The sequence below is a fragment of the Mytilus edulis genome, chromosome 10 (genome assembly GCF_963676685.1).
Source record: "Mytilus edulis chromosome 10, xbMytEdul2.2, whole genome shotgun sequence".
Taxonomy (NCBI): Eukaryota; Metazoa; Mollusca; class Bivalvia; order Mytilida; family Mytilidae; genus Mytilus; species Mytilus edulis.
Window position 1 is genome coordinate 39,192,592 of NC_092353.1, and position 144,179 is coordinate 39,336,770.

Consider the following 144,179-nt stretch of genomic DNA (forward strand, 5'->3'; position numbering starts at 1 on the left):
TTTTTTTCTAGTGATAATATTTAGGGCTGAAAAATTTGTTTGTTGTTGGGGAGACAGTCCCACTCAAAAGAATCTTTAAATTGTGATTGTTTATGAAAACCTTGATTTCGAAAACAACTAATTAGACAACTCAACTATCAAGGCCCTTAAAGCTTTAATTTTTTTTGTAGTTCTGTGAAAATATATGAGTGCATCTTGTATAAACAAAAGGCCTCAGTAGCTGATAATCTCCGTGAATTTTGAAACATGGCATGGGTTTTTTTCAAAGTTGAAGGCCACTTGCTTACATCCACATTATTTGACCTGTGGTGGATTGTTGTCTAATTGGCAATCATATTGCATCTCCTTATTTTTTTTAAAGATTATGTCAGTATCAAAACAAGTAACAATCTTTTTAAAGAAATGAACATTATAATCAATAGTTTTTATTCTCATTTTGTAAAAATATGTAAACTGATAACAAATTTTTGATAAACATATAATTCTATAAATAAATATTTTGATCACAGTTTGAAAGATGCAAAAGGACGGAATAAAAAATCTATTGTATAAAAGGCAGAAATAAAAAATATATTTACCTAACCCAATAAACACATATGTAAATGTTTCTATAAAAAATTATTGCAAGAAAGAGATAAACAATAAAATGAGCATAAAAGAGTTTAATATGTATAATGGATTAAGACATTGCTTAAGACACTGTTATGGAAAACCACTCTATTTGTCCTACATTTTTATTGATATATTTCCTCAATTTTATTAACATAATTATAATTTATGTCCTTTTCCAAACTTTATTTTTAATTGAGAGATTTATTTCCACTTTCATCAAAAATATATTTATATATATTGATAAAAAATATTGCATTAACAGTTTTACAAGAGAATGAGCATAAAAAAATAGAGTTAAATATGTGAAATGAATATCGATGGGTGTTTAGGAATATTATAACACTATTTATCATAATATTTTTCTCATATAAGGCACTTAGCATTAAAATCATTCTTGTCCATTTCCTAAGTCAACTTTGATTAAAGAAATTCTCTTTCCAGTGTTCTCAAAATATTTTTTCTAAAAGCAGTAAGCAATTTAAAAAAAAATTAATAATGGGGTTTTTTTTACCATTAAAGGATATAAAAAAATGATTTGCTAGATTTCTGACTTTTTTCTATGCATAAATCTCTTTTTATGACATACAAAATGTATCAGAATCAAATGCATTCTAACGACCTACTAGCTGTTCCATTAATTTTAATCAACTCGTGCATGAGATAAAACAAGAAGTGAGAATTTTGCTTTTTCATGTTTTTCCATAGATTTCATTTATTGACTTGTCCAATCTACTTGGCATCAGCTTTATACATTTTATATGGTATAACATACAATTTTCATACACTGCATGAGATGGAGAGACATTAAAATAAAAAAAATAATGTAAAATCTAAATTTACAGAGCATTGATGAAATTGCACTTCTTTGTCTTAATGGTCGCCTATTACAACAGAAGCTATCAAGTGGTAAATTCTACAATGGTCGTCTATTACAACAGAAGCTATCAAGTGGTAAATTCTATAAACTGTTTCAGAATAACAACATAAAAACCATATACCTCTCAACAAAAATCAGGTAAAAAAAGTCAAGCTGCAAATCATCTAAATGTAAATTTAAGCTTTTTCATGTTTAATAGGAATAACTGTGCGGTAATTTTAGAATTGCATTTAATTAATTTCTAATAAACAGACATATTTTGAAAAGTTCTAGTACTTAAACTTGACAAGAAATTTTGATAAATATATTGTGGATAGATACAGAATAAATCTGGTCAAAATGTATCATTCTTTTAACTTTAAATTGTTTTCTTTAGTTTGAAAGATTGTCATTAACAACATTTATCGAGCCTTCTTTCTCTTTTCTCTAAGTTTAGCTTCCTTCTTCTTCTTTTCTTGTTCTCCAATAGGTCTGGAATTAAAAAAAGACAAGTTATCAGGCTGTTGGATTCCTTGTAATGTCCTGTCAGAACTTTTTAGGCTACCATACGAAATGTTTTTTGTGCATTTTTAAAGGCTATATGGTCCGAGAACACAATTATTTCGTAGTGCATTTCTTTTAGAACATAAATGAAAATAAAAAAAATCCCACCTGCGCTTTCTCAAAGAAACTTTTACAGTGTGTTGTACTACTTTTGGGACAAATTATATCAAAATTATAGAAAACTTCATCGGCTCTAACTCAAAATATGGACAATTTTATGTTTAGGGCGTCTTGAAATCTTTTGACAGCTTCCGAAGTGCTAATTTTCAACGTTTTTCAGCTGGACCAAATCACTACTTTCCTTTAAAATTCTGGACCCAAATTTTTTTACAGTGTAATTTCACCCCCTTACTTGCCATTTGAGGCATTAAACATGGAGAAATAAATTTGGAAGGGGTATAAAAATTAATGGCAAGTAACCCACTGTCAACACTAGGGACTATATTTGTGAACAACGAAAATCAAGGGACGACAATTGTGGTCTCGGACCATATGTTTGCTCATATTTAAGTCATATTATCTCTGGTTGGTAGTTGTCTCATGGGAATTTTCTATCACATCTTCTTACTTTTATAATATCAGATACAAGCAGCCATAAAGGAATAGATTTTACCAAGAAAGAACTAGCCTTTTTTTTTTTTTTTTTTTTTTTTTCATATTAGTGATTTTTCTAATGATACTCAAATTTACCTGTATTGTCGGGTATGTATATTTTATAAATATGTATTCTTGTCATTTGTATCAAACATAAAATGTTACTTTTGTGGGTGCCAGTCAAATGAAATGGCTGTCAGAAAGCTTAATATCAGAATCATAAGAATTTTTTTTATACACCTGGCAAATATTAACATTCAATAGCTCGTGATCATACTGAAATTACCTCATATAAGATTCTATTGGCCAGTTTATAAAATATGAGTATACAAAAGCTCTGTTAATTCCCTGACTATGTCGTATCTTGTTCAGATTAGATTTGGCATCAATATTTGTATCTCGTCTCTGTATGGCTTCTTCTCTTCGTTTTTCTGTATCTTGTTTCATCCTTTCTCTCACTTCCTCTTCTAATTGTAGAAGCTGTAATAACAGTCAAATATTAGTCTCTTTCTACATTGTTCTATACAAATATCAATTTAGTCCTAAAATAAAATATTGTTTGTTACCCCAATCCCGACCGACCCTGCAAAAACAGTGCTACTCATAAAATTTTATTGTCAAATTTAAGTTAAATATTATTTTATTCATTTCCGATTTTCAGGCCTGCAGGATTGTCCAATGTTGTTCAAGCTTTTTGGAAAAAATAAAAGTATTTCTCTACCTTTCGACCCACACCTGGCTTGGCAGGGTCGGGATTGGGGAAACAAACAATATATTAATTTAGGCCTTACAGTATCTGGCAAAAGGATTCAGCCTAAAGGTTATTTAATTCTGTCAAATACTTCAGTTAGGATTTGTTCCGAAGGGACAGATGTCCTACAATAAATAGTCAAATACTTCAGTTAGGATTTGTTCCAAAGGGACAGATGTCCTACGATAAATAAGTACTATGATTGGATATCTTAACCTCAGTGGTAAGAAGCAAGTCAATATTGGCAGAAATTACTTTAGTCTGGACAGGAACAATTTTCATCAAACCACTTATGTTGAAAAGAAGTTATTAGATGCAACTTGACGCAAAAAAAATCCTCTTTTTATGAATTTTTTTCAAAAAGCAATAAATCTGTCAAATATTAATAAACTTGAGAAAAATGCATACAATCTTTGACTTATCACTAAACATCTATAAACATAAACAAGTGGAAAGCTGGCACTGCCTACTGATGCCCCTGAACTGCACATCTATTTAGAAAAAAACTTTTAATTTTAAGAATTCAAAATACAAATCAAATCAAATCAAATAATTTTATTGGTGTAAATCCCTATACAGAAATGATACCAGCCGACATTTACAAAATACAAATACAAAAAATAAACAAACAAACAAACAAACAAACAAAAAAAAACAACCAAACATATTTTCTCAATGATCATGATAAGAGATACATATTTTATATTTACATTGCGTGTCTAGACTAAAACAATACAAGAATGCTTGGAGGGACAAATAAAACAAGAACAACTATTGCAAATGTTCACCTGTATTTAAATTTATACTGCATTTGTTCTAGTTAAGAACAGTCAAAATGTGTTGACTGTATATTTCTATGTCATATTCAGTTCCCAATATAACTTTTCCCTTATGAATATGTAAATAGTCGATGCTGGTGCTATATTTAATTATTCATGATGACCTCTTCTCAATCTGTCTTTGTTTCAAATGTATACAACTAAGTATATCATTAATAATTCTTTATAAAACTAAATTTTGTTATGTATGCATGACAAACCAATGTTTTGCAAGAACACTTTCGAATGAAATTGGGTCATAAATACCCTGACCTAAAAATTATATTAAGTGCTATCTTACTATAACAAATTACTATCTACATTATTCCGTTTAGAAAGGATTAAATGTGTAAAACAAATAAGCTACCTCATTTATTCTTGCCCTTTCTTCTGCCTGTCTCTTCAATTCTTCTTGTTGTTTTCTATCCAATTCTTCCACTTGTCTTTGTTCCTCTAAAGCAGCGAGTTCCCTGTTACAACAAATATGACCATTGATATACTTGATTCAGTAAGGATTGTGAAAGTTTCATACAGAAAGATTGAATTCACAAGGTTCTATATAATACCCGTATCCCTGCACTATATATGTTCATCAAGTGTCATAGTGATCGTCATTGTGCAGGATAATTGTTCTGTAGGTACTTAATTACAATTCCCTAATGACAGCAGTGCTGATTGTCAATTATGATCACTCAATTTGCCTAATAATTCATAATTTTTGACGGAATTGCATTGAACTCAAAAGTTGTCTATTGTAAAACCCCTTACTTGTTGCATTAATTTTTCAAGGTGCAATTATCAAGTTTTAAACCATTTTTTTTTTAAAATGTAAGACAATCTAAATTTGAAATCTTATGGTCTGATTCAATTAAGCATGGGGAGGGGGTGGTGGTGGTGGCCAAGTGGTCTAAGTAGTTCTACAACTGTAATAACTAGCCTGTCAACATTGAGGTTGTGAGTTTGAACCCAACCCGTACAGATGCACTTGACTCCAATCCTAATTGACTATGACTGTCTGTTTTTCTATTGAAAGTCAGTGGTTTTCTCTGGGCACTCCTGCTTCCTCCACCAATAAAAACTGGCCGCCAAGAAATAGTCCAAATGTGGCACTTAAACATCAACAATCAACCAATCAAACAATGTCTTACCTCTTTCTCCTCTGTTCCTCTAACAGAGCCTCTTTCTGAGCTTGAACAACTTCTTGTTGTTTTCTTATTTCATCTTGCTCCACTTGAATTCGTCTCAGCTCCTCTTGTTCAATCTGCATATAAATACAAAGTTATGGAGAAAATTGTTTGACTTTTACAATGATGGTTTCAAAAATAATTCAGTCTTAAAAAATTATTTTAACAGAAAGACGCAAGCACTCTAAAAAGACTATAATATACATATAAAGATATCTTAGAAAATATACAAGATATCATTTTTGCTGTTTCAAATTTCCCTTTTAGTTTTGAAGATTATAGACTAAAACAAAAACTGTAGGTAACAAGAATGTGTCCTCAGTACACGAATGCCCCACTCGCACTATCATTTTCCATGTTCAGTGGACCGTGAAATTGGGGTAAAAACTCTAGTTTGGCATTAAAATTAGAAAGATCATATCATAGGGGACATGTGTACTAAGTTTGAAGTCGATTGGACTTAAACTTCATCAAAAACTACCTTGACCAAAAACTTTAACCTGAAGTGGGACAGACGGACGGACGAACGGACGGACGAACGAACGGACAGACAGACGGACGCACAGACCAGAAAACATAATGCCCCTCTACTATCGTAGGTGGGGCATAAAAATCTTATTAAAGAGCAAAACTAACTCCTGTAAAGAAACAACTGACAACTTCTTTGTAGATCTAGTATTGCTAATAAATACATTTTCACCAAATGAGGGTTGGTAGGATGTGGTGTCCAGAAATAATCATTTTTTCATGGATCCTGATAAATTAATTATCAATTCCAAAGGCCCAATGGGATTAAATCCTCAATTCTAACAAAAATATAAGCCCTATGCCAAATTCCTGTAAAAATTGAGGTCCAATACTGACTTCACAAGAAAGGTCCTTGTCCCTTTTAAAATTGACAAAACAATCAATAAACATGCAAGAATATCCTCATCTTTTCATAAAATAAATGGGAAATGTGTCCATGGGACATAACTGAAGAACAGTAACATTAATGCTACCCAAATTTGATGTAATAAGTACATGTATTGTGTATAAGTCTCATACCATTTGGTTAGCAAACAGAAACGAAAAATTCAACAATTTTTCCATTCACAAACAAGCATAAGTCTAGATTGGTGAAACTGACACCACCAACAATCAAACTTGAAATGTATTTTGTGGTAATAGCATTGTTTATAAGTTTCATAACATCTGGTTGAGGCAAACTAAAATTAGAGAATGGAAACCAAAAATTCAGTATTTTTTTTATATTTATAAAGGATAAATGGGCATAACTCGTGAACGGTGTAAGTGACGCCACCCTATTTCAAACTTGATCTGTATTATATAGTAATAAGCATTGTGTATAAGTTTCATAACATTTGGGTGAAGCAAACTTAAGTTAGAGGACAGAAACCAAAAATTCAGCATTTTTTGTGTTTAGAAAGGGCAAAACTCAATAACGGTAAAAGTGATGCCACCCAATTTTGAATTTGATCTGTATTAAGTGGTAATAAGGATTGTGTATAAGTTTCATAACATTTAGTCAAGGCAAACTAAAGATAGAGAATGAAAACAAAATAATAAGCAATTTTTATGTTTAGAAAGGGGTATAACTCAAGAACGACAAACATGATGCCACTCAATTTCTAACTCGATCTGTATTATGTGATAATAAGCATTGTGTATAAGTTTCAAAACACATGGTTGAGACAAACAAAAGTTAAAGAATGGAAACTTTGGGACTTACATATGTACTAATGGACAAGGATAAATCTTAATGCCTCCTACGATATGGGAGGGGGCATAAAACCCACTTTAAACGACTGCTATAAAGAGTCTTAATTATACACAGTTCATACCTCTTCCTCTAATGCTCTTCGTCTATCTTCTTCTTCTCTTTCTTGCCTGGCAAATTCTTCTTCCATTTCCTGGAAAAAGGTAAATTTCAAAATTAAGCACATTCATTATAATTAGTAAATAAAAGGTGATCTGTAAAATTTCATTGAAATTATGACTTTTTTCTTGTGTAATGATAGACAGAAAATTATAGCAATACATGTATACTTATTTTTCTTTTTGTCTTGCACATTTGTCATGCTGCAGACAGAACAAAATTTTTATATTACTAAGTTTTAACCTCTATAGACATTTCTTGTAAAAACAGTTTTTATGCATCTATCTTACCTTTCTCTTCTTTTCTTCTTCCTTTTCATCTTCCTCTTTTTTAAGCCTTTCTTCTTCTTGTCTTTTCTTTCTTTCTTCATCATCCATCAACATCATAATTTTTTGAAGCTCCCTCTGTCGAGCCTCCTCTTTCAGTTGTTTCTCCTGTTGTTTTCTATCTATCAACTGCTGTCTTTTCCTGGCTAATTCTTCTTTCTTCAGTTTAGCTTTTTCTTCCATTCTTTTCATCCTTTCTTCTCTCAATGCCTGCCTGACGTCTGCTTCAGTCTGCTCAGCCATGTAAGCCTCTCTTTCAATTCTTTCCAATTCCATTTGTACCTCCTGTTGAATATGAATATATAGAAAATTAATTTAAGGATGTTCGATACTCTGTTTAAAAATAACAAGCTTTTAAAAAGACTGTTATGAATTGATAGTATATAAATAAAGAAATAATAAAAGCAGAAAAAAATGGAGGGTCCATGTGCTTGTTTTCGAGCTATAAGTCATAGAAAATTTGGCGGGAAATAATTCACTCTAGATTTTTCATACATTTAACATTGGCACCTTTTTGTTCAAAAACTACGAAAAAATAACTAGAATTTTATAAGATTTTCAAATATGGCTGTTTGAACTTTATGTAATGAAATTATAAAAAGAAAAGTAGGGGTTAGTGGGCAAATTTTGTTAATGGCAATACATGGATAAAACCAGAGGATTCCGAAAATCTGGCAAAAATTAAAAAAGTAGAGGAGCTAACATCCTTAACTGAACAATTCAATATCACTTCTAGTAAGCAGTATTTTTTTCTGAAGTTAAAAATTTTAAATACATGTAAAAGATATTTCTTTTATAAAAAACATTTTTTTTATAAAAAACATTTTTTTTCATTCAATACAAAAATAATTTAATAAATCTACAAAACTAAAGCCTAAACTCAAAGCCAATACAAGCTTAACTGAAAAAATAATACTGTGGAAGGTATGTTGTACTCATAACTATGAATTTTAATATATGACATTTGGGTTCACACTTTTAGTGAAATGACATATTTCAAGACTAAGAGTTTTCAGTTGAAATAAGGATCCAGTTCAGTTAAATAACATATGAATATTTACAAGACTTCAATTTCATTGGTATAATGGTAAACTTGGTTTAAGTCATACGATTATTCACCAACAAAAATAAAAAAATAAACTAACTATATACCAAAACAGAAAGAGAAAGAGACTTTTACTTTATCTGACACCTACAACATTCTTTCCATCACCAAATCTGAATAATTCCTAAATCAATTCTTTTTATTGAAAGAAAACAAACGAAACTGAGATACCTCTTTAATCTCATATGTCTATTGAAATGAAAGATGAAAACTTACCAATAGTAACTGATATCAGGGTCTGGATAGGGGTTCATTTATGTATTCTTTAATTGTTTGCCCATTTTTTTCAATTCTTTCTTTTTTGCCAATTAATATCTATTTCTTTCTCTTACCCTCTGATAATGTGAGTTTGTGACACTAATCAGTTATTTTGGCAACCAATTATATATAGTTCAGAATACTAAGAGAATTATAATAACTCAACACTAAAAAATGTTGAAAAAATATCACCATCAAAATATAACTTTAGAAAAACTATCACATGTACCAGTGGAACAAATAATTGTTATTTGGCCCTTTAATTGTATTATGCAGACACACAAGATCCAGAACAGATTTCTGATTTTCTATACTAGCAATAAAATCACTCATAAGTTTCAACATATCTAAATAACCCAGTAGTGAAACTTTCTTCCGTAAAAATCAATTTCACATAAACCATTCCAACACCACACTGCATAGTTTACTTACATTGTCTGTCTAAAAACAAAAGTCATATATATTTATTATCAGTTTTTATATAACTTCTTAAGCGTGGAAGCTGTACAAATAACCATTTAGCAGTAACAACTCCAAGTCAGTATAATTCATACACAACCTTTTGCCTTGAAACACCATGGTCAGAAGAAACTACTTGTGATACCCCAAAACATTATCAAATTCATAATAAAATAGTACATGTGCATTCTCTAATATGAATTCAGGTAAGTTTTCACTTGAACCTTGACTTCTATTTCTAATTGAAAGTCAAGATAATAAGCAGACCTCACTTTATCTGTTGTATCTGTTATCATAAAATCAATATGATAGATGCAATCAACAAAGTCATTAAATCTCTATTTTGTAGCCCATGCATTCTTAACCTTTAGTGATATTCAAATAGTAAAAAACACAGGACTGAAGGGCAAGTGATGACAAACCAAGATCACAAGACTAACTTTTGAATCATGATCTGGTTAGAAATGCTGAAAATTAAAGGCACAGAAAACATCTAATTAACACATATGGCATAAGATAAAAAAAAACAAGAATGTGTCCCCAGTACACGGATGCCCCACTCACACTATCATTTTCTATGTTCAGTGGACTGTGAAATTTGGGTCAAAACTCTTATTTGGCATTAAAATTAGAAAGATCATATCATAAGAAACATGTGTACTAAGTTTCAAGTTGATTGGACTTCAACTTCATCAAAAGCTACCTTGACCAAAAACTTCAACCTGTGGGACAAACAGACGTATGGACGAACGGATGGACGGACGTACAGACCATAAAAAAGTAATGCCCCTCTACTATCGTAGGTGGGGCATAAAAAAATGTTTAGATTTTAACTCTTATTGAGTCAATTAATTTACCTGTAATTTATCTTTAAATTTCTTATCGTCAGCAGACATGCTGTTGGATTGTGCTGCAATCTTCTCCTCCAATGCTCTTATCTCTTCCATACGTTGCTGCAATATCAAGTAATATTTTTAAATCCATATTTATAACAGCACAGCATTTGTAGGCATATTTTTACAAGGAATTTTAATGAATATTTGAGTATCACTAAGGGATATTCATATAATTTTCAAAAATGATACTCCATTATTCAGATTTTTTATTACTTAATATGAACTTATGAGTAAGTTTCTCCTTGAAAAACAGATAATAGCAACTGTTTTTATATCATTACACAGTTCAACTTGTAAACATTTAAATACACTGAACAACACCAACTTACTTTTTATGAAAGGTTTAATTTCATTTGAAAAAAAAAATGAGTTAAGATTTAAAGCGTATAACATATTTTGAAGTAATACAGGAGTATGCTATAGAATTGGAAGCGAGCTCGCATCCAATTAATATTTTTCTAATAATTTTGCCAGAAAAAGAAAACCAAAATTATACCATACATTCCTGCAATTTCAAATCTTTCCATATTCACTTTAATCATAATAATAGATGTTAAAACCTGTGCAGATCCTTTTACAAAATGTGTTTTGAACAAGTAACTTTTATGTGGTTTTCTGCTGACAACCTTTTACCACATGCACCAAAACTGATAAAAAGTTACACATAAAATAACTGTATATATACAGGTACAAGTGACATAAAGTCTATTTCATTTCTAAAAGTATTGGTCATGAATATATGACATTTATAATTAACACGGAATATGTTTAACATTTTGATTTTAGATCAAATTTTCTGTTAAACAGAAGTGATTATTCAAATTCAAATGAGAAACATATTCAAATAATTTAATTTTGGATGTAACACGTCTTCTGATTGGCTGATGTTATTTTGTTATCAGCCCATAGACATAATTTAGTCATGTGACCGTGACATCATCAACGTTTTTTTCATGGTTTTCTACAGTTTAAAATGGAATTTAGAATTAAATTATAAAAAATGACTGTAATATTTTTTCTGTCTATTTGAAATAACATAAAAAATATGGTGCACACTGTTAAATAACCCGCTACACGCGTTATTCAATGTGCACCAAATTTTTTATGTTATTTCTTCATCGTCAGAAAAATATAACAGTCATTCCTTAAATGTCCAAATGCGTTATGTATGTTTTAACTATAATTTCTTGCATCTTCAGACAGCGATCCTGTTAATGCCCATGCTCAACATATCAAGGCAAGCATTATCATTAGGATTCATGCTCTTTTAAGTACATAAGCAAACATAAATAAAACATTTACTATTCTTGAAAATACAATAGTAAGCAAACAAAAAAGTGTAAATCTAATTTATGAAATTTATGAAAATTGGCAAATAGTTGATTAACATACATGTAGTAACAAAAATTTTTTAGGCATGTAAAGGGGTCTAAATAAATACATTTGTTTTAAACTTATATTCCTTGTTAATTGTTTTATTCATTTACAAGGGTTGCAATATCTGTTCCATGTAAAATATATTTTGGTCTGAATGCAATCTGATTAAAAATGTTAATTGTGCATAAATGATTCATATGACATTCTTTAACACCATGCACTTATAAAATGAACAATAAATGTGTACCAAAAATACACCATGCCCTTTACTCAAAACCATGCCCTTTACTCAAAATCATGCCCTTTACGCAAAAACCATGCACCAACTATCATAATACTTACTGGTGAACTAGACTTCAATTTATAAATAAAAATATATATTATTCATTCTGTAACCATTTTTTCTTGTGAATGTATATATTTTCCTCCAATGTTTGATTTTTTTGTATAAAGGTTATTGCATTGTTTCAAAGTTATTGTTTTGTATAAAGGTTATTGTTTTTTATGAAGGTTATTGTTTTGTATCAAGGTTATTGTTTTGTATCAAAGTAATTGTTTTGTATGAAGGTTATTGGTTTGTATGAAGGTTATTGTTTTGTATCAAGGTTATTGTTTTGTATCAAGGTTATTGTTTTGTATCAAAGTAATTGTTTTGTATGAAGGTTATTGGTTTGTATGAAGGTTATTGTTTTGTATCAAGGTTATTGTTTTGTATCAAGGTTATTGTTTTGTATCAAAGTAATTGTTTTGTATGAAGGTTATTGGTTTGTATGAAGGTTATTGTTTTGTATCAAGGTTATTGTTTTGTATAAAGGTTATTGTATTGTTTCGAAGTTATTGTTTTGTATGAAGGTTATTGTTTTTTATGAAGGTTATTGTTTTGTATCAAGGTTATTGTTTTGTATCAAAGTAATTGTTTTGTATCAAGGTTATTGGTTTGTATGAAGGTTATTGTTTTGTATCAAAGTTATTGTTTTGTATCAAGGTTATTGTTTTGTATTAAGGTTATTGTTTTGTATCAAGGTTATTGTTTTGTATTAAGGTTATTGTTTTGTATGAAGGTTATTGTTTTGTATCAAGGTTATTGTTTTGTATCAAAGTTATTGTTTTGTATCAAGGTTATTGTTTTGTATCAAAGTTATTGTTTTGTATCAATAATATTGTTTTCTACCAATATTTTTAGATGTAATCTATCTTACCAGTTTTTCTTGTTCTTTCAAAGCTCTTATTCTCTCCTTTTCCATTTGAAGAGGATCTTTGCCACCTTTAGATTTTTTAGACCTCACACTACTACTGCCACCAGATTTTTTACTTTTTTCATCCATCTTTTTCTGTGGTTTCCCTTTCAGTAATTTTTCTTTTGCAAGTTCTTCTCTTTTCTTTTTTGAAAAAAAAAAGATATATTAGTCTTTTTTTTAATTCCTATTTCATAAAATGATCAATTTCATAGAAAATACCTTTTCTGCATATAAGACTTTCTATATCTTTTATAGACCTTATCTTTGCATATGGTATTACATTTAAATACAATAAAAGCAGTTAAAACATTAGTACCCTTCTAACAAAGGAATTGGTAATCTTTGTTTTACTACAAACACATAAATATATTACTATTTTTAAGAAAGAAGTAACCATTTGGATCTTTAATATACTGTATCATTTTTTTTTTTAAATTTGTACTAATATTGACTCTTTACATTGGATACAGTTGATACATTGTTAAAATGACTGTGGTCAAAAGAGATTCAAATAGTCTTCTTAGTTTCAGAGGACAGTTCTTTTTTATGTTTACAATGAATAGAATTCAACATTATTTTATCTCTGCTGGATATTTGTCTCATCGTCAATCATACCATAATTTCTCATTTTAAACATCATTACAAAAAGTTTATGTTTTATCCAACTGTTTCAGGTTAGGGTGAAGGTTGGTTCCTGTTAAAACATATAAACCTGCTGTATTTTAACACACCTTTTCAATGTCAGGACCCTGTTGTTCAGTTAAGTTGTTGTTTTTGGTGTGGTTCATAATCATTTCTTTATTTTCTTTGTTTGATATAGATTGCGCTGATGTTTTTCCTGTTTGAATTAATTGTTTTACACTGGGCTTTTTGAGGCCCTTTATAGCTTGCTGTTTCGTTTGAGCCAAAGCTCCATGTTGAAGGCCATACTTTGACCTTTAATTGTTAACTTTTAATACACGTTGTGACATGGATGGAGAAGTGTCTCATTTCCATTCATACCACGTTTTCTTATTTATATTTAGATTTACCTTCAGTTCTTTCTTTTCCAATTCTAATTCCTCTACTGTCATTCCTTCCCCTTCATACGATGTAACACCTATCTCTTTTTCTATCATCCTTTGTTCTTAAAGAAGAAAAACATCACATGCATGTATACTACTACCCTGAAGTCATCATTATTCATCAGATATTAATTTTCATTAATTTTGTGGGTATAGGTTACCCATGAATTCAAATGTTCAACAAGTTATAAATTTTCTACAGGCTTTTATGCAGACTTTAAAAAAACCATGAATTCAAATATTCATGAAAATACATTTGAATCTCAATCCAGGAAAATAGGAAAGAAGGAATATAAATGACCCCACAATAGTACATTCTGTTGAGCTCTGTAAGTTACAACTCATCATTATCAAGCTAATAACCTAATACTAAGTCATTTTGTTCTGAGGTAAAGAAGAAAAGTGCGAAGCAAACTTTGCTTATTTAACATATGGAATTATTAAGGTTATCAGCTAACAAGAAGACATAGCTCTGTGTTGAAAACAGTACTTTGACCTATAACTGTTAACTTTTTATACATAATGACTTGGATGGAAATTTGTCTCATTGGTACTCATACCACATCTTCTTTAATATTTATTAAAAAAAGGCAAACTGACAATGGTATATCAAAATACATCCTAAATTTTGAAAGAAAAACTGTATCTTACTTTCTGCAAATTCTTCTTCTAGCTGTAGTCTTGATCTTTCTTTACTTCTATTGAGGGCCTCAGTAACAAAGTCAGGCATAACACTATGTTCATTCTCCGGGGGTAACGTCACTTTCTTCTTTATAATCTGTGTAATCTAATAGACAAAATCACACTAAAAATATGTAATTGGGCATATATGCCACATCTCTTTTCAATCATATGTTGATTCCTACAGCAGTTAGGTAAGATGACAAGGTACAAGATTTATCCTCTTCAAATACTTATACCAGACCTATTTTCAAATGCTTCATTTATTATGTTTATACCAAGACAAGAATGTTATGGTTTGTTTACAGTTGATCAGTGATGATGCAGTCTCAATACTGCTTAATTTTTTTTCACAAAGGGTGTATTTTATTTATGAAATTAAAATTGTAAACATATTCCCACTTATAAATTTAATTTAAACAAGATTCTGTCCATAGTACATGGATGCTCCAATCGCACTATCTTTTTTCTATGTTCAGTGAACTGTAAAATTGGGGTAAAATCTCTAATTTTGCTTAAAAATTGGAAAGATCATATCATAGGGAACATGTGTACTAAGTTTCAAGTTGATTGAACTTCAAATTCATCAAAACTACCTTGACCAAAAACTTTAACTGAAGCGGGACAGATGGATAAACAGAGGAATGAACAGACAGATGAACGAACAGACAATCGAATGGATGCACAGACCAAAAAACATAGTACCCATAAATGGGGCATAAAAATCTTATCAGAATTAGGAGCAAAAATGAAAATATAACCTTATAAACAGATTAAGCTCAAAACATTACAAAATGTAAACTTAGCAAATAAACTACTTCACAGTAATGCTTCTCAAAACCCTATACCGACCTCGTCCTGTTCCTCAGGTTGTACAGATGTTATATCTATAGCTTTAGAGACATCAGCAGGGGTCTTTGTTGTCTTTTCTTCCTTTTTAACTTTTGTAATTTGTCCTTTCTTTTTCTGATCCTGTTAAGTATTAATACAAATCTACTGTCTACATACTACCACAAACACCATTCTAACTTTGAATACTTTTAAGCAAAATTAGTATTTCATTATCATGATTATTGTTAAAGCTTTAACTCTTAAAAAAAAACAAAAAAGCAAAAAACATTTTCATTCCTAGGAACGAAGGATCATTTGAAATAATTGAGTAAATAGTATGTTATTAGACAGAGCAAAGAAACATTGTCATGTGTTCTACTATAAGAAAACAAATCTACCAAAAAAATCAAAATATCAAAAACAAACATAGAAATTACATTACTAGAGAGAATGGTAAAGTATAAATTAGCAATGTCACAAAAAAATACCTAATGCATCAAAATCAACACCTAAAACTATTGATGAATGCCACAATAAGTAATATTAACATTTTTAGAAAGTTTTAATACAAAATTACATCTAAGATTTTAGAAAGTTAACAAAATTGCATCTAAGATAGATAGAAAGCATTTACCAAAAGTTAATCAATTAGACTTCTCATTTACTGCTGACAATTCAGATTTTTTTGTGATTTTTTTTTATTATTGCGAAAATTGCTACAGGTAAAACACTTCCCATTTCAAATTTGATAGCATTATTTATATGCTACATTTCTTTAAAATGCAATACTTATCTTCAATTTGTTAAATCAAAAAAAACATTAATAAATGCACCACACAAATTTCTAAATCTACGTTATCTTAATGCAAGAATTTCTAAACCTATTATACTCGTAACAATATTGTAAATGTTTTACCTTTTTAGCTTGTGGTTTTGACTGTTGTTTTTTACCTTTTTAGCTTGTGGTTTTGACTGTTGTTTTTTACCTTTTTAGCTTGTGGTTTTGACTGTTGTTTTGCTTGAGTCTTTGGTTTAAGGTAATCTGGTATAGTAGGCATGGTAGGTAACTCTGCCTTTTTCTGGGCAAACTTATCTTCAACAATGGATACCAGTGTTTCTGGGTCAACATCTTCCTCAATCTTCTCACCTAAATTTGTTTATTAATAAATATAATTAATCAAACAATGAAAGTAAAGTAGCAAAGCTATAAAGGCCCTCAGATACTACTAGTGTAAAACCATTCAAACAGGAAAACCAACAGTTTAATCTATAAAAAAAAACGAGAAACAAGGAACACTTATGAATAACATCAACAAGAGGCTGTCACAACGACAGCAAACCGGATTTATTAACATTTATTTGTGTCCTGGCAATATCACAAGAACCATTACTGATGAATGGTGAAAGTGAAAATCGTCAATATCAAATTTGACCTCCATTTTGTCATCAGTATCAACATATTAAAATTTGAAAAGCTTAGATTGAATGGTTCATGAGTAAATGCAACAACCTGAATGGAAACGCCATTTTACGATCTTTCAAGAACCATAACTCCTGAACGGTAAAAGTCAAAATCGTCATTATTGAACTTGACCTCTATTTTGTCATCCGTAACAACATATTAAAATTTCAAAAGCTTTGGTTGAATGGTTCATGAGAAAATGCACGGACACGACGGGAAACACCATTTTTCAATCTTTCAAGAACCATAACTCCTGAAAGGTAAAAGTCAAAATCGTCATTATTGAACTTGACCTCCATTTTGTCATCAGTAACAGCATATTAAAATTTCGGAAGCTTTGGTAGAACAGTTCATGCATAAATGCACGGACATGACTGGAAACTCCATTTTTCAATCTTTCAAGAACCATAACTCCTGAACGGTAAAAGTCAAATTCGTCATTATTGAACTTGACCTCCATTCTTTCATAAGTAACAACATATTAAAATTTGGGAAGCTTTGGTAGAACAGTTCATGCGTAAATGCACGGACAACTCCATTTTTCAATCTTTCAAGAACCATAACTCCTGAACGGTAAAAGTCAAAATCGCCATTATTGAACTTGACCTTCGAATAGTTGTCAGTAATAACATATTAAAATTTTAAAAGCTTTGGTTGAACGGTTCATGAGTTAATGCACGGACAACATTTGATTGCCGCCCGCCCGCCCGCCCGCCCGCCCGCCCGCCCGCCGTACATCCCCAAATCAATAACCGACATTTTTGTCACAAAAATCCGGTTAATAAAACGATAACCACTAAACAACAGGTTCACCTGACTTAAGACAGGTGGAAACATATGCAGCAGATTTAAATGTTTAAACAGGTGCCAACCTTCACCCTATTATCCTATCCAGACAAAATATTCTGCCTCTAGATATTTCCTCTTACTCCTCAATGCTGTGTGCTTAGCGACCACCAGGTCGTTTGACCAATTCAGAAGAATCCACATTACCCCCCTTACTGTTGTTCAAAGCCTTGTAGTTATTTAAAGTAAGCAAATTGTACTTGGACTCAGAATTCCAATAATCAAACAGTCAAAATACTGGAGTTGAGTGAGTTTATGAAATAATATGCTCAAAAAGTGTATTTCATAGTTCAACCTGCTACAAATTTGCTTCTCTTTGTCATTATTTGTGACATTGATCACTGGTCATTTCCTCCAGCACTAGCTGGCATGTATTAGTTGTTGGACGTTTATTTTAGACAAAGTGGTCAATTTGTCCAGCACTTGTTTGCGAAGCAGTATACTACTTACTTTACACTGGGTGATTAGAACATGTTTAAGTACTTTTTTAGGTTAGTTTTTTTACTCATCACACTATGTCTACAGTTTTGTACTAACCTAGTTTAGAAGAAGATTCTGACCTAGGTCTTGGTGATACTTTATCTTCAGTAGCTATATCTGTAGATCTGGGTGTTGTTGGATGTGGAATTTCTATTAACAAATAAACAATGATCTGAATTAGATGTATTGTAACTTTTTACACTAAGAGGATTACTACAGTTACTACCATTCAGCTTTTATCCCTATAAAGTTGAAATTTCAAGAAAACAACTGTATGATAAATAATAGCAATCAATGCATTAGCTAATAAAATTAGGAAATAACGGTACTGTAGTTGAAGATTTGCTGCTGTCAACTGGGGATTTGACAGTTGCAAATACATTTTTACTATTGATACTAAACAGAGCAATTGAATTTGAATTTGCCTTCAAATCCTTAATTGACAGCAGTAACTCTTCAACTACAGTACTGTTCAATTATGAAATAAATCAATACATTTAAGTTGGGAAAACTGTAAAAATGAAAAAAAAAAAAAAAAAAAAAAAAAATCTGTGAAACTTCATGCATGTTTTAGTACATAAGGGTTATACAAAAAGAGAAAAAGTTCTGTTCCATTTGATAATACTTCATTAAATTTGGTACTGTGTTGTTTCCAGGAATTTAATATGGCAGCTCACTCCATTGCCATGACAATTTTATATCAATTGCAGATTTGACTGTTATTTTAGGCCAATGAAAATAAATGTTATGGTACACAAAAATTGCATTAGAATTGTATACTATAAATTATTGTGTGCTTTTATTAATGTGATTTTGTCATTCTAGACTAATATGTGATTTTAATTTTTGTGATATTGAGAAAAATTCTGTTTAATTCATATATTATTTTTTTTAAATTATTACGATTATAACCCTGTTGCATTTTTAAGCAATAATAAAAACCTTGAATTTATAGTATAACAATTTCTAGACATCCTATAAATATCATGTGGTATCACTTTCTAAACTTTACTTCTGGTAAAATGAATGGCATCCCATCAAGCATAGTTTTTTTTTATATACCACAGTATAAAAATGCAGAAAGTCAACTGAATGACAACATTCTAAAATAGTATTGTTACATATTTAAAATGCATTCAAAAGTTATGACATATATGGCATGTTAATTTTCAGAAACACAAATTGTTACTTGTTAGCAAAAGATTATATACACTGAGAATGCCACTGCTGATGAAGTATCAAATCCTCTGGGTAAATGGCCAGATGCTGATAAAATAAGATATTTTTTTTTTATGTATTTTCATTTTACATGGTCAATGATTTCTTTATTGTACTAAACTTTAAGTTGCAATTCCCTTATGCAGAGTTGACCTTTAAGATAACTTTAGTCTGTTTGGGTCCTTTTGGTTTTGTTGTCATATTTAGTTTAGTGCAGGATTAAACAATTGTGAAAATGAAACTTAAAATGAAAAGATATTAAATATGATCTACAGATTTTAAATCGAAATTAAAAAATAAACTTAAATCAGTATAAACAGGAGAAAAACAAAATACATTAATTTGTGAATTATAAGTCTAACACACTGCTGTGCATGAAAATAAATCAGTTATCTACAAAAACATGGAAAATTTCAATTCTCTCTGGAACAAATAAAATTCAGTGATAAAAAATAAAATTAGATTTCAGTGAGTATCATTAAATAAGCAGCAGGTTAAATATTAACTGAAATGACAGCAATTTTCAAACGTAAATAATGTACGCAAATATAACCTGCACTGTTGTCCGAATTATTATCTGTTGGTGTTTCATCTAAATTATCTCCCTTTACTAAAACGGCAGTCTCTGATTCTTTAGCATTTATTTTGATTTTGATTCCAGATTCATCTTCTTTAGTTGATTCAGGTTTGATATTTGATAAGTTATCTCCCTTAGTAGATTCAGGTTTTATATTTGATAAGTTAAGACTAGATTCATCTCCCTTAGTAGATTCAGGTTTGATATTTGATAAGTAAAGACTAGATTCATCTTTTGTCATAGAATTTTGACTAGGGGATCGTTCTCTCAAACTTGATGGTGATGAAGATTTGATTCTTTCCTCTATTTCAGCATGAATTGACTCAATTTCACTCATTTTTGATTCAGGTTTTAATATTTTGTCTTTTAGATCTTCTTGTTTCTGATTATTGACATGTGACTGAACTGTATCTTCTTGTTCCTGTTTGTAGGCATGTGATTGAACAGAATCTTGTTTTTGTTCCTGATCATATGTTGGAGAAGGTGAAGGAATTATCCCATTAGAAATTGCTGGGGACTCATTTTTTACAGTCTCTTTTGAAGAAAATTTCTTTTCAAGAATTATTGAACTAACTGAATTATTTTCTGACAAATTTATTTGCTTTTCTTCTGTTACAGGAGAAACTGTTTCTTGAGTTGAATCTGGAACCATTTGATTTTCTGCACTTTGCAGTTTTATTGATTCATCTTTAACAGGGGACCAGTTATTACTAGCAGACGACTCAGATACATCAAATGCATTGGTTGGAGTAGGGGGAGGAAAAGGAGTACTAGTTTTAGTAAAGTGGAGATTTAAATCGTCATTATCTGAAAGGCAAATAACATGAATATGTCTAAATTATAAAAATATAGTACATTCATAATAAACAGGATTTGTGTAATAAGTGTTCTGATCTACTTAAAGTTCATAGTTAAAATTTTACACATTAGTGAATAAAATATAATTTACAACAAAACAATCAATAGAATATAAATTCAATGTGTTCTGTATTAAAAATATATATAGGATCTTGAAAAATAAAAATTAGTGCATCATGCTACCTGTTTATAATTATACATCCTTTATGCCGACTATAATTTAAAACAAAGAACATGTAAATCTTCTGCATGATGGAAGTTATTAACAACCTTGACTGGCTATACAGCCCTTGCACAGTCGGTAAATCTTCTGCAAGACACATTTTATGGGTCAAAAAGTAAACAAAAATATCAAATAGTTGATTACATTTTACTTGTACAAGATTTACTTCATAAAACTTCATGAAATAAGTTGACAATAACATGAACTTGCACTTGAAATTCTGCACGGAGGGCTTAGACATCTACTTTGAGACATGCAAAATTTCTGCATTATCATTGCACTAGTCTAATTTTATTTTTATGTGTCATTAAAATTTGGGGTTATCCCAGTATTTAAGTAAATCAGTTGTTTCTACTTGTCCCTAAAATTTCAAAATCAAACTTGCAGTCATTCCCTGTATGATAAAATAAGTTTGCAATAGTCTGATAATATATAAAGCAAAATACCTGTAATTAAGGTTTTGTCAAAACTATATGAAAATTAAACGAGCCAAATATATTTTAGCCAAAGAATTGGGTAACACATTTAAAATATCAAAGTTATACAGTATTTTTCATTAAAAGTCATTCAACAAAATATTTGTTTTCCAAAAATCATCAAAGAAGTTTATTCATTTCAATATGACAATTTAAATTAACTTATAAATCTTTTCCTAGAATAACACAAGACTGTCTATCATATTTTGATCATGGATAACTAGAATTGAATAAACCATCAAGATATCATGATTCAAGTTACTAAACCTTAAATTAACATGTGTGCCATTCAATTAGCTCATGAAAAACTTAAAACAGAACAATCACTCATCTACAGTCTATGCTTTAAATACAGATACTTTTATACCAAGAAAACTGAAAACAATTGATCCCCAAACCAAACATTTTCTCCATGAGTCTATCACCTTGTGTACAGTAGTTTCATTGTGACGAATGTACTTACCAATCATCTCAATTCTTCCTCTGTCATCCCGAGGCCTGTTATAGAAATATTTTCAAATGTAAAACATTATAATTATATTCCTATAGCAAAATTTTTTGTAACCGAGGATGTGGCAGCAAATACATAGTTTTTAGCTAAAGAAGACCTCAAGCATCTTAGAAAAGGTTCTATTTTCAATCAAATGTTTTATGAACAACAAAATTGACAATTTTACAGAAATAATTACCAAACAGTTTTTTGCCAGAAATTGTATCAACAACTACAACTAATACTGAAAACGTAAGCACCTTATCTTTTTATTTTTCTTTGAATAAATTACCAGATTTAGCATTCAAACAAAGTGAAAATAATATAGGACTTTTTCTTTTTTAACTTTCAAACATAGCTTTATAAAATTAACACGTTCTAACTTCACAATCAGACACATAAACTTACAGTCTTGGGTCAATTATCTCCCCTAGTTTATCTGAAATAGAAATATAAGAATGTTAGGATATTCTCAATAATGTTAAACTTTACCCATTAGATTATTTTTCTTAAACTCACTATTTTTCCAAATATTCTGGGAAAATCTTAACTCTATTCAATAAATATTCATCTTTCGTTAGAATATGTGTAAATAAATAATAATTGATTGATAGAGATAAAAAAATAATGCAAGTCTTAATAGAAAATTAGATACATACCTCTACTTTCTTCATCATCACCATGAATATCTAGCAAATTGAAAGAGAAACAAAACATATCATTAATAAAACATTTTCGAATTTCAGAAAAAAAAATGTAACAGTTAGACTGGCAAGCTTTAATTTGTGACCCTTATACCACTCATTATTTGGCATAATGTATCATCTTGAACTAGTGTCACAAAAAAAATTTGATTAAAGCTCCTCCAAAGAGTACCGTAGTCACAAATATAAGAATGCAACCTGCAAATTCATCATAAGTTATAACTTTGAGCTGGTAGTGTTCCTTGATACAAACAGTCTTAATATGATAGTTTTTTTCCTTAATAAACCTGTGATTTAAGTTGTCTATTGGTTCATCAATATAGAGTTTGAATACTTTTTTAGTACTAGTTTGTAGATTTATGTTAGACTATGTAACATTTTTTATTCCACTGGTGTTGACTGAGACTGATCAGGAAATTGAACAACACAATTAGGATGAAGAGGATCTGCTTTAACCCTTCTGGAGCACCTAAATTCATCCTTGTATGTTAAGCATTAGATTTTTTTTTGCATTTTTTTTTTGTGTCACTGACACTGACATATACTGCTAGCTTCTTTAAACTCTTTTCCATTTTTATTACCATTTGATTTTTTATAAATACCTTTCCCCACCCTCGCCCATTATCCCTTGCAGACTCTCTTTCTACCCCTTTGTCGTAAGCTGTCAATTCTCTTGCATCCCTCCAGTTTCATAAAAACAAACATTTTTAATATTGTACCTGTGAGCTGTTGAGTGACAGAAGTAGTATCCTCTCCCATGGACATAACAGTTGAAGTGACATCATCTCCTGTGGCCAGTGAGTCTGTATCCTTCACCAGTGTTTGTGATTCAGCTTCAGCTGTAGGTGCAATAAGGTCAGTGATTTGTGACTCACCAACATGTTCTTGTGCAATGCTTTGGTCAGAAACTGACTGAGTTGGTGATTTAGCAGACTTGACATCAACTGATATCAGGTCTTGGTCATGTGGTAAAATAGTGACAGATGATTGGTCATCATCATGTGCAAAAGTGCTGTGCATGCTGGATGCCCTTGACATTGAATGTTTGTGTGATGAAGCACTACCAGGTTTGACACCTCCAAGACTTTCATCTTGAGATGAAACGCTTTTTTGATTTTGAATTAATTTGACCTCATTTTCAATAAGATCTTCTACACTCTCTCCATCGCTTGCTATGAATTCTGGGTCTGATCCATAGGCTATATCATCACAATCAGTTGCTACAATATTATTTACATTTAAATTTGACTCATTCTGAATATATTCAGACAAATTATTTTTTATATTTATTAAATCATGACCAGAAATTTCACCAATGTCTTGTTTTGAATCTATTTCCTGCTGAACTATTGCACTTTTCACTTCCTGTTGTATTTCATTAGTTACTTTATTTGATAAATTGTCATGATTTGATAATATTAAATCAGGTGATAAAGATTTAACAGAATGTGTTTGAACACTAATATCATTACTATGAAAACCCTCCACCGTATCTAGCGTATTATCAGGCACTTCTATATGGCTACCAGTACTATATATAATTTCTACATCTGAATCATCACTATCCTGAGCAAAACCTACAACTATCCCCTCACCATCTAAACCTTCGTCCTCACTATCCTCAAAATCAATGCTACCTTTGTCTACCATCTTTTTCATATCAACCGATGGTGTTTTCGGTTGAAGGACTTCCTCAGCAGGTGTTTGGGAATTGACAGGTGTCCAGTTACGTGGGCCTAAAATAAAACTGCAACTATCACCTTGTGAAACACTGTGATACCCATCATCCCTTGAACTTGATTTTGCATCCAAGCAGTGCTCATCAATTTCTGCCTCTTCTTCCTCATCTGGTAAATTAACCTTGACAATACCTTGATCTCGAGTCGGTGTATTTGTATGAGGTCGATGTGACCGATGTCTCCTAAAATCTTCATCAGTTGTCTCCCTTGCATATTTACTTCGTTTTACACTATCAATATCACCTTCCTTATGTTTGGCACGTCTTCTAGTAAGGAGTGGAACTCCATTTTCATTATCTGCAAAAAACATCACATAAAATGATTTTTTCATCAATAAACAGCTGCACCATGAGTTCACAATTAGTTCACAATATGTTCATCTATGTTATGATGGTATGATACTAAACCCCTAACGGGAAGGATTGTGCCTGATGTTCATATGATGAAATCATAATCTTTCAGTCAGTTTAATTGAAGTCTGGAGCTGGCATGTCAGTTAACTGCTAGTAGTCTGTTGTTATTTATGTATTATTGTCATTTTGTTTATTTTCTTTGGTTACATCTTCTGACATCAGACTCGGACTTCTCTTGAACTGAATTTTAATGTGCGTATTGTTATGCGTTTACTTTTCTACATTGGTTAGAGGTATAGGGGGAGGGTTGAGATCTCACAAACATGTTTAACCGCCGCATTTTTGCGCCTGTCCCAAGTCAGGAGCCTCTGGCTTTTGTTAGTCTTGTATTATTTTAATTTTAGTTTCTTGTGTACAATTTGGAAATTAGTATGGCGTTCATTATCACTGGACTAGTATATATTTGTTTAGGGGCCAGCTAAAGGACGCCTCCGGGTGCGAGAATTTCTCGCTACATTGAAGACCTGTTGGTGACCCTCTGCTGTTGTTTTTTATTTGGTCGGGTTGTTGTGTGGTTGTTGACACATTCCCCATTTCCATTCTCAATTTTATCTCCCTTTGACGCAATATAAGTCCCATAACTACGAAATTGATGATTTTGAAAATCATTTAAATCAAGAGGGAGCCTGTATCCATGACACTGCTAGCTACAGTGTTTGAATATCTTATAGTGCATGTAAAAGCAGGTTGTCAGATTTATTTCCAATTTTCAGGTTAGAAATATATTGTTGTGATGATCCTTTTGGCAATTTACACTTCAAACCTAGTTTCTTTTAGTATTTAGAATCAAAATACTCTTGTCCTTTTTTCTTCTTTAATAGCCATTATTCTAGAGTTATAAGTCAAGTCAGATGTAAAACCCTGTCTCCCAAAACATTTATAAATAAGCTATTATCAATCTAAGAAATAAATAACATTAAGATATGAGATCTCATTACCTAGTGATCTACCTAAATATGACCTGAGTGACTGTACTGAATCTTCAAGCTTGTCAGAGGATAATATACGCTGATTTTGGTGTCTGTAAAAGAAATAACAATAAATTCATCAATATTTTTTTTCAATCAATTTCTCACAATTCATTGTTAGGCTTGAAAACCTTATGTCACAGCAGGAACATATTATATACTCTTTCCAAGGTCACAGCAATGACAGTTGTTTCCAAGCAAAGTGACTTAAATTGTTAAGTTTGCACCTTGTTGCTAAGAATGAAACATTTACACTCTCTTAATACCTTAATCTCAACAATACATGTATCAATATAAAATCTGGAATTCTGATATTGATCTATTTTATCAGTTTTTCAAATTTTCATCTTTTTCATTAGTGCAATGTATATATAGCCTCTTTACATGACTTATTATGTAATTTTGACTCGGGGACATCGTCAATCAATTAATAAAAATTGATAGGAAATATGAAATGTTGAGTCAGGATATAATTTTCTACTTTACTATTTGACGATTTCCAATAAAATCAATTTTCCCTACCTTGTCCCAATATATATACCTAATATATATAGGGTGGTACTAAGCCATCACTGTTGTTTAATTCAATATTTTGACATCAATGATTTTAAAATCAAATTAATTGGTTTCTAGGTTAAAAAAAGTTAATCTGATGATTTAGTTTCTGATAGATTATTTGCAAAACAAACATGAAATTGTGACAATAACCCTGGGAATTGTACATAGAACATTATAGAATATCGAGTGAAAAAATATAAATTATATATCTCAATGCTGTCCTCTAGGCAATGGCAATACTGGGAATAATGTTCATGATCTTCTTGACTTCCAAACTAATATTATAGTACATGTATAAATGATTGGGAATGTGTCCATGGGAAAAGATGATGCCCCCTCTTGCACTCTTGCATATAACTTTATAAAGGGATATAACTCAAGAACTGTAAAAGTGACGCCAACAAAATTCAAACTTGATCTGTATTGTGGTTCCATAACACTTGGTTGAAGTAAACTAATGACATGAATGAGAAAGGAAAAAAAAACTAAGCAATTTTTCAATTTTTCAATTTGTATACTATACCATAAATCTAGATCACTCTAGAATGGTACAAGTGACACCACCAAAATTCAAACTTAATCTATGTTTTATAGTAATAAGCATTGCCTACAAGTTTCATAATATTTGGTTGAGGCAAACTAAAGTTAGAGTTCAACGGAATGGAAAAAAATTCAGCAATTTATCCATTTGTAAAGGGGCATAACTCTAGAATGGTAAAAGAGACACCACCAAAATTAAAACTTGATCTGCATTTTATAGTAATAAGCTTTGTGTATATGTTTCATATTATTTGGTTGAGGCAAACTAATATTATAAAACTTAAAACAAAATGATACGAACATATAGACAGACAAGGGTAAAACTTAATGTACCCTACGCTACAACATTTATATGTTGTGTGGTACATCATTGTCCCAGGTTAGGGTTGAGTTGTGTGCTGACTTGAGTGTAATTCAGTGGGTGTCATTGTTTTGCCATAAATCAGACTTCTGGTTTTTTCATTTGAATTGTTTCACACTTTGTCATATCACGGTCTATTATATATGGTATGGCTTTTGCTCATCGTTGAAGGTTGTGCAGTTACCTATGGTTGCTTAAATCAGCTTTATTTGGATTCTGTTGGAAAGTTCAATAAGTTGTCTGATGAGCAATTACATCAAATCTCCTTATCTTATTCTTAGGTACTATATAGCGTGTCACTAAAAACATTGTCATTTACAAAAAATAAAAAAGTGAATCATACTTTCAGCTGGTTTTACAGCAGATTTCAGTCAGTATGTAGCTAATGGTAATATCTTTGGTTAGCTTGCTTGTTAGCTGAACCGTGAAGTCATTGTTAGGTAAGGTAAACTTCCCTCCTTTAATAGTAGACTAGCCCAACAGATAAAAAATCTATCTCTCTGTAGGACTAAGCTACTTTAAAAGGAGGGTAGTATACCTTACCTAACAATGACTTCACGGTTCAGCTAACAAGCAAGCTAACCAAAGATATTACCATTAGCTACATACTGACTGAAATCTGCTGTAAACTATAATTTTCTTTATCATTGATCTGCAACAAAATTATTAACAATAAAGATTTAATTGGTTTAGTCAAGAAAGTAATTTATTAAGGAAACTATTCACACTTTCAAACAAATTATATAACGGGGCATTCAATCAATACCAATCAACTAAACAATGACATACATGTCAACGGAAAACAAAAGTTTTGTACAACTCAATATCTTTAAAAGAAACTCTAAACCCGTTTAGGCTGGTAAAAAAATAATTTGAAAGATTTCAATCAATTTAAATACTTTTCAAGGATTTAAACATAATACCTGCTAAAAGCATACAGGTGTACTTGTAATATTAAAATCATTGGCATATTGAATATCGATAGACTTTTATTTTACTACCTATTTATCTTTTTATTACCTTTTCGACTCAACGAGATAACTTGACCTTTTTTAAAAGTATTTTGAAATTTATTTCAATAAAGATTTTAAATTATTTTGCTACAGTGAGTAGGTAAAGAAAAATAGACAAAAATCAAACAATCAATGTTTTAAAAAATTCATTCTAGGTCTTATTTCAGAGACTAATTAGTTTCTTTTTCAAACAAGGTTTTCAATCAACTTTAAAAACTCTCTGCGGATTTTATATTTTTGTTGTTGAAATAGTCATTATATTGTGTCTGGTTAAAATGATTTCAATTCTATAGAGAGACTCTTTTATGTGAAAACACAATATTCAATAAAAACGTCAACTACGGTATTTTTTAAATAAAGAAATAAATGGAGAATGTGTCCCAATGCCCCAGCTTGCATATAACATAATAGAAAGGTATTCAACTCTAAAATGGTAAACACTACACGAAATCCCGGATTTGAAGAGGTATGCAAATGTTATGTAAATGAATTCAGAGACCGACATTTACATATATTTACAAACCGCTGCATTTAGTTTATCTTGTCTTTACATGTAGTAAATATCAACATTTCTTGTGCTATACCCTCCTATAGGCGGTTATGAGAGACCGCGGTTTATAAAATATATTAACACCTAATCAAACCATTTTAAAGTTTAGAATTTGCATATATTTATAACCATCTAAAAACTTTCGCAAACTTATGTATTTGTATACCTCTGCAAATGGAAATCTTTGTCATGTATTTTTCTATGATGTAAATTTATCCGCAAATGTGTTTCTTTGTCTAGGTAGCAAAGCATCACCATTCAAATAATTTTATAGGGGTTATAAAGTGTAAGGTGCATCTACATTTGCCTGGTATGTAAACCAATTGAAAACGAGAACTTTATAGAGGGGTGTAAAGCATCATTTCCTTTAATCTGCAGAGACCTGTCAAATGTATTGTAAAGGAATATTTTTGTTAGTCTTTATAGTCGGCTGAAATGTATGTCAAATCAGAACATATCAAAAGCCTTTGAGCATATTCCTAAATGTATGGTAAATACATAAATTTGCAGACAATTTGTTTAATTAAGAAATGTGGCCAAATGATAATATCAATGACATGTGTAAATATATTGGGCATATGTAACTTTGAACACATATGCAAAGAAATGATAAAGAAAGATATTTCAGACAGCTAGAAATGTATGTGTAAATATATTGGGCGTATGCAACTTTGAATATGTATGCAAAGATATTATAAAGAAAGATATTTAAGACAGCTAGAAATGTATGGTAAATAGTTATATTTGCTTTTAGTTTGCTGGTATATTTGAAAGGTGCAGATTATATGGACAAATATTGCCATAGCTTTACTGGTAAAGCTATGATATGACACATATAATAGCTGCTTTGGGATTGGTTTTGGCATGTTGGTAATATCATTTATTATACATGTATTTCAATAATTTCGTTTTAATAAAAAAATAAATCGGGTCTACATAAACGGTTCTTGATCTCTTGATGTACTGCGTGAATTTCTTTATCCATAAAAATCTTCTACTCTCGGGAAGTTATGATGGTTCATTCGCGTAGCATAACACGATCGTTTCCTTTGAGTATTTCTTTGAAACTTCTGGAATTGCACGAGTCATAATACACTCTTGTTATAAAACATAGAATTTAATTTTTTTAAAGAGACATATACTACAATATGTATTATATGTTACTGCAGAGACATTTATACTATTTATATATGTCTCTTGTTACTGGTAGAAATAATACACATATACAAATTAAGCCAAAACAATACTAGATAATAACAAATTTAAAATCGGTAGCGTTCGGAAGGTTATCGAGCGATTTATCAAGTTTTTATAAAAAGTCGAAGTTTCTGAAATGGTCTAGAAATATTCCTTCATCTGTAGTCATGGTAGTAAAGTTGCCACATAATATTTGACACAAAACACATCTTGAGAGAATGCACACATAATTATATAAACGTTAAATCTATTGAAGAATATTTTCCTTATCCGTTAAGTCCTTTCACGAGATGTTGAACTCCGTGTGCTTCATGAAGCGTCCTCTGCAAAAACTTTCTTGTTAAAGTTAAAAATTACAAACAAAGAACCAGTGAGTCACGTGTCATAATTGACACACAATTTACCAATGAAATCAAACAAAATCGATAGATAATATCATTCCATGGACGAGATGTATCCCTTTCTCCGATCAACGGGGTTTATCAGGAGTTAAGTGTGACAATTATCACCTTTTACAGAAAGATCTGGTCCGAAAAGATCAATAGAAGACAACCGCTAGTATCAATATCCATCAATATAATAAGGCACAAATAATTATCATTTCTTTATGATTTATAAATTGTCTTAAAACAATGCTCCCGTTGTCATTTGATTGTGTTGTTTTAAATACGCAAAACTTAAAACAAGTTATCGAACCATCAGTCATTCGAAATCTCATTTACCGCCTATTTTATACTAAAATTTTACAGCGTTCAATTGTACTTTGACAGGAATCTTTTTGTATACGCCCGTTTATGGGACGTATTATGGTATACCGTTGTCCGTCTGTCCGTCCGTCCGTCGTCAGCATGTCGGACAATAACTCAAAAACGCTTGACCCAATTCGCATGAAAATTTAATATCTATTGACGTTAGCTCCTTTCGTTTTTTATAAATTTTAGATTTTAGGTTTCTAAAGTTTTTAAAATATATTTAATTTTTATACTTGAACATTTATGTAAAATTTGTATTAAAAAGGAAACTTAATTATTTTAGTTGTTGTTCTGTTAATGTAAAGTTTACCGAGAGCTGTCTCATTGACACTTATGAATACCAAATCTTCTTGCATTTATATCGTACATGTATTTGCAGAATTTTTATTTTTTTATTTATCGACTGAATGAGATAATTTGAATCGTTAAAATTTAGAATTATACATGAAAACAGATGCCTGCGACCCCTGTTGTTTCGATTAGCATGTTTTCTAAAGATATCCGCGTGGAGTTCACAAATTTCATCGTGTATTTGATCACCTGTTGTGAATTTCAGATAACACTGTCAAGTTCAGTCAAACTCGTGGTTAAAACTTTCCTTTACATATCAGTAATATTATTTTCCGGGCAGGGTACTCCCCCCTTTTTTATATCATACTCGGAACATTATTGTATACACTTTTTCTGTGGTACTTTCTTTATATTTTTAGGCGGCATGCAATGAAATTTTAGAAAATTTGCTGATTAGTTTGAGAATATCAGGGACATAAATTCATTAGTATGTGCTTCGATTGGCTTATATCTATAACAAAAACAAGTACTCTAAGAATATATCATTATTGTTAGGGAGAGACCTATCCTTCCATCAACGAACATGTAAAGCGTGTATAAAATTTGTTGAAACTGAGGAACATGTATTGATAGAGGGTCCATTGTAAGATGACCTGCAAACTGATCTTTTTTTTGAAAAACTTTGTCAGAACATCCTAACTTTAAAAAAACAATCTAATTTGAAAAATGGTCTATTGTTCTATAGGTAGCCAGTGAATGTGATAAAAGTGCTAAAATCTGCAAATTTATTTTACATATAGAAGACGCTGCTTTTCACGCCGTTAAACTGTTTGTCTTAACTGAAGACACTTTTTAATAAATTTGAAAATTTAGCTGTACATTTATACTTATTCATTATAAATACGACATTTCTGTTTTTTTCACATAGCAAAATTAAACCTATTTAAAGGACAATATGTTTATGTACTGTAGCGTGTTTTCCATTGTAATTTTTAAACAAACATAGAAGCATTTAGTGTTGAAGGCCAATTTTGAAATGTCTCTCAGACATCATGGCTGAAAAGTTAGAGAAAATATAAATAAACATACAATTCTGGGAGGTAAAACAAGAGTTAAAGCAGAGACTGAATTTATTCTTTTAATATAAAATCAAAATGTTGCAATGCGTTTGTGTTTGTGTATGTGTATTCAAATTCTACTTTGTCTCATATTCGGGTTTAGTCGAAAGATATATATATATATATATATAAAGTGCCGAAAAAATCAACCTACCGATGTTAGAGTAGATTTGATTCGTAACTTCCTCCCCGGCGCCGGGGCTGGAACCTGTACTTTTTTTCTAACTTCTACGACACCGCTTATATATGTTTGTTAACAGTCATAGGATAAAAGAGGGTCTGGAAAAGGAGAGAGGTGGGTGTTCTTCAATTCTCAATATTATTTACGCCATTTTTCTCTATTCTATATAAATTTTGCCCATTATTCTCTTTTTTTTATATTCAAGAAGCCCACTATTCTCTATTCTTAAATTTTTGGCCTATCCTTTTCTTTTCTATTCTTTATTTTTTTAGCCCATTATTCTCTATTCTGTAAAACTCCATCCACACCCTCATAGAAGATGCCGTTCTAGTTATCTACGTTTTTTTTTTATTTCACTTAATTATTATGATTGTATCTCTTAATGTTATTTTTTTTCTTTTTTAAAAGTAGTGTCTTTTTCTAATACCCCAGTCCCACTAGGCCGCGATCGCACTACGATCTTTGAAAAAAATGCAAATTTTGATGATCGTAGTACGATCGTGTAGATCGCAGTAAGGTCGTATCACGGTCGTGGTGAGGTCAATAAGATCGTGATGAGCGTGGCTAACTTTGTACATGTTCAAAACAATCGTGGTGCGGTCGTGGCGAAATCAGATCGTAGTAGAAACGTAGTGAGAGCGCACTAAGATCGTAGTAAGATCGCAAAGGTCGCTGTACCATCGTAGCGAGAGCGTGATTTCATTCGGAGAAACTGCGCTACGATCTCATTGCGACGTTATTACGACCTCACTACGACCATCACGTTCTCATCGCGACCCAATTACTCTCCAATACGACTATACCACGCTATTCACGACCATAGTACGATTCTAGCACGCCCTTGCCGTCGTCATCACGCTCTTCTTACGACCTGAATACGTTCATACTACGATCATCATTCTCATTGTCATTTTCACATTAAATATATTAAATATCTTAAGGTTTTGTTTGTCTGTATGTAATTGGGACATCTTGTTCATTTTGTCCTACGGCTTAGCCATGCTTCTCGTTTTCATAAAGATTAAACCGTTGATTTTCCCGTTTTTATGGTTGTACACTGGTAACTTTTGAGACCCTTTATAGCTTGCTGTTCGGTGTGAGCCAAGGCTCCGTGTTGAAGGCCGTTCCTTGGCCTATAATGGTTTACTTTTAAAAATAAATACTTGGCGATGGAGAGTTGTCTCATTGACTCATACCACATCTTCCTATATCTATTGACACATCTGTGTCATCTCTGCTATCGTTCACTAAAATATCGTAAATTCAGCTTTATAGACCAGCAATAGGTTTTAATTTACGTCGGATTGGTCGGTCCGACATAACTACTTGATCAAGATTCGTTGCTATCAGAGCTCCCTCTGCCTCTACGTCAACCCTACCACCACGTCCACGTGTTTTAGTAGATTATGGTGGCATGACTATTGTTTTCAAGAAAACGTATTAATCAGAAATAGAAGGAATGGAACTGTATTCATATGGAACACGATGTTGACGTTATTGCTGAGAGCGTAGAATAGATCGCGGTAAAATCGTGGTAAGAACGTGCTATAATCGCAGAAGAAGCGTGGTAAGATCGTGTTGCAATCGGATGACTCGTGGTACGGTCGTAGTGAGAACGTGATGAGCGTAGACAGATCTTGATAAACGTAGTGAGGTCGCAGAATAAGCACTGTGAGAACGTGGTATAATCGTAGCGGGATCGTTGTAGAAGCGTAATGAGGACGTAGTAGCATCGTGAAAGCAACGAAAATTTACATTTTCATGCCGCTCATACCGTGACCTCACCACGATCTTTATTTATTTCAGATCGTGGTGAGCGTGGTTCGATCGTGGTCTAGTGGGACTGGGCATAGATTTGTATGTTTAATTTTGCTCCATATTTTTTTTTTCATTTTTAATGCAGTTTCGTGTTCCCCTCTAAGTGGGCAATTTTTCTTCATAATCCAAAACTGTGTACTTATATTTCAAGATAACACGACACCGAATGGCATATCTCCCGATTTCTAAAATTTTTGGCACACTTGTACTTTGAATCGAGTTACATCGGAATATGTAATAAGAAAAATGGCGGTTACCATTTTTGTTTTTTCGTAAATTTGATTAGAAAACGTCAATTTTGACGACAAATTCACACAGGGAAAATGCCTTGTTTTAACTTTTCTTTTTTTAAAGATTTTTCAATAGATGGCTTTGTTCTTATATACGGAGAAAACTAAAAACTAACATAATATCCCGGACTGATGCATGCTTTTTGTAATAGTTGTTATTAGCTTTCAACTAGCTGTCAGTAACTGCGAGTACTCTGTACTTAAAGTCTTTTGGTTGTTGGGATGTATAAGTACCACTCTGTTTTTGTTAGATGTATTATATTTGTATCCATCTGATGAGTTAAGCCTTTTTTAACTGATTTCTACAGTTTATTCTCATGTTGTACTGTTACACCACTGTCCCACGTTAAACTGGTCCGTCATTCCATCTTAAGCTTCGCACCGTTAGTGTAGCGATAAGGGAACACAACAGGGGTCCAGTTTATGTCCCAGGTTAGGGGAAGGGAGGGTTGGCGCCTTTAAACGAGTTAAACCTGACCACATTATGTATGCTCTTGTCCCGAGTCAAGTAGTCTGTAATTTAGTTTGTTGCTATGTAACATATTTGTTTTCGTTCATTATTTTGTACATAAATTAGGTCGTTTGTTTTCTCGTTTAAATTGTTTTACATATGTCATTTCGGGGCCTTTTATAGCTGACTATGCGGTACGGCTTTGCTCATTGTTGAAGGCAGTACAGTGACCTATAGACATTTCAGTGTCATTTGGTCTCTTGTGGAGAGTTGTAACATTGGCAATCATACCACATCCTCTATTTTTTTTTTTATATATATAGAAACACACATGTAATCATCCTTGTGTTTTATATACATTGCTTCAAAGTTGACCGATACGCTAAGAATTTGACAGAAAACGTGTAACGTTACAGAATAAAGTAATTTGATAAACAGTGATATTAAGGTACAATCTGAATTGATTGATTGATGGTTGCTCAACGTCCGGTGGCAAATATTGCATGCATTTACAGGACGATACAGTGCAATTTGAATTGTTGTGTCTGAAAAACACATTTGGTGCAGCAGTCAAGAAAGGTTAAACATTCTGTTATTTGTGAAAATTAAAAAGAAAATCAACATCCTGATACAATACACAATCTTAATATAACATACTTTGTATGATGTAAACGTGTGGGTTGTGTGCGTAGTTAGTCGGACCATGGAAGTGGAAGTATTATATACTTCCATGGTCGGACAAACCTTGCAAACTGTATGCAAAATTTCACTCAAATACACCAAGTTCAACATTCTGTCGTTCGTGAAAAATCATTAAAGAAAAAATGATCCTGAGAATATATATGCACCCTCAAAATAGGTAAAAAAAATATATCGACGCAATATATTTAAAAATGGAGTAAGTTCGGTAATTTTTTGGCCCCAATTATAAAGTTCATAGTTACAACCCAATGAAGGTTTTAAGTTGCATTAAATACATGTGAGAAAGTTAAACAGAACTGTTTTTGTCGAAGTTTAAGTCTTAAGACGTTGATTTTTACATCCCAAAAAGGTCAAGATAAGGGATTTTGGTGAAATTTCACAAAATGAGCTGGATTTCAACCAAATTAAGGACCAGGAAACATAGAGCGCAGGCGTCGACAAACTTAATATTCAAATAAGACATGTGAAATGTCTTCACAAACATTATTTTAAAAGATCTTTGTTGTCGACGTATGCGCTCTATGTTTCCTGTCCAATAATCTAGTGAAATTTACCTATTTTCATTGATTTTTTCGTGAAAAATCAATATGAGTGCAACTTGTGACGTCATAATGTAACGTAGAAACGTAAAGTTTTCAACAAAATAGCTGATTTCCTATCTAGTCACTATATTAGCTTTAATTTATTGTGATATTGGTCAATAAATCCGAATTTGAAATTTACGCTAAAAAAGGGGGCCATTTTAGGACCTTACTGAACATTTTGACTTTGATGGAACGTTGTTTAATTGGCAATCATATCACATCTCCTTATGTCATAATGGTTTGAGTTTTTTCAAGACTAACAAATACGTACTTGGAGAATAAACTATGTTGCTGTTATAGCTTAAATCTTACTATTGTTGTGAACATGTGATGTTATAATTTGATAGATTTAATACTTGCTATACTAAATATACTTATTTCGGGGCCTTTTATAAATGACTATGCGGTATGGGCTTTGCTCATTGTTGAAGGCCGTACGGTGACCTATAGTTGTTAATTTCTGTGTCATTTTGGTCTCTTGTGGAGAGTTGTCTCATTGGCAATCATACCACATCTTCTTTTTTTATAATTATTAACTTTCATATTCAAGAAACCAACAAATCTTTACTAAAACTACCGTAACAGATTAGCAGTAGAAAAATACTTGTCCATTCTGCATTAGTCACGTGTTATCTACATTTGTATATGTCTTTGGTTTTGATTGTCGTTAATTGGCCGGTTGCTGTGTATATCCCACATTTCCATTTTTGCAAATAAAGAAATAGCAACCCTTTTAATTTACATAAACACTTGTATACTTGTTAGAAAAACTCCTTATAAGACTGTGAATACTCTCGGGCTTTTCCCGACGCCCATGTGACCAATATGCCCCCCCCCCCCCCCCCCCAATCGCATGTGAGTCGTTTTGTCTCCCCACTTTGTGAAAAGGTGCGTTTTTACCAGCTGTACCAGGCCTGTGTATCATATCTAACTCAAAACACAAAAAACACACCCATCTCCGAAGACCAAAGTGCAAATTAATATGAATCTAAATTCAAAATGATTTTAAGATTTGTCCCCCGCGCGACGCGCTGATGGGAACATTAAAATATCGGGCGTCCGTCCTTCCGTCCGGTCTTGTTAGGTCTCTAACGGGTAAAATTCTTGCCAGATTTTTATAAAATTTATATATCAGGTATATATCAGCATTGTTGCTGACAAGTTTCAAAAATCACTGCCGACAAACTGCTTATTGCATTGAATAAAAACAAAAAGCGACTCAAAGACAAACAACAGTTTACAAGTATACGACATAAACATGAGGATGTCAGAATGTGACAGTAAACCGGATTTATTTTACATTTATTAATGATTAAAAAAAGACTTGCTATTTTTATTACCGGATTTCCAGTCCCGTTATTGATTTATTGTTGTACTGCGGACGAGCAGGCGGACTGCTCCAGTTGTTTCCGTGCGATGACTTATGAACCTTTCATCTAAAGGTTTTCAAATTTTAATATGTTGTAACTGGTGGGAAAATGAAGGTAGAGTTCGATATTGACGATTAACTTTACATCATTCAGCAACAACATTATTTTGATTTGAAATGATATGCTATTGCTAAGAAATGTTTTAAAAAATTTGAGCCTTCTATTAGAACAAACACATGTACTGGGATTTTTTTCCATATCATTATACCTTTAAATAGGATAAAGTCAAGATCGGGAAACCAAAGGGCACCAAGATATTTTATTAAAATTTTGAATTGATTGAATACTTCCATGTATATCTTTAGAATAAAACTGATACAGGAGCAGGAAGGTTATTGAAATTGATGTAGTTTTTTTTTCCATTAATGTTGTTCATTTTTATTCTTGTTAAAACACGAAATACAGAGATATACCTGATTCAAAAATTAAATTACTTGCTTTGCATCGAATCTATTATATCTGCTACATGTATGAGAAGCGGGGAAACTAGAATGTTTTTTTTTATATACAAAAGATAATTGTTTAAAAACAGTTTTACTGTATATAATTTCAACATATTTTTAGATACAATGTTACAGTAACTGTCCTTATTTCTCTTTTAATTTTCTAGCATATAAACTTTTTAATTATCGGCGTTTTTCAAAGTATTAACTAACCCGAATAATTCAGCCGTTATATTCCGCTGATCTACGAAGGCTACATTAACGCCTGAACGTCTTCCTCGATCAAGACCGTCAACCGGAATTTTCACACCGCTTTGCAATATGGGAATTTTGATTTAAATTGGCAGCTAAAGAAGGAGGAGTTCCGGATGTTAATTGGTGTTAAATGATGTAAACTGATGTTAATTGATGTTAATTAATTATTATCGGATTTGTGTTAATTGGACACACGTGTTTGGTAAGACAATTACAAGACAGTTGCGCAGACTCATTATCCTCATCGCCGCCGATTGGCTCTCTCTCACAGAGAGCAGGCGACGCGGCCAATGATCACAAGGAGTTCAAGCCCTCGTGTGGGAGAAAATCGGACACGGAAAGGGCTTGAATTATTCGAGTTAAGTATTAACACGTTTTCACGAATACAAACTGCATGTTTAATGATGTCTTTATCTGGCAACTCTTGGCCTGCGTAATTGGTATAATCTGTTTACAACATCTGGATGTTATCATACACAATTAGCGTTACATTGTATTTGATCAATTTTGGTAATTAACACATACGGTTTTCCTTTTAAAGTACCCTATAGTGTTAAAAGATGAACCATTTCACAGTCAGGAAAATCACTTCATTTACATACAAGTGACACATTTACCACCTATTAAGGGATCGTTAATTTATGGTCTTTCTTCGCAGTATAGCCAGTCGAGGTTGTTAAAAACTTCCATCATCATCATCTCTTTCTTCATTGTATTATTAGACATTTTCAATTGTAAACATAAACATTCTGACAACATTCTGATAAAATACATGTATGTGCATACTCGTGTATTTTCAAATCATAGGATCATGCAAAACCCACGCCTTGGCTCTTGTTTAAAATGAAAAAAAGATCACAAATAAGCAGAAGCGAAACTAACTTTTTTCCAAGTCCACATCAAGGTTGGTAGACTTAAGCTTGATGTGGACAAAACATACCGTGTTTATCGATTTGATCTTATTTATTCTAGTTTAGAGTTCATTCTAAATGACATCGTTGTTTTCATATTTTGAAGTACAAAAGGAAAAGCTGCTTACAATTTAGTACAGTGTTATAATAATAGTGCATTTCTCCCTACACCTGAGATTCATGTAGTATTTGCAACTGGACGTTTACACAAATCAATCCATCTACCCATTTATTATGTGGCTATATAAGATGTAAAAAAAAAATATCAGCTTACTGTTACAATTCATCGTCTTAGTTAAAGTTTCCGTTATGATTCAAGCATATCGAATTGTAAAATCTGCTGTAAGGAAAGTTATGAACATTTTAAAGCCGTGTTTTGTTATGCAAGCAAGATCTTAAATTTTTTTTCCCATGGTTCTGGAGTAAAGCTGTGGATATTTCCTTATTTATTCAAATAGAAAAAAAATATCATCGGTCCGACATATAAAAAGCACCTTGCCATTTTTTAATATCATTAATTATATCTTCAAGCAGTTCTGTTTTGAATCGGGAAGAACAATATCTACTTCAATTCAAATGTTCGCTCAGTGTGACTCTCTGAAACAATCAATACGTGAACTCTGCTGCAAAACGTACTATACAATATATGGATTTATTTTTTCCGTAAATGTGAAATAATCGACACATCTTACAGCATTTACTAGGGTCTGAATGGGGTCTTTCATATCTGTATTCTATGATAATTTAGATCATATTCCTTTATTTCTTTTATATTCTATGCCCACTGTCATGATTATTTTCTATTCTGTATATATTAGACCCTTTTTATCTATTTTTTGGGGAGTAAATTATTTTCTTTTTTCTTCTTTTAGCTCTAATCACGACCCTCATTTACGTTTGTTGTGCATGCGATTATATAAACTGCAGTCTCGCAAAGCTATACCTGTGTGAAGACAACTTCACAGTATCAATGTTTCATATACTAACTATGAAGTAAATAAAATGCATTTCTTTACGTACATAAATACATCCGACAAATGTTTGCAAAAATAAGCAAATATTTGTCAGCATTTACTTTGGTTGTAAATGTTTTATAAACCGCGGTCTCTCAAAACTTTGCATACGTCTATAAAGCTATGTTGCAAATATTAATATTTATCAAAATAACTATGATAGTGGAAAGTACAATGTATTAGTAAATAAAATACATGTCTTTACATACAGAAACTATATCGACAAATGTTTGCAAATGTAACACAAACATTTGACAGCATTTACTTTGGCTGTAAATGTTTTATAAACCGCGGTCTCTCAAAACTTTGCATACGTCTGTAAAGATATGTTGCAAATATCGATATTTATCAAAATATTTATGATAATGGAAAGTATAAGTAAATAAAATGCACTCCTGTACATACATAAACGATATCGACAAATGTTTTCAAATATAACACAAACAGTTGACAGCATTTACATTGGTTGTAAATGTTTTATAAACCGCGGTCTCTCAAAACTTTGCATACGTCTGTAAAGATATGTTGCAAATATCGATATTTATCAAAATAACTATAATACTGGAAAGTATTAGTAAATAAAATACATTTCTTTACATGCATGAACGATATCGAAAAACGTTTGCAAATATAACACCAACATTTGACAGCATTTACATTGGTTGTAAATGTTTTATAAACCGCGGTCTCTCAAAACTTTGCATACGTCTGTAAAGATATGTTGCAAATATCGATATTTATCAAAATAACTATAATACTGGAAAGTATTAGTAAATACAATACATTTCTTTACATGCATGAACGATATCAAAAAACGTTTGCAAATATAACATAAACATTTGACAGCATTTACATTGGTTGTAAATGTTTTATAAACCGCGGTCTCTCAAAACTGCCCACACCTCTGTAAAACATTTATGTAAATTTTAAAATTTGCATACATCTCCTATCCTGGAAAGTGCATGCAAACATAAGGCCTATTTTTACATATCTTTAGAATATGAATAAAGATATGGAAATAAAATAATTATCTTTAGCATATCTTTGAGAATGTCCAAAATAATGCCAAAGGAATAATGCATTTACATATACATTAGTAGGTCCGCAAATATATCTGGCAGAATAGTAGTTACATTTGTCAAACATTTACATGATTGCCCAAATTGTTGTAAATCTGCCTTTTCGTGTAGTGAAAAGTGGTACTACAAATTCTAATTTGATCTGAGTTGTGTGGTAATAAGTATTGCATATAAATTTCATAACACTTAGTTGAGGCAAACTTAAGTAAGAGAATGGAAACAAAAAAATTGGCAATTCATTTTCATTTGTAAAGGGACGTAACTCTAGAATGGTAAAAGTGGTGCTACCCAAATGCTAACTTGATCTATGATTTGTAATAATGAGCACTGTGTATAAGTTTCATAATGTTTGCTTGAGGAAATTAAAGCAAAGGAAAAAAACAAAAAATCAAGTTAGATACATAGATACAGACAGACAGACATACAAACAGACAAGATTAACACTTAAGGCCTCTATGTGTGATAGGGGCTTTAAAATTGAAATTGTATAAATAACTCTCCGTATAGGTTAAAAGTTGTTCCCTTTCTCATCATGGATACCTATTACACTCCTTTGGTAAAACCGATCAACTGAACAAATCAATAATCAGACAGGCGTTTTAATATCAAAAGTATTTGACGAAAATGAAATTTATGTATGTAAATCTGACTTAGTAAAATTCAATAAACTTGTTACTGCTGGGAAACTGAATGTCACTGCAGGAATCAATAATCTAAAATATTTAATAAATTGATATGTTTCTTAATTATGCAGCTGCTATATTTTATAACTTGAATCTTTAATGCACATTTAAAACTTAAAATCTTCAAATGATATACTTTGTAAACATGACATTGTACACAATGAATGAAGTTTAATCCTATGCAATCTTATTTTATAGTTTAACTTATCTTTTTTGGTTTTCAATTTTGCATAGTTGAAAAGTTTTTAAATTTTACGATTTATTTTTGAAGTTTTGTGTCTTTTACATTTCCCCTATTTCAACCAAACACAGTACAAAACCTATGTGTATAAATATCAAATATACAAAGTCTACAGTTTAAGCTCAACAAGTCCTGAAGTCAATATATAATATACCTGGGAGGATGATGCAAATGTGCAGCAGGTCTTGAAAATTGTTCAGCTAAGTTACTTGGTCTTTTGAAGTCTGCACCTGTTTGTCTGTAGGTCATTGGCCATGATCCATCCCCTTGTAGACCAAGTAGAATAGCCCTCAATTCTAAGGCTTCACGATTTCTTGGCAATGCTGTGTCACCTGAAAGTCCCATCTGCAAACTGAAAATGAAAAAAAAATATTTATTGTCCACAGCACACCATGCTGCTCACAGAATCATAACTCCATGTTCGGTGAACCACAAAAACTAGGTTAAACTATAATTTGACATACATATTTTAAAAATCACATTATTATGAACATACAAGAAGCTTAGATGTATGGGATGTTGTGTTAAACATATACACATGCTTATGATGCAAAGTATTGAAAAAACAAGAAGTAGGTGTGACCCCCCGTGTCAGACATAAATAAATCATCAATGACAAGCTGCTGACCAGTCAATTTGTTTAGAAGTACATGTGTACACCTGAGAAAAATGTTACCAAAATATTTGTTAGACTTAAGATGTTTCATAGTTTTTTAAAGAAAACTCAGCCACAGAAGACTGCGTAACAGGAGCATATTATGCACAATATAAATCACAACATATTTCATAATACATACAATATACATTTTTAAATTATACATCTTCAGAGATAAATCTTTGTTTATTGCAGTTTTAAATCAGACAAGCATCTTTTCTACCTTTTGAATAAAAATTGACAGCTTAGACAGCACATTATTATTACAATATTTAAGCATGCCCAGTACTTTTTTAACATTTGGATATTTTAAATAACATAATGTAACATAAGGGTAACCTCCTCTAAAAAAAACCCAATAAAATTGACCTCCCTAGCTAGCTTGTAATAGTTTGATTTCTAATAAAGATCACAATATAAAATGATATACAATTTTTATTACAATAGAATGGTTGTCTGTTTCTATGATAAAATAAATGCCTTTAAACTTTAAACAAATAAGTCAGGATATAAGAGATATGACTTATCTTTCGAATCCCTGATAAGACTATTTAAATTGAACTGTTCTGTTTAATTTGTCAATAAAGTCAGGACAGATGATTGATCGAATGCAGATAAACGAGAATAAAATGTGCAAATATTCTATAAATAAATGTGTTCAAGTTGGTATGCATGTATATATATATATATATATGTTCAAGTTGGAATGCATGTGGTATGCATGCATATGCTGTTTGTTGTGTCAGCCAAGGCTCTCTGAAGACCATACTTTGACCTATAATGGTTTACTTTTACAAATTGTGACTCAGATAGAGAGTTTTCTCATTGGCACTCATACCACATCTTCTTATCTATGCACTGATTTTTACATGTTAACACAATACTTCAGTGCATCTCTTTTTAATAATGGGTGCCAATCACAATTCAATTAGAATGAAAAGCGAGAATTTATTGATCCAGATAAAACTAATAGTACTGTAAATACCCAAGGAGTATAAAACCTTCTTGGTACACCTAAGCAAAAGAGGGTTATCTTGTAAGTAAGTTGACTTTTCTCATGTCAGAAATCCAAGACTTATGCTTTAACCCTTGTATGAGTGAGACGATTTTTGCCACTTTTTTTGAATGAAAAATTAGTTGGTGCAATTTTGCATGCAGGTGTTGAAATAAATTACCATTGACTTTTATTAAATTCTAAGTTGTTCATATATTGAATAATTTTTTTCCATAGAATTCTACAGTACATGTATTAGTTTAAACTCACACAGCTGAGTACTCTGTTTTTGTTATTCTTATAATTTGATGTAAAATTACTTCACTTAATTTTAATATCTGAGCATGCATATGCTTCAATTATAGATTTTTGCACTTCAAACTAATGGATTAGACTAGCTGACAATACTGCCATTGATATGCAATACTTATAAAGTTTTAAAGTTAGGTCTACTTTTAATATTAGTTTACATTACACTCAAAAAGTTAAGAGTATTTTATAATACTGAAATATTTTTTCACAAGTGCAAGATCTTTTATCAAAGGGGATCATTGTTTAAAGTGATTTTCAATGTCACCAGGTTCTGCCAAGATAAGAATTAAATCCAACACCTCCATATGACATTAGCAAAAATTTGAGTGGTTTTATATTGACTTAAACTCTGGTAAAAAAAGGATCTTATAAATCCTATAGTAAATATTAGTCTGACTATTGTGCTGAATGTAAACACAAGCAACATACACCCGCCAAAATAAATCTAACATTTAAATGGTCATAAGAAATCAAATAATTCAAGTTGTTGTGATCTAAGCAATGTTTTACTGCAAAATGTCCTACTCCATTAATGTTAAATTTCAAATTAAAAGGGACCTATAAGTACTATCATAAAACAGCAACAATAATAGAAGCAATAGTTTTACCATTTAACCATATAGAGAATGTACATGTTTTTCTTAGGGTTTAAACTTTTTAATGTAAGCTTAAACTTCAAAAGTCAGCCAACAGCCGTCATTATTAAAGCCAGCTGCCTATTTTAAAGTTGCTTAAATTTTAGCACATAAACATAAACTTTAAGGGTACATAAGTTAATAATTCTGAATTATACCCATGATTTACATCTAATAATGTACAAGTAACCTCATTCAAAAGAAAAAAGAAGGATTTAATTTAATGGACTATGTACTAATTTTGACCAGGAAAAAAAATGGCTTTCATAAATTATCCATCTATTGTGGATTGTTACTTCTAGCAACACTCTCTTTTTTTCACAGCCTACTCATTTACACTTAAGTCTATCCTAATAAGTGTTACAACAATTCTTGATAATTACCACAATCAATTTTTTTTTAAATATTAGAAAATGTCTGATAGAGTATATTATTTTAATGATGAACATATATGTAGTCCAATGTTATCCCCACAAATTTTCAAAAGCATTGAAGGGGCCTGAGTTGTCCAGTGGTCTAAGTAGTTTCTACAATAATCACTAGCCAGTCACTGTGAGGTTGTGACTTCGAACCCGGCTCATGCGGGTGCACTTTACTTCAATCTTAGTTGACTAGGATTGTCAGTTTTCTTATTGAAGGTCCGTTGTTTTCTCTTGGCACTCCGGCTTCCTCCAACAATAAAAAATGGATGCCATGAATTACCTTATAAGCGGTGCTTCATAGTGGCTTTAAAACACACAAAAAATCAAAAATAAGTGTATTGGAAAGACACCTCACATTTCCTGTTTTTCTCCAAAGTTCAGAGAAAAAAATATTTCAAAGGTTAGTAACTGTTTAAGCTATAGGTTGCTGAAAACGATTACCATTCTGCCAATGAAACATAAATAATGATGTCTGAATGGTTTATACTTCTAAAGGATATTAGGCAAAGATTTAATGTTAGATTAAATGTCCATTTATATTGTAAACACACAAAGGGTCCTTCACTTTAATGATGATCTTTATTCAAACACAAACATACCTGGTTTTATGCTTAAGATCACTGAGGTAATATTTTACATCACCACCAGGCTGAGCCCTCTTGTCTACATCACGATCGTCTACTTTGTTTAAAAACTTCATATACATCTTATTTTTCTCATCAGTTACAGTACTGTTCTCTTTTTGGGTCTCCTGCAAAAAAAATGTTTTATACGTAAGAAAAAAATCACAGATGTATAAACTAGAGACTTCTAGGAGACAAATTCAGCTATATTTGAAAACAAAGTTTTTAGTGGCTAAATAAATAAGTGTGACTAAAATGCATCCTCTCTTTACACTCAATAACAATAAAAAAATATATATCATTGAAGATCTAAATTATCTTACTACATTTTGTTCATGTATGTAGTTGTAAATTATTACAAAGAATGAAATTCCCTTATCAAATGCATATACCATCAATATCACAAATTTAGGAAGCAGATTCATGCTTTTCTACTTGACTGCTTATTTGGTCAAATACATTTGTAATTTTTGGGCCAAAATACTAATGTGATAAATTCAGAAAAGATTTTAAACGATAAAAGTGCAGCAATTATGACTAAGTCTTATTCAATAATATACCTTCATTTTTGTATGAAATTGAGTTCAACATGTAATTATTGGATGTTTTTCAAATTCACAATATCTGAACTTTTGGCAAACACTGTGTGAAAGACAACAATTGTTAAAAGATAAGCTGTAATAAGTATCTATAAATTTTAACCTTGAAACTGAAGTTATTCATACACAGTCCCTTTCTTTAGAGATATTGTTAAGATACATGTACTTTCTTATGTACACATATACAAGAACATGATAAAGAATTAACAATTGTTTTTAGCCCTGTATTAAATATATATGATTATTTTCGACTTCAACACCAAATAATTTGATCCAAATAAGTTTGTTTGAAACTCAGGGGCGGATCCAGCCATTTTAAAAAGGGGGGGTTCCTAACCCTGGACAAAGGGGGGGGTTCCAATTACATGTCCCCATTCAAATGCATTGATCGTCCAAAAAAAAGGGGGGTTCCAACCCCCGGAACCCCCCCTCTGGATCCGCGCCTGGTTTGCTCTTTTTAATTGTTTTACATTTAGTCACCCCAGGGCCTTTTGTTATTGTTGCATGCCATACAGAGAGCTATAGATCTCCTTATTTTTATACAATTGTCCCTTGTCTATTTTCATGATTGTACTACAAGTTTAATTTTTTGATATATTTGTAAATTTTCCAAATCAACTCATTTTATGCTTTTTATCAGGCTTACAATAAGAGATCAGTTGTAAATAATATAGAAATAAAGAAATTTTTTAGAGACTTGCTATAATGAATGATAATACTATCCACCACTCTTAGACCAAATGAAGTACATGTTAGCAAATTAAGGTCACTGTAAATGGCTTTCAACAATGAGCACATCATAATTCAAGCCTTGTTCTGATATCAAATAGCTATATTTGTAAATGTATATATAATCAAGGCCATATTCATAAATTGAATAAATGTTTTTCAATTGCATGTACATGTTCATGTTCCAATGATTTGACCTTCATACATGTATATGTTAAATGATCCCTCGATGACAATTACCACATTCAGTATCTTTTTCTAATTGACATTTACATGAGGTTAGATCACCAAATAGTCAATAATCAAAACTTAATTATTATTAAACCCTAAAAATATAAACAGTTTATAACAAATTTTTTATTTGTTAATCTTTAAAGCAACCTGTCATAGAAAATGTTTGAAATATTAACAAATAAACATGTAGTAGTTAGGAGATGTCAATGTGGAACAAGGTTGGAAAAGTTGTATAAGTTGTGACATTTTTTAGGCATCTACATAGTCTTTCAAGGAAGCAAATTATATGATTGATGTGAATTCAAATATTTTCACATCAAAAATTTCAACCACCTTTCTTTTTTTAACCCTGTGACCTACAGAATACCAATGGCCATGTGACATTAGTCATTACCCTTTACAATGATGATATATCATGCAGATGGTATTTCTATAATATTGTCCCAAATTAAGACTTTTTTTCTTATTCAATTATGTGCCTTGTTTGTTTAAAATAGTTAAGACCGGAATGAGATACATGTACATTTGTAAGCAGCGTTCTCAGAACTCCTACATGTATACTATTTTTTCAAGAAATCAATGGAAAAACACTTATTATAGCCGTGTAATTTACATTATGCATATAAAATGTACCACATTTATTGTACATATATATATATTACTTTACCTCTTCACCAAACTGAAGAACTGACATAGCTAATTTGTCCATTGTACCAAGCTTTAAACTTGTATCAATTACATCCACGGGTTTCCGTATTCTCATTACCCTGGGCTGGACATCAGCTCTTGAAGTTAATGAGTCAAGTTCACCTTCATCTGCTGCAAATAACATTAAGGCACCTTTTCTTGTTAAAAATGTTTTTGGCAAGTTCATTTGTGAATCAGAATTTTCCCTAGACATTGGATCAGCAAATAATACTTCTCTTCCTGGACCATTTCTCTTTCCTGATAGAGTTGCTTCCCTTGCATAGTGTGTACTGGCTGACAAAGTAGCCTCCCTTGCATGACTACTTGTTCTCCCATATGGAGGGGATATAAGAGTGGCTGAGGGAGTTCTGGATACAAACCCAACAGTGATCCCATGTCGATGAGGCTCCTCTATACCTGGCAAGGAACAAAATGAGGTATCGGATTCCTAAAAAAAAACAAATGTTAAAACAAACATAATTTTATTTAACAACAAGAATGTGTCCCCAGTACACAGATGCCCCATTCACACTATCATTTTCTGTGTTCAGTGGACCATGAAAATGGTGGGAAATCTCTAATTTGGCATTAAAATTAGAAAGATCATATCATAGGGAACGTGTATACTAAGTTTCAAGTTAATTGGACTCCAACTTCATCAAAAACTTTAACCTGAAGCGGGACAGACAGACAAACGGACGGAATGAACGAACAGATGCACAGACCAGAAAACATAATGCCCATAAATGAGGCATAAAAATCGGAGAATTATAATTATGAAAATCTTGAAGATGTATATATAAAAAATTATATAAAACTACATAGCCCAAAACTCATTTGTGACAGACTTAATTAACTCATAGTCAATATTTAACTTACATGCATATATATATCAAACTTAAGTGCTTCTTTTTTTAATAGTTCAATACAGGAGCAATTAAGTACATTGTCCATGCAACTGTGCAATCATGGTAATGATTTTTCATCATTGTTCATGTTAGTTATCTTGACTGTAAAACTTAAAACTTATTTTTGGGGTAAAAATATCAATTATTGTAGTCTTTGGTTTGTAAAATTAGATATCTTTATACATTTACATGTAGCAAAATTATGATTTTACACTGTTTTTTTTTTTTTTAATTGAACACATTGGTACTGTAACATGTGTAATACATACATGTCATGCATGCATCTTTGATCCCTTGCCATTACCCGAAATAAGGTTGATTTTCATCTTGTGCAAAAGGGACTAAATTATAAAGCTCTTAAAATCCTAGCTGAAACTGTATCTACATGTACATATGTACATGTATTGCATAAATATGATAATGCCCTGTGCATGTTCGCCCTGGATAACATTTATCACAAGAAGTATTTGGGCCCTTTATTATGAATTGTGTACTGGTACTCTGTAAACCCTGATAATTATCAAAGACATTAAATCTCTGTAAATACAATCTTCATAGAAGGTGGTACATGCATCCATATTTTATTTGCATTTTATATTGATTTCAACAGATTTAAGTGCATAATAATTTAATATACAATGTACCATACAAGTTTAACTGTTACATGCATTGCAAGCATGCATACAATTCACATCCTTCATATATATTAATGATGATGTAAATTATTTTAATATTCATTTCCTTTAAGAGAACCACTGCCACTTGGCAAAATTCCCGATCAATGTGTATTAGTTGCAAACAGTTTAAACTTAGCAAAAACTCCTAAAGAAAATCTTTTTACAATGTTTTTTTAAAAAAATATTGTCATGTGAATCTTTGTCAGCAATGTCAGGTACTTATATATATTCATCAAATCAACATGCATGACATGTCAAATTTAAATGCAGCATTTTTCTAGGTTTAGAAAAATATTAATAAACAATGATCAAATGAAATCATTTTATTTTCTTTAAATGTCCAATATGTATATAAATCTTTTTATGCAAACAAAGTTTACAAATGTAGTAACTTTTTGAAATCTAAACATATATATTTTGTAAAATGATGCCCTTTATATATGGGTTCTTGATTAGAATAATAAAACTCTTATCTTATCTTATCTTATAAAGGACTCAACAAAAAAACAAAACAAAAAATGTATATCAATCTATTCATATTAGATACAAAAATTATAAACATGTAGATGATCATATGTGTACAAATAATGTAAATATATAATGTCAATAAAAAATATATACTGGTTTCTTGGCTCATGTCAGAATAAAATAGGGTACATGTACTTAAATAATTTGTTTTAGGTATTGTCTTGAATCGCAATTATGGTTCTCAAACATAAATGTCCTTAGCATGCGATAGGGTTACACATGTCAATGCATGTAAATGTTTTTTGGGTTTTTTTTTTTTTTTTTGGGTTTTTTTTTTTTTTTTTGGGTTTTTTTTTTTTTTTTTGGGTTTTTTTTTTTGGGGGGGGGGGGGGTAAGAAAATTAAATAGTAATACATTTTACTCACTGCCACTGGGATTTGTAATATATGGATAAAGTTTTGAAGCATTTTTTGTGTATTTAATTTTTTTGGGGCTTATATCTGTTTATAGAACTATATATGTACATTTTCTCTAGTAAAGTAAGTAAGAGCAAATACCAATATACAAGTAATATGTAAAATGTATACCAATAATGGCAATATTATATTTTTACATGAAAAGGAGTGGTTACATGCTAATTTAAAGTTTTAAATCTAATTAAAAAAAATACATTGTCCTATGTCACATGTGTCATGAAAACCGTAAGGAATATAAGCACTTAAAATATAATAAACTTACCGCTCCATCTTCATTATATGGATCGTAATTCCCTGTCCATGTCCCGAAACCTCGAGAAAGTGGACTTAACATATTTTTTTTAAGTTTCTTTCAGAACAGTTTTACAATCTTTTCTTTTTTTTTACTTTTATCTATCATGTCTATCCCATATTTAAAATAATAAGAGTGACATCGATATTATTTCAAGTAAAAATCTATGCAGTGATAGTTTCCCTATCGTTTATCCGTTAATTAACACTTAATTGATATAAATTGATTTCGTATCAGTGACAATCTACTGTCCCCTTGTTGATGTTAGGGAAAACAAATATGGAACATTTCATTCTTGAAGGGGGAAAGGATGTTTTTTACCTTATTTTACACATTTTTTTCTATTTTTTCATCTTTTAATATTAATTATGTAAGAACAAAAATATTTAAACACTATTTAGTTCCATTCAAATCGTGATCAGGACAAATATAAGGAATGTTTTGAAGTTGCTAAAATATCTATTCACTGTTTACTTTCTTAATGGAATCACCTTACTTTCACTTTTGGTCATGCGCATTAACAAGCACCTTGCACTTCCTTTACTTCCGGTCCGGCGAAAAACATTGAAATGGTATTTACTCGATATAATTTAGCCATGTATGCCTACTTCTGTAGAATGCATACATATCTAATATTTGTCAACATGTACAAAATAGACAAACAAACATATTTTACATGTGCATCGTCTAATTGTGTTAAATTTGCGAGTCTGCTGTTGAAGTTTTTGTTAAAATTTGACACGTGTCAAACTCACTATTGCTAATATTAATTTATAGCTAAATAGATATAAGAAGATGTGGTTTGAGTGCTGGTGAGACATCTCGTCATCCAAGTCACAATTTGTAAAAGAAACACCATTATGTTCAGAAATTAACAAGGTTTCCTGTCATTTATCCACAAATAGCAAGTGTGTAGAAAAAATGTTTTAACTGATAAAACAGCTTAATATGAAATATATAGCAGTTTTTTATTCTTTGAAGAAATTTTTCCCTAATAATTATACATCTGTCTGTAAAATCATAATTATTTGGTTAAAACATTTCCAAGAATTTTGTAATATTCATGGATTTGCACATGTTTATTTATATAGATATAGGAAGATGTGTTGTGAGTGCCAACACAGGAGTTTGAAATCAATAAGGGGGTAAAAATATGCCAAAGTCGACTATCACAGTAGAGCTTCTCTAGAAGAGAGTTTTAAAAAAAGTCGGAAAAAATGCGTTGCATTCCTGTAGCTTCTCTCTTCAAGAGAAGCTCTACTGTGATAGTCGGCTTTGGTATATTTTTACCCTGTTTTTGGTAGGATTTCAAACTCCTGTGATGCCAATGAGACAACTCTTCATCCAAATAACAATTTATAGAAGTAAACCATTATAGGTCAATGTACGGCCTTCAACACAGAGCCTTGGCTCACAGCCTCACACCGAACAACAAGCTATAAAGGGCCCCCAAATTACTACCGTCCGGCTTGTTGTCCTTAGGAACTATAGGTATGACCTCACTCACCGGGGTTCGACAGTCTATATTGGGATTTAAAATTAGCAGACACTCATACTTTGGCTGGAGCTTATGGAACCTTTATTTATACAAGAAGATGTAGACTTGCCACTACCTTATATTTATTTATGTGAACTTATGTTCAAGTTCAGTTCAACCATATATATGATTTTTAAATAAACATCTTTTTTTATATTTACGTGTTTTACATACTTTGTCCAATATCCCAGAACTTGGGTAGACAACGGGCAAACGAAGCCATTGGAAACTCCACTCCTGTTACAATAACTTGAAAACTATCCTGAAATTATTGTCAATATTGTTAATAATCATATTAAACTGGAATGAAATTTGATCAGTAGGCATGCATGTGTTGTGTTCAGCGAAAGATGACAAGATTACTCTTAAAATAAGAACTCAAAGCAAATTTTTGTATAACACATGTATATGTTAATTTTATTATCTCTTTTTCAGGAGTTAACATTGGATTCCATGAGTCGTTATGTTAGTCCAATTAATCCTGCAGTATTCCCTCACCTGACGGTGGTTCTTCTAGGAATTGGAATTTTCTTCATGGCATGGTTTTTTGTGTATCCTTGCATATTTTAGTGTTACAAAAATGTATATTTAGATTGATACAAAGAAACATCAATCTGTACTACTTCATACAGAATAATTAGATAATTTGAACAGTCCAACCCAAGGATTCGGAAATTTTTTCACCTAATTTCGGTCAGTTTCGGATAACTTAAAAGTTGGTGCCCTTTTTCAAACAAAGATTGCGTGTATGCTCATACAGTCATACTGGTAGCATCAACGAACTTGTTTAACTGTTGCATCGCATTTACTTCAGAAATTTCCCTACCATTTTCCTTAAAATCGATCTTGAGCAATAAAAGGAAGGCAACAGTTTAAAAATGAAATGATTTTAATGATTCAAAACAATAAATTTCTCAAACTTCGCTTACGTTTCTTTCCAATTTGAAGACAAAATTATAACCGGATGTTTTACGACAATAGTAAAACGACCAATTCCGGACTCATTTTCGGGATTAGTTTTGTTTATCAAATTCACAGGAAATCGACGGCTTTTTAATTGTTTTACCTTTAATAGTGTTTGAATATTAATTATAATAGTTGAACTTGTTTAATTTAGCATGAAATCTTTTGAATTTACGATTTAGTGTCTAATTTTAGGAAGATCAATTCAAGTATGCGTATTAGTAAACAAAGCACGTGTGTTTGTAGTGAAACAATATTTTGTTTACGTAAATTAATTTAATTTTAATTTAATTTTAAATCAGAATTGACAATTGACGAAGCTGAGAAAAGTAATTAAATTATGCAGCCAGTTGTTATGAATTTTTAATTTCTTTAAAATATTAGTTCTGAGCTTGTGATCAATAGAACATTTAATTAAAAACACAGGTAAAGAGATTAGCGATCATTAGCCAATATTTCCCGAGGCATTACCATAGTTATTAGGAGGGCCCTCAGGATTATAACACTTTACTGGAGTGGCAGTTTTATAACAGGAAAAGGATAACAAACAAAAAATAAGTTCAAAATGACGATTTAGACAATGTTAGAAACTCGATCTCAACGAAATGACATTAAATGACCGAAATTGTTTCTGTAAAAAAATAAAATTTGTCCTAAATCCCAATTACTCATTTAGGACAAAATACTTCCAGTTTAGGTCAAGACTGGCATATATGACCGTTTCCGGACCCTTGGTCCAACCCCATATGAAAACAAGTCATTTTAGTTTTGACTGATAGAACTCAAATTATCTTTGTTTCATGAGTTATCTCCCTGTAGGAATGTCACTCTAATTTGACTACATGCAAACATTAGAAGCACTAAGATTTAAATTATATCTTCTGAAAAGGTTGAGCACTAAATCTACTTTATTCATAATGTTTAAGTTATCTATAATACTAAAATTACAAGGTCCAATTTGTCAGCCGTCATCACGTAAAAACAATGAATCAAAGAATTCAACTTTATATATAACTAATATAGTACTATGCTGTTGATTAAAAATTACACCACTACAGGCCCATTTGTTTTCCAAGTTATTAATATTGCCGATAATTAAGAAGTTCCGGGTCGAGTCCGACACCAATAGTATATTCACCTGTTACCTATTACCTTATCCGTACGTTCCGCATCTGACAGGCGCACCACCAAACGCTGTATTTAGGATTTTGCTATATACACGGGTCGTAATCACAGGGTTGACACTACTAAATTCAATCATTGTCACATTGTTCCCAATTGTAGTATTTTAATCAGAATGACTTTCTAAGATGACAATACGAATAATAAAAATCTGGACTAAAAATAAGGCCTTTAGGTACAGTTTTCAATTTGTTAGCCGGAATGACGTAAAACAGCAAATCAAAGAGTTCAACTTTATTTGTAACTCATAAAGGGACAATGCTGTTGATTAAAAAATACTCCTTTCCAGGCCCTTTTGTTTTCCAGATAAAAAAATAATACCAATAATTGATAAGTTCCAGGTCGACGGGTTCAAACAGAAAGATGTTGAAAGCAAAGAAAACTGTGCATCCTATAATCGGCATGACTTTATCAGATGACAATACCAATACTAAAATAAGGCTTACGCATAGTTATATACTTTAATTTAGTCACAGACCCGCGATATCACAGGTGTGTTCTAGTATATTTAATAAAGATCAATATTAATGCAGATGACAATTTAGAGGTCAAGTAAGAGCAAGCAGAAGAAGTATAATCAAATATATACTCAGTGCAACCTTTGGGGAAAGTTTTCTGTTTTCTAAAGAAAACATAAATCAGTGCATTCACCCCTGAATAGTAAAGATTGTAAGCTTGAAATTACTTCTTTTAAGTTGCCTCTACTTGACAGAGTACCACGATGTCCTACCACAGAGAAGGAAACTTGTTGAAGAAAAAAATAATCTCTGGAGTCAGAAGGCAGTAATATGAAAATAGTCTCTTGGTACTCAGGAAAATAAATGAACCAACAGTTATCCAGTGTCTGATGTTTCAAAAATTTAAGGGGAGATGATTTAAACACTGTCCTTTTCAAATCTTTTAAACAATAAAGCTAGTGTAATTAAATTTAAATGGAAAAAAAGAATTACAACTTAGAAATTTAAAGAATTTTTAAAGGAATGGATTTGTTTTTTTTTATAGATAAATGTTCATGTAGCTAGCTTTATGCAATGAAATGAATTATTAGAGAATTGTCCAGCATTTGAAAAAAATCATCTTAGTCATCATACATGATTTATTTCCTTGACCACAATACAGATATGAAGTGACCAGTAATAAATTTACCCGTGATCTATCCAAAGAACTACTTGTATCATTAGTAGCCTCAGTATTCATGGGATTTGGAGTAGTATTCCTACTGTTATGGGTTGGAATTTTCATATAGAATTTATAGGTGAGTTTATGTAACTTTTAGAGATATTTTTTATCATTCAAAGGAAGTTGCACAGTGCATAAGGTAGAATTTTTTTATCCTCAAGACATTTTTTTCTTAAAAGAATTATGTTAACTATTCCAAAACTGAAAAAAATCCTTACGCAATACTTCAACAAAATAAACACAAATAAATAGACTAACAAAATCCAAAGAGGGATTCTTTGCTGGAATTATGTACAGTAAAAAAAATCACACATGTTTATTTTATCGAAAACATTAAATAGATTTTTAGTATTCATAAATGAGACAGTAAACCAATGATAAAAATACATAGAAAACAGCTCATGTTAATATGTTTTATGCAGAATACAAACCTCTAAATTAACAAAGACTACTGGAGGATATGCCTTCAACAGCAACTTTTCTAACAGACAAAAAAATATTTTTAGAGATAACTTAAGTCAGTTATTGAGAATGTTCATTATCGCTATTTTGTGCATTTTTCCTTTGATCTTTTTTTGTGATAATTTTTCATATCATGCTACTCGCTTGAGATGGAAAACTATCACTAGAAACTAAGAAGGCACGTGACGTTGCTAACGAAATTGACATGAAATTGACAACATCGTCATAGGTAAAATAGTAATAAAATTCTCACTTTCGCCGTCCCCACTCAAGCAAGAAAATCAAAACGATAATCTATAATTATTGCAGACAGACACCTGAACATACATGTATGGTGGTATTTTACTGGTTTTCATATACATTAAAAAAATGATTTAGCTGTTTCCTTTTAAGATTCTATTTTGTTGTTTTTTTTCAGATTTCAAAAGCATTTAATTCAAAGAAGTATGGATGGGTAGAGTGCAAGTGGACTAGATATTTGTTTTGTTATTGTCTAAATAAATATATTAAAAAGACAAAGATTTCTAAAAAGTCATATACATTTTGTATTGAGAATTGAGGGTAGATACCTAGCATAAGTTGAAGAACAACATAACGATTGCCAAAAAAACACCCAAAAAAATGAACACAAACTAAAACAGACATTTTAAAATTCAACAGATGATAGTTCATGGTTCTTTACTTTGGTCACTCATTGTCATACTTAAAAGTAAAATCACAAAAATACTAACCTCTGAGGAAAATTAAAAACAATAAAATCCCTAATCAAATGGCAAAACCAAAAGCTCAAACACATCAAACGAATGGATAACAACTGTCATATTCCTGATGGATTAAACCTGGTTTTATAGCTAGCTAAACCTTTCAATTGTATGTCAGTCACACCAAATTACATTATATTGACAATGATGTGTGAAAAAACAGACAGACATAATAGGTAAAAATGTCAAAAATAGGGGTACAGCAGTCAACATTGTGTTCGGTGCTTTGCTTTTGCGCCAATTGGCATTTCATTTGCCCCAAAAAAATCTTCCTTTTGCGCCACAAACAATATTTCATTTGCGCCAATTATAAAACCTTTCATTTGCGCCAATATTACAGGTAAGTACGCATGATACAGGTTAATACAGGTATTAATAAAAAAAAAGTTAAAGAAAATCACACTTTTGATTAAGTTCTTGTTAGTCAAAACATATTCCTTAGAAACAAGTCATCATACAACCATAAGTAAACCTTTGAACATCTGACGAGACTTATTTCCTTGGTTTGTCTCTGAATTGACAATGTCCATATTGATACATGGATACATCTAAAATGTGAACACTATATAGATCTAAACCTAAGTGACTTGCAGTTTTGAATTTAGAAATGAGTATGATTGAACTGAATCAATTATCCAGGGGTAATACTTGAGACTACGTACTATTATTGTAGTCTCAGTAATACTGTATAAACAAGTCTTTAATATTCACGATAGAGCGATGATTAAATAAAGTAGTTAATTTTTTGCACAGATGAAATATAACCTTGTGGGGCAAATGAAAGATTAGATTTTTTAAAAATTGGTGCAAATGCAATACGCCCATTCTGTTATAATCTTAATCGCTCTAAAAACAAATATGTAAAAAAGAAGCCTAAAAAGGAATAAAGACAAAGCACATTAGAAAAAAATGTCAAACAAGACAATAAAATTGAGAATGGAAATGGGAAATGTGTCAAAGAGACAACAACCAGACCATAGAAAAAAATAACAGCAGGTCACCAACAGGTCTTCAAAGTAGCGAGAATTCCTGCACCCAGAGGCGTCCTTCAGCTGGCCCCTAAGCAGATATATACTAGTTCAGTGATAATAAACGCCATACTAATTTCCAAATTGTACACAAGAAACTAAAATTAAAATAATACAAGACTAACAAAGGCCAGAGGCTCCTGACTTGGGACAGGCGGAAAAATGCGGCTGAGTTAAACAAGTTTATGAGATCTCAACCCTCCCCCTATACCTCTAGCCAATGTAGAAAAATAAACGCATAACAATATGCACATTTAAAATTCAGTTCAAGTGAAGTCCGAATCTGATATCAGAAGTTGTAACTAAAGAAAATAAACAATGACATGCCAGCTCCAGACTTCAATTAAACTGGTTGAAAGATAATGAGTTCATCATTTGAATATCAGGCACAATCCTTCCCGTTAGGGGTTTAGTATCATACCATCATAACATATATGAGAAGAACATAACCTGTGTCATGCCAACAACTGGGTCTTTGCTGATTTTTGTCATAAATTGTAACTCATATAGCAATACAAAAACAGCACATTAACATAATGATGAGATGTACAAGTACTGAGCAACGTCACATGCACGGAAAAAAGAAGAAAATTGTTGAACTCTGGTGCTTTGGAAAGGTTGGTAAGTCCCTTGTCTACCAGCAGCATTTTTTCTTTTTAATTATATAATGTGAAATTCAGCTGATATACCAAGTTTCGTGGTCATAAATGAGGGGGACAAAAGAACAGGTTTGTTCTATGAAAAGTGAGGCTTGTCAATGATAATCTTGGACAAGGATATAATGGTCAAATCAAATCATGGTTACATTTTCAAAAAGATGAAATCACTTTTACCATCTAAATAAGAATTATTATTTCAATTGCTTCCTTGTAGGCAGCAATCCTGTACCAAGGAAATCAAAATATAAAACACTGAAATTAAGTATCAAGTGAAAGATGTATACTGTACCTGATTTGCAGGTGCTGCTGGAGTGACAATACTGAAATAGAAAGTCACCAATTAGAAATTTGAAACCATATATTTTCATTAACAGTTTAGTTTACAAACTTACTGTAAAAAAAAATTTGTAAATAAAGACTTATGACTGGTACCAAAGTCTTTAAATAATTTTTGGAAATAACGTTTTTTATACAATTATAAGTTTTTTTCTGGACAAGCGTGTAGCTTCAGTTCAGGCCACAAAAAGTACTAAATGCAGAGGAAAATTCAAAACAGAAAGTCCCCAATCAAATGGCCAAATCAAAAGCTCAAACACATTTAATGTGTGGATAACAACTGGCATGTTCCTGAATTGGTACAGGTAATGTTTTGTTGGAGCTGTAGTTTTCTGAAAAGCCATGCCAGAAACAACACATGAATATATATCAAATCTAAAGGACTTGAAGAAAAAGGAACCACACATTTATATATGATCATTAGTATAAGTCTACAGATTTTCTCTTCTGTTGAACAACATAGTCCTGTAAACTGACATGTTAAGAATGGCAACTTTGGTATATTTTTGTATGAGAAACTTAGGCGGTTAGCAATTAAGGTTAGTAGGCAATCTTTAAAAAGTAAATTCACTCATCTTCATGGAGGTCAGCAATTAAGGTTAGGAGGCAATCTTTCATTTTCACAATTTTTGAGAAATAAAAAATCACTGAAATATTGAACTTTGAGGAAAATCCTAAACGGAAAGTCACTCATCAAAATTAATGGCAAAATCAAAAGCTCATACACCCTAAATGAATGGATAACAACTGTCATATTCTTGACAATACATGCATTTTCTTATGACGAAAATGGTGGATTAAACCTGGTTTTATAGCTAGCTAAACCTCTGACTTGTATGACAGTCGAATCAAATTCCATTATATTAACATATGATAGGTAAAAATGTTTAAAAAAAATAGCGGTTAAACAGTCAACATTGTGTCATTACTGTAGCCCAGCTGTTATGTTCAAGTGTCGCTCCCTCTATTTTTGGGACCTCATAACTTCCTTTTTCTCCCTAGTTTCTATGTCCGTTCAATGTACAATTCTTAGTACACAGCACATCCATCCCCAACGTCCTTCTATATACATCATCACTTTTTTTTCCAGCTCTGATGTGATGATTTTTATTAGATATGGTGTTGGGCCATCTTGTTCACAGAAGTTGTCTGACATTTATTTTGAAAGCAGTTTAATTTCTTTTTGTCTTGTTCTGTCGTTTCAAGGTTTCACATCCAGGCAATAGTGCCGATATAACCAAAACCGTTAAAAATAACTTTGACAATGATAATGATCTCTATTTTTCTTAAGTTGCAGAATTTGCCTTTTTAACATTTTGATAGTTATCAAAGGTACCAGGCTTATAATTTGATACGCCAGACGTGCGTTTTGTCTACATAAGACGCATCAGTGACGCTCTGATCAAAATAGTTAGAAAGCCAAACAAGTATAAAGTTGAAGAGCATTCGGGACCCAAAATTCCAAAAAAAAGTTGTTCCAAATACGGCTACGGTTATATATGCCTGTTTTCTATTTCATGTTCACAGCCACTTTTTGTTGTAGTTATTATTCCTCCTATAAATAAATATAAATATTTTCTAGGTCTTTTTGAATTAACCTCACTAGGTTGTTATGAGTAGTTTTCATCAGTTGTACGCATTTATCTTCAATCCTATTTTTCTGGCATTTTCTTGAAGTCTGCTTGGTTCAGCTGTTTACGTATTAAATTTTGCATGGTTATCTACGAAATCAAGGTCTTTTAGTTTGGTGATACATTTTCATCTTATTCCCGTTCCGGCTAATGAGTAACATAAATAAAAAGACGGACATTAAACAACTTTGCTTTACTTCTATTTACTTTGAACAATTCAGATTGTACGGATTTGTCAATTAACGCACATGCAAATGCATCAATAAAGAGTTTTATACCTGATATGGCTTATGTGAAATGCTTTCAAGGTGGACTATTATCTTTCCCTGTGGAGGGAGTCAAATGATTGAAATTCTGCAAAATTGATGTAATTGGAACACTATATCCAGAACATATTTCAATGATGTTTTGGTAAAGTGAGGAGTTGCTCAGAAGAACGTTTCCCCCGTCTGAAACCACCTTGTTTTAGTTTAAGCTCATTATCTATTCCTTCCTGGAGTCTTTGTATGATGATTTAAGAGGATACCTTACTGTGCACAGATAGTATAGATATACCTCTGTTGTGATCTCATAAGGTTCTATCTCCTTTCTTTAATTACTTTAACAACAAGACATTCAAACCACTGCTTTGGTACAACTTATTTGCTTCATATCATATTAAAAAACTTAAGCAAATATTTAGTTGTTGTTATTTTGTCTGCTTTCAGGATATTTCCTGGTGTGCCATCTACACCTGCTAATTTCCCCCTTCTTTTTGTAATATCTTTTCAAGTGTTTTGTAATTCTTCCTTACTGATTGTGCCAATACAATCTCGCGTTCATAGAATGATACAGGTTCAGCGTTGTGTAGAACATTTTTCGAAGTGTTCTCTCCATATTTTCAGTTTTCGACATGGCTAGATTTTGGATTTCCAAAGTTGTCCTATTTTTGTCCATCTAATGAGTTAAGCCTTTTTCAACTGATTTTTATAGTTCGTTCTTATGTTGTACTGTTATACCACTGTCCCAGGTTAGGGGGAGGGTTGGGATCCCGCTAACATGTTTAACCCCGCCACATTATTTATGTATGTGCCTGTCCAAAGTCAGGAGCCTGTAATTTAGTGGTTGTCGTTTGTTTATGTGTTACATATTTGTTTTTCGTTCATTTTTTTTACATAAATAAGGCCGTTAGTTTTCTCGTTTGAATTGTTTTACATTGTCTTATCGGGGCTTTTTATAGTTGACTTTAGGTGGCTTTTGTTATGCATTGCAAAATGTTTTTTTTCATAAACGGTTCCACTACCCAATTAATTGCTGTCTTTTCGGTTTCTTCAATTGGTTTAGATCTGCATTATGTACCTTCTGTCATTTATATTACTATTCTTAACCTCCATGTCTTTATATTTTGCATTTCATCCTTTTTTTAATTGTTCTGATCTACTGCTGCAGTTCCGGATTTTTTTTTTGTTCAGATGTCTTTTCTAATGTACATGGTTCCATGATTTAGTAAAGAGCCAAGTTTTAGGTCCACGCATTTTGAATCCTATAGTACCCTACCAATAATTTACTTACGCTTTTTTGGTACATTTCTATCCGCGTGCATATCAGTACTGTTATACTTTCTTTGAATTCAGTACTGATTTTGTCAGTACTGTTTTTTCAGTACTGTTTCAATACTGATTTTGTCAGTATCATTTCAGTACTGTTTCAGGCCTGTTTCAGTACCGACTTTTTCAGTACTGTTCCAGTACCGACTTTTTCAGTACTGTTCCAGTACCGATTTTTTCAGTACTGCATAAGGACTGATTTTGTCGGTACTGTTTAAGAAAGGATTTTGTCAGTACAGTTTCAGTACTTTTAGTGTATTGATTTTATTAGTACTGGTTTTGTGATCTTCTGTTTGTAATAAATACTTACTTACAGGTTTTTAGCTCACCTTGCCCGAAGGGCCAAGTGAGCTTTTCTCATCACTTGGCGTCCGTCGTCCGTCGTCCGTCGTCCGTCGTCTGTCGTCCGTCGTCGTTAAATTTTACAAAAATCTTCTCCTCTGAAACTACTAGGCCAATTTGTCCAAACTTAGCCACAATCATCATTGGGGTATCTAGTTTGAAAAATGTGTCCGGTGACCTGACCAACTATCCAAGATGACCGCAATGTCTAAAAATAGAACATAGGGGTAAAATGCCGTTTTTGGCTTATAACACAAAAACCAAAGCATTTAGAGCTAATCTGACAGGGAGTTAATTGTTTATCAGGTCAAGATCTATCTGCCCTGAAATTTTCAGATAAATCGGACAACCCGTTGTTAGGTTGCTGCCCCTGAATTGGTAATTTTAAGGAAATTTAGCTGTTTTTGGTTATTATCTTGAATATTATTATAGATAGAGATAAACTGTAAACAGCAATAATGTACAGCAAAGTGAGACCTAAAAATAAGTCAACATGACCGAAATGGTCAATTGACCCCCTAAGGAGTAATTGCCCTTCATAGTCAATTTTTAACAATTTTCATAAAATTTGTAAATTTTCACATTTTCCACTGAAACTACACACAGGGCCAAGTTCATTATAGATAGAGATAATTGTAAGCGGCAAGAATGTTTAGTAAAGTAAGATCTACAAACACATCACCATCACCAAAACACAATTTTGTCATGAATCCATCTGTGTCCTTTGTTTAATATTCACATAGACCAAGGTGAGCGACACAGGCTCTTTAGAGCTTCTAGTTTTTATATGTATCAAGATCAGAAATGTGTTCATTTATGTATAGCTGTATTAGTTGATTTGGTGTGTTTCTTTGGTTGTTTTTTTTTAATTTGAATGCGTATTGTTTTGAATAAATTGAGACCTGAAAACTAACAAATTAGGTAAGTATAGAATGGTTTACTGTGACATGTTGACGACTCTTTGTAATTTATTTTCTTATATATTGTATCTTGTGTAGACATCTCAGATTCAATATTGGTCTGTATTATCGGAGAAATTTGGACAGATGTGCATCTGTTTGAGTACAATTGGTATTAAAAATATAGTTTTGATAATTCTGTGATAATATTTCTGGTAGTATCCAACATGTCTACGCCTAGATTCAACTGTTGAGATTGATTTATCAGCGACGTGAAAAAGACTAAAGAAAAGTCTCAAAATTATTTCCCATATTAAAAAACTATTCAAGCGAAGGTTAATCAACATAAAAGAGGGACGAAAGATACCAAAGGGACAGTCAAACAGTCATAAATCGAAAATAAACTGACAACGCCTTGGTTAAAAATGAAAAAAACAAACAGACAAACAATAGTACACAAGACACAACATAGAAAACTAAAAAATAAACAACACGAACCCCACCAAAAACTAGGGGTGATCTCAGGTGCTCCGAAAGGGTAAGCAGATCCTGCTCCACATGTGGCATCCGTCGTGTTGCTTATGTGATAACAAATCCGGTAAATAGTCTAATTCTAATTCGGTAGGTCACATTTATGAAAGGGAACGGGATTGCAGTTACGACGTAAGGAACATATCCGATATCATTGATTGCTGATCTTTTATAGCATTTCATTCTTCCCAAAAATCGTGGTAAGATGGTGCAAGTAATAACCCGGTTGTTCCTCTAACAATTACCAAAAACTGATCATACCTTTCATTTCTTATTCTTATTCCTTGCCTTCCCTTGATGTTCTCGTGACCTACATTGTTCATTCCAAACTTAACATTAAAAGTCTCCCATTACAAGGAGGATTGCATGTTAAGGTTTTCCTATTAAAACCCTATCTAACTTCTAAATGGATATGTCTTTTTTTTTAAATTCGTCTATAGCATCGTTGGTCGTTGCATTTATAGTTTTTGTCAAGCCTGCGACTTTTATCGCAAAAGCGAGACATATCGGTTCTACATTCCTTCGCCGGCGTCAGCGGCGGCATCCACATATATTCATACTGTGGTTAAAGTTTTTGAAATTTCTAAACTTTCTTAAACTATCCTAGATTTTTACCAAACTTGGACTTGTTTATTCAAACTTGGACTTGTTCATTATGTTCAGTAATTGACTGGTATGTTGACTATAAATCTAACCCTCTGATTTTATTCTTTCTGACTATAACTGAATTTTCAACTAATGTGCAAAATGGGTTGAGTCACTTAACAGATTTTTAATTAAGTCACGAATAGTAATAGCGAGTAATCGTAGATCGAAACTTTTTTCTTTTGTCATTTTGACAGTTTTTTTTTATTGTGAACTCTAATCTGTTTGTCCAGCCGCATTCTGTTCATTGTGCCTGTCTCACGCCAGGAAACAATCATCAGTGGTTGTTATTGGTTAAGAAGAATACTACAATCTTAAACCATTAATATCAATTATACTATCTTAAAAAATGCACGTGGTAGAATGGTTTTTCTTTTCGTCTTTAAAAGCCCTTCTAAAATGTTCAATTTGAATTCTGCTTAATACGAGTATAAAACAACAAGTCGGCTAATAGATATTTTAGAACTCCGACTGTTTGTCGAAATATCAATCAACCGAACTGAACAAATATGCACTCAATCAAAAAGATATGACTCTTTTTTTTCCCCACAAGAATCACTGTGAAGTTTCAGTATCCAATATAAAGAAGGGATACTTTCATCGTCTTTTTGTGTTCATAGCTAACGACAAATATAAAGTTCTACTAGCAGTTATTAAAAAATCTTGTTTCGTGATTGATTGAGGCGTAAAAGTTGAATTCCAGGATTTGCCATTATGCCAAGCTCTATTGGGACTGCTGGTGGAGTTTTAATTCCCCGAGGGTATCACCAGCCAAGTAGTCACTTCTGTGTTGACTTGAGTTACCATTGGTATGTTCATAATAACAAAGTAACTGCAAACACAACTTTTGATTTTTGAAATACTAAGGCTTTTCTACCTCAGTAAAAGATTACCTTAGCTGTATTTGGCCAAATTTTTAGAAATTTTGGTTCTCAATGCTCTTCACTGACTTTGTACTTTATTTGGCCTTAAGAATATTTTTGTATTCGATCGTCACCAATAAGTCTTGTGTAGAGGAAACGTACATCTGGCGTAAACATAAAATTTTAATCCTGGTATCTATGATGAGTTTATTTGTTAGTCAATCCAGTTTTGACATTATTATTTTTAAATGCACTTCCAAAAACAAAATAATTTGATTCATTTCGATAATGTATAGAGTCAAACGTCATCTTGCTAAAGCTTAACTCGTGTTCTGATATAGTTATTAGCTGCGCATAATGTTTGAACATTTGTGATGTCGGATCAGGAATGAAATGCATTAAAAGGTCAAATTACAAAAATACCGAAATCCAAGGAAAATTCAAATCGGAAAGTCCCTTAAAATACAAATTCATGGAGATGATGTCACCCATGCCAAGAAATTGCCTCCGTTGAAATTCTGCAAATATCCCATAGAGCAAATTACATGGATGATTAATATTGACCATTTGGTATTTGGTCGTGTTCTTAGCGAGACGTACATAAAGGTCATAAATTAATTTGTTGAATGAAATTAGATCTGTATCCACTAATGGGTGCCGTAGGAGGTCCACCGGAATTTTTAGCTAGGATTTCTTGGCATGGGTAACACAATAATATGAACCCCTTGCAGATTTGTATTTTTAAACAGTCAAATTCCAATTTTTCAGCAGAAAGAGCAGTAAAACACCCTCTGCACAATCATTTGACCTTTATAAATCTGAATTAGATATGTTACACTCATACACTTCCTACACACAAAGATTGCTCTAATTGAGTTGCAAGGTAGAACGATTGAAACCGTCATTCAGATGTTTTACGGTCACCACCACTTATTGGTTGAGCCACTCGATAATTTTTAGATATGTTTGCGTCTTATTTTGTGTCCTATTTTCGACTATGAATTTTTGACAGAGTGTGATATCGCATGATGGATGATTCATACATAGCATTTGGGAGACGACTAACCTTCCAACGCACACGGTTTAGCTTCTTTAGAGTTTATACAATTTACTCAGTGTTAGTTTGTTATCTTGATTTATATTTGTCGTATAGATTTAGGAAATTTAAACATTCGTAAACTTCTTTCGCCTTAAGTTATACCATCCATTCAAGTCAAATGATTGTCTCCTTTGAATTTGTATGGTAACAAACTAACAATACATAACATTATTATTCTACTTCTTTATTTTTCATGTAGTGGTAATTTTCATTTCAATTAACGTAAATGATTTCTTCAAAACAGCGATCGTAGAAATCCGACTGACTATGTTCACACTGTATGGAAACGAAATTCATGTCTGTTAACCGTACAGTAGTGACAACTAAAAGAGTAGGAACATCTCCTAACTACTTTTCAGTTCTTCAGCACATGACATTTGCGGGGACAATAATACACCAACAATTCATCAACAATAGTTAAAAGAGTGACGGCCAAACGAAGTTTCAAATTAAAGCACAGCAAAGACTACCACAAGAAAATCCCACAAAGCTTAAAAAAAATGAAATGCAATACTGTCACAAAACAATACTTAATAATTGTAATATCAAAATCAACCTAATTGAAACATGAAACAGTTCGCCTGCTTCGTTTCTCACGAATTAAACTAAGCCAATAAGAGACTTGCAGCGAAGGTTGAGAAACTGAACATTCTATGCATATATACCAAGCAATTTATAATATTGTCAATGATATAAAGCGTTTTTAACTCAATTATCCAGTTAATCACATTTTATACATACAAGGGCAATCAGGATATCTGTATTATCCGCATATGTCACTGTAATTATGTATTCAAGATTAATATGTTCCTATCAATATGACGAAAAGCGGTAAAGCCCTTAAATGAACTTTCAAAATTTATATAAAATCAATTACAAAACACATAACTATACTAATCTATCATGGCATGTTCACAAGCGCTAAGTTATGGACACTTCTTAAATTTGTTATTCCTGAGAATGTAACTGTTTTCTTGGTAATGTCAATGGCAGCTATGACGTCAGCATCTGTGTCAGCTAGTCTGAAGACATGATACAAAATACCTTCAGGACTTATACCATTGAAAATACTTCCTCCATAGTATCGTGCAAAATAGCCTGTATAAAATAACAGAGAATTTAAGCTATTAATTTTTTTTCAGTATTTTTTACTCCTATTTTTTTAATGTTTTTGCTTATTCATTTTCTGTGTTTTCTGATGAATCTTAATTTAAGTCATAATTGAACCTGAAAAAAATCCGATTGATTCAGAAGATAAGGAGTTCAGTAATATACGATCCAATCTGAGATCTCTACCGTGAGTAACATGTCTGTTCCAAATTTCGCCTACCACTTTAAAATTCAATTATCATTTCTCATATATTCGAGTTTTTTTACCAAACCGTGGGAAAGACAGTTACTGGTTCTGTTATGCTGTTTAATGTGTTGTCCTACGTGGTTTTCGTGTTCGTTTTTATTCTGTGGTTAGCATGTCGAAATGTACTATTGTATTGTTAATTTGTGTATTTCTCTGTCCTGAACGTTCTTGCATTTGTTTGTACTGTATTCCTGTCCTGCTATATTTAACATTACCATAAAAGTGCGAGGTTTGGCTAGCCATAAAACCAGGTTCAACACACCATTTTTTCTTAAAATTTGCTGTACCAAGTCAGGAAAATGGCAGTTGTTATCTTATAGTTCGTTTTTGTGTGTGTTGCATTGTCGTTTGTTTTTTGTTCACTTCAGTGTTTTTGTTTTTTCGTTGTTTTCTTCTTACAGTTGATGTGTTTCTCTCGGTTTTAGTTTGTAACCCGGATTTATTTGTGTCTTAATCGATTTATGACTATCGAACAGCGGTATACAACTGTTGCCGTTATTTGTTGCCCAGTCATTAGTTTTCTTTTCACTTTTGCAATGACATTGTCAGTTTGTTTTCGACTTGTCAGTTTGAATATCGCTTAGATATCTTTCGACTCTCTTTGATATACCTGATGACACTTTTGCTATATTAAACATTCATCAATCATTTTAGTAATAAGTGCGTTCGTTTTAAATCTCTACATTTCTACCATTTTTTTTAAATACGAATAAACAAATAAATATGATCTTACCAAATGAAGCAATCTGAAGAACACTTTCTGATTTGCCAGTTAATGGATCGACTTCTATCAAATGCCACTGGACATTCGTTGAATAAAAAAGTCCAGGCGAGACTGCGTAAAGCTTTCCTAAAAGAAAAGTTTGAAGGTTGGAATAGCGACTTTCATATAATTATAGAGAAGCAAACTATTGATGTAAAGATATTTGTAGGACTGGTTTACAGAATATAAAACTATGAATATGTGTCAGAGTGAAGCATATTTACGAAGAATATTGTGTTATTTTGGTTGAAATATATTAAAAATCATCTACTAAGTAATCAACTTGTGCAAAACAGTATTATAAATGTGTCCAAACAAGGATTTGTATAGAACTACACAAATCCTTGGTTCAAACAACTTTTAAGCCGTTTATTTCATAAAAGTTTCACTTCAATTTTATTTAATTCAAATAAAATGTTTCATAATAAATAAATGAATAGATATAGGCTTACCAGTTCTTTTATCCAAGTGCATCGATGTAAATGTAAACTGATCTACGTCAATATTTGTTATTACAATTGACCTGAAATTGAAACAGAAGGTTTCTAAAAAAGGAAAATCTAGTGGTAATTTTTTTCAAAAATTAAACTAATTTCACTACAAACACTTAACAATTGAATCATTTAAGGTGAGTCCATTCTCTGTAAGGACGCTAATTACACAAGGAAACCTTAAGACTTGCAAACTGAAATAATGAAGAAAAAAATATATGCAATATACTATGTATGCTTATTTAGATAGGAGGTCTTTTTTTAAGAAAAAAAAATATGAGTTGCTTCAGGAAAAATATCAATTTTATGTTTCTACTGGTTGTATAGCCTGTATATGTCATTGGATTATCATACATAGAGTTAATTCGAGTTACCAAACAAATGCAAAATGACCTTATTCCGTTATAAAACTTCAAAATGAACACATCAAAAATATACCCCATGAGCCTGCCTTGGACTAAAATAAATAAATCAGATTTTATGTGAAAATATACAGCCAGAAAATACTTACGTGTTGAATGCACTGAAGGTATACAATCTAGCTTGTAAACGATCTGGTGAATTTTCATTTCCCATCAAAACATAAACCAAATGTCTGATTGGATCATATTCTGCCCACTGGAAGTTTATATATAAATTCTCCTGTGTCTTTACAATTGGTGTATACTGATACCATGGGTCATAATCCTTATGGTCGGGATGAAATATCAATGTTCCTAATTCAAATGCATAGTCTCCTACAAAGTAAATGGAATATATGAAATAATAAGAAGCTAACACACTCTTTTTAAAGAAAAGGGTAGACATCTGAAGATCTCTAGAGATCAAAGGTACTGCAAATTCTGTAATGAGACAGAGAACAAATAACACTTCTTTCTCAAATGCCCTAAATATAACCTTTATAGAAATAAAAAAAAAGTCGACTCCATGAAAATTTATTCGGAGTGGAATGATACTGCTAAAAATGACATGCTAAAATCTTAAAACAAAACTAAACCCCACATCTCATAGTCAAATTAAAAATACAGTTTCCTTTATTAGACAGTCATTAGTACGAAAGCCGAAAGAGATCACGATAAAACATTACCGTTTTACCGAGATCTCGATAAAAAATATATCGTGATCTCGATAAAACGAAATTGTTATATCGAGATTTCGGATCATTATATCGTTATAAAGTATTCCTTAATTAGGGACTGACGGGTCGCAGAAGTTTATTCCATTATTCAAAATAAGCTATTACATAAGGTTCACCCGTATTTCTATTTTTAGTCCTTCGTTATTCCTCTAATATGTGTTGCGGGACATATTGACTATATACCTTTTGTTTCTCTATTAATAGGCTTTCGAATGAGGTATAATGTATATTTATAATTAGAGGCTGAAGGGTCGCAGTAGTCCATTCCATTATTCCAAATATCCATTCCATTATTCAAAATTGGCTATTTTCATAATTTTCACGCGTATTTTGGCATTTAGGTCCTCCGTAACCCCTCTAATAGTCATTGCGGCACAATAAACATAAAAATATGGGATGACAAACAGCAAAGGTAACGTGAAAAAAAGATAACGTTGAGTATTTCAATATTTATATGTATGTTTTGGTATTCATGTCGTCCATACATTGAACCAAGGAATGTCTGTTAAAAATATCTAGGGAAATCCACTAGTTTATTCTCCGAAACTAAATGAATGAATTAAGTTAAAAATTTAAAGAGTGCTTTGAATTTTTTTTTCTGATATTAATTTGAATATTTGTTAGATAACATCAAAATGAAGAATTCAGAATTACAGTTTCGTTTTATCGAGATAACTATATATTTTTATCGAGATCTCGATATATTTAACCGAGATAACGATTTAATAATCCGAGATCTCGATCTAATAAGGCGAGATAACGATATGATAATCTGAGATCTCGATATAACAGTTTCGTTTTATCGAGATAACGATATAATAAATCGAGATAACGGTATAATAATCCGAGATCTCGATATAATAAAAGATCTCGTTAAAACGGTTATGTTTTATCGTGATCTCCAATTAGAAAAAAATATTTTCTTATTTTTTGTGTGTCCTTTTACGGTTTCCGTAGTTGTGTTTATCACAGATCTTTTTCTTTTATTTATATGGCAATAAAATAATTGAAAGTATATAGATACTATGAAAATTTGTGTTATGGTCTGCTGTTTCTTTCCTAATAAGATTTTAAGCTGCATGCAATAGATGTATTTGATATTTTTTGTTTGATTCAATGTAAAAGTTGGTTAAAAATCATGTTCTTTAGAACTGCAAAGTTTCGTTTGCTCATTGACATACTTTAAGAGTTTCCAATATGTCGTGCAAGCACAGCATTAGCGATTCATTATTTTTCGAAATAGTACATTAATATTAAGATAATGATTAATCACTAGCCCTTCCAAAACTCTCAAAACACATCACTATTCCCAGTTGTTTAATTGAGTTCGCATTATTCAAGCATTAGTTTTAAGTCAATCTTTAATGTTTTGTCCAATTTAATAGGATTTAAAATCTAAAATTTAAATCAGTTATCGGTAGTGCTCATACCACTGTCCGTCGTTATACTACATCGTCAAGTAATAGTATTTGGTTTCTAGTTGGATTATCGATCTTTGCAAGTGATTGATTTACCCATAATCCTCCTTTTTGACGTCGACATTTAGGAAAAGCAGACGCATTTTTTAGCCATAGATTTATCTTCTTTTTTGACGTCGACATTTAGGAAAAGCAGACGCATTTTTTAGCCATAGATTTATCTTCTAAAAAATCGGAACCAATCTGACACATAAGTTGTTAAAAACCTTATTTGTTTTAAAGCTGTTTCAAATAATATTTATCAATGATTTAATTGTCGTTTATTTTGACTCGATGGATACAATTGTCGAAGGGTCATGGCAAATTATGATTTTTAGAAGACGGCATGGTCAGGTTTTGTCGTCATTCCGAGAAGAAAATAGATTTCTACTACATCGAATTATTTCTAAATTTTATTTCCGATATGCAATTTTGACAATTTGAATTTAGTTCAAATTTAGAGCAAACTTCTAAATCTAAATTTAGCATTATTTTGGTTGATTAGAGACGCACGTTAAAAGTTGAGATGGCTGGATTATTGAATACAAAATAAAATATTGTTTGCTTTACGATGGATGGGCCATTGGCATTGGCAAATCTTATATTCATATTTTTGTTCTCGTGCTTTTAGACACGATCGGCCACAGCAGAATCAGCAAATGCGTTGTTTTTTTTCTTTTTTTTTTTCTTTTGCATTGTTTTAATTCTTATATGTTCATATAGTACATATTTACATAATTTATCATAGCATGTCTTTTTCAGTTTAAAATGCTCAAGGTATCTGGTAGGAAGAGGCGACAATGTGTTCTACATAGGCTACGAAAACTTTTTGCGTTCAAACATTGATGGAGATTCGAGTGTTAACATATATATAGAGGGTCCAGTAGCAACAACTTTACACAGTTCAGAGGTTATGTCTATGACTTACTATGGCTCCGGTATTCACGACCGCTACTTCTAGTTCTGCTGATGATAATCAGGTAATTTCCAGTTTTTCAAAATTCATCTCCGTGTAGTATTAAGGACAATGATGAGCTTGCAAGAAATGTCGATAAGTTAAATCATTTCAGGCGAATATGTTGATCTGGCCTTACCATTAGCTTATTCAGAGGCCTCTTCTGTGGATAATTAGAAAGTCGTTATTTCACAGGACTTGTGATACCCCCCAAAAAAGGGGGGTCTTCCTTTATTTTTATATGTAAGAATGTGACACAGAAACAGGCCCCTTATTTTCATGTCTTGCTGATTAGAACAGGGTTGCTATTTCTTGCACTGCTGTCGGGAACAGGTTTAATTTTTAAACAATTGAATTAAAAAGAACAGATTGGATACTGGATATTGAAACACGTATGTTTTTTGCTTACGTTTGGTGACAGGATTTATATTTCTGAACTAGTCTAGAAAATAAAGGTCTCTGGCCAGACTAAGGTATACATTTTACAAGCGTGTCTAGAACAGGGTATACATTTTCGCATTCTAAGCATGTCTAGAAGGTGATTTTTTTCTACAATATTACTGTTTAGAACGGTTATGTTTTGCAACGTTTTCTGGTTAGAACGGGTATGATTTAGAAAGTGCTGTCGGCACAGTTATACCTGAAAAAATAGTCGGTAACCCCCCTCCCCCGGAATACAACCAAGACAGCAACAAAACAGAAATTTACACAATAGGTACATTGGGTAACTGGACAGATGCGTTTTTTAGTCTATATTAGTATATTTTGTACTACTGATCACTCGACTGTTTTTCAAGATTTACTCAAGTACATACATAGTATATGGCTAGGCGCTAAGTGGTGCGCACTAGGATGGAAGTCGTACGATGAAAAATTTCGTCTCAGAATGTCACAGGATCCAGCTGGTTCTTGGGCTGTTGTTGACCCTGACTTATGGCTACTCAATATGTATTCTCCGTCTAGTATTGGTAATGGCAATAAGAATGGGGTCCTTAAAATGTTTCGCATTCAATTACCAAGGTTTATGCGGGGTTCATTCATGTGCTTATACTCATTCTTGTTTAAGTTGCTTTGAGGAACACCCACTTATGATCAGTGTCCCATACAAGACTGTTTTCCTGAAGGCAGGCAAAAATGTAAGATTTAAGCAAACTAGGCCTCTGTTTAGACCGAGATTTAAGGCACGTGTAAGCAACTCGTTGCAGTATCTCGTCAATACGAACTCGTATACTGGACAAAATATGAAGTGAATTTTTAGCAAATGCTATTACAATTGATCTGAAAGAGATATCAAATTGAGAATTTTTGTTATGTTAATCTTATGTTTAATTTTGTATAGAAGTTGGATTGCATTGATTTCGAATCCAAACTGATGTATCATCTATTGGATAAAGGGTGGACTCAAATAAACACAACTGAATTAAACGTAAATTCGTATTACTATCATGTAAAATCAATCAAGAGCTATACTGGGATCAGATACTTTTAATCTTATTAAAATTTTTGTTAAAAGATAATTCTAACCTCTCAATTTAGCAACATTTTTTTTTATCATTATTTATTAAGATTATATTAAAACCAAGCACTATATTTGATGATTAACAAGCAAATATCAAAGTTAGTAAGGATGTTGATTCGTCCTCTAGTATTGTTATTAATGGTAATTAATTTCAGATTTGAGCGTTGTATATTCCAGGCTCAAGTAATGCAGCTGCAGATTGTCTGTCTCGTTTTTGGGTGATCCGATCCCGTACATTTGGACCGGAAGCATTTATCATACCACACATAACTTTCATATGGTCATTTCGAAACTGGAATAGACTTTCAAAAACACAATTCGGTAGTAGATAGTACGAAAAGTTTACACGGGCTTTACATTTGTTAAACAGTTTCGGGAAAGATTTTGGTCTTGCCAATGTATGGCTTATGTCCTTGCAGGACGTTGTGCTTTTACTGCATATATTTTAAATTAGGATTTGCTAATTGAACAATACGTACACATCGATCAGCTTGATCTGGCTTAAGCATTTACAATAAGCTAAATGTTTATGAAGACTTTACTAAAAATTTACAGTAAGCGTTGGTTTGGAGCGTTCAGGGTTGCTTCAGATGGACAGTAGGTTGACTTTTTAAGAGAGATATTGCATCGTAATTTGTCAATATTATCAGGTATATGAAGTTCTGCATACGAAAGCTACGATATTCCAGGCTGTTTTTCCTGGGCTTGTCGTGGTCTTTTTATGTATGGTTGGGGAGTTGACAGTTAAAAATATGAGCAATACATGGTCTACAAATCATGCATTAAACAAGACTGATGTCAAAATTTACAAGAAATATGTAGAAACTCATTTGGTTTCATCTAAGACCGATTAGTTTGGTAGAGGGTTAACTATAGAATAGAGTATCTTAATATTAAAGTGCAACCTGAATTATAACAAACAATTACATTCATATATACAAGTAATACAGCCAGCCAAATAAGCTTATGATGCACTGTACATTGTGTATCATTATTGAAAGTTGAATAAATAAATATAGTTCAAATTTACACGCAAATTATAGCAAGGCACGTTATCAGTTGATCACAGATTGTCTGAAGGTAAAACAGTTCAAAATAATATACAACTATACACATTCTTCCTGAGCAATTAGACAAATGTGTTTGTCCAGTGGCTTTTATTGCTTTGCTATTTGCCAGATAGACTTGTAGTAGGTGGACCGCTATTTTGTCTTTTGATGGTTAGCTAGTTTGACTAAATACCAATTTTCTACAATACTCAAAATATGATCTCTACATGTTTTAGGTATTAAACATGCTCGTTGTTCGTCGAACTCATTCAACATAGGTATGGACCTATAATGGTTACTTCTATAAATTGTGACTTGGATGGATTTTTGTCTCTTGGCACTCATACCACATCTTCATATATCTATATATGGAGAGAACTTGTGTTGTGATGGATTATCCAATAAAATATTTAGGTCGTTTGAAAGCGGGTGCATATTTGCGTTACATATACGAATTTCCAGTTAATTGTGTGTATGTTGCCGATTCTCCTATAAGGGTTTGGATTGTTAGGTCGTCAATATTAAGAATGTGATTTTGGAACCAAGACAACGACCGGGAGGAGGTAATTTGGCTTTGAAAGGTCGGAAGTGAAAATTTGATGGTAGGTTTGTTTTTACCGATGGCTAACTATCTCTAAGGTGAAGAATATTCTAATGCGAAGATTGGAAGATCCTCACAGCTATATTACAGTGCACATTGGGAAATGATATATTTAAAATATCAAACTAGGTTACTTTCATCATTAGCTAGTTCAATTTATATCAAGGTTATATATTGATTTGCCTGTTACAAATTGATTTGGTCTCGAGTTTTATTGCCAAGACTGCAATGACGGTCTTCAAACATTACATTATATATATATATATAGATTAGACCGTTGGTTTTCCCGTTTGAATGGTTTTGCACTAGTAATTTTGGGGCAATTTATAGCTTGTTGTTCGGTGTGGGCCAGGGCTCCGTGTTGGGGGCCTACATTTACCTATAATGGTTTACGTTTTTTTTAAATTGTTGTTAGGATGGATAGTTGTCACATTGGCACTCACACCACATCTTCCTATATCTATTTGACAGTTTTTAGTTGCCTATCTATGTTCTTAGTGAACAGTTAAACGAAATATCGACATTATTGGGCTGTTTTATAAATAATACAAATAGTTGCTTGTTAATTTACAATTTATATCATATAATGGCATATTCATTTATCAGAAAATTATTTTAATCAAATTTTGCTTGAAATGGCACAGCTATGCGCAGCTCCCCCCAATTTTATTGGCGGTTGACGGTTCTGTGAAAATTTTAACTATAGGCTAAAATTGTCGCAGCACCGCCAATTTGGCAGATTTCGCTGCGCTTAGATAACATATTTGCAGTTTACAGACTTATTGTAATCGTATGATAGCATTAGCCTCTGATTTCCAGGGTTAATAGCTTATCTTGAACTTCCCCTTTTCATATATGGTCTGCCACCTCAAACATATTCGGCGATCATCATATAACATTTTCAAAGACACATATGCATTTTTATCAGTTAATTTTAGTTCATATATCTACATGTATCACAAATTGCATTTCATATAATAGTACATATATCATATCACAAATTGCATTTCATATAACAGTACATATATCATATCTGTTAATAAATGCTGTGGCCATTTCCTGCCAATACCAATCTTGTTATTTTTTATGAGCATCTAAGATAATAGGATTTAAAATCTAAAATTTAAATCAGTTATCGGTAGTGCTCATACCACTGTCCGTCGTTATACTACATCGTCAAGTAATAGTATTTGGTTTCTAGTTGGATTATCGATCTTTGCAAGTGATTGATTTACCCATAATCCTCCTTTTTGACGTCGACATTTAGGAAAAGCAGACGCATTTTTTAGCCATAGATTTATCTTCTAAAACCCGCCCACCCTCCCTTTAATTTATTAGTAGAATGCAATTCCTACGGAAGATACTGCTGTTTGGTTTTGTTTGTTTATTTCAGAATTGTATTGTCTAGACTACATCAATTAAATCATCACTCTATGTGGAAAGATGTACAAAAGTTCTAATGACGAGACGGTCTTTCAAGAAAAAAGTTTAATCCTTGACGAGGAGTGGACGTGCATGCATATAGAAATTGAATGGATAACTTGGAAAGAAATTTATTAGTTTGTTGTTTTTTTTCTGATTTTTATTAAACTTTGCGTTGGTAGCGATAACTTCTGATATCCAGGGTTAGTCGCTTGATTTATGGCAGATTTCGCTGCGCTTAGATAACATATTTGCAGTTTACAGACTTATTGTAATCGTATGATAGCATTAGCCTCTGATTTCCAGGGTTAATAGCTTATCTTGAACTTCCCCTTTTCATATATGGTCTGCCACCTCAAACATATTCGGCGATCATCATATAACATTTTCAAAGACACATATGCATTTTTATCAGTTAATTTTAGTTCATATATCTACATGTATCACAAATTGCATTTCATATAATAGTACATATATCATATCACAAATTGCATTTCATATAACAGTACATATATCATATCTGTTAATAAATGCTGTGGCCATTTCCTGCCAATACCAATCTTGTTATTTTTTATGAGCATCTAAGATAATGACTCGCTCCGTAATAAAAACTGAATTAAGCGGATCATGTAATACCAACATCATGCATGCGCTCTGTTTATACAATAAGAACCAGAACACACAATATACACGGACCGCTATGTGTTCTTAGTGTCATAATAGTGACAAACGATTGATTGATAGATTAATTGGATTGATTGTATCAAGTATCAACAATTTAGATCGAGAACGACAATGCACTCAATATTTAAGTTCTGCAATTAAGAACCAGAATGGACAAGTGAAATAAAAAAAAAAGTATGTAGATATATCTAAAAGAGTAAACGTACTACCTAAGGTGTATTGTAGATATATTTCACGATTCTCCATTTAATTTTTCCCCAAATCATTAAAAGTTATTCAGACTACTAGACAAATTATTTTTTTTAGCTTGTGGATCAATTTGAACCAAATTTCAAGACAAATAAATTACAAGTTGTTTTGGATAATTGTAAAAGTTGTAGAAGCTGGAAGCAGCAAACTAAGCAATTTCTGGTAAAAGCGGAGGCAAAATTGTGCAAACACGAAATTTGCTGCATCCGGCTTCCATAAGCAGTTTGTTTAATGATGAAACTGTGAATATTCAAGGTGTTCTTATCAGCAATAATTACAACAGAATTATACTACACAGCGTTACTTACCGGCATCCGATCCCTCTGCAATTGAGAAAGTATAGAAGCTTCCATTGGAATATGGTAGAATGGCATTGATTGGTGCTTTTAGACTTTTTATTGGGTAAAACTCAGTATTTCCCCCATGTAGGCTTATTTCCATGAAGTTGAATGCTAAGTCATCGTCCAATTTTTCGTCATGAAATAGTCCAACATAATTCCCCCTTGAATTAATGGCACCAATAGCGGCACATATGTAACCAAAAATCTTTTCGGTTTCCCTGGTAACAGATTTTCGCTTTGTAACATCATTTTTTAATTTAGATTCAATAATTATCAAATCGACTCCGTCGAAGTATTTAGGGTAACCTGTTGTTAACGAAATGTTCATAAAATTTACTATAGCTTTGTCAAATGGGTTATATGATAGTCCAAAAACATATTGTTTGTCCATTTTTGGTCCAAACCTGTTTCTGTGTCTCAATACATCCATCTTCTTTCTGACAGTTCTATACTCCGGATCGAGGCTCTGTGACAATGGAGGAAGAGACATTGGTGGGGTCTGCGTTAATCCATCAGATTTCTTGATTTTGATATCAGCACATTGATAGAAAATTGTTTCTCCCGGTTTATGAGGGTTGTAACGGGCTCGAATCACACAGTGGTCACAATCAATGTTAGGCAGCACCTATAAAGAAGAAGAAAAAATGGAAAACTATCGAAACTAAAGGCTCTTAAGAGCCTGTGTCGCTCACCTTGGTCTATGTGCATATTAGACAAAGGACACAGATGGATTCATGACAAAATTGTGTTTTGGTGATGGTGATGTGTTTATAGGTACTTAACTGAGCATTCTTGCTACTTACAATTTTCTCTACCTGTAATGAACTTGGACCTTTATAATTAGTTACAGAGGAAAATATTTTGTAAAAACAAAAATTTTCCAAATTAACGAAAACTTCAAAATTTCTTTAAAATTACCAATTCAGGGGCAGCAACCCAACAACCTGTTGTCCAATTCATCTGAAAATTTCCGGGCAGATAGATATCAACTTGATAAACAATTTTACCCCATGTCAGATTTGCTTTAAATGCCTTGGTTTCAGAGTTATAAGCCAAAATCTACATTTTACCCCTATGTTCTATTTTTAGCCATGGCGACCATCTTGGTTGGTTGGCTGGGTCACCGGACACATTTTTACACTAGATACTCCAATGATGATTATGGCCAGGTTTGGTTAAAGGAGTAGGTCCGGTAAGGACCGATTTTGGCCTCAAATTTCAGGTTCATCTGACGAAAGATTTTGACCACTTTTTAAACACTTAACTGTCTATTTTATTTGATGCTATTAGTTTATGTGAAAGATTTTAACTGATTTTGTCATTAAAAACGACCCAATTCAAGCTGAAATATGAAAAATCTACCAAATATGCCGAAAAATGTCACTTTTCAGATGGTTTTTGTCGAAAATGAAAGTGGCCGCATCCGTGTTCATCCTCAACCTTTATATCTGTTATGTATTATCATCAAATACAACTTACATTTTAATATTAAGGATGAACACGAATGCGGCCACTTTCGTTTTACACGAAAAACGTCTAAAATTTACCTAAAATGCTAGAATTGTGAAGATTTCAGTGATTTAGCATGACTTAATGGTGCTAGTACCCGATATATGTGCATTGTATTGTCAAAAACAGCCCATATTTATGTAGAAGAAGCATTCTTCTGTCCAATAAATAACTAAAAGTTTACATTTTAACAATTTTGTAAAACTGCTATATTTTGGGGCCAAAAAGGGGTCTTACCGAACCTACTCCTTTGGCCCAGTTGTTTCAGAAGAGAAGATTTTTGGTAAAAGTTAACGACGACGGACGACGACGACGGACGCCAAGTGATGATAAAAGCTCACTTGGCCGTTTGGGTCAGGTGAGCTAAAAATGTAAGAAATATTATATCCTTAGAAATTATAGACGAAATGATTCTTTTACTGGAATAATTTTTTTTATAAAAATACGTGCCTGTATATAATTATTTAAAAACAAGAATGTGTCCAAAGTACACGAATGCCCCACTCGCACTATCATTTTCCATGTTCAATGGACCGTGAAATTGGATAAAAAATATAATTGGCATTAAAATTAGAAAGATAATATCAAAGGGAACATGTGTACTAAGTTTCAAGTTGACTGGACTTCAATTTCATCAAAAACTACCTTGACCAAAAACTTTAACCTGAAACATGCACTTTCATTTTCTATGTTCAGTGAACCGTGAAATTGGGGTCAAAAGTTTAATTTGGATTTAAAATTAGAAAGATCATATCATAAGGAACATGTGTACTAAGTTTCAAGTTGATTGGACTTCAACTTCATCAAAAACTACCTTGACCAAAAACTTTAACCTGAAGCGGGACAGACGGACGAACGAACAGACGAACGAACGGACAGACAGACAGACAGACAGACAGACATTTTCCATGTTCAGTTGACCGTGAAATTAGGTCAAAACTTTAATTTTGAATTAAAATTAGAAAGATCATATCATAGGGAACATGTGTACTAAGTTTCAAGTTGGTGTGTCTTCATGTTCATCAAAAACTACCTTGACCAAAAACTTGAACCAAAACTTTAACCTGAACTTTGCACTATCATTTTCTATATTCAGGGGACCGTGAAATTAAAATTAGAAAGATCATATCATTGGGAATATGTGTACTAAGTTTCAAGTTGATTGGACTTCAACTTCATCAAAAACTACCTTGAACAAAAACTTTAACCTGAAGCGGGAGGAACGAACGAACGGACGGTCGAACAGACGGGCGAACGGACCCACAGACTAGAATGATGCCCCTCTACTATCGTAGGTGGGGCATAAAAATTGCTATAACTATATGAAAGGTTAAGTCAATTGAACGGTTGTCTATGGATCATGACTGAGGAGGCAAGGCCAAATAAAACATCTGTTATGCAAGTAGGAGGTTGAGCCAGCTATGAAACCAGGTTTAACCCAAAATAATCTTCAGAACTGCATGTACAATATCAGGAATACATGGCATTTGTTTTTCACTTTTGTCAGTATTAATGGAAAATTTACGCAAGCAAAGGCGTGTTTTGATTTTTTTAGTGCATATTTGTATGATTGCCAATATGACAATTATGCACCAGAGATCAAATGATGAGGGTTAAAGAAACTAAATGTGATCATTCGACTTTCTACAACGAGCAAAACCCATACCGTAAAGTCAGTGATGAAAGGCCCGATACATGGCAAATGCAAATGAAAAAAACAAGGGCCTAAATTCCTACAAAACAATAAACGAAAAACAAATATGATAAATAGCAACAAAAGACAACCAATGATTAACGGGCCCATGAATAACTTCTGGGTTAAATATCTTTTCTATTTAATCGTACGCCCAGTCATGTAAGCATTCTTATGCCTTCATTTCTTGTCAGATTTTAATGACATTATCTGATATTGATAAAATTGAGATGGGAAATAAGTCTTAAAGACAACAACCCCAACCAAAGAGCAGATAAAAGCCGAAGGTAGCCTTCTCGAAAAGGTAACAATTACCATTGTACAAAATTTACAAGTTTAATATGATTATGAAAGTGCGTACAGATTAAGGAAAAGATTAACCAGCTATGAATAAATATTTCATGTTAGTATATTTTGACAATGGTACCACTGCAAATGAAACAGATGTTGTTTGGTGCTAGACAGCTACATGCGCATAGCACTGTAAACGATCTTTCGCCTACATTTTTAGGCGCCTTTGATAAAGTTAATCAAAGTACTGAAGTACTGAAAATCGAATGACCGAAAATTCTGGTGGATGGTCACAAGCACTTGTCTTATGTTGAGGATGAATATATAAATGACAGGAAATTCAAACTCACCGTACTAACTATTATATTGACAATGTAGTGATATAATCATTTGTTATCAGCAGAGATTGTAGATATGTCTTTGTTATCAATTTATTTACTCTGGTGTGTTGTTAATATATATATATATATATTTGTATAACATTTATATATAATTTTCGTCTATTTGTATATCTTTCTTTCTACTATTCTGATGATTAAACTTGAGTAGGCATTCATATTTTCCTGCATTTGTTGCAAAATGTTTTTGAGATATTCTTCCGCATGCGTTAACACACATTTTCAGTATTCTTGATTTGTTATTGAGATATATATATACATATTTTATGCACATATACATTCTGATCGGTATCTAACGCTAAAGATAATTTCACGGAAACCCGTTTTGTGGCCGTCTTAAACTAACAGGTTGAAGAAGATTTTTGCAATAAGTCGAAGGTTTCAACGTGAATTTCAAATGAAAACAACAATACAATCGACTTTCTTTCGCTTTTTGAGTTTTCCATGTGTAAGTAGATATTTTGTATAAATTGGTATATCGCGTCCATGATGTCGTCTGTTTAATTACCGACCGTGCAAGTGAAGGTCGTTAAAAACTTCCATTTGTTATTCCGTTTTATTTCAAAATCAGGATATGAAGTAAGTATACAGATAAGAAGATGTGGCACAGTTGCCCATAAGACAACTATCCAGAAGCAGAAATAACAAATATAGGTCAGTGGGTACGACCCTCCAGAATGAGCAAAACATATACCGCATAGTAAGCTATAAAAAGTACCAAAATCACAAATGTAAAACAATTAAGAGAATACTGACGGCCTGATGTACAAAACAATAAACGATAAGCAAATATGGTATACAGCAATTGCAACAAACATCAACCACTAATATCGTTTCTGAAACATGCACATTCTGAATGTACTGGGGGTTAGACATGTTTGCTGGCGATAAATATTCAGTCACAAGGTTCCTCTTCACACTTTGGCAAAAAATAACTGTGATAGGACCTTACAATTTACTCGGACTATAGACAAACCCGGTGCGGGACTTTTTCATTGTGTTGAAGACCTATTGGTGGCATTCATCTGTTTTCTGCTCTTTGGTCGGGTTGTTTTCTTTGGCAGATTCCCTATTCCCATTTCTCAATTTTATCTTGAAAAGTTTGAGGACATTGCATGGCCAAGATAAAAAAAAGTTCAAATGTACTTAAAGTTTAAGAAATTGAAAACATAACATTATTTTATACGGTTTTGTTTCCAACTGTTGCTATATTTTCTTACTTTAATAATCTGGTGTATTTTGTTTATATGTATATATTGTGAATGATCATCATATAAAGCTTGTGAAAATATATGTCCAAACAAACTTTTTTAATACCCAAGAATAACAATATAAGAACGTACTATAATTAAATAACTTAAAAACTAATATTCTCTATTTTTTTTTTTTTCAATAAAACATGTTTGTATGCAAAGTATAATTTGGCTAATGTGCTGGATCAGACAGTTAGAAGACTGCTAATGGAAAGATACAACTCTGTCACCAAATGGATAGAACAATTTAACAAAATTAATACTATTTTTTTTGTGGGTTTATCATGTTTATGCGATACTTATATTTATATACCGGTATGCATATTTTTTTTCCACTTCCAGATTTTCGTAAGTATGGCGTTGTCATCATATATCTGTACTAAAATTGTAGTCGTTGCTCAGCTATTTCAAGAATTTCCTTTCGATTCGGTTTACCAGTAACAGTTTTTGGAAATTTCTCAAAAATAACATACTTTTGTGTTTTTATTAACATTGTCTCCAAATTAATTGCACCTTTTAGAGCGAATGCTTCTAGCTCATCTACTGTTAACGTAATGTCATCTTTTGGAACAACACATACACAGGGTTTTTGAAATGATATCGGGTCACTCATCCGCAAAACACACACTTCAGTAATACCCGGATGTTTCATCATAACAGCTTCTATATTTGACGGCTTTAAAGGAGCCCCATAACAAAGAATAATGTCAGAACATCTACCGTGTACAACATATTCGCTGTTTTCGTTCATATAAGCTACATCGTCGGTTCGAAACCACCCGTCTGCATCAAAAGATTTGTCTGTCTCGTGTTGATTTCCAAAGTAGCCATTGAAACTCTTCTTATTGCGAACAAATAATTCTCCATCTTCGTTTTTCTCAGCAGTTTCTCCATTCTTATTTACAACTTTCATTTCAATCCAAGGTAAAGGCTTGCCAACACAGTAATCTGAAAATTCTGATTGACTTTTGACGTGCTTAAAGGATACGAAATTCATCTCTGACGAACCGTAATGAGAAACGAACTCATCACAAAATCTACCTAGAACTTCAGCACAATTCGCAGGAACAGGTAGACCACTGGTATCGATTATTCTTAATCGATAAGTCGCGTTCTCTCGTTTTAACAGTTCGAAGATGAACAATGGCAACATTTTCGAAACTGTACATTTTTCGCTCTCCATTACTTGCCACATAAAATCACATATATCCGAAAAACTTCCAATAGTAAATTGGTCTAATAAGGTGACATGGGTGGACCCACTAACTAAATATACAACGGGATAGCCACCTAGCCAGTCAAAAAGTCGGTCATTGAAAAACACATCATCTGCAGTCATTCCACATGCAAATACAGCTCCTTCTCCATAATCAAGGAGCTGGATGTGAGTCTTCGGTACCAGTTTCGGTAACCCAGTTGATCCGGAAGTTGTTAGATAAATTATCACATCGTCTGGGAAAGTTTCAGGAAGGCATGACTTGTCGAATTCGGAACCCAATGTTAAAACATCGGTAAAGTTAATGCATTGGATAAGTTCATTCTCTAAACCCTCGCAAATGACACATTTCAGATGAGACAGAACTGTTTTCTCCTTGTCATTTGTCGAGTTTACCAGCCCCTCAATAAATTTATTATTGGTCTTCTCATCATTAGAATCTATAATGATTGCTGTACAATTTCCAAGAATTTGCAAGATTTGTATAACTTCCTTTCCGTTCTCTGATCTATATTTGAAGTGAAAAGGAATAGCACCAATTATTTGACAACCAAAAGTTGCAATAAGCCACTGTCTGCTGTTAAAGAAAGATATTCCAACTGTGTCACCTTTACGTAAACCTTTCTGGAAAAGTCCCGCAGCAAATGAAAGGCTCTGTTCATAAATCTCATTGGATGAGATCACATCGCTTGTGCCTTTAGCAGGACGTATGGTAAAGGCAGTTTTGTCTGGCCTTATCGATGCATGATGTTTGAGACGTCCGCCAATAGTCCATTGCGAATTTTCCATTGTACTATGACCCGAAAATTGTCACACAGTCGTTCAAAAGTTATTACTGTTGATTTTTATTGATATCTATTTATATATACTTAATGATTTGTCTTATCATTACAATTCCTTATCGTAATCCTTTCATTTATATTAATTATTAAAGATTTATATCCATCTGTATGTCAAAACATTGCGCAACAAAGAAAAGATAATTTGACACATAGCACTGTGATGAATTGCCGGAAGACTAGCTCTTGACAAACTTGCGAAATAAAAATGTTTTAATCCATAATCCCCGCTTCCGGCAAAACGTCCACGCTGTTATGAAACAATTATTATTTTGTAACACTTTATTTTAATTGTTTTAGAGTATATTTCTTTCTAAAACAAACGACTCAAACGGCTAAGCGCACACATGTTTCTACATAATTACGTTTTCAAAGTTAACATAAACTTTGACAAACTATGCACTCGCTAAACATGCGTCTACATTTTGTCGTTCATCGTACGTGACATTAGCTGATTTAACGATGTATTTGGTTGACCTGTGTTTGAACTTTGTAATAATTAATAGTTATCCCACGAGGACGCGGTGTGTCAGTGTAAGATCAAAATGGGATAACTAATTTACATTTCACCTGTTTTAGATATACGAAAAACCATTTACAATTCATAAAATCTAGTTTAGAACGCCACACATCCATTATAATATACTTTATATATTACTATATATGATGTATACCCTTAATGACCCCCGAACACGATGAGTAGATATCAAATAATGTCAACTCGCCCCACTGGCCAATCGGCCCACACTATATCGCCACTTTATAAAAAAAAATGCCCCACTCTTGTTTACCGACTCGCCCCAATATGAAAAAGTGTAAAATCAAATTGAACAACCAGTCTGAAAACTCACTTATAAACGAAAAGGGTTTAAACCCCACTGAATACAGGTTTGACAGGTCGCCCCACTTATACTGTAAGTTCCTATCCAGTCGTCCTGGTGTAGTGGTATGTGTCATGGCTATATGCTAAAGAGCCCAGTATATACACTGGATTTTTTCTACTTGAATTTTGATAGATAGTCTTTTCAGTATAATTAATTATAAGTTTTATAGTGGATTTGACATTCCCGCCAAAATGTTACAGAACAAAGGAAAGCATGCATGACATGAGTCTAACAAAGAAATCCAAACTGGGGTGATCTGGTAGGGGTGATCCGGCTCAGATCACCCCTGTTAGAACAAAGGAGCTGGGATGTAAGTCTGTTTACCAACAACACTGCATGCATTATTGAAAGTTCAAACAGGGTCAGTAAACACTGTTTAAACGATATATTTGTTTCTACTCTTGTAGCGTTTAAAAAACTATGACAACGCCACACGACGGTTACAAAATTTTGGTTAGAAAGAAATGCACCCTATATTTTGATTGTTTTAGTTTCCGCATTTAAATCAGTCTTCGAAATTATATTTCCATTGCTATGTTGTTATGCAGTTATGTTTTTGAGATTGAAATAAATATGTAAACTTTCCATCATAACCTCTCTGTAACATGCTTATTATCCGTCTATATATGCAGCTAGATCAGAGAAAGTCGGTGAAATTTTAAAGGAATCGATTGATATGCAGTGAAGATTGACACTTTTGAAATAAGGTTACTAAGCAAATTTAATCTGACCCCGAAGATCTAAATATATACGTGATTTTTTCAATATTATTTTTTTTTAACAATAAGCAGCAAAGACTGGCAGTTTTTAGATTTCGGTTTCACATTATAACAAGTTTCTCATTCAATTACCTCGATAAAATATTGAACATAAATTTTACGAATAATTTCTATAAAATGTAAAATTGTTATGTCGAAATTACTTTTGATCAGTGTCGTCATCCACATTGTTTTTAGTGTAATGTTATCAAAAATTTTCTCCCAGAAAATCAGTAATAAAACAATGCCGATGACGACACTCAATCTGATCGAAAGGGAGAAATCGGTTTGCTCCAAAAATGCTTCCTAGAATGATAAGAAACATCAACATTTTTTGGAAAGGCATGAAAGGTAAAAGAAAAAAAAAACCAAAACCACCTAACTACTAAAAAAAAGAAAACATATAAGGTAGCCTCGCTTAAGTATATATCACTTCTGTATATAAAGTGACAGATTACATTTAAACGTTCACAGACATTATCAAAAGTCAGACATATTTTAATTATTACGTCTTGAATCGGCAAGTTGTAAAAATCTTCGTGTAAGCGAGCATAGGCGGATCTAGCGAGAGAGGGGAGAGGGCTGGGTGCCCGCCCCCTCTTTCGTGAGAAAAATTTGGTTGATTATATAGGGAATCACTGATCAATGACTGGAGTGGGTCCCCCTTAGCTCAGTCAGCGCCCCCCCCCCCCCTTATGAAAAGTTCTGGATCCACCAATGGTGAGTTAGAGATGTCATACGGTATAAATATAATAGAATAAACTATTTTTACTAGCCAAATACGACCCTAGTAGGACTAAAAGTAGTTAACCTTCCATTTGACAAATGGTTAAACTGGGAATATTATACAATAATAGTCCTAGGGTTAGATGAATATATAAAAAAGAAGATGTGGTATGATTGCAAATGAGACATCTCTCCACTAGAGGCTAAAATGACACAGAAATTAACAACTATAGGTCACCGTACGGCATTCAACAATGAGCAAAGCCCATACCACATAGTCAGCTATAAAAACTGCTATGTTGTCTCGGAATCAAGGTCATAATAGTTTTATATGAATTTATTCCAGCATATGCTAAACTCATTTCAGCTTATTCTTAATTCAGTTAAGCATATCTTTAATAGTACTAATGTATATACTGAATTGTTGAATTTAAAGAAAATGTGAGGACTAGGCCAATAGGACAGTAATATAGGACATATAACGACTAAAACATCTACAATTCTAGATGTCAATATACGGTTTTCAACATGTGAATACTTTGTGGAATTGAAGTAATCGAAAGCTAGTATGATTTTAATATGATTTAAAATTATTGTATTTAAACAATATTTACCCTGGGACTATTATACTAACTATTAGTATAATAGTCCCAGATTTACCACTATAGTTGTGAAATTCTTCTGATGATCCTGCGCATGCACGTAGTAATCTGGTGTAAATGCCAACATCTGGAAGTCAAGGCTATTTAGTGGAGCAATAGCAATATCCATATATCCTACGAACAAAATAAGACATTGTTATTGTTTCAGGCAAATTGTCAACTGTTTACAATTTGAATATGTACTGGTACATCACAAGACAAAACAAGAATTTAACAGACAAGAATGTGTCCCAAGTACAAGGATGCCCCACTCGCACTATCATTTCTATGTTCAGTGGACCGTGAAAACTGTAATTTGGTATTGAAAATAGAAATATCATATTATAGGGAACATGTATACTAAGTTTCAATTTGACCTTCAACTTCTTCAAAAACTACCTTGACCAAAAACTTTAATCTGAAGCTGAAAGACGGACGGACGGACGGACGGACGGACGGACGAACGAACGAACGGACGAACGAATGAACGAACGGACATACAGACCAGAAAACATAATACCCCGCTACTATCGTAGGTGGGGCATTAAAAAAAAATACCACTTGACAATTTTCTTGCGTTCAAAGCGCTTTTCTGATTAACATTAATCGGAAGTCAAGGATGTATAAGAATCAAAACAGATCAATAGCTATATGACTATAAAAAATAATAGCCGAGTCCATCTATGGTTATCTTTTACCGATGAGGTTGAAAATTTAGCTTAAAAAAGTTTTTTTTAATAGTTTTCAAATTAGTAGTAAATAATAATAGACACAAGCTAGCGAACAATAAGCCAGCGAACAATAAGATGAATTTACCTGTAAAAAAATCGGCGCAAATGAAAAGAAAAATCGGCGCAAATGAAAGAAAAATCGGCGCAAATGAAATGCAGATCGGCGCAAATGCAAAACGCCGCTATAGATATGATATTTTCCGCCGAGTTTAGCAGTATGACATGGACGATATTCGATAAAATGATTAAAGTCGTATAATGATTTAATGGGTTGCATTGTTAATTACCTGGAAACCCAACTTCATAGTGATTAAAGTTCTGTTGGATTTTAATCCACATTTGTTGTCCGCCTATATACGGAGTGACTCCCGGCGTTTCAGGTGCTTGTCCTCCACATGGAGCACCATGTCTGAAGCATGTACTACTACCACTCTAAAATGAAAGACATTTGTTATTTTATATACTAAACTGAGATTATTTTCTGGGATCCTGACCCAATATTTTAAGTACCGTATATTTGAATTGAAGTTTCTCAAAATCGAAAATAATTCATCAGGATTCCAGAAAATGATTAAAAAGAAGTGTCAAACAGTATTCAAAACTAACAAAGGAGCAGTACCAGGTTTTTTGACAGGGTAATCATTGCATATATATATATATTGCAATATATAAAAGACATTCTGAAGGAAGAATTTGATTACAAGGTAAAATTATTAGGACTGAAGTCAATGTGCCCATTTGCCAGATTCTTCTTCAAAGAGTTTTGCTAGTCTTATAGGTCCATTTTGAAATAATGTGTCGACTTAATGCGAATCTAATTTTTTTTTAGACAATAGTTTTTTTTCCGATTTTTGCTGTCATATAACGACACGTATGTCATTGATTGTTTCTTCCATGCCAACTTTGTTTATATTAATATTTCTCAAATTATGCTTAACATGTTCTCTTATATTCCAATAAAAATCAAAATAGATACACTTATATTTATAAAACTTTACCCTAGTGATATCCATAGCCCCTCTCTGTTCTGGGAATATAAGACACAGATGACACCATGACTGTGGAATGCCAATCAACAACAATAGGAATACACTTCTGCAATCCATGGCGGTAAAGATGCTCAGCTTAAGCCTAAACTAAACAACTGAACAATAATATCTCGGCGAAAACAATTTAAATTTTCAAAATTTTAAGAGCACGTGTGACATATTATCACATGATTTAATGATATATTTATAGTAGCTATAATAATAATAATAATGATAACACCTAACCTTTGTAAAATCATAAGACACATTTGATATCGGTTTTGAGATAGCTAACGTTAACAAATCACCAGATATGACACATGAATATTTACTTTCATAACATAGATGTTTTATACGTATCTTGTCAACGAACCAGTTTATAAGTATATAATGCTTATAACATAGAATTACAAACAAAGGACAGTATTTAGAAAAATTGCTTTAATTTAAAGCCTTAATTTAAAGCCCTATATTTCAGAACTTTACGGTTTAGAGGCATCTTGCTGAAGGTTTGTTCTAAAATGAGAAACGGAATAGAAACGTTATGAACGAAATGCAACGCAACCTACGATCTTAATGTGGTATAACTGTAATGTGTTTTACTTTCGGTTTGATAAATTATTCATATTTTGTCCAGATACTAAAGTACCTGCATTACTTACTGTCGCTCGGGCAAGAATAATCACGAATATAATGCCTACCCATATTAAAGCTACATTTTAGTATAGGTTGCATCAATTATTTCTTAATCATTTTTTTAAAAGTACATCATTTTTATACAAAACATACAACTTGGTCAAGATAAAGAATTTTACTTATGGTACCACAATTTTATTATAAGAAGTATTTCGAAAAAAATCGTATAAGTGACCCACAATCTTAAAATCGAAAAGTGTTTATATAAATATATATGAAGTGAAGCCCAGGTGGTCGTTTGGTCTAGCGGGACGACTACAATGCAGGCAATTAGGTGTCACGATATCTCAGTAGCATGGGTTCGAATCCCGGCGAGGCAAATTTACAGATCTAATATTGCTGGGTTGATGATTAGACGAGTTGTATATATATAAGCTAAGGAACAATATGTTATTGAACTTTATAAGCCGACATTAAATAGGAAGTGAAATTCGGTCCGTTAATAAGGAGATGCGATGAAAGCGCTAACAGAAACAATGTTCGATTTATGATGTGATTTTTTGTGTTTTTTACTTTTAAACTATATTGTCTGTACGAAGGACTTTTTATTTATCAAAATATGTGTAACAAAAATGTGCACTATTTCAGCGAAAATGAACGTCATACTAAACTTCGAAACATATGAGCCAGAAAAAACCCATACAAAACTAACAATATTCAGAAGCTCCTGATTTGGATCAGACGCCAGAAAAAATAAAAAATAAAAATGCGACGGGGTTACACATGTTTTTGTTAGATCTAAACCTCCCCCTATACCTTTAGCAAATTTGTAATAAACAAACACACAGCAACACGTATAGAATAGGCAATAACATAAACTAAGCAAATTAACAATGGACTACTAGCAGTTATTGACATGCCAGTTCCAGACCTAAATTTAACTGATTGAAAGACTATGTCTTAATCATATGAATATTAATCACAATACCTTCCGTTAGGGGTTAAGTATCATACCATCATAAATCTTTTTGAAATCTCAGTATGTAGTTTTCAATTCTCACTTGTGTGTATTTCATTTTTGTAATCTCAGTGCGTCTTTATGAAATCTCAGTGCGTCTTTATGAAATCTCAGTGTGTAATTTTTAATTCTCAGTGTGTGTTTTGAAGTTTTTAAATCTCAGTGTGCTTTGTTGTAATTCTCAGTGTGTAAATTTTTCGAAAAATGGTTTAAACATAGTTTTGACGAAAACGGCTTGCCATAATAAACCATATGAGAAGAGCATAACCCGTATCATGCAAACAACCTGAATTCCGAAAAATGTGTTTATTTCCGATGCAAAGACCCTATAAATGAATCAATATTAAGGCCAAAAAATGCCATATTTAATGACTTGACCACAGAAACGTAACTATATCCCTTCTGAATAAGTCTGTTTACAGTTTTGGTAAGCTTCTGAGGTGAATGATGACATTTTTGTGCTTTGCATATAATGCTTCCATAAACGATTGGATGCGAAATACCCGAAAACATAAGATGTCCGCATGTTGATTATATTTACGAATGATATCCTTTTATCGATGATAAAATTTTGTAAATGTTTTGAAACATTAATGATATCGAAAACCCTCAGAGGTATAGAGAAATACAGAGAATTTTATCGTCAAAATCTACTATGTTGTTACAAACACGAGCAAATCGAATAAGTTGACACATATAAACACCGTATGGTGACAGGGAAACATCACCATCTAAAAATGGACAATTAACACATTTCTTTTATCGTAAATTTTTGTATTAAGCTTCCTTTAAAGATATATATATTCAGATCCAGGGAAGGACAGTGTTCATTGATAGTATTACCTTTATTTAAAGTCAAATCAGAGTTATAAATCTCTTTTGTGTACATACTGAAGTTGTCATTATTGAGAGCCAACATATCATTCAGAATATCAAAAAATGTTATTACATTTGTGTATCAGATATTGTTTCGATGGGTCTGTGCTGTCTTTAGTAATGCATGGTACCTCATTACAATTCCAGAACAAGTCCGCAATGAGTGGTGCACAGTAAGTCCCCATTGGAATTCCAATATCTTGACGATTTTCGAAATCTCCATAGATTATTGAATTAGCAAACCCAATATCAACAAAACATTTGCCACCAATCGGTCATTTTTTTGAAAGCATACATTAGCATTGAGGACAGAAGCAGTTTAATTTTTGATGGATCACGCCCGGTACTTGTTTGTACCCCCGCAACTCATAGATCAGGTTACAAAACTACACATCATAAAAAGGGACACAATATTCAGCAAGTTGATGAAACAAATTTATAAGATATTTGAGCTACAGTACACGTTGGAAGTAGTGAAAAAAGACACTAGTAACATAAATATTTATTTTGAATTATAAACATTCACCTATGTAATATCCAGACATATAAGAATAATTCATTCCTAGCATCTGCTGCGTGATAGAGTCTACATGCATCAAATACACAGCATCACCTTCTTTTAGCTCCAAAACTTGATTTGCAGTCTCAGTTGCACCGTGGATTTTCGGACAATACATAGCAATTATTGTTTTCCCATTTTGACCACACTAATATGTAAACTACCTTCGTTGTACGACATAATTGTGAAAGAAAACTGATAAAGACCAGGCTTTGGAGCAGTGAACTTTCCAGTTTTCGGATCATAACCATCACCACGATTCAAAATTATGTTATCAAACTTTGCAATGACAATTCCGCTCAAAGTCAAGAGGTTGGTTTTAAGGGTTACTGTAAAGGCAGGTCTGTTGTTTGAATCTGTAACGGTAAACCACAAATGAAATTTTTCATCAAAGGTTGTACAAGTTTAAGCGTAGACCAATTCTACATAATCAGCATAGTTACCTTTTCACATGACAATTAACGACAAGCGACTTGAAATAGAATTTAAAAGATAATAAGACAGTGAAGTTTTGTAAAATTAGTAAAAAATGAGTTAGTCCTCAAGTTGATAACTATAACTGAAACTAAGATATAAATACTATTGCAGTACTTAAAAAGTAATTATATTTTTTCCATATTTGGTAAAATAGTCCTAAATATTCATTGAAATTATAAAGCATTACCCTGCTTTGTGGATCCAGACTTTAAATCAACAATCATATCCAATAGCTTGTTTAAGATCTTGTTTTCTAAAATCAAATGTTTTAAATATATATATATTTATTCTCTTTAAAATAAAATAAATTCCCAAAATAATCCTACAAAAAATTAAATCTGTAATCGTAAGCCAAAAAATGAAATTACAGACAAACCTAGAATAGTTGATGGAAGGAATTTCATTAAATGCCTGTACCAAGTCAGGAATATGACAGTTGTTATCCATTCGTTTGATATGTTTTGAGCTTTTGATTTTGCCATGTGATTAGGGACTCTTCGTTTAGAATTTTCCTCGAAGTTCAGTATTTTTGTGGTTTTACTTTTTAAGTATTAAGACAGAAATGTGTATACAGTTTCATAAAAAAATACTCTTTTGCTTCAAAGAATCTGTTTAAATTTTCTTAAAATGTCCTGTACCAAGTCAGGAATATGGCAGTTGTTATCAAATTGTTCCTTTCTATGTATGTTGCATTGACCTTTGTTTTTGTTGCAGTTCAGTGTGTCTGTTGTACCGATGTTTTGGACCGTGGTTTTCATCTGAAAGATGATGTGTTTCCCTCTGTTTAATTAGTAACCCGGTTTATTTCTCGCTTAATCGATTGATGACTATTAAAAAGCGGTATAATACTGTTGTCTTTATGTACTGTGAATTCATTATTATTCGTTAGATAATAACTTTCATGGATATCGTGGGTACAGGTAAACGACTAAATTAAATGTTCAACGAATGACAAATTTTCTATATGCTTGTATGCAGACCTGGGCAAAACCAAAACATTAGATATCCACGAACCTACAAGTTTTCCTGTATCCACGAAAATTGGTACCCACGAAAATAAATGAATCCACAGTACGAGAAGTAGGTATTCGTTTTTCCTGTATTAAATAACATGTTGCCTTTTTTGTTTATATATCTATCTGTGTTTATTTGATAAAGATTTGATCTGCATATTGACCTCTGTAATTCTAATTCATTATCCGCAATTATGTTAGTGGTTTTGCAGAAAAGTCGTTTCGATGGTCTTGATTTATTAATCGCCTTAATCAATTTCCTACATAAGCATCAAGCATCATCAAATGTATCAAAAGGAATTTGTGATAATTTTTATTTAAGAAATCACATAAATAAACTACTCAATTTTAATAAAACTTTCTCAGAGCCCTGAATAAGACATGCGAACTGTGTCGTCTTCAATATGCAAGGAATATGTTACCTCTGAACATAAAGCAAACAACAACTGGTTAATCACAAACTTAATTAAGATAATTTATTTTATATTTGAAACATACACCTGTTGTAAATTCTTACCAAGTCGCGAACATGAGCCTCCAGCCTCAACCTTGGAATACTTCACAAATAGACCAACCAGTATTAATCTCAACAGATAGTCCATAGCCATTGTATTGTCGCAATTACTTTAAATTTATTTTTTTAGTGATAACTGTCCAATATTATATCTAAAATTATCCTTTTAAATTCATAAATTGCATGGTTGCATTGTGGAGGTCTGCAAAATAAATAATTGGTGAAACTCCACTACATGCAATACAATACTTTAGTTTATACTTAAAACATGCAAGGTAACAGTTTAAGTTTGAGCTGATGCCAAATGCGAACCTCATCCTATGCAAAAAAAAAGCATTGTTACCAAAAAAAACCCAAAGAAATGATTTGTTCTGTATTTTTTCCAAGGGCACAATTGTTTAAAATAACAAAATATGTATAAGATACTGGAATAAAGCAGTTATTGATGCCTAGGATTCGTAGTTTTTAAGATTTCTGAACTTTTTAGACAAAAGTTTAAATAATTACCGGCGATCACGTGACCGGTATAATCACAGTGAGAGGATGCATACCCATTCCGGAGCACCTGAGATCACCCCCAGTTTTTGGTTGGGCTTAGTTTTTAGTTTTCTATGTTGTTTCTTTTGTACTATCATTTGTCTGTTTGTCTTTTTATTTTTTAGCCATAGCGTTATCAGGTTATTTTCGATTTATGAGTTTGACTGTCCCTCTGTTATCTTTCGCCATCTGTTGTTGACATTTAGGAATATTTGAAAACTATGGATTGTTTGACGAGGAACTTATTTTTTGCTATCTTTTGCCGGGAAACATAGACAAATATAAGTTTACTCAAGTATATAGAGTTCTATCAGAATCCTTTGAAGAAGAAATATAAACACTTAAAGAAAATAGTAAAATTGATTTGATAGACCTACATCTAGACATGTTGTGAGATAAGTGAAAAAATCAAAATCTTTTTTTCACCTAAAATATTGTTTTGTGTAAATAGAATAACGCTATTGTTTTAAACTTTAAAATGAAGAATAAAAAAATCTGAATTCATTTCATTAGACCTACCATAAATATTACTGCAAATAGAATAACGTAAATGTTCGATATCATTTTTTTTACTATTCTTTCAACCCTATTTTCTTTTGTGATTCCTTTTGCACACCATTTTTGTTACAAAACCAGGTTCAACTCACCATTTTTATCTTTAAAAATGTCCTGTACCAAGTCAGGAAAATAGCCATTGTTATATTATAGTTCGTTTCTGTGAGTGTAACATTTTAACGTTGTGTTTCCGTTGTGTCGTTTGTTTTCTGTTATATTTGAGTGTGAATTCACATTACTATAAGACGTGTCACGGTACTTTTCTATCCCAAATTCATGTATTTGGTTTTGATCTTATATTTGGTATTCTCATCGGATTTTGTGTCATGCTTAGTCCGTTTCTGTGTATGTTACATTTTAATGTTGTGTCGTTGTTCTCCTCTTATATTTAATGCGTTTCCCTCAGATTTAGTTTGTTACCCCAATTTTGTTTTTTGTCCATAGATTTACGAGTTTTGAAAAGCGGTATACTACTGTTGCCTTTATTTATAACACAACATCCGATTAAACGTGATTACATCAACGGCACTTTTAAAAGGGGTGAACCAAATAACGCAGTATATACTACTTATTTTTTCTAAGTTACTGTGACAAGAGGATAAACATGGAATAACTTCAATGAGATAGCAAGTTTAAATACACAATTCTACATAAATTAGCACATAACAAACTGCACCGTCTCTTATACACCAGTTACATAATCTTACAAATCATCGAGTAGGTTCTGCAAACTGTTTGATGACAGATTAACATTTACTTCCCTTTGTTTCCCTATATGATAATGGTGCCTAGCATATAGTATTCTAAGACATTATAATTATTGGTGAGAGTAAAAAACGAAACAAAATATAGAAATATATCTTTATTCTTTTTTTATCCTTGAAATAGAAAATCAAAGGATATGGGGTATTCATTCATGACATAAAAATCAGTTCACACTTAAAGAAAATGAACAGAGCTTTTATTGCTGGTGTTCATCTCAAAGTCGTAGTCAGGACTTCAACTTAGAGCAAAACAATTCTCACACCTAACCTCCAATTAAGACATTTAGAGATAACACGTATTGTTTGCTCGAATATATGATAGATTATGTAGATGTCTCAGATTCGTAATTCCAGAAAATGCCATCTTGTAAGTATTTATATTTATTCCGACGATGACGTCAGAATTTGTGTCAATCAATCTAAACACGTGATACAAAGTATCAGTTTCCTCATCAATTCCATTGAATACGGTTCCACCATAATACAGTGAAAAATATCCTGAAAATGAAATACATGTTTCAATACTGGTTAAATGTGAATGCTTTAACATAATGTATAAAATGTCCTTTAGATTCCCTTGTAACTATACATTGAGGAGTTATCTCTCCGTAATACACAAAGTTTTAAATGTTTTAAATCAACGAAAAATATTCAATTCTTGTCAACATATGAGTAATTATAACTTGAGTTTACATAAATTTGATCATTTGAATGAACGCTTTTATTGGTAAGCGACATTCCTGCATCATAAGTTGGTGACTTAATTAAGACTAAAGACCAATTGTTTCTGCTACTTCCAATCGAAGATGGTAGAAGACATTTACACCATCTTGAGCTTCTTCACTTTTTGATGTTCTATGTAATTTACACAAATGTATGCGTGCTTTTGTCTATTATATTGTTGAACATGTTAAATGGAGAAGACTTCAAAAGTATGCCTGAATTGAAATTGTGTCTTATGGTATTTGTATGTATGGAGATAAAATATGTTTGAACTAAACCGGATGAGTCCGAAAAGGTCGTCAAAAGAAAACATAGAGCAGATGATAATTAATTTTACTACAGCACAAAAATGCCATATTCTTACCAACATTAGCAATAAGTTTCAGATTTTTAGATTTTCCAATAGATGGATCGACCTCAATAAGTGACCAATACGGATTAAAATGATATGTAAGTCCGGGTGAAACTGCAAAAAGACGACCTGAAAAAAATTGCAAGTTATAAACACAATATGGAATGGAGACGAGAGAAAATATATAAGATGTTCAAGGTTTATATCATTTATATTTAAACATTGTGTGAAAGAATAGTTAGAGGTTAACACCATCTGAGAAGTTCAAAGCAGTGTAAAAATAACTCTGCACAATTGAAAAAAAACCCATTATAATTCACTTCATACAAAGTGCAATACAAAATCTGAAATTATATTCGAGATCCATTATGAAGTTATTAAGGTAATCATAATTTGCTTCGGGAGTTTTGATTTAACAAATACACGTATATCTTCACAATTAGTCTTTAATTTTATCTATTCATTTTCAAGATTATCAGGTTTATATGGTCATTTTTATAAATTTTCTGTTTACAAAACTTTGAATTTTTCGAAAAACTAAGGATTTTCTTACGCCCAGGAGTAGATTACCTTAGCTTTATTTGGCACAACTTTTTGGAATATTTGGGTCCTCAATGCTCTTCAACTTTGTATTTGTTTGGCTTTTTAACTGTTTTGATCTGAGCGTCACTGATGAGTCTTATGTAGACGAAACGCGCGTCTGGCGTATTAAATTATAATCCTGGTACCTTTGATAACTATTTACACCACTGGGTCGATGCCACTGCTGGTGGACGTTTCGTCCCCGAGGGTATCACCAGCCCAGTAGTCAGCACTTCGGTGTTGACATGAATATCAATTATATGGTCATTTTTATAAATTTTCTGTTTACAAAACTTTGAATTTTTCGAAAAACTAAGGATTTTCTTACGCCCAGGAGTAGATTACCTTAGCTTTATTTGGCACAACTTTTTGGAATATTTGGGTCCTCAATGCTCTTCAACTTTGTATTTGTTTGGCTTTTTAACTGTTTTGATCTGAGCGTCACTGATGAGTCTTATGTAGACGAAACGCGCGTCTGGCGTATTAAATTATAATCCTGGTACCTTTGATAACTATTAACCATAATGCTTGGTAATGATATATATTTCTAACTAATTCAATTGAACTATTGCGTAATTGTTATTCCTGGAAATCATGTCGATTTTACTGACATTTGCAATGAATAACTTTATCTGTTTTAACTTTAATATTATTCCTTTCAAGCTGAGGTCGAATAAGTCTTAGTTGACAAACTTTATGAAAAACTAAATTCCATGAAACCTCCATGTGGGGTTCGTGTTGTTTATTCTTTAGTTTTCTATGCTGTGTCATGTGTACTATTGTTTTTCTGTTTGTCTTTTTCATTTTTAGCCATGGCGTTGTCAGTTTGTTTTAGATTTATGAGTTTGACTGTCCCTTTGGTATCTTTCGTCCCTCTTTGATCATATATAGCCCTTGGAGTGATTAAGTAGGTATATGCATTCTTGACCTTTTTGGTATGAACGTTCCTGATGAAGATAATTCAAGAAAAGCACATATGACTTAAATTTATGAAGTATTTTTGTTGTTGTTGTTTAACCTGTTGGAATAAACTTTATACACACCAAACATTTTAGCAGGTCGTTCACCTTTATATAAATATAACTAATGTCGTTTGTTTTTTGTGGAACTTCAGTGTTGTTTTGTTTGTTGCACTTCAGTGTTCCTGCTGTACCGTTGTTTTCTTCTTCTAGTCGATGTGTTTCCCTCGGTTTCAGTTTGTAATCCCGTTTTGTTTTTCTCTTAATCGATTTATGACTATTGAACAGTGGTATACTACTGTTGCCTTTATCTACTGGTTTTTACTACTAGTATTTAATTCTACTTAATATTTGTTTTACTTTCAATGCACATTCTTTTTCCGGCCAAGCACTGTTCGAAGCACCGTTGTATTGTTTTCAAAATTGTATCTTCGAAATCTCTGGGTTTTTTTGCTGTCCTCATTGACCATATGTCATTGAAATATCTCACCAGTTTAAAAAGACCCATCTAAAAAAACAACAACAATATTTACAAAATTTTCACGAAAAAGAAGTGTAACGACTTGATTGAATACTAACCTGTCTTTTTATGAACATGGAAAGACATATACGTATAATCAGAAACATCTACCTCCACCCAGGAAACATTTCTGTAATGAAATAGTATATGTTTAGCCCTTTATCTTGGACGAGGCAGATAGCTGTAAACAATGCTTATCCTGTAGTTCAAAGAGGAATATATTGATTATTGTGACAGATTTTACCGTATACGGTGCTGGAAATGCTTACCCTTCCGGAGCACCTGATTTTACTTCCAGTTTTTAGTGGAGTTCGTGTTGTTTCTTATTCATTATTTATAACTGTTGATGTAAATGTCATTTGGTTTTGTGAGTCTTTGTTTACTTCTTGTTTTGGTTGTTATTGTCTTGAAGGCGCTTACAGCTGTGAAAATTGTATCAATTGTTTAGGACACAGAGCAAATTAAACAATTGTGGTCAGCTGCTAAGATTTTCTCCGTATATTATAGCGCTAAATCTCTCACTTGTACGACAGTCTCATCAAATTCCGTATATTTACAACGATGCGTGAACAAAACAGACATAATAAATAAAATAGTCAAAATATGGATAAGCAGTCAATACTTTGTTTTTTAGTTATTTTAGAATCTGCTAAATTCATATTTAAGTAAAAAATAATGTATTGGAACATTAAATAAAATTTTAAATGATAGTATAGAAATGAAAAACTTGTTTCCTTCAAACTCTAGATCTAAAAAACAAAACCCTTAAATGATGTTTCTAAACGAAAAATTAACAATTTTTTCGTGGTACTAGGGTTTACCAGAAAATAGTTTTTTCAAGGAATACATGGAATAGCTCTAATAAAGATATAATATCGCTTCATTGATTGCCTTACCCTTCTGTGATATCGTATGTATATATTCTTGCCTGAAGTCTGTCAGGCGAGTTCTCGTTGCCCATCAGTAAATACACACGATTTCTCACACTGTCATATTCCGCCCATTGATAATTAACATACAGTGATTCTGGTTCTGACCACAGAATAGGTTTGTAAGAGAATTGCTGAATCGCTGTATATGTCAACTTTCCAAGAATGAACTGGAATTGTCCTAATGATATACAATATGCAAACTGCACTCACAACGGATATTATTCCAATAAATTTCATATTGATAAATTTTGATTAACAAATAAGGTTCAAATATTGACATTGTAATAGCAGACGATCTTACTTAAATACGGAAATGTTCCACATGACTGACCCACAATCTCGTCCACTCTTCCTCGTTTATGACATCACCGCAAACGACTTATCACCTAATTTTACTTGGCATGAGTAGCACGACGGGTGCTATATGTAGAGTTGGAACTTCTCACCCTTCAGGTGCGCCTGACTTCGACCATGATGTAAAGTGGAATTTCTCTTGCGCAGTCTTAATTTTTCTGTGTTATATTTTGTGAAAATTTGTAGGAATGCTCTTTTTTTTCATGAAGTTAGGGTTTTATTTTCTTTCTTTGATAAATTGATTTTATCTTGGTATATTTGTCATTTTTTTGATAGCATAGACTGGTTTTCTCTGTAAATCCGTTATACATGGAATAAGATATGATTCAAGCTAATGGATTGGAGCAAAAAGATGTGGAGAAGTATTTGAAAGAAGATTACACGAAGGTCTTGCATGAGAGTCTCTGTGAAAGTGGATATTTTGAAACTCTTACCTTTATCAACACGATCTGCCAGAGTTACTGTATAATAACTGTCTTCAGCATAAGGCAGTACTGTGCTGATTGGAAAGTCTAAATTGTTGACAATTGTCGCCCTTTTAATGACATCTCCTGGATGCTTAAGGTCAACCTCCATAACAAAATCACTAACAATGTCAGCCGTTTCCCCAGTGTGGTATAAATTCACAAAATTACCATTTGAATTAATAGCAGATATGGCATCATACACAAAATCTCCGTTATCCGCCTTTATTTGATTCCTTTTATTCCTCTGTTTTTGTCTAAGGGCAATATTAATATAAAATTCTTCCATTTCTCTTGTTTTACCTGTCCTTAAATTTACACTCATTAAGAAACCATCAAAAGGAGTTAATCGGTCGTATGAAAATCCAATCAAACAATGTTGATCGATGTACTGAGAACTTTCGTGTTTTCTTTTTAAATTGTTATATTTTTTCAATATGGATCCATACTGAGTGTCAAGGTCTTGTTGCTGTGGTGGATTTGGTTTTGCTGGTTCTGGTTCTGCTTGTGTTTGTTTTATAACAATATCCGAACACTGGTAAAATATTGATTCTCCTGGTTTGTGCGACTGGTACCGAGCTCTGATAACACAATGAGCACACTCAATGTTTGGGAGTACCTTTAAAAAATCAGATGAAATTATAAAACCTTTACAACATTTTTTAATGAAAGAATCGACGTAATTAAGTCTCAGGTGACTAGTTCGCTCATTTGCAATTATACCAAATTTCCTAAAAAATTTTATATTGAATATAACCGCTCTTATCTGGTCACACATTCTTCCTCATTTGTTTTTGTAGTCTTAGTGAAAGTTACCCAGACAACATGGGAATGAACCACACTGCAGCCTTTAAGTGTAAAATCAAAATGAGGAAAATTCTTTGAAAATACTAGAGCTACACTAAAAAATCAGGAATAAGAAAGTAATTTGTGCAATATCGCAAGTACCTTTGTGTAAATGGCTTTAATCGACATCAAAAACTAGTATACTGTTGGCTTGAAAATGAAATCTTCAACAGTCTATCATAGAACGGTTAACATATAAAATTATCTCTAACATATGATACTTCTCTTTTTTTTCTGTCTCAATAATTTGACACCTTTTGAATTTGACTATAAAACTTTCTGCAATCATGTTTAGCAATATTTAGCAAACAAACTTACAACTATTGCTGTGTAATTTCTTTGGTGATCCTGAGCATAGAAATATTCATCTGCCACATACGCTATAGTTTTCCAGTTTGATGAATTCAATGGTGCATACGCCACGTCCATATATCCTGCAAGTTAAAGATAAAATCAGTATTGTATTTTCACGTCATTATAAGTAAACAAAATCCTTACAGAAAAGATTTATGACGTTGAAGAAAAAATGATGTCCCAGCTAATTAGTTAAGTTGAAGACCCATACGTTGACCTATAGTTGGTTTCTTTTACAAATTGTGACTTGGATGGAGAGCTGTCTCATTTGTACTCATACCACATCTTCTTATATCTATATGTTTTTACTAGTTAACATATTGTGTTTTAACTAATTGTTGTTATGCCAAAAAATTATACGAAAGATAAAATGACCTGTTTAATGAGAATTACACTTAAACATATCAAATTCATCGTCCTTTTTTTAATTTTTTTTATTTATTAATATCTACCAATAAAAAGCTACCAGTTAAATGCTTTAACATACAACATATATATATCCATTTATTTTACTTGCGACTTATCTCTGCATAGCATGTTAATACTTTATTCATTGGCATAAACATACAACTAACAAAAAGTACAAAGTCGAAAACATATTCAATCATATAATGCATGTGAACATATAATAAGCCGACCACATAGAAAAGAAAACAACGGGCTTACAAGAATTACTTATCATGCTGATACACATGTGATTTCTTCTAAGTGACTTCAATTTCTTCTTCTTCTTAGATAGCTTTTCTTCAATTTTGTCATTTTTTCTAGACTTTCTTGTCATTGTTGTAAATGATTGTTCTTTTTTTTTTATTCTTCCGATAGTCACAAATGTTTTAAACGTACATCGGATAAATTGAAAAATCCGATACATACTAGTATACCTTAAGTAGTAGCCACGTTTCTTTTGCAGGGACCTCTATTAGATGTAGGTATCTTTATTTAAATTGCACTATGTTCTATCAAGAGTTGAATACCTGGATATCCTACATCGTAATGGTTATAATTCTGTTGCCACTTTATCCACATTTGTTTGCCGCCCATAAACCAATGAACTGGTGTCTCTGGTGGCTGTCCTCCACATTCGGGTTCGTGACGAAAACATGTTTTACTTCCACTCTACAAAATAAGTAAGTTCACTACATTTATTAATATAATTTGATTTGATTGCATATGTGAAGCCAAATCGGTACATTGATACATTGCAAGTACACAGCACGTCCTGTTTCTAAGCTTTGCTTTCAAGCATTGTAAGCATAGCTGTAACACAGGATCTTAATTTTAGTAGCCCCTCATAAGGAGGGAGTTGGTCTGGTAATCAAATAATCACTGTAGAAATAGTAATAACATAATCAAAAACCTCACGAGGAGGCTCACTGATACAGTTACACTTACCATTGTAATCTCCATAGCACCTCTCTGTAATGGATGTATCAAACAAAGATGTCCCCATGACAAAAACCTCATGAGGAGGCTCACTGATACAGTTACACTTACCATTGTAATCTCCATAGCACCTCTCTGTAATGGATGTATCAAACAAAGATGTCCCCATGACAAAAACCTCATGAGGAGGCTCACTGATACAGTTACACTTACCATTGTAATCTCCATAGCACCTCTCTGTAATGGATGTATCAAACAAAGATGTCCCCATGACAAAAACCTCATGAGGAGGCTCACTGATACAGTTACACTTACCATTGTAATCTCCATAGCACCTCTCTGTAGTGGATGTATCAAACAAAGATGTCCCCATGACAAAAACCTCATGAGGAGGCTCACTGATACAGTTACACTCACCATTGTAATCTCCATAGCACCTCTCTGTAGTGGATGTATCAAACAAAGATGTCCCCATGACAAAGGAAAGAGTAGGCATATTATAAAGACTTTCAGTGATTTTCTCATCATTGTTTGTATTTAATTTAATTTCTACCATGATAATAAAGTGTTTTAATCTTTCATTTGTTTATTTGATTTCAAATTGGTCTCGTGATAACCGCATTAATTGTCTATCTTTTAAATTATGTTAATATAATATGATCTAACAAAGATTGGCTATAAATAATCTCAAGTTAAAATTATGATAATAATAACACTGATAATATCAAAATAAATTATGCAAAATTATATCTTGTCTAAAGACAAATTATATACAGCAAAACTATTTAGTGTTTAAAGTTAACATTTTACAAAGTAAAATCACATAAATACTGAACTGCGAGGACAATTCAAAAAGGAAAGTTCCTTACCAAATGGCAATATCAAAAGCTAAAACACATCAAACAACTGTAGTATTACTAATTAAGTACAGGTATTTTTTTATGACGAAAATGGGGGATTAAGCCTTGTTTAAATCGCTCTTTGTATGACAGTCTTATAAAATATATATCAAGCGCAACCTGATAAAGGGAGGGGGTATTGAATCAACAAACAAATCTGTTCACAAATGCTGAACTATCCTCTGTCCTGCATCAAGTTCAATATATGCAGTAAAATTTCACCTAGTCCTTGTTTGTTTAACAACCAACAGGTGTGGATTTTTAATTATCACCTAATGATTGCTCGTCAAATCATGTTGCTTTTCGCTCATAACTAAATTTTAAACATTTGAATACACAGTTGGACGGAAGATTACTGATATTACAATGCGTTTAACAGAAGCATCATTATTGATAGGTGACGTTTTGGCATGATGTAAATTGTTTTGTAACATATATGAATTTCGAACAGCGGTATACTGCTGTTGCTTTTATTTACGATAATTTGAAAACCGGGACCTTGTTTATAATAGAAAGACTTCCATCTTTATTGCAAGATTTTTATTGAAAAAATCTTGTATATATACAGATTTCATTTCATTTTTTGTTATCAGTTTAAAATCAAATTCCATTATAACCTACATCTTTCCTATTTATCCCTTTTGATTAACTCACTATAAACATACCTCGGCTTCCATTATTTTGTGTTAAGCTCTTTGTAACAAGGTTCACTGGGGTAAAGCTGATGACCGTAACTGCATTCACGGTCATCCCAAGATGTCGGATGAAAAATTAGGTCAGTATCTGTATTGTCTGTTACAGTGTTTCTATATCATTTTCTTTACAAAGTATGCATTGATACGATGTAAATTTATATAAGATTCACACAGAAATCACAAATTACTACCGAAAAATGTTCAGGAAAAGGGACATTCAATTTGAAAAAATCGCTAAGATGTCCGTAAATCATTATCAAAATATTTTCAAGATGACCGTAACATAAAACAAGGATGACCGTGATTGGTAAACAGATGACCGTAACTTGTAAAAGATGACCGTTATTTGTAAAGAATGACTGTAATTTATAAAGGATGATCGTAACTTTTAAATGATGACACTCAATTCTAAGAATATCCGTATTTGTATTCATAGCTTTTTGTTGTGTTTGTCTCAATAGGGGCTCAGTTAGCGGATATAAACATGTTTCGTCATTTATTTTTAACTATTTGCCGTATTTTGAGTTCATGACAATTATATTTGTGGGGTTCGTGTTGTTTATTCTTTAGTTTTCTATGTTGTGTCATGTGTACTATTGTTTTTCTGTTTGTCTTTTTCATTTTAGCCATGGCGTTGTCAGTTTGTTTTAGATTTATGAGTTTGACTGTCCCTTTGGTATCCTTCGTCCCTCAATGAAACAAGAATGTGTCTCTAGTACATGCCTCATCTACACTATAATTTCCTATGTTCGGTGGACCGTTAAAATGAAAAAAAAACCTGTTATTTGGCATTATGATTAGAAAGATCATATCATAGAAAACATGTGTACTAAGTTTCAAGTTGATTGGACTTCAACGTCATCAAAAACCTCCTCGACCAAAAACTTTAACCTGAGGTGGGACAGACGGACGAACGAGCAGACGAACGGACGAACACACGAACGGACGCACAGACCAGAAAACATAATGCCCATAAATGGAGCATAAAAAACACTAATCAAACATATGAATATCCGGTAATCGAGCCGGTGTATATGGTTCCAGAGAAAGCAGATTAAAATCTTAGTTTATCTTTATATATGAAAAATATTGCTGTATATATACAAATTGACAAGGTTCCCCTCAGTGTTGGGTCCAAGGGGGGTCCGGGGGTTGGAAACCCCTTTTTTTTTACCGATCCGTGCATTTGAATGGGGACATATAGTTTGAACCCCCTTTACCCTGGGTTGGGACCCCCTTTTTTTAAATGGCTTATTCCGCCCCTGCCCCTTGTGATACGCTATACGCACAAGACTATTTTAAAGATATATTTTGCTGGAGCTCGCCTTCAATAGTTTGATCGTAGTATTTTAAAAACAGGTTCTGTTATTTTACTTGCAAGACAAAATAGAAGACAAATCAAAGACGATATAATATCAATGGGTGTACATCCATTGGCATTTTAAAAAAAGTGCATTTATTATATGTCATTACAAGGAATTCACCACTTTTTCATGTGCATGTCTTGTCGTATGTTCATTTTAAAAATTATACCCTCTACCGTAAAAAAAAGATATATGATGAACTATGTATTTAAAACACGTCCCCACTTTTTTATGTGCATGTCTTCACTTGTTGTATGTTCATTTTAAAAATTATACCCTCTACCGTAAAAAAGATATATATGGTGAACTATGTATTTAAAGCACGTCTTATCTTCTCCTACCTATAGAATAATACTCTCATATAAATACGTTTTATATCAACACCATTAATCATTTGATACAAAAAAGGTAGTTATACAAATACGGATATTTCTTAGAATTGACGATCATCCTTTAAAAGTTACGGTCATCATTTAGAAATTACGGTCATCCTTTACAAATTACGGTCATCTTTTAACCAATTACGGTCACCCTTGTTATGAATTGCTGATTTTGTTACGGTCATCTCGATTGTGATTTACGGTCATCTTAGCGATTTTTTAAAATCGAATTTCCTGTTTCATGCACATTTCTCGGAAGTAATTTGTGATTTCCGTGTGAATCTTTTATAAATTTACATCGTATTAATGTCTCCTTTGTAAAGAAAATGATATAGAAACACTGTAACAGACAATACAGATACTGACCTATTTTTTCATCCGACATCTTGGGATGACCGTGAATGCAGTTACGGTCATCAGCTTTACCCCAGTGAAGGTTATTTGTATATCTGGGAAATGATCTATATGCATTTCCACTTGATTACTGAACACTTTTTGACTCAAAAAAGGAAATAATTAACAATTTCCCTAAATCTATATACGGACATAAGATTCAATGAATGTCGGTTATTCTCTTCAGAAAACATATTTCTTTATGATACTTTAAACAGTTTTTAAATGTGTAAAGCAAGTTTCTTTTTAATTTCACTTATACCAGTGTAATTGTTTTTATACGGAGCATATTTTTTTCCATTGAACCAACATAGCTATTTTCCTTTAATTATTCACATTATAATTAGTTACGGTATCATTGGAATTAAGACTCCATTGATAATATCGGATCGCAAAAATGGTATTTTTTTCCATTAGGAATTCCTATACGGAGTTCATAAACAATATCCTCTATATTGACTTATTTGCCATCTTGGTCATTTTGTTCATATATGTCTTTTACTGTTTTAAAGAAAAAAGACAAAATATCCCCAAAAATATAAAAAATCATGTAAAGTTATATGAAATGAGTTTCTTGTAGTTATAATGTTATAAAAATATTTAATCAATGCAAGCATTTGAACTTAATTATGTACGCACGTTTTCTTTATTAATTTTTAAAATTAATTACAAATCTATAATGTATTAACGAAAAATTATATTTTAATCAGTGATTGTTGATCGCAAGCTAAGTAATTTTCGAGTTTACATAATCATAATACTGATAAACAATCTACATCGTGTACCTAAATGACGTAAAAATAAATGAACTAACAGAAACATTACCTTTTTTATATTATCCATGCATTCCTATAAACGTTTTTGCAGTTCTTAAGTGATTTGGCGTATCTAATTTGTTCTTTAAGAACCAGCTATTACTACTTACCTTCCAATGCACATTTCTTTACCAACTTTCATCACGGCTATCCCCTCGCACTTGGGTTATGCGGTTGCCGAAGTTCAAACGAGAGGTCTTGTAGTTAAGGTTACTGCATATTGGGAAATTAATTTAAGGGAATACAATAATTCAATAATTATATATTTATAAAAAATTTATAATACAAAGGATTTTCTTTTACAAGAAAGCTCGCATACACTTGTTTTCTAATAATACTTACCCATTCAAGTATTTGTCTCATGGACATTCATAATACATCTCCAATTTTTATTAGATTTTTTTTAGGCTAAGCAGTCATTTTGTTTAGCAGGCAAGATCGTTTTAAAACAAGATATCCAAAGGATAATTATGAGTTTGATTCCAATTGGCCTAGTAGTTTCTTGTGACATAATTTTTATAAAAGTTAATGAACAATAACGAGAGAATTCCAACGCTGGAAGCCAAGTAATGACAAATTATAAATGTCAAGAGAGGAGATATATTGATTTGAACAAGATATGGTGATTGATTCTGATTTTCTGATGATTTTTCACCAAATTGTAGGCAAATATGAGTTCTTTTTCAACTTTCGACCGAACAAAATTTTTGAATCTTGGTGATTGAAGAAATAAAATCAAGCAAACGACACTGATTTAAAAAGATAATCAAATGTTTGGAAAAGTATAAAGGGGCAAAACATTAGAGAAAATGTTTTGAATACAAATGTAATACTTACCTTTGGTTTTTACCTTCAATAAAAAAGATATGAGTTTTATAAACAAAATTTGATTAACTTTATTTGTATTGTTGTCCTGTCATGTAATGTTGTCATTTTAATTTTGTATTTAACATTGCCATTAAAGCGGGAGGTTTGTCATGCCACAAAACCAGGTTCAACGTACCATTTATTTCTTAAAATGTCCTGTACCAAGTCAGGAAAATGGCCATTGTTATATTATAGTTCGTTTATGTGTGTGTTACATTTTAATATTGTGCTTTTGTTATGTCGTAGTTCTAATCATACATTTGATGTGTTTCCCTCAGGTTTAGTTTGTTACCTGGATTTGATTTTTTCTCAATCGATTTATGAATTTTAAACAGCGGTATACTACTGTTGCCTTTATCTGAAGAACACATTTCAGATTTCAGACTGGGGATTACATTTTCCGAAAGCTGTCATCTTGATTTTGTCTTGAAAGTTATTGTTTTTCAAAAAAAAATAACAGTTTTCATTGTAAGAATGGTGTTCAATATTTATTACTTGCAGGCTGTAATTTCTGTTATTCTCTCATACAAGACAATCTGGACAGAGGAGAGGATTTGCGTACTTTGAATTACAGATACTTGACAAGTCTTTGACATCAAAATCGCTCTAAATGTCAATACATTACGTTGTTATCCTCAATGCTCTTCAACTTTGTACTTGTTTGGCTTTATAAATATTTTAATATGAGCGTCACTGATGAGTCTTACGTAGACGAAACGCGCGTCTGGCGTACAAAATTATAATCCTGGTACCTTTGATAACTATTATAAGGTCAGCTTTTTCATCAGAATTTTGAAAAAAAATGAAGAAAAAAACTATATATGGCAAATCGACTTTTATTCATTTGCATTTCCAATATTTGGCACTGAGTGTTCCTGATAAAGGTAAATCCAACAAATCGTTTTGGACCATTGGAACAATAAAGTTATAGTTGTTGACCAAGCAAGTCGGTATATGGCATTTAATCTCCGTCGTTCGGGTTATTGGGTCATCTAGTGCTGTACAGATTAAATTAAATATACCGATTTGATTGGCCAATAACTGTTTTAACACATGAAGCAATCAATTTACGTGAACGTTTTAGAAATGTGGACGTTATTCCGCAATCCACGGATCCTAGGAAAGTTTTTTATAAGGTTAATAAAGGAGGAAATACGACTTTGGTAAGTTTTAAATTAATATTTTTTATATTTTATTTAGACTTATTCTAAAATTGCGATTTAATGGTATATTTTTTTTTTATCGTTTCCGTTAAATTTATTCCCAATCTTTATTTAATTGGTGACGATTATATAACACTTTGACAAATTGTGTACTTTAAAATCGGTGTATGAAAGAAAAAACATAACTGCAAGGGTTATTAATTGAGTTTAAATTAGATTAATTGCTTTTTTTTTTTAAATTTCTTTCCTTCAATGATATGCTTAGAGAAAAAAAAGCAGAGGTAGATGTTATACTACCTAAATTTAAAATGTTAAATAAACAGAAAATACGTTTCTCTTTCAAACCCTTTTACTCCCGGACCCCCCCCCCCCCCCCCCAAAAAAAAAAACAACAACCAACAATAAAATAAATAAATACTTTTTATCTACTGTATTACTTTTTAAGACCCGTCCATCTAAATGAAGTCTGATTGATCTCCAGCTAATCACCCTGTTTTAAAACAAACTTAAATATGATCCTCATTAAATTCGATACAAAAATATATTTATTCGGATATTCTTAGATACAATTCTTTTTTGGCAGAAATTACTAAAAAATGTTTTAACTATCTTTCTAAATTTAAAACACTGATTTAGATTTACGTCGTACACAAAATGTAATAAAATAGTTAATGTCCCAGCTTAGTTAATTTTTTTTTAAAGGAATGAGAAACCTTTCTTTTTCCTATTTTGAAACTACGATAGTTGTACGAAGTTAAACTTTGTCGTAATTTCAAGGCAGATGGCGGATTCGAGGGTGGGGTGAACAAGTCGTTAACCCTTGGATTGGACAAAATATCGTGTTTAGCTTAAAATCGTCAATATTGTCTTTAGTCTCGCTACACTCGGTGATGATTTTTTTTATTTGATAGAATAACGCCCCTTTCAAAATTCAGGAACCGCCCCTAAAGGTAAAAATAGATTTGAACTGTGCAGTATATCTGAGGTAGTTAATGCACACCTTCGCTGTGCATTATCCAGATTATAGCACAGTAAGAAATAATCATGAACATCATAAAGCTGAAAATTTGTTAAACTAATAGTTCCTTTTAACATCACAACATAGTGTAAATAAAACATTTATAAATGTATCTACAAAAATACCGAACTTTCAGTTAAATTCAAAAAACGGAAGTCCATTCAACAAAAAAGACCAAAAAGCCCGCCCATATCTATCTATGGAACGACTCGACACATTTTTGGGAGAAAAAATACGTTTCTTTGAATATAAGCACGATCGTTGTTATAGAAAATATGCATAAGAATCATTTTTAAAGGTCAAAAGATTTTTTTGTAGGAATTTTCAACACATCTTTCCTCTTTATGTCCTTTTGGGGCACATGTGAGCTGTTGTTCTACCTGTGTATGTATGGCAACACTTGGACCACAGAAATTCACAGGGATACTAATGGGATGGTATGCTGTTGATCCATTGATATCGTCTTTAAACAAACTATTGAAATATGTAGGAGGTATTGTTACGGGAACATAATGTGTCCCAAGAGGATGAAGTACAAAGGCAGGTAAAGGCACTTGATTTGAATCAGAACGACCATCCTTAACTAAATTATTCCGATAGCGTGGAATTTGTTTTTTCTTGCAATAACTATTTGAAGAACAATTTTCAGATCCTAAATATTGACTGTATTCAGTGCTAGGGCTGGTAGTACTATAGCTAATAATGTTTTGCTTTCCTTGTTCACTTTCATCCTCCATTGAATCTGAAGATCTTTCACTTCTTGGATGCCAAGGACTTATTTCTTTAGAAAACCTTTTTGTGATATTATGCTTAAATTTGTAAGCATGCGACTTGTGGTAATAATTCTTGCTGCCATTACTGCCTTCGAATGAGTTTTCCTGACTGGAGCATAAACTGCCTCTTGACTCGTTACTTTTATCTTGATCTGCTGTATCTCCCTGAACAGACTGTATTGTAATGCATGACACGCTTCCCTCTGATAACGACTGGCTTCTGATGCTGTCGTATCCTGATGTTCGACTAGATGTTTGTTCTGTTCGCTTCAGCAAGGTACAAAGATGTTTATCCTGTTTTATCATTGCGATGCTATTTTCAAAAATTCCCATGCCTTTCAGCATTTGACGATTTCTCTGTGAGTTTGAATTTGAAATTGGTGCTTCTGACCTCAAAGAATCATTATGCTTTACATCTTGGATATCAGATGCAGTTTTTACTACAATAGAAAACACTAAAATGAAATGTGTGTACAACCGGTAAGTTAAAATAGAAAAGTGAAAACTTTACTACATTATCATCTAAGACACAAGGTCATCTTGAAATGTCTTGTTTATTTATCTTACAATGTTTTAAATTTTTTTTTCATAATTAGCAACACTTTTAAAATAAGTATTAAAAATTATCAAATAACTAGAAATTTGTTTCCCCAAGTTATACGTAATTTGTTTTAACTAAACTGTTTTACCAGGAGCACATCATACATTCGTTGTTTGTGCTCAAGATAAGAAATCAAACAATTAAATAATTATTTATTGGTGTAAGCTGCATAGCATAGAGCTATGGCTGGTAGATAAAAAATAAATCGTAATTTTAAAAGAATAAAAAACAACCTGAAAACAAATTTATTCAACAAGAATTGTAAAATATATATGAGAAATTTATTTTTAATAATGAAAATTGTCGACTCGGACTTCTCTTGAACTGAATTTTAATGTACGTGTTGTGTACGTTTACTTTTCTACATTGGCTAGAGGTATAGGGGGAGGGTTGAGATCTCACAAACATTTTTAACCTGCCGCATTTTTGCGCCTGTCCCAAGTTAGGAGCCTCTGGCCTTTGTTAGTCTTGTATTATTTTAATTTTAGTTTCTTGTGTACAATTTGGAAATTAGTATGGCGTTCATTATCACTGAACTAGTATATCTTTGTTTAGGGGCCAGCTGAAGGAAGCCGCCGGGTGCGGGAATTTCTCGCTACATTGAAGACCTGTTGGTGACCTTCTGCTGTTGTTTTTTTCTATGGTCGGGTTGTTGTCTCTTTGGCACATTCCCAATTTCCATTCTCAATTTTATTTCATGACAAACGAAAATTTTGGCTTATTTATATGAGCGGACAAAACCCTTTTTCACTTCTTTTGGCTTCATTAATAACATAAAACATATAAGTTACTTGTTATGTTTTGGGACTTTTTTGTTAGTTTTTTTGTGTTTGGTACAGTGAAATAATTTTTTTTATAAAACAAGTATTTTATCCAAAGGCTGCAATGCTCAGATGCTTCTTCATCACGTTTTTTTCATTTAAACTTCGAAATCTTGGTTCAAAGAAATATTTGCATAATTAGTTGTCAATATTAAGGATCATTTATCCGATACTTTGTACCGGAATGTTAGCATTGCATAATGTTATGCTTTACACAGACTGTCAATGACGTTTTTACACTAAAGTCTTTGGATAAAAAGTAAAATCACAAAAATACTGAACTCCGAGGAAAATTCAAAACAGAAAGTCCCTTATCAATGGCAAAATTAAAAGCAGAAACACATCAAACGAATGGACAACAACTGTTACATTCTTGACTTGGTATAGGCATTTTCTTCAGTAGAAAATGGTGAATTAAACCTGGTTTTATAGCTAGCTAAACATCTCACTTGTATGAGATTCATTTATGAGTTGTATGTCGGCTCAGACATATATTTAGGTAACAAATGAGATTGATTCCTACCTGTTGTTAATCTAAGATGTTTCTTACTGCTATGATCTAAAAACGTTCTAATTCTCTGAAAGAAGTCATCTTTTATATCCACTCCATCTGTGTCAATTAAATATCCCAGTATTTCCTCTTGACATTCTTTATATCCCATATAAAACTGTTCTTGACGGCATGAGTTTGTTCCACCACAATCTGACGATACCTCTTTATCCATCATTTCTAAAATTATTCCATTGCAAAAAAAGTCAATTGATAATTGTCTAGGTTGTATATAGGATGTTTGATAACAAAACAATGCAAAAAGGAAAAGGAATACTGTGGATTCATTAATTTTCGTGGGTAACAATTTTCGTGGATAGAGAAAAAAAGATGTTTCGTGGTATACGTAAATTCGTGGATCGCTGATTACAACAACAAAAAATTAGATACGCAATTCGTGGGTTTCTTTTTGATTTATGAGATCTTATAACCTCCTTGGTTTCATCAATTGTAAAAAAAAACAAAAAAGAAGGAATCCATTGAAAAAGTTTTGAATTGTCAAAATCCTCGCTTGGTCATTCTAGGTTAAAGTGTTCATTGATAACTTCGATTACAATAATGGACAGAGAAAACTAATTATTTGTTTGTTTCACAATTTATAAATTCTTGTCTGAATTATATTAGGCATTTAAAACTTTATGATTGAAAGCTCATTTCCCTAATCACGATATAATAAACAGTGATATAAGTATAAGGTGTGAAAATAAATGTTCCTGTCATAAACAATATTACCTACGGGCAATATCTCTGTACTTAATCTTATTGATTTTTAATCACTGGTAAACCAAACTATGACACGATAATTAACAACTTGCAGTTATTTTCCATGAACAGTTTTAATCAATTTTAAATTATCACTGATATTCGATATATTTATTATAGATTTAATCAAAATACTTGTATCTTTTTTCAATAAAAAAGACACGTGTTATGTTACAATGTTTATCGTTAGTCAACACTATACTAGAACTGAATAACATAACCGGAAATAAACATCCGACTCCATACACATTTCTCGGGATTATTCTTCGTTGAATTCTTAAATTCGTGGTTCGCTGTGACCCACGAAACCCACGAAAATTGGTATACCACGAATAAAAATGAATCCACAGTAACTGATTTTAGTCGATTTGGTTCATTAATACAAAGGTATAAAAAAGAAGATGTGGTATGATTGCCAATGAGACAACTATCCACAAAATACCAAACTGACACAGACATTAACAACTATAGGTCACCGTAAGGCCTTCAACAATGAGCAAAGACAATACCGCATAGTCAGCTATAATAGGCCCCGATAAGACAATGTAAAACAATTCAAACGAGAAAACTAACGGCCTTATTTATGTAAAAAAATGAACGAAAAACAAATATGTAACACATAAACAAACGACAACCACTGAATTACAGGTATCATCATACTATTAAATAGTATTCTACTGATGATCGTAAGACAACATAAGTCTGCTAGATATCAATACCAGTATTTTTGAAATTTGTCAAATTTTTCTTCTTCAGGTTTTCAAATCTTTTGCATGCAATGCAGAACTGACAAAACTTACAAAAAGGCCTAAGCTAAGATATTTTGGTACAAGGTGTAATTATAAATGTTTATATTACAAAAAAAAACCACACACACACAAAACCCGAATAAATTTGGGTAAGTCTTGGCCTATTTCTTATTTCTACTTTTGTCTAAAACTCGTCAGTAAAATAAAAATATAAGGTTTTTAAAATTTTGGGCATGTTCATCGACCTACTGGTCAATTATCAGCCTTTCACTATCTAATTTCGAGGATTATATTAAACGCTTATTTGGCATTCAAGAGGACACGTGATGGATCAAAATTCTTTTATTTAATTAACAAATGGAAGCAATTTTTAACATCCTATGGTTTAGTCCTTTTGCACGTAAGGGCATACGATACAGTATTGAACCTGTATTTACAAGTTGATGAAAATTTGCATATAGGCTTTTTTTTTACCTCATTAAATCAAATATATAATAAATAATATACCTTCATGTGCTACTTTTTGAGTAAAAGGAGTTCGAAATTTTGTATATTTGCTCAAAATTCAGATTTGTGTCCGTATTTTCTTTTTTGAAAGAAAGACATAACTTTTTTGTTTTAAAAGATAAACACAAAATGGTTTTTGTTAAATAATCGGTAATTTCTGTATTTTATAAGTATCATTAAAAATTATGCAATTTTTATTCCAAAACAACTCTATATTAATCAAATGTTCATGAATAGAGGAAAAAACGTCATTTTTTGCTGCATGTTTATCAAAATTAAAAAAATTGCGCTATTTACAGTTTTATAAAATTTGGGTCACATAATCTCCTTGCAAAATAATACAAATTGCTGTTTTAAAAAATAGGGGTCCATGCACTCGTTTTCAAATTAACTCAGTTTGAATGATAAAAATCAGTCGAAAAATGCATCTTTTCCCGATATGTCAGAGTTTGACGTCGCAAAAATAACATTTGCGTTAGCAACGTCATAACATTTCCTGTAACTGTATCGTATGCCCTTAATACTGTGACTTTAAGATCGAAAGTATATAGATATAAACGCCAGTGAAAATGTTTTACAAAAAACACATACTAAGGATAACCAAAAAAAAATAAATTTCAAGGACCTGGAAATATCTGCTTTATAAAGTCGACCTATTCAATAAATTGACATTTATTTCCATTATTATGACATCATTTCTTGAGAAGTATTGGAGTGAGTAATGCAAGTGCTACTATTAACATGTTGATACTTTTTTTAAAAATCCTTCTTACACCGATGTACATGTCACGGATGTATATCTTTAGAGAAGGAGCATAATGTCCGGCTTCGACGATTGAAACACATTTTTGGCAAAATATCACGTTCAATGAAACTGTAAGATACATAAACTGTAAAAGTATTTCACACCTCTGAAATTATGCAAGTTCAACAAATTTCGAATAAGCTTGGTTGCAATTTCTATAATCTCTGTCTTTTCAATACGACCTTGACCCTGAAATATATAATTGAAATTAAATTTTAGATTGACATATGCAATCTTTATTTCACTTCTTTTTTCATTTTATCTTTTTTCTGAGGATTGAGGAATAATTCCTTTTTCGTTTATACTTTATGTTTTGGCTTTGATCATATCTGCAGACAAGACAATAATAAAACAGTATTTGAATGTACATTAAAAGAAATTCGACGAAATCAAAGTACTCACACAAAAATATGTCATAAAGAAAGTTAAAGCGATAACCTCTCATGACAAAATTATCGCTTTTATATTCATATCAATCGTAAGTTTAAAAATTCGACTAAGTAAGAATAAAGTATTCTACCTGTTTCAAATAACTTGGAGGGATAAGCCGACTGAGTTCTGCCAAGCAGTTATTCATGCGATCTCTTCGCTTCTTCTCTAAGATTCTGTGTGACATTGGGTCCTAAAATAACGGATTATAATGGTTTTTTTTAGAAAATATATTACTTACGATAACCATAGTAGTTATCTTAAACTAATTGAATTGGCAGCCGGTACTTAAGTCAGTTGACATTGGTTGGGTCTCCAAGGTCAACTGAAAATTCGAGATTTTCAAAGAGAGTTTCAACCTTTATTTAGTACTATAAAATGACAAACAAATGAAGCTTGAAATGTATCATTGTAATCATTACAGAACAGAAATCCAAAGGTACATTTGGTAGCAATATCAAATAAGTTGTAGTAATTAAAAGTACGATTCCATTTTGTATAACGTTTTGACTTTTAATACGTCAATTTTCTTTTAGGAAATTTATCAAGGGTCGTCTTCTCAGACTTATCAAAATGTTGACAGACTAATAAGTATGTTTGCATTCTCAAGCGTACCAATCAGATTTATCTCGGACAATACAGTATGAAAATCTTACCCTTGGCATTTTTGTCTTGGTTACTGACTGTATGTCACGTTCATCTGGTGATATTGTAAAGTTCAAAGGCCTGTAAAAAAACTAATACTGAATTAAACAGATGATCTTAATTTAATGATATATTAAACAGATGATCTTAATTTAATGATATATTAAACTTTATCTTAAGAAAATCACTCTATCTTATTATTTATAAAAAAACTAATAGCAGAATAAACTATGCCTAAAACTGCAGAAGCATTCACGGATATTTTTTAAATAATTATGGTTTGCAACACATGCTCATTTTCAGCTTAAAATTTCAAACATATAAATATAATAATTTTGTAACTTATAAAATTAGGCATGCTTTTTATGTTTCTTAGAGTCCTTTCAATAACGATAACACTCAAAACCAAATATTCCATGCATGATAGTATGATTTGTCATTAAAACAAATACCATTATCGTACCTTTCTGCATTCTCGAGCTTTATTCTCTTTGCTGAATGATTATCAATAAGAGAATCATACATTGAAAATTCACTTGTATCCATTCTGTATAAATTTTAAATTTGATACAATGACATCCAACGACCACAGCTCTAACTTTTGTAAAACATGACCACAGTACATTCCACGTGTCATATAATTTATGCATGCGACGTAAGGCTATTTAAAAAAAGTCACGTTGGCATTTATCAAGCTCCTCCTTCAAAGTCTGTATAGGTCGAGTATACAACAAAATATAATTTTTAAAATATAACATGGTTATTACTACAATGTCTGTACAAACAATGTAGCTGTAACAGTTGAGATAATACATAAAAATAATAAATCAAAACATATCCACCGAAGATAAAAATATTTTTTTCTAAAAAGCTTGGATGTCAAACATGACTTTTTCAAAAACCTCAGATGTCAAAACAATGATTTTTTCAAAAACCTCAGATGACAAAGCATGTGTCGAACCGTGTGTGAATCTATGAAAGGACTGAAAGTAGATTAGTCTGAGAATGTCCTTTCACCAAAGAACGATAAAAATATGTAACAGATCTAGGACTAAAGGCATTAATATTGCTGTTTCAATTAATGCAATATATTCTGGTATGTTTCTGGTACTCTTTTTGATACAAAAAAAAATATTTTTGATTAATCTTACGTTTTTGTCGTCCTTGCACCCACGTGCTTTTTTCTGAGATAGCTGTGTATTGATATATATAAATGTGTTAGTTAGATCTAAGGCATAATTAAAAGATCTATAATATCGATTACGTTTTACATTACAAACTTTTGATTAATAAAAAGACCAAATTATAAAGATTAATTTAGTGTAAATGGAAACCTCCGCTGAATGATACAATGCAATCGATAATTATCATTTGAATGTGCATAGAAATTTGTTTTATCAATTTTAAAACAATAAATTGTATAAACTGCACATTGAGGAGGTTATCCTTGAATTTCACTTGTTACTAAGAAAGAAAATGTGGGTTGCCAAACCTATTTTAGAAAGAGAGAAACTGTGAAATCTACGTATAAGTCTTGCTAAAATTTGTTAATGATTCCTTTTCATGAGCACTAGCCACAAATGCATTCATCTTATGTTCTATGTTGTGTCGTGTGTGCTCTTGTTTGTTTGTCCTTTTCATTATAGCCATGGCGTTGTCAGTTTGTTTTAGATTTATGAGTTTGACTGTCCCTTTGGTATCTTTCGTCCCTCTTTTATCTGGAAACCATAGAAGATAGAAATTGTAAATTACAAAAAATTTAAGCAGTGCAAGATTTATAAACAATCCAACATGCATGAAATTGTCTGTTGATTTCCTTGAGGAGTTTTTGCATAAGAATGACAATTTTAAACATTTTTTTCTAAAGCAGAATAATAGGAGCCAGAAAGAAACTTTATATTACAACAAGGTTGCACACGCTTAAAATCACACGCCTGTTTTACTGACTATTGATTTTACGTAGAAAGTCAAAAAGATCAAAGACAATGAAGTCTATGTCTAATAAAATTGAGAATGGAAATGTGGAATGTGTCAAAGAGACAACAACCCGACCATATAACAGACAACAGCAGAAAGTCAACAATAAGTCTTCAATGCAGCGAGAAATTCCCGCACCCGGAGGCGTCCTTCAGCTGGCCCCTAAATAAATATATATACTAGTTCAGTGATAATGAACGCCATACTAAACTCCAAATTATACACAAGAAACTAAAGTTAATAATAATACAAGACTAACAAAAGCCAGAGACTCCTGACTTGGGACAGGCGCAAAAATGCGGCGGGGTTAAAACTGTTTTTTTTTTGTAATTATTTTATTTTTGATGATGAAACATGTGAAATTACATACTACAGTATTCGATACACATTTTAAAAATAAAGTAATACTTGATAAATCAATTAAGTCATATGGATATAATAAGATATATATATAAATATTACAAAAAGATTTTGTTAATTAATCAAATAAATTAAATAAAAGCTGCTTCTAACATATGCCATTTCTGATCCATTTTTACTTTTTGTACAGGGGTTAAGAAACGTACAGAGTATTTTTCTATATTAATCCAATATTTTAAATATTCTACCCCACCATATTTTGGGGGATATGTTCTCACATCTACATTTGTATATATAGTATTTGAATAACAACAAAATATTGTTAACTGTTTTACTGTTAACAAAATCCTCAGACACACCTAACATGACTTCTTTTGCACTGAAAGGCAGGAGAATGCCATAATTTTTAATCCAATCTATAACGGATAACCAGAAGTTTTGTGATACATTACATTCCCAAAAAATGTGAAAAATATTTTCTTTAAATTCTGAACAAAAAGTACAAAGTTCAGTTTCTTTTAATTTACATTTCAATAAAAATGAATTACATGGTAGAATCCTATGAACAATCTTAAATTGAAAGTTTTGCAAAAAAGAGTTTCTGGTTATAATGAAGGGCATGTAATGAATAGCATTCCAATCCTCAATCTGCATATTTAAATCTCTTTCCCATTTTTCACGGGAAGATAAAGATAATACTTTATTATCTTCCAAAAATAATGTTTAGAAAAATTTACAAGATTTTGGTTCCTTTTTAACTTTATCTATTAATTTATTTTCAATAATTTCCAGTTTTGAACTACCTTCTATTATACTTTTCCATCTCTTTGGAATCGCACTTAAAATACTATAAAATTCGACAAAATTAGTATTGATATCATACTTTTTTTTAAATTCATCATATGAGAATAATGTATTATTATCTGACATCAGATCATTAATGAAGAATATACTATTTTCAACATATTTGAACCTCAAAATCATCTTGCCATCCATTTTGATGTTCAGATTCAGCCATATGGACTGGGTCAAAATTTCAGTATTGTTTTCAGCTTGAAGCTTATTTTTTAACTTGGAAAAATTTACCAGGATATCATGCCAAAATGGATTAACTTTTTCCGCTAAATAAAGTAAACCTTCTTGACTTAAGTGTAAAATCTTGTCCCCCCAAAAAAACTGTTTATGAGATCTCAACCTTCCCCCTATACCTCTAGCCAGTGTAGAAAAGTAAACGCATAACTATACGCACATTAAAATTCAGTTCAAGAGAAGTCCCAGTCTGATGTCAGAAGATGTAACAAAGGAAACTAAACAAAGTGACACTAATACATAAATAACAAGAGACTACTAGCAGTTAACTGATATGCCAGCTCCAGACTTCAATTACATTGATTGAAAGATTATGTCTTCATCATATGAATATCAGGCACAATCCCTCCCGTTAGGGGTTTAGTATCATACCATCATAACATATATGAGAAGAACACAACCCGTGTCATGCCAACAACTGGTTTTAAAATTAATGTGTTTAGTTCCAATAAGCGAATCAATATTAAAGCCAAAATCTGCAATCTTTAATGACCTGACAACAGTGTCGTAACTATATCCCTTATTACTAAGTCTATTTAAAGGTTTTGTTAGCTTCGGAGGTGAATACTGACATTCTTGTGCTTTATAAAGAATATTACCATAAAAGATTGGATGTGAAATACCTGAAAGTATAAGAAGTCTGCATGTAGAGTTATATTTACGAATGATGTCCTTGTACCCATAAATGTCAACCTCTGACAATGGGAAATCATGTCATGACATGACATGATATGTCAAAAAGCGTTTGAAAACGCGTGACGTAGATGCGGACTTGTTAATATGAATGTGGTAATGTTCATAATTTCATACAAATTTGTGAATATAAAAAAACAACATATATTCTACTGTGAACTTTTATTGTATTAAACAGTGGTCTGTTATGTTGCTTTTAAAGCACCACCACTAGGCACATATTCAAAACAACTGTCAGTTTCAAGTTTAGTTGCATTTATTTGATAACAGCACACAATACAAATGTAACATAGTCAAGTTCTGATCAGAATTCAGTGTCAATTTCTTTATAATTGAAAAGGCTCTCCCACAGTAGGAATTGATATTTGACTGAATTAGCTGCATCAAGATTTGAAAGAATGTCAAAATGTTGGGTTTTTTTTGGCATTTGTAAAATGTCATCTATTATCTCTGCCATTGCTCCCATTGCTAATGCCTGGTTAAAACTGGGTAGTTCATCAGAAGAAAGCTGGCACTATGAGAGCTGATCCAACAGTTCTGTGATCTTTTTATCCCCATGACCTGCAGAAATCTGTTGCCGTGTTGGCTAGATTTGAAACTGAAATTGTAAAAAATAAACATGTTAAATGCTTATTCAAATAGCTACATTGTATTTCTCCTCTCACATGTATTGTTTTTTATCATTGCAACATAGAATGCACAAATTATGCGTTACTTGTCACTCGATCATTTAAACTTGAACTCCAAAATATAATTTATAAATCTTGAATCTTGCCGTACACATCGTTTTGTCTTAATAATCGGCACTTTAGACGACGGTACAGGCCCTGAAAGTGACCTCTTTCTGTGCAAATTTCTCTTATAAAAAGTGAATTTGAAAGAAAGTCACAAAATCGTTAAATCTATTCACAAACTACTTACCTTTTACTGTTTGTCCATATACAAAAATAAACAATAAAGCAGCCAAACAATTGCTTCGAATATTTCGCTATTTATCGCCGAATAAGGAAAAAAACCGAGAATAGCAATATCACTAACGACCAAAAAATGAAAGGAACGAAAATGCGTGTACTTGCGTGTAAAGTGGTGAAAAGCGTGTACACGCCATGTGACAAAATCCTCGCGTGTAAACCGTTGAAAAAGCGTGTATTACACGCGAATATCATGTCACTTGACATGTATGCTTGTACCGATGATCAAATTTAGTAAATGTTTTGACTACTTTGTGATATCGAAAACCCTGGTGTAATAATTTTCAGTAATACATAAATTTCTCTCGTTAAAATCTAAAACGTTGTTACATACACGAGCGAATCGTACAAGTTGGGATATATAAACATCGTAAGATATCTAAAAATGGAAAATTTACGATAGGAAATAAAAAATCTCTTTAATCATAAATTTTAGTATTAAGCTTCCCGTTAATGATATAGATATCAAGATCGAGGAAAGGGCAGTGTACATTGTTAATATTAGCTTTATTTAAAGTAAGGACAACAGGATAAATTTCTTAAGTATACATACTGAAGTCGTCATTATTGAGAGCCAATATATCATCCAAATATCTTAAAGTATTATTAAATTTTTGTATCAGATGTTGTTTCGATGGGTCTTTGTTGATTTTTGTCATAAATTGTAACTCATAGCAATACAAAAACAGGTCCAAAGCGAACAAAAATGTCATCTAGTAACATTCAAGGGCAGATATAGTATCAAAGCATGACCAATTGACATAGTTCTTTTGTTTATTGCTACTAAAAAATGACCTAAAAGAGTTATATATATATATTCACAACCTGACTTTTTTATATGCCCATTTAATTAGGTGTGTGAATTTTTTCTTAATAAGAATGTGAGGCAATGTGGTATATAGGGTAGAAAAATCAAAACTTTGAACAGATTCAAAATCACCAATATAAGCATGCAATTTATCAAGTACTTCCATCGAGTTTTTAACACTACAAAAGTAATTAATTCCACTATTTTCAAAGGCCTTATTTGAACAATTTATTATCAGGTTTTTGATTGTTCCAAGTGTACTGGTAAGACGAATAGACATTTTAGTAGTGAAACAATGGCTTGAAGACGAAATAAATCTATATTTTGTAAGGTTTTTGTGTAGCTTCGGACGCCAATACATAGTTTGGACTTTCATTGTATTTGGTCCTGCTTGTAAAGAAGTAGCTAAAAGTTTATTTTTGTTACAGGTGTCGTTTTCTGAAAATGGAGTCAGTTGGAATGTTGGTGAATTGGTGATTTCTTTTTTCAGAACCTCAATGTAAAATTTACGTCAAACAATAATAATATTATTACCAGCTTTATCGGTCGGGATAAAAACAAATTCCTTGGCTAGTTCTTTTAGTTTATGTTTGATACGAGAAATAGGTTTATTGTGGTTCTTGTTAAGAGTAAAATGTTCTTTAAAATGTTGAATACGTATATCAACTATGTTCATTACTGAATTAAAAAAAGGATCCAAACATTTTTTGTCAGCATTTTCCCGTTTTATCCATTTTAAACAGTAAGTACGGAGTGAGTCGTGGATAGTATTACGACACTAATTCGAATTAATAATTGAAGGGGGACGATATTTATGTCGTTTACTGAGGAATGATTTTAAATATCGGTCCTGAACGTTGTTAAGATCTCCTGTTATAACACGTGAAATTGGTCCATACATGTATTCAGAATTACGGCAATTACATGAAGTAGGTGTATTTTCACTGATATTAACATCTTTACACAATTGGTTATATTACACAATTGGCTTTAATTAAACACATATTTCGGGGTAGATTTCTTGTAAATACAACAAATAAGAGGGAGCTCATTATTATCAAAATATCCAGGAATTTAGAATAGCAATATGCATTATAATTTGAGCGATTTCATACTTAGGACTGCTATATGAAATTGTGTTGCAATCCTCTAATAGTTTATCTAACTTATTAACGGTAATGAACAGAGCTTTGTTAACAGATGTACACCTTACATCATTACAAACACCAAATATAGTTGACCCATAGCAAATCAAATAAACACTAAGCATGACCATGGGGTCAAGATCAGATGACGCCGGCTAGAAAGACATGAAAACCTTACAATCATTCAATAACCGAATAAAGTTGATCTTTTAGGTTTTAGTACTTTAAACACTGTCCTAAACACAAAACAATTAATATTGACTAATGAACCATGGTTATTAGGTCACGGTCAGATGCACATGTATTCCTTACATTTGCTAATGTCTGTGTGCCTTTTTGCGTTTCTTTCTTGCATGTGACGTGACTCTGTCCTTATACATCCAGTCATTGTGTTATTGTGTCTGGGTATTTTTTTATATATATATATGTTTGTTTTTATAGTGATTGAGATAATAACACAACGTTTACTGCTGTATCCTATTCTTGACATTTTTACCAATAATGTCTGTTTGTTTCGTTCACACATCGTTGTCAATATAATGGAATTTTATACGACTGTCAAACAAGTGACAGGTTTAGCTAGCTATAAAGCCAGGTTTATTCCATCATTATCTACAAAAGAAAATGTCAGTACCTAGTCAGGAATGTAACAGTTGTTGTCTTTTCGTTTGGTGTATTTGAGCTTCTGATTTTACCATTTGATTAGGTACTCTCTGTTTTGAATTTTCCTAGGAGTTCAGCATTTTTGTGATTTTACGTTTTACATTCATAAATTGCATTGTATTAATTTAATGCAAAAAAACGAGCAAAAACAGAAATTTTGGAGTCTCTAGTTAAAATAACTATTATGTTTAAATAGATTAATAGGACACAAGAAGTTTTGGAATGCTTGTAAATGTCTTATTCCATTTTGAAGACCACGTATTTGCGTCATCCAATCCACGTCACTGCTGCATGTGCTTCTAGTTTACTAGTTGTTTTTTTAGAGCATACTAATTGTCCAATAAGATTTTACCAATCAGCTCCGAATTAGAAGATTTTTTTTATCAAATTATGGTTCTTTTCCACAAACCTGTGTTTCAGTATTTTTTGGCCCCTTAGATCTGACAAGTGTAATACAAATAAGCTCACCAGGATTGAAATTTTATATTTACGAAAGACGCGCGTTTCGTCTACAAACAAATGTATTTAGCAGCTATGACTGACTTGGCATTCCTTCTCAGCATTTGGTTCAAGTGCAAACTGATATTGAATTAACAAATGCATCATTTCAAACAACAGGGTTGAACTATCCCCTGTTCTGCATTAAATTAAAGGTAAACACTAGACACTAAAAGTTTAACCTACAGTACTTGTTAGTTTAATAACCAAAAGGTACTAATTGGTTTATAAGTTTATGAATATTTAATTATGACCTACTGCATGCGCTTCAAATTGATATGCTTATCGCTAATAACTAAATTCTAAACCCTTCGAATGCACAGCTTGAAATCTTTGCTGGAGGAATTGATCATATTTCAATACGTGTTACAGTAGCATCATTATTGACAAGTGACATCAAATCAGTTCTATAATTTTTGATTGATCAAGGTGATTCCTTTTCAATTTCGTTTTTTAAATCGTATATCCATTCAACTGTTATTTTATAAGATTCTATAATGCTGTATTTATTGAACCAACAGTTATTTTCTACAAATAAGTATTTATTCCTTACTAATACCAGGTTCAACCCACCATTTTTTTTACTTAAAATGCCCTGTACCAAGTCAGGAAAATGGTCATTGTTATATTATAGTTCGTTTCTTGTGTGTTACAGTTTAATGTTATGTTTCTGTTGTGTCGTAGTTCTCTTATATTTGATGCGTTTCCCTCAGTTTTAGTTTGTAGCCCGGATTTGTTTTTTCTCTATCGATTTATGAATTTTGAACAGCAGTATACTACTGTTGCCTTTATTTATTCCTCATTGGAATCTAACTCCATTACATTTTTTGGACCTAAAACATTTTAGAAAAAATGGTAATCAAATTCCTTTAGGGAACTCGTATAAGAAGTTGACAGACAACATCAGCGATGTTGAATTATTTGAAACCCTCTAATACTATTCATTTTGCCTTATTAAAGTTTCCCTCTATCTATTATAGTTTTCACAGAATAGGTAAAATGACTTAATAAACCACCATAAAAATCTTCAGTTAAATCACCGTGTATCATCAGTACACCGGATATAGGTACTAAGCAAGCGGGCATGATCGATATCGACCTTACACGGTAACGAAAATCTTTGTTTTGCTTGATCAATATTCAATGTACATTTTTCAACATTTGAAATTCCTGCTCCCAAATAATTTTTGCATCGATTTTTTCCTATTCATAAAACACATTTGATATTCTGATAAGAACAATTAACTTGTACAAGCGCAAATAGTTGTGAATGTCAACACCAACTTTCAATTTCGATACAGTTGTTGAGACATTTACATGTTTTATCTGAAAGAAACCTAATACAAGGCAAAAGTAATAGCCACCAATCATAAACCTACCTGTGATTACTCATTCCTTGAAACATTTTGGGTAATAAACGAGTATAAAAATAATGTTTTTGTGTACGGTGTACAACAACATAACTATGCACCGTACATAAGGATTTATCTGGTCAGCTAAACACCGTACACAACACTTTTTTAGGGATAAAATATCGAAAAATAACATATGTATGAAAGATTTCAATGCCAATTATTGAAACAGCTATAATTATTACACACACACATTGACCTTCTATCAGAAAAAGAGTTTCAATGAATATAGAATTATATCGGATGAGACGAGGGCCAACTTCTTTGACAAGTATTTGCACATGCTTTTACAATGTTTTAGTAATCCCTCTTGCTTTGGGAAAATAATGAGACATCTCTAACCATCAACCTACGACCAAATCATTTCTTAAAATAGCAATTATGTTTAGATTGAAGTACACATTGATAGTACGTGAACGAAACAAAGATTTTCGTTACAGTGTAAGATCAAAATCGCTCACGCCCGCTTGGTTAGTACCTATATCCGCTGTACGATGATACACGGTGTAAATAGTCTTTTAAGAATTTATTTCTAATAAGCGTATTGAAGTTTTGACACTGTTTATTAGATAACAGATAAGCACATCATTTGAACTTTGGTGAATAGTGGTAATATTGGCAATCATACAACATCTTCTTATTTTTTTTATACCAAAACAAAATAATAGCAATTTACCCCTGAGTTCTATTTTTAGACTAGTCAGCCATGTTGATGAGCAGACAAGATAATTTGAAACGTTCTTCAACAAAGGTGGTTGTAACCAAGATTGGTTCTTATTGGCCGTACGGTAACCTGTAGCTGTTAATTTCTGTGTCATTTAGTCTCTTGTGGAGAGTTGTCTCATTGGCAATCATACCACATCTTTCTTTTTAAATATATACAAGAAGTTTCAGAGGATAAGATATTGGTAGAGGTTAATGAACAATGATGATACTAATAGACTTTAGAAGCAAAGTTATGGCAAAACCTCACACAGACTATTTTAGTGAATAAACTGTTAACACAGAGATAAGTCTCGTCTATTTGTTATTTTGTTAATGCAAATATTGAAATTAAAATACTAATACTTTAACATGTCAGTTATGCAAATTAACTTGTAAACTATGTTAAAGTCAAAAAACCATAATGAGGGTCAGGGGTTATATAATCTCTATTGAAATGAAACTCGTAAATGCTAATACATTTGCATACAAAATAGCAATGACTTAACATTAACGATTCATATTAAATTGATCTGATCCAAAACTAATACATAAAAACTAAGCAAAAGTTTAAAAGTCAACGGCCATGACTGAGGGGGCTAGGCCAAATAATATCCATATAAATGAGATGCACTAAAGATAACACAACTGTATACTAATTATCTGTATCATACCTCTAACGGTGACCCCTAATCAGGTCGTATGACAAACTAATACATGAAAACTAAGCAAATGTTTCCGAGTCAATAGACCACGGCTGATGGGTTTGGCCAAATAAACTTAATGGAAATAAGATATGCTAATGCTAATGCGACTGCATACCAAATATCATTGACCCAACACTAGTGGTTCCGCATTAGTTGACCTAATCACAAACTGATACAAGATGATTCCTGTTCAATTTCGTCACTTACATTGTACATTCATTCAACTGTTATTTTATACAGATTCTACAATGCTGCAATTATTGAATCAACATGTATTTTCTACTTATCAGCATTCACCAGATATTCTATTTTATTTTCATAATTTGTGACAGTTTTCATTGGAATCTAACTCCATAACAAATTTTGACCTAAAACATTTTGTAAAAAATGGTAATCAAATTCCTTCAGGGAACTCATATAAAAAGTGGACATAAATATCAGTCATGTTGACTCAATTGAAATCCTCTAATACTGATAATTTTGCCTCTTTATAGTTTTTCTCTATTTATTATAGTTTTCAACAGAATAGGCAAAAATACTAAGAAAAATCATAACAATCTTCAATTAAATAGTCTTTTAAGAATTTTATTATAATAGACACATTAACATTAAGACTTAACAGCAATGTTGGTTAGCTGGCAAGATCATTTGAAACGTTCTTTCTAATTTTATTTATTTATTGTTTATACAAACAGTCATTCCAGCTCACAATTAATAATTAAAGCTATTACAAAGATGCTTTAATCCTGAACACATTCAATTATCATGCAAAGACCACATGTTATATCTGAAGGTTAATTTTTCTGACATTTATCACTTTAAAGTAACAACAACAATCTGACTAAGAGACACACTTATCTTTTCTTTAATCAGATAAATATCACATTGTTGTTATTGTAATCCTTATTACTAATAAATGTATTCAGCAGTAAAAGAGGGACGACAGATACCAGAGTGACAGTCAAACTCATAGATTGAAAATAAACTGACAACGCCATGGCAAAAAAAAAAAAGACAAACGGACAAATAATAGTACACAAGACACAACATGGAAAACTAAAGACTAAGCAGCACGAACCCAACTAAAAACTGGGGGTGATCTCAGGTGGAACACTTGGTTTTCCAATGTACTCCAACTCATCGTTTTGTTTCAAATAAAAGGCTTGATAGTCACTTATCCCATTAAAAATTAAAAATGCAAAACTACTGAACTATGGCCTATAGTTGTTTATGTCTGTGTCATTTTGGTCTTTTGTGGACAGTTGTCGCATTGGCAATCATACCACATCTTCCTTTTTATATGAGGAAAATTCAAAACGAAAATTCCGTCATAATTAGCGGAAATCAAAAGCTCAAATACACAAAACAAATGGATAATAAATGGATTAAAACCTGACAGTTGACCATAAGTTGATTTTTTTATCATTTGTTTACTTTCAGCATTATGAGGATATTACATATAAAGCAATAGCATGTCCTCTACCAATTGTTAGGAACTATCCCCTGTTCTGCATCAAATTAAAAGTAGAAACTAGACACTCAAAGTTTAACCTACAGTACTTGTTAGTTTAATCTACTAATTGGTTTATAAGTTTATGAATATTTAATTATCACCGATTGCATGCTCTTCAAATCGCTTTGCTTATCGCTTATAACTAAATTCTAAACCTTCGAATGCACAGCTTGAAATCTTTGCTGGAGGAATTGATCATATTTGAATACGTGTTACAGTAGCATCATTATTGACAAGTGACATCAAATCAGTTCTATAGTTTGTGATTGATAAAGATGATTCCTTTTTAATTTCGTTTTTTAAATCGTATATCCATTCAACTGTTATTTTATAAGATTCTATAATGCTGCATTTATTGAACCAACAGTTATTTTCTACATATAAATATTTATTCCTTATTTATACTAGGTTCAACCCACCATTGTTTTTCTTAAAATGCCCTGTACCAAGTCAGGAAAATGGTCATTGTTGTATTATAGTTCGTTTTTTGTGTGTTACAGTTTAATGTTATGTTTCTGTTGTGTCTATATATTTGATGCGTTTCCCTCAGTTTTAATTTGTAACCCGGATTTGTTTTTTTCTCTATCGATTTATGAATTTTGAACAGCGGTATACTACTGTTGCCTTTATTTATTCCTCATTGGAATCTAACTCCATTAAAAATTTTGGACCTAAAACATTTTGAAAAAAATGGTAATCAAATTCCTTTTGGGAACTCGTATAAGAAGTTGACAGACAACATCAGCCATATTGAATTACTGAAACCCTCTAATACTGATCATTTTGCCTTATTAAAGTTTCCCTCTATCTATTAGAGTTTTCACAGAATAGGTAAAAGTACTTAGTAAACACCGTAAAAATCTTCAGTTAAATAGTCTTTTAAGAATTTAATTCTAATTAACGTATTGAAATTCTGACACTGTTTATAAGATAACAGATAAGCACATCATTTGAACTTTGGTGAATAGTTGTCTTTTTGGCAATCAAACAACATATTCATACCTTTTAATACACAAAAAAAAACAATAGCAATTTACCCCGGAGTTTTATTTTTAGACTAGTCAGCCATGTTGATGAGCAGGCAAAATCATTTGAAACGTTCTTCAACAAAGGTGGTTTTAACCAAGATTGGTTCTTATTGACCGTACGGTAACGTGTAGCTGTTAATTTCTGTGTCCTTTAGTCTCTTGTAAAGAGTTGTCTCATTGGCAATCATACCACATCTTCCTTTTTAATGTACACAAGAAGTTTCAGAGGATAAGATATTGGTAGAGGTTAATGAACAATGATGATACCAATAGACTTTAGAAGCAAAGTTATGGCAAAACCTCACACAGGCTATTTTAGTGAATAAACTGTTAACACAGAGATAAGTCTCGTCTAATTGTTATTTTGTTAATGCAAATGTTGAAATTGAAATACTAATACTTTAACATATCAGTTTTGCAAATTAACTTGTAAACTATGTTAAAGTCATAGAACCATAATGAGGGTCTGGGGTTATATAATCTCTATTGAAATGAAACTTGTAAATGCCAATACATTTGCATACTAAATAGCAATGACTTAACATTAGTGGTTCATATTAAATTGATCTGATCCAAAACTAATACATAAAAACTAAGCAAAAGTTTAAAAGTCAACGGGCCATGACTGCGGGGGCTAGGCCAAATAATATATATATAAATGAGTAATTTGTTAAAACAGCAAAGAGTGCAATAAAGAATTTATGAATGTTAAAAAAAAATGGTAATCAAATTCCTTTAGGGAACTCATATAAAAAGTGGACAAAAATATCAGTCATGTTGACTCAATTGAAATCATCTAATACTGATAATTTTGCCTCTTTATAGTTTTTCTCTATTTATATTAGTTTTCAACAGAATAGGCAAAAATGCTAAGAAAAATCATAACAATCTTCAATTAAATAGTCTTTTAAGAATTTTATTATAATAGACATATTAACATTTAGACTTAAAAGCCATGTTGGTTAGCTGGCAAGATCATTTGAAACGTTCTTTCTACTTTTATTTATTTATTGTTTATACAAACAGGCATACCAGCTCACAATCAATAATTAAAGTTATTACAAAGATGCCTTAATCCTGGACACATTCAATTATCATGCAAATAAAATTGAAAATGGAAATGCGGAATGTGCTAAAGAGACAACAACCCGACCATAGAAAAAAACAACAGCAGAAGGTCACCAACAGGTCTTCAATGTAGCGAGAAATTCCCGCACCCGGAGGCGTCCTTCAACTGGCCCCTAAATAAATATATACTAGTTCAGTGATAATGAACGCCATAATAATTTCCAAATTGTACACAAGAAACTAAAATTAAAATAATACAAGACTAACAAAGGCCTGAGGCTCCTGACTTGGGACAGGCGCAAAAATGCGGCGGGGTTAAACATGTTTGTGAGAGCTCAACCCTCCCCCTATACCTCTAGCCAATGTAGAAAAGTAAACGCATAACAATACGCACATTAAAATTCAGTTCAAGAGAAGTCCGAGTCTGATGTCTGAAGATGTAACCAAAGAAAATAAACAAAATGACAATAATACATAAATAACAAGAGACTACTAGCAGTTAACTGACATGCCAGCTCCAGACTTCAATTAAACTGGCTGAAAGATTATGATTTCATCATATGAACATCAGGCACAATCCTTCCCGTTAGGGGTTTAGTATCATACCATCATAACATATATGAGAAGAACATAACCAGTGTCATGCTAACAACTGGTTTTTGAATAAATGTGTTTAGTTCCGATGCAAAGACCATATAAGTGAATCAATATTAACGCCAAAATATGCAATCTTTAATGACCTGACAACAGTCTCGTAACTATATCCCTTATTAATAAGTCTATTCAAAGGTTTTGTTAGTTTTTGAGGTGAATACTTACACCTTTATGCTTTATAAAGAATATTTCCATAAAAAATTGGATGTGAAATACCTGAACGCATAAGAAGTCTGCATGTTGAGCTATATTTACGAATGATGTCCTTATACCGATGATAAAATTTAGTAAATGTTTTGACTAGTTTGTGATATCGAAAACCCTGGTGTAATATTTTTTCAGTAATACATAAATTTCTCTCGTTAAAATCTAAAACATTGTTACATACACGAGCGAATCGTACAAGTTGAGATATATAAACACCGTAAGATGGTGACAAGGGAACGTCACCATCTAAAAATGGATAATTAACGATAGGAAATAAAAAATCATCTCTTTTATCATAAATTATAGTATTCAGCTTTACGTTAGTGATATAGATATCAAGATCGAGGAAAGGGCAGTGGTCATTGTTAGTATTAGCTTTATTTAAAGTTAGTTCAACAGGATAAATTTCTTTAATATACATACTGAAATCGTCATTATTGAGAGCCAAAATGTCATCCAAATATCTAAAACTAATATTAAATTTGTTTATAAGATGTTGTTTCGATGGGTCTTTGCTTATTTTTGTCATAAATTGTAACTCATAGCAATACAAAAACAGGTCCGCAATAAGTGGTGCACAGTTAGTCCCCATTGGAATTCCGATAATCTGACGATATACGGAATCCCCAAAGCGAACAAAAATGTTATCTAGTAAAAATTCAAGGGCATATATAGTATCAAAGCATGTCCAATTGACATAGTTTTTTTTGTTTATTGCTACTAAAAAAATGACCTAAAAGAGTTTGAACATATATATTCACATTCTGACTTTTTTATGCCCATTTAATTAGGTGTGTGAATTTTTTCTTAATGAGAATGTGAGGCAATGTGGTATACAAGGTAGAAAAATCAAAACTTTGAACAGATTTAAAATCACCAATATAAGCATGCAATTTATCAAGTACTTCCAACGAGTTCTTGACACTCCAAAAGTAATTAATTCCACTATTTTCGAAGGCCTTATTTGAACAATTTATTATCAGGTTTTTAATTGTACCAAGTGTGCTGATAAGAAGAAAAGACAATTTAGTAGTGGAACAATGGCTTGAAGACGAAATAAATCTATATTTGTAAGGTGTTTTGTGTAGCTTCGGAAGCCAGTACATAGTTGGGACTTTCATTGTATTTGGCTCGTTTTCTGAAAATGGAGTCAGTTGGAATGTTGGTGAAATGATGATTTCTTTTTTCAGAACCTCAATGTAAAATTTACGTCAAACAATAATAATATTATTAGCAGCTTTATCGGCCGGGACAAAAAACAAATTTCTTGGCTAGTTCTTTTAGTTTATGTTTGATACGAGAAATGTGGTTATTGTTAATAGTAAAATGTTCTTTAAAATGTTGAATACGTATATCAACTATCTTCATTACTGAATTAAAAAAAGAGTCCAAAGATTTTTTGTCAGCTTTTTCCCGTTTTATCCATTTCATACAGTAAGTATGGAGTGAGTAGTGGATGATATTACGACACTCATTCCAATTAATAATTGACGGGGGACGATATTTAGGTCGTTTTCTGAGGAATGATTTTAACTCTCGGTCTTGAACGATGTTAAGATATCCTGTCATAACATGGGAAATGGGTCCACAAATATATTCGGAGGTACTACAATTTCATGAAGTAGGTGTATTTTCACTGATATTAACACCTTTACACAGTTGACTATAATTAAACAGAATTTATTGGGTCTTTTAAAACGATACAGATGTTCTTGAGTGCGTTTAGATAAATATCGTCCAGTTTCTCCTACGTACTGAATACCACATCCCGGTTTGTTTCATGTGAGTAAATAAATAATACTGTTTGTTTTTCAAGTTATATCAGTTTCAAAATTCAAAGAAAATGTGCGACCATTAAACGTGGACCTAGCCGTATTGTTGGTGGAAAGACGGGGACATGTTAGTAATTTTTTGGCATGACACTTATCGATAGAAGGGTAACCACGATTTTTATTGTTACAAATGTTAGCGATGGTAGTATTTTTAGATAACCGATTTTGAAGATTGAGACGTGTAGATACCCTTTGAACAAGTTTAGTATTTAATATTTTTCCATTTCTAAGCTTCATAATTGTTTTTTGTTAGTGAATTATATTATAAAGGAGCAAAGACTGGCGTCCAGAATATGAACCAGCATACAATAATTTAAGTTATGTAAAATTGATAAATCTGTTTGGCTAAAAATGTCAAACGCTATCAGTATTAATTACCCGAAAAAGACCACATGTTATATCTGAAGGTTAATTTTTCTGACATTTATCACTTTGAAGTAACAACAACAATCTGACTAAGAGACACACTTATCTTTTCTTTAATCAGATAAATATCACATTGTTGTTATTGTAATCCTTATTACTAATAAATGTATTCAGCAGTAAAAGAGGGACGACAGATACCAGAGTGACAGTCAAACTCATAGATTGAAAATAAACTGACAACGCCATGGCAAAAAAATAAAAAGACAAACGGACAAATAATAGTACACAAGACACAACATGGAAAACTAAAGACTAAGCAGCACGAACCCAACTAAAAACTGGGGGTGATCTCAGGTGGAACACTTGGTTTTCCAATGTACTCCAACTCATCGTTTTGTTTCAAATAAAAGGCTTGATAGTCACTTATCCCATTAAAAATTAAAATTGCAAAACTACTGAACTATGGCCTATAGTTGCTTATGTCTGTGTCATTTTGGTCTCTTGTGGACAGTTGTCTCATTGGCAATCATACCACATCTTCCTTTTTATATGAGGAAAATTCAAAACGAAAATTCCGTCATAATTAGCGGAAATCAAAAGCTAAAATACACAAAACAAATGGATAATAAATGGATTAAAACCTGACAGTTGACCATAAGTTGATTTTTTGATCATTTGTTTACTTTCAGCATTATGAGGATATTACATATAAAGCAATAGCATGTCCTCTACCAATTGTTATGAACTATCCCCTGTTCTGCATCAAATTAAAAGTAGAAACTAGACACTCAAAGTTTAACCTACAGTACTTGTTAGTTTAATCTACTAATTGGTTTATAAGTTTATGAATATTTAATTATCACCGATTGCATGCTCTTCAAATCGCTTTGCTTATCGCTAATAACTAAATTCTAAACCTTCGAATGCACAGCTTGAAATCTTTGCTGGAGGAATTGATCATATTTCAATACGTGTTACAGTAGCATCATTATTGATAAGTGACATCAAATCAGTTCTATAGTTTTGATTGATCAAGATGATTCCTTTTCAATGTCGTTTTTTAAATCGTATATTCATTCAACTGTTATTTTATAAGATTCTATAATGTTGCATTTATTGAACCAACAGTTATTTTCTACATATAAGTATTTATTCCTTATTTATACCAGGTTTAACCCACCATTGTTTTTCTTAAAATGCCCTGTACCAAGTCAGGAAAATGGTCATTGTTATATTATAGTTCGTTTTTTGTGTGTTACAGTTTAATGTTATCTTTCTGTTGTGTCGAAGTTCTCTGATATTTGATGCGCTGCCCTCAGTTTTAGTTTGTAACCCAGATTTGTTTTTTCTCTATCGATTTATGAATTTTGAACAGCGGTATACTACTGTTGCCTTTATTTATTCCTTATTGGAATCTAACTCCATTAAAAATTTTGGACCTAAAACATTTTGAAACTAATGGTAATCAAATTCCTTATGGAACTCGTATAAGAAGTTGACAGACAACATCAGCCATATTGAATTATTGAAACCCTCTTATACTGATCATTTTGCCTTATTAAAGTTTCCCTCTATCTATTATAGTTTTCACAGAATAGGTAAAAGTACTTAGTAAACCACCGTAAAAATCTTCAGTTAAATAGTCTTTTAAGAATTTAATTCTAATAAGCGTATTGAAGTTTTGACACTGTTTATAAGATAACAGAGAGGCACATCATTTGAACTTTGGTGAATAGTTGTCATTTTGGCAATCATACAACATATTCTACCTTTTTATACCAAAAAAAAAATTTATAGCAATTTACCCCTGAGTTCTATTTTTAGACTAGTCAGCCATGTTGATGAACAGGCAAGATCATTTGAAACGTTCTTCAACAAAGGTGGTTGTAACCAATCTTGGTTCTTATTGGCCGTACGGTAACCTGTAGCTGTTAATTTCTGTGTCATTTAGTCTCTTGTGGAGAGTTGTCTCATTGGCAATCATACCACATCTTTTTTTTTATTGTATACAAGACGTTTCAGAGGATAAGATATTGGTAGAGGTTAATGAACACTGATGATACCAATAGACTTTAGAAGCAAAGTTATGGCAAAACCTCACACAGGCTATTTTAGTAAATAAACTGGTAACACAGAGATAAGTCTCGTCTAATTGTTATTTTGTTAATGCAAATGTTGAAATTAAAATTCCAATACTCTAACATGTCAGTTATGCAAATTAACTTGTAAACTATGTTAAAGTCAAAGAACCATAATGAGGGTCTGGGGTTATATAATCTCTATTGAAATGAAACTTGTAAATGCCAGCAAAAGTTTAAAAGTCAACGGGCCATGACTGAGGGGACTAGGCCAAATAATATCCATATAAATGAGTAATTTGTTAAAACAGCAAAGAGTGCAATAAAGAATTTATGAATGTTAAAAAAAAAATGGTAATCAAATTCCTTTAGGGAACTCATATAAAAAGTGGACAAAAATATTAGTCATGTTGACTCAATTGAAATCCTCTCATACTGATAATTTTGCCTCTTTATAGTTTTTCTCTATTAATAATAGTTTTCAACAGAATAGGCAAAAATACTAAGAAAAATCATAACAATCTTCAATTAAACAGTCTTTTAAGAATTTTATTATAATAGACATATTAACATTTAGACTTAACAGCCATGTTGGTTAGCTGGCAAGATCATTTAAAACGTTCTTTCTAATTTTATTTATTTATTGTTTATACAAACAGGCATTCCAGCTCACAATTAATAATTAAAGCTATTACAAAGATGCCTTAATCCTGGACACATTCAATTATCATGCAAAGACCACATGTTATATCTGAAGGTTAATTTTCTGACATTTATCACTTTAAAGTAACAACAACAATCTGACTAGGAGACACACTTATCTTTTCTTTAATCAGATAAATATCACATTGTTGTTATTGTAACCCTAATTACTAATAAATGTATTCAGCAGTAAAACAGTGACGACAGATACCAGAGGGACAGTCAATATCATAGATTGAATATAAACTGACAACGCCATGGCAAACATAAAAAAAGACAAACGGACAATTAATAGTACACAAGACACAACATGGAAAACTAAAGACTAAACAGCATGAACCCAACTAAAAACTGGGGTGATCTCAGGTGGAACACTTGGTTTTCCAATGTACTCCAACTCATCGTTTTGTTTCAAATGAAAGGCTTGATAATCACTTATCCCATTAAAAATTAAAATTGCAAAAATACTGAACTATGACCTATAGTTGTTTATGTCTGGGTCATTTTGGTCTCTTGTGGACAGTTGTCGCATTGGCAATCATACCACATCTTCCTTTTTATATGAGGAAAATTCAAAACGAAAATTCCGTCATAATAAGGCAAAATCAAAAGCTCAAGTACACAAAACAAATGGATAATAAATGGATTAAAACCTGACAGAAGACCATAAGTTGATTTTCTGATCATTTGTTTACTTTCAGTATTATGAGGATATTACATATAAAGCAATAGCATGTCATTACCAATTGTTATGAACTATCCCCTGTTCTGCATCAAATTAAAGGTATTTATACCTTATTTATACCAGGTTCAACCCACCTTTTTTTTTCTTAAAAAATGCCCTGTACCAAGTCAGGAAAATGGTCATTGTTATATTATAGTTCGTTTCTTGTGTGTTACAGTTTAATGTTATGTTTTTGTTGTGTCGTAGTTCTCTTATATTTGATGCGTTTCCCTCAGTTTTAGTTTGTAACCCGGATTTGTTTTTTCTCTATTGATTTATGAATTTTGAACAGCGGTATACTACTGTTGCCTTTATTTATTCCTCATTGGAATCTAACTCCATTAAAATTTTTGGACTTAAAATATTTTGAAAAAAATGGTAATCAAATTCCTTTAGGGAACTCATATAAGAAGTTGACAGACAACATCAGCCATGTTGAATTATTGAAACCCTCTAATACTGATCATTTTGCCTGATTAAAGTTTCCCTCTATCTATTATAGTTTTCACAGAATAGGTAAAAGTACTTAGTAAAACACAGGAAAATTCTTCAGTTAAATAGTCTTTTAAGAATATAATTCTAATAAACGTATTAAAATTCTGACACTGTTTATAAGATAACAGATAAGCACATCATTTGAACTTTGGTGAATAGTTGTCATTTTGGCAATCATACAACATAATTATTCTTACCTTTTTATACCAAAAAAAAAATAATAGCAATTTACCCCTGAGTTCTATTTTTAGACTAGTCAGCCATGTTGATGAGCAGGCAAGATCATTTGAAACGTTCTTCAACAAAGGTGGTTGTAACCAAGATTGGTTCTTATTGGCAGTACGGTAACCTGTAGCTGTTAATTGCTGTGTCATTTAGTCTCTTGTGGAGAGTTGTCTCATTGGCAATCATACCACATCTTTTTTTTTTATTGTATACAAGTTTCAGAGGATAAGATATTGGTAGAGGTTAATGAACAATGATGATACCAATAGACTTTAGAAGCAAAGTTATGGCAAAACCTCACACAGGCTATTTTAGTGAATAAACTGGTAACACAGAGATAAGTCTCGTCTAATTGTTATTTTGTTAATGCAAATGTTGAAATTATAATACTAATAATTTAACATGTCAGTTATGCAAATTAACTTGTAAACTATGTTAAAGTCAAAGAACCATAATGAGGGTCTTGAGTTATATAATCCCTTTTGAAATGAAACTTGTAAATGCCAATACATTTGCATACGAAATAGCAATGACTAAACATTAGTGGTTCATATTAAATTGATCTGATCCAAAACTAATGCATAAAAACTAAGCAAAAGTTTAAAAGTCAACGGGCCATGACTAAGGGGACTAGGCCAAATAATATATATATAAATGAGTAATTTGTTAAAACAGCAAAGAGTGCAATAAAGAATTTATGAATGTTAAAAAAAAATGGTAATCAAATTCCTTTAGGGAACTCATATAAAAAGTGGACATAAATATCAGTCATGTTGACTCAATTGAGATCCTCTCATACTGATGATTTTGCCTCTTTATAGTTTTTCTCTATTTATATTAGTTTTCAACAGAATAGGCAAAAATACTAAGAAAAATCATAACAATCTTCAATTAAATAGTCTTTTAAGAATTTAATTATAATAGACATATTAACATTTAGACTTAACAGCCATGTTGGTTAGCTGGCAAGATCATTTGAAACGTTCTTTCTAATTTTATTTATTTATTGTTTATACAAACAGGCATTCCAGCGCACAATTAATAATTACAGCTATTACAAAGATGCCTTAATCCTGGACACATTGAATTATCATGCAAAGACCACATGTTATATCTGAAGGTTTATTTTTCTGACATTTATCACTTTAAAGTAACAACAACAATCTGACTAGGAGACACACTTATCTTTTCTTTAATCAGATAAATATCACATTGTTGTTATTGTAATCCTAATTACTAATAAATGTATTCAGCAGTAAAAGAGGGACGACAGATACCAGAGGGACAGTCAAACTCATAGATTGAATATAAACTGACAACGCCATGACAAAAAAAATAAAAAGACAAACGGACAAATAATAGTACACAAGACACAACATTGAAAAGTAAAGACTAAGCAACACAAACCGCACCAAAAACTGGGGTGATCTCAGGTGAAACACTTGGTTTTCCAATGTACTTCAAGTCATCGTTTTGTTTCAAATAAAAGTCTTGATAATCACTTATCCCATTAAAAATTAAAATTGCAAAAATACTGAACTATGACCTATAGTTGTTAATGTCTGTGTCATGTTGGTCTCTTGTGGACAGTTGTCGCATTGGCAATCATACCACATCTTCCGTTTTATATGAGGAAAATTCAAAACAAAATTCCATCATAATTAGGCAAAATCAAAAGCTCAAATACACAAAACAAATGGATAATAAATGGATTAAAACCTGACAGTTGACCATAAGTTGATTTTTTGATCATTTGTTTACTTTCAGCATTATGAGGATATTACATATAAAGCAATAGTATGTCATTACCAATGTTATGAACTATCCCCTGTTCGGCATCAAATTAAAGGTATTTATTCCTTATTTATACCAGGTTCAACCCACCATTTTTTTCTTTCTTAAATGCCCTGTACCAAGTCAGGAAAATGGTCATTGTTATATTATAGTTCGTTTCTTGTGTGTTACAGTTTAATGTTATGTTTCTGTTGTGTCGCAGTTCTCTTATATTTGATGCGTTTCCCTCAGTTTTAGTTTGTAACCCGGATTTGTTTTTTCACTATCGATTGATGAATTTTGAACAGCGGTATACTACTGTTGCCTTTATTTATTCCTCATTGGAATCTAACTCCATTAAAATTTTTGAAATTAAAATATTTTGAAAAAAATGGTAATCAAATTCCTTTAGGGAACTCGTATAAGAAGTTGACAGACAACATCAGCCATGTTGAATTATCGAAACCCTCTAATACTGATCATTTTGCCTTATTAAAGTTTCCCTCTATCTATTATAGTTTTCACAGAATAGGTAAAAGTACTTAGTAAAACACAGTAAAAATCTTCAGTTAAATAGTCTTTTAAGAATTTAATTCTAATAAACGTATTGAAATCCTGACACTGTTTATAAGATAACAGATAAGCACATCATTTGAACTTTGGTGAATAGTTGTCATTTTGGCAATCATACAACATATTCTTACCTTTTTATACCAAAAAAAATAATAGCAATTTACCCCTGAATTCTATTTTTAGACTAGTCAGCCATGTTGATGAGCAGGCAAGATCATTTGAAACGTTCTTCAACAAGGTGGTTGTAACCAAGATTGGTTCTTATTGGCCGTACGGTAACCTGTAGCTGTTAATTTCTGTGTCATTTAATCTCTTGTGGAGAGTTGTCTCATTGGCAATCATACCACATCTTTTTTTTTTAATGTATACAAGAAGTTTCAGAGGATAAGATATTGGTAGAGGTTAATGAACAATGATGATACTAATAGACTTTAGAAGCAAAGTCAT

At 32.0% G+C, this 144,179-nt stretch overlaps 5 protein-coding genes, 2 long non-coding RNA genes and 1 pseudogene across 18 annotated transcripts; 1 reads left to right on the forward strand and 7 right to left on the reverse strand.

The window, feature by feature from the left end:
• Nucleotides 1–409: 409 nt before the first annotated feature.
• On the reverse strand, nt 410–51,416 carry LOC139491123 (calponin homology domain-containing protein DDB_G0272472-like). 10 transcript variants are annotated; one of them, XM_071278522.1, is made up of 25 exons: nt 51,090–51,416; nt 48,279–48,746; nt 46,026–46,177; nt 42,563–42,760; nt 25,918–26,000; nt 23,547–24,863; nt 22,783–22,812; nt 22,532–22,562; nt 22,097–22,131; nt 20,275–20,883; nt 20,053–20,223; nt 18,339–18,431; nt 16,480–16,640; nt 15,515–15,634; nt 14,633–14,768; nt 13,949–14,043; nt 12,879–13,058; nt 12,022–12,033; nt 10,264–10,359; nt 7,549–7,869; nt 7,224–7,292; nt 5,344–5,456; nt 4,563–4,665; nt 2,913–3,106; nt 410–1,960 (listed from the first exon to the last, which is right to left on the reverse strand). In XM_071278522.1, the coding sequence occupies exons 1-25, from the start codon at nt 51,159–51,161 to the stop codon at nt 1,891–1,893; spliced, it is 4,929 nt and encodes a 1,642-aa protein (XP_071134623.1). In that variant the 5' UTR covers nt 51,162–51,416; the 3' UTR covers nt 410–1,890. The 10 variants fall into 10 exon arrangements, with proteins under 10 accessions (XP_071134623.1, XP_071134630.1, XP_071134620.1 ...); XM_071278529.1 differs by having other exon boundaries at nt 20,053–20,883; nt 24,699–24,863; XM_071278519.1 differs by having other exon boundaries at nt 20,053–20,883.
• On the forward strand, nt 48,625–55,944 carry LOC139491142 (uncharacterized). Its single transcript, XR_011656467.1, has 3 exons — nt 48,625–48,735; nt 53,092–53,207; nt 55,921–55,944. It is a non-coding gene; the product is annotated as an uncharacterized lncRNA (long non-coding RNA).
• Nucleotides 55,945–67,667: 11,723 nt separating this feature from the next.
• LOC139491144 (uncharacterized) lies at nt 67,668–90,965 on the reverse strand. The gene is made up of 8 exons (XM_071278558.1): nt 90,786–90,965; nt 90,075–90,219; nt 89,076–89,191; nt 78,816–79,473; nt 69,945–70,170; nt 69,395–69,465; nt 68,913–69,029; nt 67,668–67,920 (listed from the first exon to the last, which is right to left on the reverse strand). The coding sequence occupies exons 1-8, from the start codon at nt 90,891–90,893 to the stop codon at nt 67,724–67,726; spliced, it is 1,638 nt and encodes a 545-aa protein (XP_071134659.1). The 5' UTR covers nt 90,894–90,965; the 3' UTR covers nt 67,668–67,723.
• LOC139491145 (uncharacterized) lies at nt 84,090–86,480 on the reverse strand. The gene has a single exon (XM_071278559.1). The coding sequence runs from the start codon at nt 85,995–85,997 to the stop codon at nt 84,372–84,374; it is 1,626 nt and encodes a 541-aa protein (XP_071134660.1). The 5' UTR covers nt 85,998–86,480; the 3' UTR covers nt 84,090–84,371.
• Nucleotides 90,966–93,857: 2,892 nt separating the features above from the next.
• Nucleotides 93,858–96,002, reverse strand: LOC139492757 (complement C1q tumor necrosis factor-related protein 3-like; annotated as a pseudogene).
• Nucleotides 96,003–97,875: 1,873 nt separating this feature from the next.
• On the reverse strand, nt 97,876–105,795 carry LOC139491104 (uncharacterized). 3 transcript variants are annotated; one of them, XM_071278469.1, is made up of 8 exons: nt 105,651–105,795; nt 104,825–104,966; nt 103,815–103,930; nt 102,621–103,269; nt 101,797–102,010; nt 100,960–101,030; nt 98,852–98,968; nt 97,876–98,262 (listed from the first exon to the last, which is right to left on the reverse strand). In XM_071278469.1, the coding sequence occupies exons 1-8, from the start codon at nt 105,759–105,761 to the stop codon at nt 98,048–98,050; spliced, it is 1,635 nt and encodes a 544-aa protein (XP_071134570.1). In that variant the 5' UTR covers nt 105,762–105,795; the 3' UTR covers nt 97,876–98,047. The 3 variants fall into 3 exon arrangements, with proteins under 3 accessions (XP_071134570.1, XP_071134571.1, XP_071134573.1); XM_071278470.1 differs by lacking the exon at nt 105,651–105,795 and adding an exon at nt 105,549–105,606; XM_071278472.1 differs by lacking the exon at nt 105,651–105,795 and adding an exon at nt 105,243–105,300.
• A 6,664-nt stretch (nt 105,796–112,459) lies between these two features.
• LOC139492421 (uncharacterized) lies at nt 112,460–115,949 on the reverse strand. The gene is made up of 2 exons (XM_071280622.1): nt 115,546–115,949; nt 112,460–114,040 (listed from the first exon to the last, which is right to left on the reverse strand). Exons 1-2 carry the CDS (start codon nt 115,748–115,750, stop codon nt 113,127–113,129), a joined length of 1,119 nt encoding a protein of 372 aa, XP_071136723.1. The 5' UTR covers nt 115,751–115,949; the 3' UTR covers nt 112,460–113,126.
• Nucleotides 115,950–118,360: 2,411 nt separating this feature from the next.
• On the reverse strand, nt 118,361–119,561 carry LOC139492422 (uncharacterized). The gene is made up of 3 exons (XR_011656828.1): nt 119,481–119,561; nt 118,916–119,017; nt 118,361–118,584 (listed from the first exon to the last, which is right to left on the reverse strand). It is a non-coding gene; the product is annotated as an uncharacterized lncRNA (long non-coding RNA).
• Nucleotides 119,562–144,179: the final 24,618 nt, after the last annotated feature.

Bases quoted from the DNA above. Each gene is read 5' to 3' on its own strand.
- LOC139491123 (XM_071278519.1), bottom strand. From the start codon at position 51,161: ATGTTAAGTCCACTTTCTCGAGGTTTCGGGACATGGACAGGGAATTAC. The intron at 22,563-22,782 runs GTATGTATCTAA...TTTCTATTTCAG, and splicing joins TGATGATGAAGAAAGTAGAG to ATAAACTAGGGGAGATAATT. The intron at 18,432-20,052 runs GTTATATTTGCG...ATTTGTTAATAG, and splicing joins TAATTCGGACAACAGTGCAG to AAATTCCACATCCAACAACA.
- LOC139491145 (XM_071278559.1), bottom strand. From the start codon at position 85,997: ATGGAAAATTCGCAATGGACTATTGGCGGACGTCTCAAACATCATGCA.
- LOC139491144 (XM_071278558.1), bottom strand. From the start codon at position 90,893: ATGGATTGCAGAAGTGTATTCCTATTGTTGTTGATTGGCATTCCACAG. The intron at 70,171-78,815 runs GTAAGTAACGCT...TTTACTTTGTAG, and splicing joins TGCAGAGGGATCGGATGCCG to GAGACTATGCATTTGAATTA. The intron at 69,030-69,394 runs GTAAGCCTATAT...CTTTTCTTTTAG, and splicing joins GCACTTGGATAAAAGAACTG to GAAAGCTTTACGCAGTCTCG.
- LOC139491104 (XM_071278469.1), bottom strand. From the start codon at position 105,761: ATGATGAGAAAATCACTGAAAGTCTTTATAATATGCCTACTCTTTCCT. The intron at 103,931-104,824 runs GTATTCAACTCT...TTTAACTTGCAG, and splicing joins TTACGATGTAGGATATCCAG to GATATATGGACGTGGCGTAT. The intron at 98,969-100,959 runs GTTAGTATTCAA...AATTTTTTTCAG, and splicing joins CCATGTTCATAAAAAGACAG to GTCGTCTTTTTGCAGTTTCA.
- LOC139492421 (XM_071280622.1), bottom strand. From the start codon at position 115,750: ATGATGGATAAAGAGGTATCGTCAGATTGTGGTGGAACAAACTCATGC. The intron at 114,041-115,545 runs GTAGGAATCAAT...TTTCTATTGTAG, and splicing joins ACATCTTAGATTAACAACAG to TAAAAACTGCATCTGATATC.